At 39.9% G+C, this 143,330-nt stretch overlaps 4 protein-coding genes and 1 long non-coding RNA gene across 8 annotated transcripts; all 5 read left to right on the top strand.

Annotated features, from left to right (window-relative positions):
- The first annotated feature begins 10,316 nt into the window (after positions 1 to 10,316).
- LOC109202543 (uncharacterized) lies at positions 10,317 to 14,343 on the top strand. The gene is made up of 4 exons (XR_002062463.2): positions 10,317 to 10,858; positions 12,586 to 12,634; positions 12,822 to 13,002; positions 13,211 to 14,343. It is a non-coding gene; the product is annotated as an uncharacterized LOC109202543 (long non-coding RNA).
- Positions 14,344 to 31,335: 16,992 nt separating this feature from the next.
- On the top strand, positions 31,336 to 70,967 carry lratb.1 (lecithin retinol acyltransferase b, tandem duplicate 1). Of its 3 annotated transcripts, none has more exons than XM_025905538.1 (20): positions 31,336 to 31,724; positions 32,412 to 32,512; positions 33,089 to 33,158; positions 33,237 to 33,367; positions 33,456 to 33,544; positions 33,620 to 33,719; positions 34,008 to 34,051; positions 34,943 to 35,020; positions 36,978 to 37,174; positions 41,289 to 41,353; positions 41,503 to 41,609; positions 41,698 to 41,800; positions 43,500 to 43,599; positions 46,325 to 46,364; positions 46,520 to 46,571; positions 47,055 to 47,166; positions 52,897 to 52,980; positions 53,515 to 53,632; positions 56,831 to 56,921; positions 70,872 to 70,967. In XM_025905538.1, exons 1-20 carry the CDS (start codon positions 31,472 to 31,474, stop codon positions 70,899 to 70,901), a joined length of 1,965 nt encoding a protein of 654 aa, XP_025761323.1. In that variant the 5' UTR covers positions 31,336 to 31,471; the 3' UTR covers positions 70,902 to 70,967. The 3 variants fall into 3 exon arrangements, with proteins under 3 accessions (XP_025761323.1, XP_025761322.1, XP_025761324.1); XM_025905537.1 differs by lacking the exon at positions 70,872 to 70,967 and adding an exon at positions 59,272 to 63,109 and having other exon boundaries at positions 31,338 to 31,724; XM_025905539.1 differs by lacking the exon at positions 70,872 to 70,967 and adding an exon at positions 59,272 to 63,109 and having other exon boundaries at positions 31,664 to 31,782.
- lratb.2 (lecithin retinol acyltransferase b, tandem duplicate 2) lies at positions 70,884 to 83,974 on the top strand. The gene is made up of 6 exons (XM_003455532.3): positions 70,884 to 70,967; positions 79,374 to 79,642; positions 79,802 to 79,907; positions 80,033 to 80,107; positions 80,791 to 80,943; positions 83,587 to 83,974. Exons 2-6 carry the CDS (start codon positions 79,425 to 79,427, stop codon positions 83,740 to 83,742), a joined length of 708 nt encoding a protein of 235 aa, XP_003455580.1. The 5' UTR covers positions 70,884 to 70,967; positions 79,374 to 79,424; the 3' UTR covers positions 83,743 to 83,974.
- LOC109194412 (lecithin retinol acyltransferase) lies at positions 73,587 to 78,240 on the top strand. Its single transcript, XM_019360253.2, has 2 exons — positions 73,587 to 74,265; positions 77,867 to 78,240. Exons 1-2 carry the CDS (start codon positions 73,690 to 73,692, stop codon positions 78,017 to 78,019), a joined length of 729 nt encoding a protein of 242 aa, XP_019215798.1. The 5' UTR covers positions 73,587 to 73,689; the 3' UTR covers positions 78,020 to 78,240.
- A 480-nt stretch (positions 83,975 to 84,454) lies between the features above and the next one.
- On the top strand, positions 84,455 to 120,889 carry rbm46 (RNA binding motif protein 46). 2 transcript variants are annotated; one of them, XM_003455543.5, is made up of 11 exons: positions 84,455 to 84,590; positions 85,048 to 85,227; positions 86,967 to 87,147; positions 87,386 to 87,542; positions 88,344 to 88,473; positions 90,228 to 90,325; positions 93,269 to 93,662; positions 105,672 to 105,871; positions 108,445 to 108,547; positions 117,321 to 117,585; positions 118,536 to 120,889. In XM_003455543.5, the coding sequence occupies exons 1-10, from the start codon at positions 84,572 to 84,574 to the stop codon at positions 117,581 to 117,583; spliced, it is 1,725 nt and encodes a 574-aa protein (XP_003455591.1). In that variant the 5' UTR covers positions 84,455 to 84,571; the 3' UTR covers positions 117,584 to 117,585; positions 118,536 to 120,889. The 2 variants fall into 2 exon arrangements, with proteins under 2 accessions (XP_003455591.1, XP_019215796.1); XM_019360251.2 differs by having other exon boundaries at positions 84,481 to 84,590; positions 85,030 to 85,227.
- Positions 120,890 to 143,330: the final 22,441 nt, after the last annotated feature.

Genomic DNA, 143,330 nt, shown 5'->3' with positions numbered 1-143,330 from the left:
AAACAAGAAGAATACAAATAAGGTTTGACTCTTTTAAAGCATGTAATATTTCTAATACACTACAATGTAGGAACCCACATATAGCGCCAAACAGGTTTTGTTTCAGGTAAATGCTAAAAGGCAAATTTTTTTTAAAAAAAAAAACTTTATAACTGTTCCAAAAGGGAAACATTTTGAGAAGATAAAAACGTGTTAAGGACACTGTGGACAGTGATGGAATTTTGCTTGGGTAATTACAACATGTTTAAATATTGACCATTCGTGATTTCTTCAAAAAGTTTTTAATCTATTGGAGAGTTCTGGAAATACTCTTACACTTTCAGAAACATTTTATGGTTTGGTAATTTAAAACCAGTCAATCTTGATAGTTATTATGAATTACAATTTTATTTTTATTTTTTTCCATACCATGTTTCAATAAATACAGTGGTCCCTCATTTAACGCGGGAGTTACGTTCTAAAAATAACCCGCAACAGGTGAAACACGTGAAGTAACAAGGTTTATTTTTTACAATTATTATGTTTTAAGGCTGTAAAACCCCTCACTACACACTTTAAACACTTTTCTCAGACAGGCATGAACATTTTCACACTTTTCTCTTTTGTTTAAACACCCTCAAAGTTCAAACCTTCGTAGAAATAAGTCCAGTATTATAGAATGAAACCAAAAGCCAAACCCTGTTTTCAGGTCCAGAACGCAGGAATAGAACAGCTGTGAGAGAATTCAACATTAATGAATCAATGGTACGGAAGTAGAGGAAGCAAGAAGAAGGAGTAAAGTTTGACTTATCTGACTGTTTTGTTTTGCTTAATGCGCCTTATAATCCAAAAAATACGGTAACTTCTACCTTCCTTTAGCATGTCCAGAAGTCCAACTTTTTGGCGATGGTAAGCATCTTCCTCAGAGCCACACTGCTAGCGATCAAAGATTTATATAAATTTGACAAGCAGAATACATTCTGTACTGTACAGGAGACACGGCACAGAGGAAATTGACTGAAATTGGTCTACAGCCAATCAGGACGCAGAACACAATGCGCTGTTAAAAAAAAGCATGCAAAATTGCACCAAAAACAAATCCACAAAACAGCAAGGCCACAAAAGGTGAACCGCGTTATAGCGAGGGACCACTGTATAGACTAATTTTGGCATCCACAACGCTTTTTGTAGAGATCTACTCAGCATATGTTGGAGGCTGAATGACATTCTTCTTCCATGGCCACACAAAAGTGTTTGTTTCAGTTATTGCCAGAACTACACTGTGCTTGGCTTGCCGGTACCTGTCCACTATGTCCAGAGCCCTACAGGCTTACCAAGCACACTGCAGCCCCTGCTTTGTGCAGTCTACAGTATCTTAGTGCCACATGAACACCCCTATGGTGTTTACTATGGACAGGCTGGGATCAGCACAAAACTCCAATAACAGATCAAGTAGGTGATATATATGAAAATCTGAAGTTGTAGGAAATGGCACTAATTAAACGCAGCAATGACAAGAACATATTATTGTTGAGTGTTTCTTGCAGGACAATTAATGATTTTGTAATGATCAGTTACAAACATGAACATCATCAGCATAAGTGATATTGCACTCTGAAACTCCTGAAAAGTATTAAATGATCAAAAATATTTATTCTTCCTGTCTTCAACAGACCATGTTCATCAACTCTTCCTCAGCTCTCAGTGATGTTCTTCCTGTCTCTGACTCCAGCTATTTAAACTCCTCCACTTCATCCGAATGTTCCATAGCAGGCAGGGCCCTTTTCACGATTTTGACCATCACAAACACCTTCTTCCTCTTTCCACTCTACGTCTTCATATTCTACACAGGCTTTCAGCGTTGGAGGCATCGGCACAATGCACCTACAGGGACGACAATGAGCCACTCTGACTTTTTCACATACAACATGATTATTGTGGAGATGTTTGTTGTTTTTGGAACACTTCTCTGTACTGTGGGCACTTTTACCTATAGTACGATAATCAGGTCTACTGGGGAGCGCTTGTTCGACAACAGTTTTCCTGGACAGACTGTGTTTCACATGCTGACCTGTGTGGAGCGATATCTGGCTGTTGTTCACCCCATCACCTACATGGGTCTACGGGAAACACACGGGGTCAAGATTAGAAACATCATCACTGTGTGTGTTTGGGTGCAGAACATTGGATGGTACGGGATAATTCAGTCTGTTAATGAATCAGTCAAACTACAACTAGCATTTTCAGGTGTCTGCTTAGTTGTCGTTATTTTCTGCTGTTTGTCTGTTCTCCATGTTCTGATTGGCCCAGGACCGGGGGAGGTGCGTGGGAAAAAGGAAAGGATTGATCAGGCAAAGCAACGAGCTTTCCACATGATCGTGGTCATAATGGGAGCACTGCTGCTGAAATTTGCTGGCATCCTGGTTTGTTCTGGCATAGAACAATTATCACTGATGGACATGAAAGTTTTATGTGTGATGTGGGAAGTAGCAAACTTGCTATCTGTCCCCAGCAGTCTGGTTCTTCCTCTGCTGTTTCTGCAAAGAGCAAAAAATCCATGTTGTGCGAAGAAAACTGGATCAGGATAGAGTCAGAGGAATCATGAGTTTTATGGATGTTTAATATGGAATGATTCGATTTTAAACTATTAGAACTTATATGATATGAATTACAACAAACCTGAAAGACTTTGTATACTCATTAGGTAAGTAACTAATGGATAAGGTTTCAACTTTCAAAACTGGAGTGAATTTCGTGTCGGTAACATGTCTGCTCGGAGGATGCCGGCTTATGTTAGTAAATGTAATTCTTGCACTGTACAGTGATTTTAACCATTGAAGGGTGGTTTTATTTGTAGATCGGTAAGTGTTTGTAGGATTAGGGTGGTTTGATAAATGAAGAGGTGCTTTATATTGTAACGTAAAGACTCTACAATAAAGTTGAAGTACTTACAACAACTCAACAGTGCTATTACATTTATTGCTTGTACTATTCTTTCCACTAATATGTTTGTTTACTTGGTCAGAGGCCTTTTCTAACTAACTGTTCATAGAGAGATTTATTCCTTCTCAATAATAATTGTGCATTCAAATATAATGTGATTGTTGAACTGTGCATGTTATCATTATTACCTGTAAACAGTGACTGTCTGTGCTGAATTCTGCACATGTTAGCTGTACCCATAAACCAGGGGTGGACAACTCCAGGCCGCAAGGGCCGGTGTCCTGCAGATTTTAGATCTCACCCTGGGTCAACACACCTGAATCAAATGATTAGTTCATTACCAGGCCACTGGAGAAATACAAGACGTGTTGAGGAGGTAATTTAGTAATTTAAATCAGCTGTGTTAGATCAAGGCTACATCTAAAATTTAAATATTGTTAAAAAGCCACCAAATAAACCTTTTCCTCACTGCACAACATGAACTTTTCCTGGCTCTGTACCACACAGTTGGATGTATTATAGCAAGCAATTTAATGTTTGTTTGATTTTTTTCACCAGGCACAAATATGGAAAACACAATCATGAATTCCAGTTTAGTGGCTCTGGTTAGTGGGGTAACTAGCAGATAGTTTTCCTGATATGCAAAACACCAGCAGTGACCTAATCAACAGTTTTGAATATCATGTAGTGGGTGTTAGAAGAGTATGTGTGGATTCTTCTTTCTGGTTCAGCTGTGCTGCTAATTTGAAATTAGTATTAAACAAAGTGCAGTATTGTTCAAAAGTATATATTCTTCATATATGTTGGTTCCAATTTAGCTTCCAAGGAGCCAGACTTTCTTCAAGATTTTTTTAAAGAGGTCTGGTTCTCCAGGCTTTTATATCTTCATTTGAACACTAGCTTCTTTTTTTCTCATCTTTTTTTCTGGTCATTGTACCTGACCATTGACAAAGACATGTTTTATTCATTTGTTAACGCCAATTAATACTCAACTATGAATCATTCAAGCATAAAAAGGCACCTAACTCACAGGATTTATTTGTCTAGACTTAACATAGAACTTACAAAGGAACCAATCTAGGTACTTTGCTACTTTTTTTTTTTTTTTTTTTACCTCTGAAAAACACCAAAGATGACACCATTTAAAATAGTACTGTTACACCAGCGAGGTTATTCCTAAAGGGTCCAAAAAAGTGTTATATTTTAACATATGCGTAGTGTGTTCTTAGAAATTTGAAAACATTCTTGACAAGTGGACAGACAAAAGAGCACGTGGCCGACCTAAAAGGTAACACAACAGTTTCTTAAAGTCAAGTTCTTAAGAAATAGGAAAGCGTCCAGCAACAACTTGACACATATCCTGAAAGATGCATCCGGCCCATCAGTGGATTAATTTATAGCTTGTTAGTAAAATTTATGGTGGAGTTCAGGAGAGAGGTACAACATGTAAAACATGCTGCTGTCATGGTTTGAAGCTGCATGTCAGCCAGTGGTGTTGGGAATCTTGTCAAAGTCAGAATCAGATTTATTGACCAACACATACCTTCTTTTTTTATTTGCAAAGTACTTAAGAGAATACACAAACCTATAATACAGCCACATGAATGGCAACATACTATAATATGCTATAAGAGCAAACTGACACAGACAATAAAAACACATATAGCATATTTATAGTATTTATGTTTACATTTAAATTTACCACCCTCAGTCCACCTATATGAGGCCGTAAAGCGAGGTTATTTTCTAATTTTGTGATTCAGCTGCGATAGACACTGAAAAAATGAAGTAATATTATGTTATAAAATACTAATATAATTTCTTTACTAACTGATTAAATTTGCCGAAACAAAGTTGATTTTTAGCTGACTATGACTCAAATCAATTTTAATTCAATTTATATCACATCAACAGTTTCCTCAAGGAACCTTAAATTGTATGTAGTACAGAGTTTTGTGAGCCGCACAAAACAGATGTACAGCTCAAAAAGTACTCTAACAGAAAATAAAAAAATTCCAGCACTTCTGCAATAATATTATTGAATGTGGAGTATGCATCATTAATGCATTTAGTTTTTTACACAAAACCCTCTACCCCTGGAGGCACTAAAAGCACATTATAGTTTTCTAACATGCAAAGAACCCCCGTTCTTTAAGGGTATTTAAAGCATTTAATATTACGTTTGATATGCTGTTTAACAACTACCACAGCCTTGGTGAACCATCTATAGGGCTACACTGTTAAAAAAAAAAATCCTAAAGAAAACAGTAATATTCCGGCAGCTGGGGCGCCAAAATAATACCAGAAAATAACTTTTTCATAAAAATACGGTTATTTTCAGTAATGACAATACAGTTTGTTGCCCTAATTTTACATGTGATTTTGCCTTTTTCAAGTGCTTTTAAACATTAAATTAGGAACATTTTAACATGATTAAACAATGGAATTACCTATAAACAAGGTCAATGAATGCGGCAATATGAATAATAATACTTAAATGTACAGAAATATACAGTTAACAGTTGGTTTAAATAATAATTGCATTTATATAGCGCTTTTCAATTCCACTACTCATTCATTCTCACACTGGTGGAGGCAAGCTACAATCGTAGCCACAGCTGCCCTGGGGCAGACTGACAGAAGCGAGGCTGCCATATCGCGCCATCGGCCCCTCTGGCCATCACCTACTGGTGAAGTGTCTTGCCCAAGAACACAACGACCGAGACTGTCTGAGCCGGGGCTCGAACCGGTAACCTTCTGATTACGAGATGATCTGCCAACTCTTGAGCCGTGATCACCCTAAATATTTGATGTAAAAAAAGTTTATAAGGACCATTTTATATATTTTTCCATAGTATTACATTTGAATTTAACAGTTCAATTTTTCAAATAACGGACAAATATTTGTGAAATTATGATACATTTGTGAATGTATTTTAACAATCTAAATATGCATATGTACAGACAAATATATTTTTAAAAAAAAGAAAATTATGTTTTATTACATTTACAGTGATTTTATGTTATTATACATTTGCAATGTGAAATCACAGTCTATTTATTCAAATTTAATGATATTCTAGAAAAACAGTACAAAACTGTAAAATACACAGTACAATACTTTAATATTACATTTATTTTTTTTTTACAGTGTAGGAATGGATTTTATTTTAGCCACATGCTAAATTGCATTAAATCTAAAAGACATGACATTTGAAATAAGGTCTTAGACTTTTCGTCCATGCAGTTTCTTTGTTAAGAACTCTTCCAAAAATTAAACATTTCCAAAAAATTCAAACTAGAAAAATATATAACTAGAAAGTATGAATGTTTCAAAAGGGAAACATTTTCAAAAGGTAACATCCACAAAAAAGATGTGGATGTAGCTAAAATCAAACCCGAAGCTTAGTCATACCTTCAGTTGCGAATAACCTGAAGCATCTTAAGTGGTTAATTACAGTGACTTCTTTCTTTGTTATTATTAATATGTTTTAGCATTATTATTCAGCCTCCTCTTTTACCCTCATGAAGACTTTTCCCTCAGATAGCCAATACTGGGCTACTGTCAAAACACGACAGTGTGAAAGACAAATTCCTGAAGATATAAGAAGCTTTTAATGTTACAAATGCAAGCAGCATGCCAGGCTTTCCATTCACCCATCCATCCATTTTCTTAATTAGTTATTCAATTGAGGGTTGTGGTGGTGCTGGCGCCTGTCGAGGTGCATGTGTTGAAAAGCAGGGTATGCCCTGTAGAGGTTGACAGTCTGTCACTGAGCTAAAAAAAGAAGCAGCTGTTACCACTTAGAATCACCAGTTAACCCACATAGCAAGGAGGTCTGTCCCGGATCTGGTATCAAGCCGGCACTGCTGGCTGACATCTGGCATGATAAGACGTATGTCATCCTGATATGGGCCAGGCCTAGCATAGATGGCACTGTCTGTGTGATGGCATGCCATATCTGGCTCGATCATGGTTTGGTTTATGTGGCCCAGGCCCATAGAAAACAGGTCTTCCCTGGATCCGGCATCAAGCTACACGCCCACATACCGCAAAGAACGACGGCCCTTTGGTGGCCTCGATCTGGTTTGTCAGAGGTAGTCCACACATGGGTCAGTACGGGACCCACCAGTGTGTCTGCAACTGGCCTTGTGCTGGCCCTTGCGTGGGCCACATCTGGCAAACCTGATCTGGGCCACCAAAGGGCCGTCATTCTTTGCGGTATGTGGGCCATGTGTAAGAACATTGTGTGGGCCATACCAATTTTGCTATGTGGGTAACTTGCATGTCTTTGGACTGTAGGAGGAAGCAAGACTACATGGCTGACATGACAAAACTTTTTAAGTTTAAGGAAATAGTACAAACTAAAAAATTTTAGAAATTCATTCATATGAATTGTTCCTGCAGGAGCACAAATGCAGGCTTGGTGAAAAAAATGACCATTGTCAGCATATGCAAAACTTTACTGTATTTTCTAAACAACAATAAATTATTTCATATGTTACCATGTTTTTTCCTTTGCTGTCTTCCATAGGTCTCTCATCCTTAAATTCCTCTGTTAACTCATTTGATTCAATATCCCAGGATTCAAAAGCCAGCAAAGTTTTCTACACCATCTACACCTGTATGACCATCCTCCTCTTCCTTCCACTCTACATCTTCATCCTCTACATAGGTTTCCAACAGTGGCGTCAGAAATCTGCACATGCAGGGACAACAATGACCAACTCTAACTTCTTCACCTACAACATGATGTGGGTGGAGAGTTTTGGAGCTTTTGGTTCAGTCTTCTATACCGTGAGTGGTTACACCAATAACATAATAATGATCGCTGTGGGAATTTTTATGTTTACCATCCTTTTTCCTGTAGAGACTTTGTTTCATGTCCTGACCTGCCTGGAGCGCTACCTGGCTATTGTTCACCCCATCACCTATATGCGTCTACGAGAATCACATGGTGTCAGGATTAGAAACATCTGTGCTGTTTGTGCGTGGCTGCAGTGTGTTGCATGGTTGGGGATAAATTTCTTGCTTGGGTCTAAATTTTCAAATAGCCTACTTCTGTCCTACTTGGGTATCTGCATGGTTGTTGTTGTTTTTTGCTGCCTATCTGTTCTTCATGTTCAAGACCAGGGGCTGCAGGCAAACACAAGGAACAGATTGACCAATCAAAGCAGAAGGCTTTCCACATTATCATGGTGATAACAGGAGTGCTCCTGCTGAGATTTGTTGGGTTGATGACTTGTTATGTGATAGAAAATATGTCATTGATTGATCTCAAAGACTCGTGCACTTTGATGGAATCATCAGTTTGGTTGAGTGTACCCAGCCGTCTGGTTCTTCCTCTGCTGTTTCTGCACAAAGCAGGAAAACTGTCATGTTGTAGCAAAAAAACTGATTCAGCACCCTGTGCTGTGGGCAGAGGCAGAGAACTTGTCCTGCTGGTGCTCAGAAAATAGCCTGAAGCTGAACGTCCACCAAACAAAACAACACATAATGGACTTTAGGGCCACTCCTATCTGATTATAAATGAGGAGCGGTTGGAATCTGCCTCCACCTTCAGTTTTCTCGGCAGCCACATCTCCACTGATCTCACCTGGACCCAAAACACAAACACCCTGACAAAGAAGTCCCAGCAGCGGCTGCACTTCCTCCGTGTGCTGAGGAAGAAGCTGCTGCTGGTCTTCTACTTCGTGTTTGGTACACAGGGGCCACCACTGAGAACAGGAAGGCTAAACACAGGGTAATTAACACTGCCCCCAAAATAGTTGGTGTGCATCTTTCCCTGGACCATTCATACTGTCAACAGTATCACCCCACACTCAGGCCACTCACATACAGCCTCTAAACTCAGACCAAGTCCAATGTGTGCCTTTCTATTCTATGCGTTTCTATTGTTTGTTTGTTTTATTCATTCTTCTTGATTGTATAGATTTCTCCTGTTTTTTATTTATTCCTGCTGTCTTACTATTTATATTTTATTCCTGCACACTTGGCCTTGAGCATCCAACATTATGTTGTGTATTTACAGTGACAATAAAGGGCAATTATTATAGATGTTTTAAGGGTGTAAAACCCCTCACTACACACTTTATACACTATTCTCACACAGGCATTAACATTTTGACACTTTTCTCTCTTGTTTAAACATCCTCAAAGTTCAAACCTTCATAGAAAAACAAGTCCAGTATAATAGAATGAAACCAAAGCTCAAACCCTGTTTTCAGGTCCAGAACATGGGAATAGAGCAGCTGCCAGAGAATTCAACATTACTGTATCAATCGTACGGAAGTAGAAGAAGCAAGAAGAATGAGTTGAGTAAAGTTTGACTTATCTGACTGTTTTGTTTCACTTAATGCGCCTTATAATCCGAAAAATTTGGTAACTTCTACCTTCCTTTATCATGTCCAGAAGGCCAACTTTTTGTGCAATAGTTAGCATCTTCTTTTGCCTTCTTGGTGCTACCGCAGGTGCCTTTGATGGTGCAAAACGTTTCGTTGACATTGCTATGTTTGTTGCGGAGAAAACTTACAAACATACAGTACAGCACTTCAGAGTCACACTGCTAGAGATCGAAGATTTATGTAAATTTGACAAGCTGAACACATTTTGTACTGTACAGAAGACACGGCACAGAGGAGATTGATCGACAATGGTCTACAGCTGATCAGGACGCAGAACACAATGCGCTGTAAAAAAAAAAAAAAAAGCATGCAAAATTGCAATGCAAAAAATCCTCGAAACAGCAAAGCTGCAATAGGTGCACCGTGTTATAGCGACGGACCTCTGTAATTTATTGTAACTCAGCATAGTTGGGTAGGTGGTTTTGATGTTTTTACATGATGAATAATAGTTGTGTAATTTATGAAAATTTGACAGTTTAACTGTAGAGACTCTTGTTAATACCTATAAACAGTGCACTGAAGTGTACAGATTTTAGCTCTATCCATACACTACAATAAAGATGGACCATGACACGACTAACTGGTTTCTGGACTCATTATTGAAATCTTGGCTGCTGCCAATGTCACGGGTCTGTCTCGGTGAACCAGTGTTTTGTGTTGTTTATTATCAATAGTCTTTGCATTTGTATTATTTAGAGTTCTTAGTCTTTTGGTTTCTGTCTCTGTGTTCCATGTTTGCGCTGTCTCCCCTGTCAGCCGAGTCTCTGTGTTATGTTTCCTGTTTTACTTTGACAGTCTGTGTCCTATGTTAATGTTTTCGGTTTTGCTTCCCCCTGGTCTCATCATGTTTTTATTACTCCAAGCTGTGCTCTCCTTCAGTGTCTCATTCCCTCATTATCCCTCTGCGTATTTAAGCCCGGTGTCTTCCTCTGTTTGTTGCTGGTTCATCTATATATCATCCATCACTTTTCCCTTGTTCCTGGTCTTCATGTTCCCTGTCTAAGGTTTTTATGTTTTGCGTTCCAGGTTTCTAGTTCCTTTGTATTATTTTTGTATTATTTTAGTTTAAGTTTTGTTTTGTTTAGTTTTTGAAAAATTCTGCTTTTGTTTGTTTTTTGTCCCTGCCAGAAATAAATTTGTTGTCAGTATCTGCACTTGGGTCCCGTTTCCACTCCACATGTCATCCGGGGGGGGAAATGGTTTTTGTTTTCTGGATTTTTGCATGTGTTGTTTTGCATGTTTGCTGTGTTTTCTTTCTTGTTGAGTGTTCTTATTTTTGCAGTGATTGCATGGTTTTTTTAGTATGGATAATTGCTGACATGGGCCGGAAAGGCCCCGCCCCCTTCTGATTACTAATTTGAGACACCGGAGGGGTTGACAAAAGCAGGTTGGAGGACATTCTCGAGGGGAGCTCAGGTGGCGGCAGCAACTGGCTTGGAGGCCCTGGCGACTGGGCTCCAGAGAGGCAACTGGGATTAAGGAATATTCTGCAGCGGTGCGGGAGATTTGCAGCTGGGGGACGGGCTGAGAGGTACGCTGGATGTTGGGCAAGGGGCGAGATACCTGACGCGCGCTTAGGCCTAGGATAGCAGCGGGCAGAGTTCAGAGCTCTAAGTCTCGCCCAACTAATGATTAAAAGGTGTTCCGCTTTTTAAAAGAAGAGTGACTGCCGTTCTCCTGTCCCTCAGCGGCGGCCGGTGAGACCTGGTGGAGATAGGACGCCGCTGTCTTCGCTATTCCAATGGACCATTTATGGGACTTTTAGTTTTTAGGTTTTAGTGGACTTTTTATAGTAATAATTTATTTTGCTCTTTTATTCTATTTTAATAATTGTTGTCCCTGGGCAAGGTATTTTATTGTGTTTTATGTCTGAAATAAATTATATTTTTAAAAATGTAAATTTTAAATTTCCTATTGGTTCTGGCTCCGCTACTGCTCTTCCCGTTTAAGAAGGGTTCCCCTTTTTAAAGTAGAACCTGTACTAAACCCTGCTTTTTTTACACACACATCTGCCAAGGAAGCTGTGACAGCCATGTTGTCTTTTTAAAGCCAAATGTCACCAAATATAAATTAAAAGATGGGGTAAGCTATCTGTTAATTGTATCTCACTTGGTCAAGAAGCTTGATCCAGAAAAATTCATGAGCCACTAAGATGTAGTTTAATTAGTGCCAAAAGCCAACAATTACAACTGTGCCCACCAAAACTGGAGCATGAACTTCCTGGAAGATCTGTGACAGAAAACACGCTAATCCCAGTAAAATGTTCCACAAGGTACCAATATGAAAAACAATTTTTACTCCTGAATAATAATGCTAAAACAAACTCCTTTTTACTGGCTTTTTGCATTGTGGGGACATGTACCTGATGGCACACTCACAGTGTCGGGACCAAAAATTTTGTAAAGCCGAAAAAAAAAATAATTTAAAAAACTTCAGTTTCAATGTGGAAAACGTTCCAAATAATAGCCCGTCAAATTTTCAGGGTTACCTCCACAATCCATGAAAGCCAGCGGTTTGTGGTTAGATGTGATCTTGTGATTTGGACTCATAGAGGATGTTATACACACATCACTTAAGGGCAGAAGTCTTAGAGTAGTTGATTACACTAAGTTCCTTTAAAGGCAGGGTGACAAGTTAATTAGTATGAGCACTGAGTAATGGCTCAACAAATGCATTACTGTTAACAATGAAATAAATAGTTTCCAACACAAACTTCTGCCAGTAACACATTATTAACTAACATTTTCTGTCTTTATGTAATGTTTGGTTTTACCCCATCCTTCATCCTGAATCCATTTTCTTCCTATAACATGATAGTTTTCCTGCTCTGTGCAGAAACAACAGAGGAATAACCAGACTACTGGGGACAGTCAACCAGAATACTAAACTGAGTGGCATGCACAGGCCTTTAGTATCAACTGATGATTTCCTGTCTATGACAAAATAAATCAGGATCCCAACAAATCTTAACAGAAGCACTCCCATTATGGCCATGATCATGTGGGAAGCTTTTTGTTTTGATTGGTCAAGTCGTTCCTTATTCCCACCTACTTCCCCAGGGCCTGGACGAGTTAGACCATGAATAACAGACAAACAGCAGAAAGAAATAACTGATATGCAGATGCCTGAATAGCAGAAAAATGGAACTGCATGAAAATTAGCACAGTACAAGTGTTCTACTGCCACCCATCCAAAGCACAACAGCCAAACAGACACAGTGCTAATGTTTCTAATCTTGATGCCCTGTGATTCCCGCAGATGCCAGTAGGTGATAGGATGAACAACAGCCAGATAGCGCTCCAAACAGGTCAGAACATGAAAAAAACTCTGTCCATGTAACATGACACTGAATAAATACTCAACCAACATCAATATTGTGTCATTAAATGTGTAGCTGTATACAGTCTGGAACAATGATCCTAAAACACCTAAAATCTCCAAAATCATCATGTTGTATGTGAAGAAGTCAGAGTGGGTCATTGTCATCACTGCAGGTGCAGAGTGCTGATGCCTCCAACGCTGGAAACCCATATAGAGGACGAGGATGTAGACCGGAAAGAGGAAGATGATGTTGAAGAAGGAATACATGGCAGTAATGACAGTGGTAGCTACTGAGTCCTGGCATTGTAAGCTAGAAGAGATAGAGCTGTTGGTGTAGTTGGAGAAGAGACTGAGGTAAGAGAAAGGGTTGGTGGACATGTCCTGTGAAGAGGAAAAAAAATAGTGAAATATATAATTATTAATGTAATTTGAAATTTGTAACATATATAGAAGTTTCCACTTATGCAGATAATGGTCTTATTTTTAATAACAGTGTTTTTGACCTCTCATAAAGAGTTTGATTTTAGAGGTGAATACAAGTGGCATCCTATTATTTTCTCAGGTTTTGAAAGAGATGGCATGACATTACACTGTGGGCTTCTGATATGAACAAGAAATTCCAACATCACTTAGAACAAGCATAGGCAAAATATACAAGGGCAGAACCAGTAGTTAGTAGCCCGCAACTGACACTTCTGCTTACCAATATTAAATTTGGCCTCATGGAGCCCTTGAGAGGAGCTCCCGAGGCAAATTTGAGACCATGTGGGACCATCTGAACCATCAAAGTTTACAGAGACCGTTTACAGCTGTACCGTTAAGGCACTTGGTGACTGTTATTGATGGTGTATACCAGAGGTGAATGGGAATTCTGGAGTCAGAATGCAGGCGCCGACAAGCCAACTGGAGTGTGGCTTTGACAGTGAGAGTCTGGCTGAAAATTTTATTCCATGGCCTAAGTAGTTCTGGCAAACTGTCAGCCAAATCAGGAAGAGCAAGAAGTTTTCTGCCCACATTCATGCCAACTATTCAACTGGGGCGCAGTCCAGTGCTGGGAGTAGAGTCTACGATCTCATTACTTGCCTGTCATAGATAAAGAAGAGTGTGGGGACAAGGGGGGCAACAGAACTTGGGGCCCTGAGGTAGTTAAGAAACCTTTTGGTGGCTGGGCACCAGGTGTGGATAAGTTCTTTTATACTAGTGAACTATGTTAATTAGTACTGGTACTGAAGAATTCAACACTAACTGTATGTCAGAATGTATCTGTTTTATGTAAGTGCAATGCCTATTTATTTTGGTTTTAATTTTTTTGCAGTAGTAATTTATTCATGACAACCAAGTTGTTGTCAAGTTTTCATCTTTGATTACCCTTATCCTACGCTCCTGCTATGGGAGCAGACTGCTATGCTATAAAATCTTGTCACATCTCGTTTAGATCACTGTAATTCTCTTCTCTATGGTCTACCTCATAAATCTCTCCATAAATTGAAGTTAGTACAGCTGCTCGTATTATTTCCAGAATTAGATCCACTGAACATATAACACCTGTTCTTAAACAGCTCCATTGGCTTCTAGTTCACCTACGTGTCAATTTCAAGATCCTGCTTCTTACTTTCAAAGTGCATCATAACCTCGCTCCTCCATATTTATCTGATCGTCTCCATACATACTCACCCCCTCGTACACTCCGCTCTTTTTCAGCTTCCCTTCTGTCAGTTCCACCTGCTCGCCTGACTCCCATGGGACTCAGAGCCTTTAGTCGTTCTGCCCTGAGACTTTGGAATTCACTTCCACCAGATCTCCGGGCCACAAACTCTCTCACCACTTTTAAACCACATCTCAAAACCCATCTATTCAGAATTGCATACACCTGATCTGTCTTAGTCCATTTTTACCTTGCTCACCTTTTATACTTTCATGCTTGTTTTTTTCTCTCGTATTTACCTTATGTCTAAATTTTATTTTACAATGTTTTAGTATATTGTATTGTTGCTATTGTTCTTGTGCTATTGTAAGGTGACCTTGAGGGTCTTAAAGCCGCCTATAAATAAAATGTATTACTATTACTATTATGATTATTATTATCATTCGATTTTTCAAAATAACAACACTACTGGGACTTTGGACAGGACATATTTGATTTAATTTATATGTAGTTTTAAAATTTTATTGTTTGCAATATTCTAATTCAGTTTCAGTTGTGAATACTTCTGGAGAGAAGTGAAGTAAGAATAGTGTCATACAAAATGCAATTATCCATTGATGAATGTTGATGTAAGAGGCTGAGTACAACCTACACAAGTTTCCAATCTTTTACAGAGTTCAAAAAAAATATTTATCACCCTGCCTAGGATATGAAGTGATTCTGTCTGAAGAAAAAGAAAAAGAAGTCCCTCAGAGATGATACATATTTTTCTAGCACCTTTAACAATGTGACATAGCCATCAGATGGGATGTCTTCAAAATGACTGTGTGTGTTCTGAAGGGCAAATGAATGCAATCAGTAAGAAATCAAGGCCTCAATTAACCAAAATATTTTATGAGAAGTAACAATTTTGTCTGCACGTTCTATGAAGTCTTTATAAGTTCTATAAATCCCAAACTATTACCAATATATCACATAAAATACCCAAAACATTTTAAAAAAGACTGAACATGTGTTTTAATTTCAACAAAAATTTATGCAATAAAACAATTTAGTGTCTATTTTCAGATTAAAGTCACGCTTCTGAGATTAAACACACAAGTAGTATTTTGAGAAGAAAGTCCAAATGTGAAGATTAGAGTGGTCGTTTTAAGCCAGACGACTGCCATGGCTCCTATATCCTCTACAAAATGTGTAGCTAGTATTGTTTCTTGTGATACAACATTCATTTTTTTTATTGCATGATATTGCAGGATATATAGCCATGGCAGTTTGTCTTGAAACAACAGGAACATCTTGAAATAGAATTTTGACTTCATCCTGAATTTTCAGCTTCTCAAAATGATGAATAATATTTTTTTTTCTTAACGTGGCCCTATAATACTCCTTCGTAAAGGCATCAGTGATTTATTAAGAAAAAATAAAATATTGCCTGGAATTAAACATTTAAAGAATTTCAACTAGTTGTCCAACAGAGAAAACAGAAGTTAAGAGTAATTCTCCAAATACCTCAGCTGAGTATGTTCTTGATCGTCCTTCTCCAGTGTCTTCAGTCCGTCTGACTCCTCTTCTCTGGTATCTAATATTTGTCAGTATTTTAAGGTGTGTATTGTTTGTCATGTTTGCATGTAAAGATGAGTAAATTGATTGGTTTTTTATGGCTTAGATTTTAATAGTCAAATAGTGCCACATGTTTTCTTTCTTTCTTTCTTTTTTGTGTGTCATACTTCAATAGGAAAATTTCAGATCACAGTGCCACACGTAAATCAGATTGCAGGTTTAGAAACATAAAAATTTGAATAAATGAGCAATCATGTAATAAACATAAACAGCTAGTAAATGTATTTGTTTGTTTGTTCTTGTGACAATAATCTTATTTTACAGGATTATAGTGTCACATAAATTATCTTAAAAATATGTACATTAGTATGCATATTGTTATCTTTTGTTCACACTAAATTGAATTTCTCGTATTTGAATAAACCATCAAGTCATAACTAGCCATTAGGAACGGACATTATTACCAAAGCAACAATTGCATGGCTCATTTGTTCAGTCTATTCAAATCAATATTTGGAATAGGATTCAAATGACTCATAAGTAATGAGGCATGTTTAATCCTGCATTCACTGTGACACACCTCTCAGTCTGTGTGCACATAAGAGCTATCAATACTGCTCAAATATCACGTTTGTTGTTTCTTTAAGCGAAATCCCCACTCCGACTGAGGTTTTCAGTCATTAAGATATCTGTATATTACACAACCATGAGGCTGTTGAATTATTGCCAGTTTATTAAAAAAAAGAGTACAAAAATGTGTGTAGGAATCCCAAAACAGAACACAAAACCACAAATCCAATATTTTCTTATTTATTTATTTTTTAATATTAAAAACATTTCCATTTTTTAATTTCCTTTTTTTTTTTCAATGTTTTTGTTTGTTTGTTTTATCCATGGAAATTCAGTTAATCAAGATATAGAGAGCAGATGTTGAGGTTATGTCTTAGAGTGGTACAGTTTTTATGTTTTATTTATTAATGGAGGAGTTACTCATTGTTCAGACTTGTTGTTAATTTGTGACTGTAACCTACATTTTTCCATCACGTTACAGCTTTATATTTGCTGTATACATTTTACAGTACTGTGTATGTAGCACAAATGCCTTTTGGCACCCCTGATTTCTTTTTGTGTGTTCTTTAAAATTTGTGTTTAAGGGGCTAAAGAATCTATTTATTTTTTTTACATGGTGTTAGGAAAAGAGCACTAGGATAATGAAATGTTATTGCCCTGTAACTCTATTTACGATCATTTGTGAGTGTTTTACTGTGGAAAGTGTGAAGAGTGTCTCTTACCATTTGAGAAAATGTCAGAGTAAGGGAATGACCCTGAGAAGTCACGTTTATAAGAATATGGTATGAAGTTGTAGGGGGCAGCAACACGAGACTGTCAGAGTGCAATCAGTGTTTGAACTAATTTTAGAAAAATAACCAAAAATCATTTATTTCTATATATTTTATCAAGCTTTTAGAATTTACATAAAGGACTCACAAATTCACTAAAGCAAATGACTCACAAACTATTACCAACTTAACTGATAAAACCACAAAACATCGAAGAAGGCTGAAAGAGTTTATGTATACATCTCTGATGGTTTGAAACAAACATAATATGCCTTACGAAATTATAGTTTTATAAAACATCAACTATTTTTTTTCAACATAGAAAACACATTAATAAGTCAACAGTAAATCTTTAAATACGTAAGCATGGTGTGTTCTTGATATTCTTTGTGATGCACCTCTAAACAGTCTAATTCTAATTAGATAACTAATCCATTAATTTCTCACTACTCCAAAGTGTATGTGTTGTTTATGATTGTATGTAAAGAAAAGGTGCAAACACTTTGCTTTCTTCATCTTTCTGTTTTGCTGGGAGGTTTTTTTCCCTTTCTTGCAGGGATTTTAATCAGCAAAATTCCAAACATTGTGCTACATGTAAATAAAATTCCAAGGTCAGGAGCACAAAACTTTGAATAAAAGAGCAATCATCTCTGCTAAGAATTTACAAAAACACACACACACACACACACACACACACACACACACACACACACACACACACTAAACATACCCTATCATTAAAATACAGTCTTGTTACCTTGTTATCTTATTTTACAAATTACATTTTCAGCTTACAAATATATCCTTTAGTAAAAATATGTTAAACCTTTCTTCACACTAAGTTCGCTTTCTACCTTTTGAATAAATCAATAATTCATAACTAGCCAGTATTGTAACCAATGCAGCATCTCATAGTTAATTTATCCAATTCATTAAAAAAAAAAAAAAAAATTGAAAGGATTCAAATGCACTCTCAAGTAGATTGCAAATATTTTGTTTGCCAAGTCTGCATGCTGGAATTTCATAAACAGCCTGGAAATTGTGCCATTCACAGCATTCTGTGAGAATATGAGAATCAAACATTAAGCCAAAATTTTGGTAAATTTTCCATATTACCTTTTTGTTTAAATCAAACCTGTTTTTTAATGACTAACCAATGCTAATTTTACCATTAAAAAAGTTAAATTCTGAATAAATTCTAATCAATTTCCAGCAATTTGGTTTTGTTAAAGGTCGAAACACTGTAGATGTTCTTAGAGCAGATCATTTAAAAAAATTGTATTCAAAGTCTGCTTGTGCCAGTAGACTATACCGCCCCTAAGTTACTTTACATAAAGTTTTCTAAGAACATTAATGTTACCAGGACGCAACAAAGTCCTGGTAAAATTGTCCAGCTGTAATGTGATATCATAGTTGATAGGTTTATAGCATAAACCTATTCGCTGGAACGTTCAGGACAATTTACTACACAGCAAAAACAAGACACAAGTAGGCAAAGTTCTTTGTGTTACTCATGCATGAGGGAGGCCTGCCTGGAGCCAAGTGTTGTTCCACCCACATGACCTCCGTCGGACTCTCAGCCAGGTTCCCCATAGCACTCCTTTTAATGTGGTTACATGAATATGCATAGGGTCATTAACATATAACATCTTACATAGGTGTACATGTGAACAAAGAATACCTTGTCTGTGTGTGTGTGTGTGTATCTATGTGTGTGTGGGGTCAAGATGTAACCCCATGAAGACTCCCCAAAGCTGGTGCCAGGAGTCTAGCGGTACATCTGAACAAAAGGCTCTTACACTCAAACAGATATACGTGTGTTTGTTATACCATATATCAGCAAGAGAAGATACGACCTCTCCTAGGAGGTGTGTGATCTATGCCAGAACACTCTGAAGAGGAGTGAACGCACTCCCCTCTTCATGCTACACAGAGTTGTTACAGACCTCCTAGGATGAGACATTCTTCCAATATGCCATCAACTATATACTTCTAAACACAAATAATTACATGTTTCTCAATACAAATGACAATAATAAAATCTAAACCCATCAATAGTGCACAACAAGAAGCAGACTAAAACTTAATAAACCAAACTAATCCATCTGGTATTACTGATAGTTAGTTTCTGTATCTAATTATCATTTCGGTACATGGAACCAACCTAACTCTGAAGAGATACGGTACATTAAAAACACTAAAACATCAATGAGGCATTGAAACTTCGAGAAGTAGAAACCTCAACAGTTAATTCATGAGTGCCTCTTTATAACATGATTTTGTCCACATCTACAAATCTCTCTATTCACTCGACGCTACTATCCTGAATCTTCTTTTTTGTTTTTGTTTTTTTGCTACAACATGACAGTTTTCCTGTTTTGTGCAAAAACAGTAGAGGAAGAACCAGACGGCTGGGTACACTCAACCAAACTGATGATTCCATCAAAGTGCACGAGTCTTTCAATGAAAAATATTGCAATACAAAAGAAATAATCATCCCAGCAAATCTCAGCAGGAGCACTCCTGTTATCACCATGATCATATGGAAAGCCTTCTGCCTTGATTGGTCAATATGCTCCTTGTTGTGGCCCACATCCCCTGGTCTTGGGCGATTCAGAACATGAAGAACAGATAAGCAGCAAAAAACAACAACAACCATGCAGATACCCAAGTAAGACAGAAGTAGGGTATTTGAAAATTTAAACCAGAAAAGTAAATTTATCCCCAACCATGCAAAACACTGCAGCCAAGCACAAACAGCACAGATGTTTCTAATCCTGACCCCATGTGATTCTCGCAGACGCATGTAGGTGATGGGGTGAACAACAGCCAGGTAGCGCTCCAGGCAGGTCAGGACATGAAACAAAGTCTCTACAGGAAAAAGTAAAGTGAAGAAATAAATCCCAACATACACCAGTATTAGGCTGTTGGTATAGCCACCCACTGTATAGAAGACTGGTCCTAAAACTGCGATACTCTCCACCCACATCATGTTGTAGGTGAAGAAGTTAGAGTTGGTCATTGTTGTCCCTACATGTGCAGATTTCTGATGCCAATGTTGGAAACCCATGTAGAGGATGAAGATGTAGAGTGGAAAGAGGAGGAGGATGGTCATGGAGGTGTAGATGGTGTAGAAAACTTTGCTGACTGTTGAGTCCTGGCATAGTGAGTCAAATGAGTTAACAGAGGAATTTAAGGATAAGAAAGGGGAGGAAGTGTTGATGAACATGACCTATGGAAGACAGGGGGAAAAAAGGAAAATAATAAATAATTTCATGTTTTGTGAAAGTACATCACCACCGCAAAAGAGGAAGGGGCTTAGAGCTGATCCCTCATGTAATCACATGCCCAACTTGATCTCATCTATCACTGCTACTGCATACCTCACAACTCTCTTGCTGTCCTTGGACCCTCAGCTACTGTTATACTGAGGTCGGAGACCAGAGACAGAGAGTTCACAGACAGGTGGGAAGTCAGCAGATGTGTGTGCTGAACCAGGAAATCTCTGTATTTTCAAATTCATTACCTTTCCACCTTCCATCCTCCACTCTCTGTCATTTTCTTCATTCACAAGTTCATCATTTAGGTAGTATGCTTATCTATAAGTACTCATGTCTGCTTTCTTCATCTCCTAATTTTACATTGTTAACCTCCTCCTTTAAATACTTTCCTGTACAATCTCATGCCAAGTCTCCATGTTCTGTTTGCTCTATCCAGTGGATAAACCAGACACTTTGGCAGTTTTTACTACTGACAGCTGCACTTTCCCAGTCATCTGGTAACTCTTCCTACCACCCAGACCATGAACTCCTAAAACATTCATCCTACTTCAACTTCCACCATTTATTACTTCCCTCTACCGTCACTCACTTTCTGTTCTTGATTTCAAAGTGAAAAAAGGGATTAGAAGTTAAACATGCTTTAATTAGCCAAGCAACAGTGCCATCTTTGGCACAACTTAAAAGATCCTTTTTCAGTTCTAATCATCACCTAATAATCATATAATAACACTATGATACTATAACACTATTATTATGCTAGTGAATAAAGTTGTCTCTGTAATTAATTTTAGGTAATTAGCAATGCTGGCAAAGCTTAGGGTTTGGTTTTAGCTAATGTCCACATTTTGGTTAGAAGAAATATTTCCTTTTAGGAATTACTTTTTGTAAAAGCTCTTAACAAAAAAACTATAAGGCCAAAATTTCTAATACTTTATATCAAAGGTAACATCTTTTACTTTTTGAAAATTGCCTATTAATTGACTAATTGTGGCTGAAACAAAACCCATCCCTAGTTCTACACAAGTCACCAGGAATGTGGTAACTGTTTTCAAAAGGATAAATAGAATATTAGAATTAATATTAGATGCTCTGAATAGCTTAAAACAGTCAAACCTTATCTGTAGTCTACTTATTTCTTCTTAAGAAATGAAGATGTGTCAGTTTCCTGTTTCTTCAAACTGTCATATACCGGTGTCCTGTCAGAATATATGTTGAAAAATGGGTGTATGTTAAATAAAGCAGGAGGTTCTTTGCATGTTAAAAAACCATGAATGACCCCTGATTCAAATGTTGTACGTGCCATATTATCATTTAGTGGTTCCAGGTGCATCCAAGATTACATCATCAAGAGCAATGCAAACTTTTGGATCAAGTGGTGTCAATTACATGGCCAGAGGTGTGTTCTCTGGAGTGACAAATCATGCTTTTCTGTCTGGCAATCCAATCGACAAGTCTGGGGTTTTTCAGGAGTTGGGCTCAGCCCATACATGCCAACCCTCCCGATTTTCCAGGAGAACCTTTATCACATCCTGGACAGGGAGGAACGCTGGTTTGAGCGCAGAGTCAAGGAGGCCATTTACGTGAAAAGGGAAAGACCATCTCTGAATCGAGGAGGGGGCCTAAGGGTACATCTTTCGCCATCTTACAATGCTGTGATTGCAGCCATTCCCCAACTCTCTGTGAATGGTACTCATGGCCATTGATCAGTGTTCTTTGATCAGTGGGTTTTGGTCAGTGGTTGTTGATCAATGGTCATGAGAATTTGCATAATTAAGATTAAGGAACTGACCTCACAGCCCATTGTTCCTTCAGTGGGCTGGTTTCAGTCATTATGCAAATGTGCTGTTTATAAGGTTTGGGGAAACCTGCAGTCAGCTGAGACTGAAGAAGTCACTTGGATGAGTGACGAAACGTTTCTCCCACAAAACGCTACGTCCAGATGAACAGAATCAACTTTTGGAGATTTACTTACTGGATGATTGAGAATGCATCAAGATGTGTTTTTGCAAAGTGTAGGATTTGCAGTGACATAATTATGAGCATCAATTAGTCAGTCAATAAAATGCACTGATATTCTTTGCATTAGCCAGTACACCAGGGACTTTGGACTGAGTTATGGACAACTCATCCCTTTTGTCCCCAGACTCTGATTCCTCTACAGAATGCACCAAAATAATTGTGGAAACTCTTATTCCACCACCAGACTGTGTCCCAGTTCAGCAGCATTCCATCCCACACTGCGTACGGTGTGGGAAGTGCTTCCTCTTCCCGAATTGCCTGACACTTTACCATAACTCTTTTGAGACTGAGAGAAACGTTGTTTCATACCCGCACCCAAGTTTTTGCTTCAGCTAATGTCCTGTTTTATTTTGACGGTACCTCATCTCATGTCTGTTATGTTCAGTTTACTTCCCCTGTTCCGTTAGTCTGATTTGTTTCACCTGTGTTTCCACCCGTTGCCCATCCTCTCATTATCCTGCGTATTTATGTCCTCAGTCTTCCTCTGTCCCTTGTCACGTCACGTTGTTGTTGTGTCCCTGGTTGTGTGTGTGCTTCTCGTATCTTAGTATTAAGATTTCCAGTTACCATGTTTCTTAATTCCTGTTCATGCCAAGGTTTTTGTTTTCTCCGGGTTCAGGAGTCTTAGCAATAAAGCTGCCTTGGTTCAAACTATAAATGGTCATGACTGGTTGCAGAATGGTTCCTTAATTTAAGCCTTTCACCTCTTATTGATATTTTAATATTTAAAAGAACTAAAAATGACAAAAAATTGAGATATTTTTGGTCTTACATTACTTCATTGGAAACATATCTGCAAAATGGGATATTCACTTTATTCTAAATACAGTGAATATGTGATGTGCACTTCTCTTATTACTTTTTTTGTTTCAGTCAATCCTAAAAGATACAAAGCTACTCTTTGCATACTTGGATTAAAATAAATTGAAACCAGTATGACTTTTTGAGTCAACTTTTACTGTGCAAACTGCAACTATACAGAGAAAGTGCATTGTTACATATATTACATGTTCTGTACAAAGTCTTTAGCCTTTTGCTTGGTATAGTGCATTACAGTGAGTGGCCTGGCCTGTTTCAAACTTCAAACAACAAATACTTCTTATAGCAGAATAAATCAAATCAAAATAACAATATAATACTCTATAATGTTACAGCTAAAGTGGGGAAATAAATATTTCATCTCCTCATGTATGAATTCTGGTTGTGCTTACTGACCTCAAACCGATTTTATGTGGTACACGGCGCTCAAAAATCTGTCAAAAAATGTTTTAGTACGACTTTGGTAAGCTACGAAGCCGCACCGCTTGATGGATTGTCGGAGCGTAACGGCTGCCGTAGTCAGGAGCCTCGCTGAGTAATCTGGGTCCAAAACTTTGTCCGCTTCAGGTCCCAAAGTCAAATGAACACTGCAGCATCACTGAGAGTTAAAAACTGTCTACATTCTTTCATCTATAATAAAATATTCAGCGTTGCTGCTTTACCAGGTGTAACAATTAAGTTTAACATCCAGGCATCCATGAAAACAGAATTTATTAAATTTAACAGAGTTAGAAGTTACCAGGAAGTTAGCTCGCTAGTTTCCACCTAAACATGATATAGCATGTTCTGACCTGACAGAGAGATTTCTGAAAAAATTCAAACGTACAGCTCTGCTATCACTTCAGACATAAATGAAGACAGAAAACTAAACAGCAGTGACGTTTGTAGGGTTACTGAAGTTGGGCTAGCTGGTATATAATGATGTGCTACGTGATCGCTAGCGACACAGCTACGTTAGCGTAACATAAAGAGTGAAGCTGGAGAATGAACGCTAACTTTTTTCCACTCGATAAAAGTTAACGTGAGGGTTCCCGAAGGCTAGGGACAAAATGCAATCGCATGGCAGGATGCTGTAAACAGACCAAACTTCAATCAGGAGAACAACTGAGATAATCCATCCACAATACGAGGTTAGTCATTCATATACTACAACAACATCGGAAGCTGCAAGAGAATTCAACATTAATGAATCAATGGTACAGAAGTGGAAGAAGCAAGAAGAATGAGTTGATTAAAGTTTGACTTATCTCACTGTTTTGTTTTGCTTAATGTGCCTTATGGTCCGAAAGATACGGTACATAAAAGTTGTGAATTCTTGGCCAAAAGAAATCAGATGATTATCTCCTCCACCTTAGGTACACATCACTACAGCGCCCCGAGGTCTCTATATGGACTGGCTAATTAGTTTTAGTTGCTGATAATTTGCACCATGTTTAATCTACACAGATACCGGTAAAAATACACCAAAAACATACATTATGAGGGAATAACGGCCAACTTTCCACACGAGACCTCAAAGGTTTAAAACAATGATACTGATCCTAATACATCAGGGATGTTAAAGGAAACTATAAAATTCTGCTCTGAACTTTAATGGGTGTTGTGGTTGTTTGCGTGCTGAATTTAAATACACACATTCCAGGAAAACAAAGTATGTGCACTATGTGTACTGGAATTACAGTGCAAACTTGCTGTGTATAAAAATAACGAATCTGCAACCCTGTAGTGCTTCAATAAATCAGTGTTGTGATGATATGATGTTGCATTGTTTGTGTGTGTGTGTGTGTGTGTGTGTGTGTGTGTGTGTGTGTTAAAAAGTAGTCAAACATGACCTTTGTCCAGCTGTTCTGACAGCTGTCATGTGCCCACAGGCTGACGTGCGTGCTGTGATGAATGCAGGATTAAATTTGAATACTCGGCTCTTTACCTACTGGTCATGTGAATGTTTGAGTGAATGACTGAATAAATGAGCCATATCGTCGCACTGGTTACGACTTCATGATTTATTCAATCAGTAGAAATTCAATTTATTGTGAGGAACGTTTAAGATGTGTGTACTAATGTGTGTATTGATGTGTGTGTATGTATTTGTGACAATATGTATTATATGACACTATACTGTAATCTAGTAAAATAAGATTATTGTAATCCTCTTTTAACAAGGGGGGTAAAAACCGATTTCCTTGTAAACTGTCAGCTGCAATGATTGTTCTTTTATTCAAATAATCGTGCTACTGACCCTGCAACCAGATCTCTGTGTGACAGAATAATTTGAAATTTGCAAAAACAAAAACGTCAGTTCACAGCTGTCCCTTTACATTCAAGCATTTTAAGCAGCATACAGACTCTAAAGTGAAGAAGTCAGACGTTTTGGAGACGCTGGAGAAGGACAGTCAGGAACACTGTGTTCAGGTAAAGATTTGCTCTTACTTATTAATGTGTTTCTCTGTTGAAATTGTAGATACTTTGTAAATTCTTAAGTGTAGGATTTTTTAATTGAATCATCAACACAAGACAACCGTCTCCGATTTGCATAAAAATGTAAGGGACCAAATGGCATATATAAGGACTGCTGTGAAATTTTAGTCTGATATATGAACTACTTTTCAAGATATATTTTTTGGTGGTTGGTCTACCCACTTTACAGATCTTTTATTCATCTTTGCACATTGAAATTAGTGCAGCCAGTGTTTGAACGTAGACTCAAAATACATTAAGGATAACAGTCTGAAATATTCACTGCCCTTTCTCACCATCTAAATGAATCAGGATCTGTAATGAAAAAAAAATTGAATGCTACTCACAAAAGTCCTGTAGAGTCCCATATTTGTGCACATAGTGATAAAAGCTTCACAGTCCAAAAGGTAATTAGTGACAATTTCTGAATGATATGCAATAGTAAAGAAAAGTAAAACATGTAGAAAGGTTTCTAACATAAAATCCTTTGTCACGAAACTGAGAAAGCTTTTTTTTATTCCACTTTCATGTTGTATTGTACAAATATAACAAGTTGTAGCACAAAAACAAAAATATCAGCCAATTTTCTAATCAGAATAGAATAAAATTCTGAAATTTCCAAATAGCACTTTCATAATAACTGAAAAAATATTTTGTTAAATATGTGCAATTTGTTTTTCATTTTTGATACCTTCTCTATTTGCTGTTTCAAGAACTACCCTGGAGGAGTCTGGTAATTTAGGTTAAGGACATCATTGTGATACCTAATGGCAGTCTGAGTACTGTTCCCTAGCCTGTAGAGGTTTGTGCATACCACCATAGTTATGCTAGACCATCATGACCCACCTTCAAACTAGTCATGTTGCATTAGGCTACTTTCAAGTGTACTGAGAGGCATTAAAAAATTAAGTACCAACGTACCAATTCCATACATAAAAACAAATAGAGTAAAACAGTAAAGAGTTAAGAAGAAAGGCTCATTTCATTTGATTAGTCTTCTTGCTAGTCCAAGCTGCTGTGTACACATGGTGCAATCCGGTTGTTCAGTGATGACGTGACGAATCCTATTTCCGGGCCTAAAGTAGTCTGCGTTTAATATGGCTTTTGTGTTGTTAACATGTTTAATGTTTTGTATTTTCTTCTATTTAATCTCAAAAAGCTCTTAAAAACAGTCAGTGATCACTGTTGACCTCCCTCGGCTTTTATTACTGCTAATCATTTATTTAAGCTCAGTTTTTAAAACCTTACGATGTAACTACAGCACAGCCCATGCAGCAGTATATGAATGACTAACCTCGTATTGTGGATGGATTATCTCAGTTGTTCTCCTGGCTGAAGTTTGGTCCTTTTACAGCATCCTGCCATGCGATTACATTTGTTCCTGACCACTGAGAACACTCACGTTAACTTTTATCGAGTGGAAAAAAAGTTAGCTTGTTTATATTATGCTAACATAGCTGTGTCGCTAGCGGTCACGTAGCACATCATTATATACCAGCTAGCCAAACTTCAGTAACCCTACAAATGTCACTGCTGTTTAGTTTTCTGTCTTCATTTATGTTGGAAGTTATAGCAGAGCTGTACGTTTGAATTTTTTTCCAAAACCCCGCAGCCAGGACATGCTATATTGTATTTAGATAGAAGCTAGCGAGCTAACTTCCTGCTAACTTCTAACACCGTTAAATGTCATAAATTCCATTTTCATGGATGCCTGGATGTTAAACTCAATTGTTACACCTGGTAGAGCAGAACGCTGATCATTTTATTAAAGATGAAAGACTTTAGACAGTTTTTCAACTCTCAGTAATGCCACAGTGATCGTTTGATATGGACCTGCAGCAGAGTTTAGGCCCAGACACGGCCAGTGACGTCAGACTGAACAACCGGATTGGAAGTCTGACACAACATGCTTACCCTAAACCCCTAACCCATAAAGTAATTACCTATTGCTGCAAATAGAGGAGGCAATCAGGGATCAGGCAATCAGTATGCTGACTGTCTGAATGAATGCTGCAAGTAAAACTTTAAAAATTATAAGTCTGCTCCAGGGCAGTAGGTATGAAAACAATAGGTAGAGAAGTCAAAGGAACTTGGAAAGAAAAGCGTGTGGACTTCTTTAAGTTGCTTGAAGACGTTTCACCTCTCATCCGAGAAGCTTCTTCAGTTCTAAGGTCAAATGGCCGAGAGTCCCAGATTTAAACCCAGTGGGAGTGTCCCCCCAAAGAGGGACAAAAGGACCCCCTGATGATCCTCTAATCACCTGAGCCAAGGTGTGAAAATGGGTGTGGGTCCCAATTAACCAGGGTTTCGGGTGAGCTCATTGTGAAACCTGGCCCCACCTTATCATATGATTTCCTGAGGTCAGATGGCCCAGGATGTGAGTGGGCGTTAAGGCGTCTGGGGAGGGATCTCAAAACTGGATTATAGATGGCAGACAGTTGGTGTCGTAAACCACCGCCTCTGTTCAAAGATGGTCGCTCACAGTGGACATAGATGGCTTCTTTCACTCCTCTTTCAAACTATCTGTCCTCTCTGTCCAAAATGTGAACATTGGCATCCTCGAAAGAGTGACCTTTGTCCTTTAGATGCAGATGGACTGCTGAGTCTTGTCCTGTGGAGGTGGCTCTTCTATGTTGTGCATGAATGCCCAGACCTCTACATTGGAGAGACCAAACAGCCACTTCACAAGCGTATGACAGTCATGACAGTGTAGGTGTCTAAAGTTCTACCTCATTTTAGAAGTAGAACAAATTACACTCAAACAAATAAAAGGAACACTTTGAAAACACATGAAATCTCAATGGGGGGAAAGCACAAGCAGAAAATACAACCCCAGACCATCACTGACCCACCACCAAATGAAACATGCTGAATGATGTTACAGCAGCAACGATCTCTGCAGTTTCTCCAGACCCTTTCTCATCTGTCACATGTGGTCAGGGTGAACCTGCCCTCATCTCTGACGGGCACAAGGCACCAGTGGTGGACCTGCAAATTCTAATATTCTATGGTAAATACCAATCTGGTTCCACAATGCTGGGCAGTGAGTACAGGGCCCACTTAAGGATGTCAGGCTCTCAGGCAACACTCATGAAGTCTTTTTCTGAATGTTTGGTCAGAGAGATTCACACCAGAGGCCTACTGGAGGTTATTTTGTAGCTCTGGAAGTGCTTGTCCTGTTCTTGCTTGCATAAAGGAGCAAATACCAGTCCTGTTGTTGGGTTAAGGGCCTTCTAAGGCCGTGTTAAGCTCGCTTAGAGTAACTGTCCAACTCCTGGAATCTGTTCTTTTGGAAAAAAGACCATAATGGATACAAGTGATAAACTGTATGCTGCACCAAATTACATTAAATCATTCCATATTTTACTCTTATTTTTCTTCTTCCTGTCTTCTATAGGTCATGTCCATCAATTCCATATCCTCCCTCAGTTTTACTCCACCTCTGTTTTCCTCCAACTCCATCAACACCTCCATCTCTTCTGACTTAGCATGCCAACACTCAACATCAAGCATAGTAATGCATACAATTTACACCGTCAGCAGCGTCCTCCTCCTCTTACCGCTCTACATCGTCATCCTCTACATGGGTTTCCAGCGTTGGTGGCATCAGCGCTCTACACCTGCAGGGATGACAATGAGCCACTCTGACTTCTTCACCTACAATATGATGATTGTAGAGATTTTTGGAGTTTTTGATAGAGTCCTCAATAATGTGTACAAGTATAATGGTAGTAACACACTGTTTGTGTTAGGGCAGTATTTCTCCAGCATTACATTACCTGTACAGGTTATGTTTCATCTCCTAACCTGCGTGGAGCGTTATCTGGCTGTTGTTCACCCCATCACCTACAGGCATCTGCGAGAATCTCATGGGATCAAGATTAGAAACATCAGCACTGTGTGTGTTTGGGTAGTGGGCTTTGGGTGGATAGGGGTAGAACACTTGTACTGGCCAAATTTTCCCACAATCCCATTTTTCTCCAACATGGGCACCTGCATACTACTTATTTCTTTTTGCTGCCTGTCCACTCTTCACACTCTGATTCGTCCGGGGCCAGGGGAGGTGGGCGGAAACAAATCAAAGCAAAGAGCTTTCCACATGATTGTGGCCATAACAGGAGTGCTGGTGTTGAGATTTGCTGGAATCCTGATTCTTTTTCTGATACAAAATGTCTTTCCGGTTGATACTAAAGAGCTCTGTGTGTTGGTGGAATCAGCCGTTTGGCTGAGTGTACCCTGCCGTCTGGTTCTTCCTCTCCTGTTTCTGCACAGAGCAGGAAAACTGTCATGCTGTAGGAAGAAAACTGAATTGCAAAAGACATTAGGGGAATAAAGAGTTTTATGAATGTGGACAAGATCAGGTTACTACAAATGAAGGTCACGAACTAGCTGCAATTTAACTTTGTTAAAAGTTTGCATTTGCAGTGGTCTGTTGTGGTAAAAAGTGTTGCAGTAAAAATGAAGCTGTAGACTTTCTGTTACGTTCCCACCCTCACCTATGACCGACAAAATAAGATCAGATAGCAGAAATGAGCTTTGTCTGAATGGTGTCTGGGGTCTTTCTGTGTGGATTTTGCATTTTTCTCCCCATGTTTGTGTGGGTTCTCTGTCGGTACTCCGGCTTCCTCCCACAGTCCAAAGACATGCATTGAGTCGGGTTAGGTTAACTGGAAACTCTAAATTGCCCGTGAGTGTGAATGTGAATATAAATAAAATTGAATTGAATTGAATTGTCTATGTGTTAGCCCTGTGACAGACTGGTGACCTGTCCAGGGTGTACCCTGCCTCTCGCCCTAAAACAGCTGGAATAGGCTCCAGACCCTAATAAGGATAAGTGGAAGAGGATGGATGGAGAACAGGGAGGACACCTGCTGGGCAGATTCATTATGTATCTCTGTTGGCTTGGGAATCCCAGAAGGGCTGAGTTTTTAAAAGCTTAAATGAGGTTCAAAATCTCCAACTTAGACCGATGTTACATGACACCTTCTCTAAACTCTGTTGCATCAAATGTCAAAGTCACACCACCCTGAGAAATATTTAACAAAGGGCAGATGCTGCTATAGAAACCTAAATAAAACTTTTATTTCTTATTTGACTGAAATGTACTCAAATTGCATCTCATTAAATATCAAGCATTGCTACATAACATTTTTTTAAACTTGACTTTGATTGAGTTAGCATAAACATATACTACCGAAATTTAATAAATAATAATAAAAAAATGGTCTATCATATAATGTTTCATTAATGACACTTGCATGTATCAAGTGATATTAATTGAAATGTATAAGTTATGAAACATTTTGTAATACATTCAAAATTTAAAATATAATATATTGACACTGTTTCACAGTTTATATATTTTCAGTCATTTTTTGTGTATTTAAATAAAAATACTGCTAGAGCTGAAATTTCTGTTTTTTAAATTATATTTTTATATATATTATATTCTCTTTCATAGAGGTTCGTTATTGTCTATTATTGTAAATTTAAGTTGTGTTTTTTTCCTGCCCGAGTTGCAGTAAAGCTGTTCCTTTTCTTGTATCCGAAATAAACAGGAAATCATCCGGAGTGAGCGGAACAACTGTGTTGCGTTTCCCGTCGGACTGTTTTCATAGTCGTACCGGTGCACCTTGAAGTTGTCGGAGTGGATTTCTCTCAGTTTTCTCGCACTTTAGCTCCATAAATTATTTTTTTTTACGATGTCCAACTTTCCGCAGTTACTCCGAGCCGCGCCTACACCCTTCAGGCGGCTCTCTTGCGGCAGAGGCGCAAAAGGGAGCTCCGGTTTGACTGTTAGTGGAAACTTTTTGCGCCTGCGCTCCTCAGCAGCGCTGTCATCCAGCCCGGACCACCGAAACAGATCGGGAACCCGGGGATACGCGAGTTCCAGCCACAGGGAGCCGGTACGGATCGGCTGTGCCTCCGGGTTCTGGGGGGACACGGCCACCGCAGGTAGGCCGTCACGTGACCAACCGTCACGATAACGGCGTGTAGATGTAGCTAAAGAAGGGTAAAACGTTATTATCGTTATTATTATTATTATTATTGTTACTGCTGTTGTTGTTTTTACGTAGATGGTGGATGCCTTTATTTGGCTTTTTTTTTTGTCATGTAAGTAAAATGTAATAATTAAGCACATTTAAAATCTTTCCCTGACCATTGTATGTACAGAGTATGTACGTTTATACTACACTTTATACTATAGTTTTACACTTTTAATTACCCCTCAGTCATAAAAGACTGATGGGGTATTGTTGTCACCCTGCTTGGCTTCCCAACTTTATAATTTTATACATTTATTTTCTGATTTTGGGTAGTTTCTTATTTATATCGCCTCTTTATTGTTGTTTTAAATCTTTACTGAATGTAGGGGCAGCAGAGGTGCAGGTTTAAGGAACAGGAAGATGATTTGGGAGGTTTTGTTTTATCTAAATTAAGACATTCCTACCGTAAACTGTTGTGCATATAAAAAAATCACCACAGCAGGAAATTGAATATGTAATGTTTACATTAAAAAACAGAAACATCAGCTGGTTTCGGAGGGTTTACGAGGAGCCGCAGAGTGAGCTGTTTCAGTCGATGTAGCTGTCACCGAAGTGTCCGTGCTTTGCTGCTGAGCCTCTTCTCCTGTGCTTTCAGTCCCTCAGCTGATCTACAGTGGGAAGCTGGACTTCCTGGTGTTTGACTACCTCAGTGAGATCACCATGTCTCTGCTCACCGCTGCCAAAACCAAGATGCCTGTGAGTTCCTGCGTTTCCATAACCATAGACTGTTTTTACCACCTGCAGAGATGCAGAGAAATTGAAAGAAAAGACAGAAGAACTTAAATGAACATCTTTACAAATATATACACACAATACTAAAATATATTAAAATATTTAGGCAGCTGCTTGCGTTAAAAACTTCAAGGTTGATGTTTTTGTAATTCTTTTTTTTAAATTTAGGGTTTTTTTGTATCTTAAATTTCACACTTAATTTTTGTGAATCTTTTGTGAAATTTTTGTGAAAACAGCCACTGACACACAGTCGGTAAGTTATCTATGGAGTCCAAACAAAACGTGTGTGGTTTACCGATTTATTGTAAAATGATGAACTTAGTTTTTAAATGCTAATTAGGGTGAACTCTTTATCAAACAGAGACAACCCTCATTAATGTCACTCTGTGTTACACTGATAAGATGAAGTGACTCTAAGAGGAGAAACAATGTTTGTAGGAGGGTTTTCTGGCTGCAGTTGGAGCTCTCTGCCTGCAGGGGGCAGCGCTGCAGCACCTCTCTCTCCTCTGCATTAACAGCTGACTCTTGCTTCCTCTGCAGAACCTGGGTTACACTCCAGACTTCGTCCAGGTTGCTCTGGCTCCCTTCATCAACGACATCCACAGGAAAGGTGAGTAAACAGCGCAGCGGGAAGTGTGTTTCCATAGCAGCAGTTGATCTCGTGATGAACAGCCTCTCCTCCTGTCAGGTATCCGCGTGGTCAGTAATGCGGGCGGCGTGAACCCTCTGGCCTGCGCAGAAGCCATACAGGAAGTAACCAAGAAGGCCGGTCTCGAACTCAAGGTCGCCGTGGTGACCGGTGATGACCTCATGCCTCACGTAAGGCGCTGCCTCTGACATCAACGCTCCCTATTTAGTGTGATTGATTAGACATTTAATCCTGTCCTTTCTTCTTCTCTTCTCTCAGAGGAGCAGCCTGTCTGACGTAAAGATGGCGGATGGCAGTGGCAGACAGCAGCTGCCTAAAATGCTGCACAGCATGAACGCCTACCTTGGGTACGGATGCGCTGCTTCGTGTTACAGATTTCAGCTACAGCCAAAACAAAACCTCTGCCGTGTCTCCGTTTACAGGGCTGTCCCTATCCGCCGCTGCCTGGACCTTGGAGCGGACATCGTGGTGACGGGACGCTGCGTGGACAGCGCCGTGGCCCTGGGGCCGCTCATGCACGCCGTAAGCTTTCCGTTTTTAACGTTTATCAGCATTTTTCCAGCATTTTTGCAAAGGGGATGACATTTTGTCATCCTGCTGCAGTTGGGTTTTTTCTCTGGGACATCCTGAGAGCCACGGCGAGGGTCACGAACATGCAGACTTGCAAACAGCTGCTGTTTCTTTAGTGGCCACTTGAGGCAGACTCGATTCAAACACATTTATTTATCATCTTCCAACAATCTGTCCGTGTGTTTGCTTTGAGTCGACGTCAGAGACGTGATGTCTGTCTGTGTTTCTTATCTGCTGCAGTTTGGATGGGAGAGAAACGACTACGACCTGCTGGCAGCCGGAAGGTACACACACACACACACGCACACACACAGACAGACACGTGCACACATAGACACACACAGACAAGCACAGGCACAAAGAAACACATGTGCACCCACATCGGTACGTGTGACAGTGTGACTGTCACACAGACAGACACACATACACAGAAATTCAGACACACACACGCAGTTAGACACGCACAGACAGACACACACCACTACTTGTGACATTATGTTAGATGTGGGTCAAAAACTGTAGTTAAAACTTTGAATTAAATTAATAGTTAACAAATAAAATACAAAAAAGTTGCAATAAAACAAAAATTTAATTAAGACCACAAACTGTTAAAAGCCTCTAACAGTGAAGCTGAATGAATTACATTTAAACTTTTGCAAATAAATAAAATTAAAATAATGTCATTTTTTTTATATAATGCAGTTAATACAGTTATATTTTATTATTATCAACTAATATTAAAATATAATAATATTAATTAAGGAAGTCCGAACAATATTTTTTAAAAAGTGAAAATCAAATTTAAAAAAAATTGAAAAAGATAAATGATATTTTAAAAGGCCGTAAAATATTTTTAAAAGTAAAAAGAAAGTTACACTTGTTACAAAATACTAAAAAAAAATACAAAAATGTAAAATAATGTTTCAAAACCTATAAATAAATTCAATTTAAATGCAAAGCTTTAAAACAAAAATAACTTTAAAAAATAATGTGAATATTTAAATATAAAGAAGTAAATTTGTAGATTAAATGTTCTATTTCGAGCAAACATTAGAACACAATTAGAAGATGGAGAAATTATAATTTTTTTTATTATATTTGCTTCAGATGAAAATACTGTTTAAACCATCTCTGAAGATCATTTTGATATATAATCGCTGTTTTCTGTGTTTCAGTCTTGCAGGTCACCTGATCGAGTGCGGTGCTCAGAGCACAGGAGGCATCTTCACAGACTGGCATAAAGTCCCTGATTGGTAAGAATTTGATGGTTTTTAATACACTTCTCAAACCAGATCTGTGAATACAGGTCACAGGGTCAGCGGGTCAATATTTGAATTATTTCCTTAACTTTAAAAGGTTTAAATAAATAAATTGTAACTTTTTACACTTCAGACGGAGCCAAAAGAGACTGAGGACAAACTGTGAATGAAAGCTTTGAGAACGGTTTCAGAATAGATCCACTTTCAGTCGTAGATTCCAATAAAGTTTTGTCCTGGTTTGACTTTAAAAATACAAGTTTTTGATATCTTTCAGCATTACATTACCCAACAAGCTCGATTTATTTCTGCTGTGAACTTTGGACCTGATGAAATCTGTAATGGTGGTTATTTATTTAGGCTAGAGATGTATAGATACACACATATACAGCCCACTTTGATCTTTAGTGGGCCAGTTGAGTGAAACTGCACTCTGTGTCAGAATAAAGATGTTTAACTGCACATTTAATCCCTGAGATATGTTAATGTGAAACAAAGAGGTGCATGAAAAATAAAATTCTGGTAGTTCACTGCTCACACGGACCTGCAGTTATAAAACATACATTGTTTGTTGATTCATGGGCTTCTATAGTAGACGGTGAAAAGAAGGAACTTTTCTTCTCTTTATCCACTGCACTGGTGTAGTATGATCAGCAGAAAAACCTGTGAAACATTTAAGATACGGTTGAAAGTCCAAACAGTTATGTCCTCTTTCTTATATGGCAGACCGGATTGGAGTCTTTGTGGGAGCGATTCTGGCCCCCAGGCCTTATATTTGACACCCCTGATTTAGGCCTTCCTGCTTTTCAGTTTGTAAATAGTCAAACCAAGTGTTACACAACCTCAATAACAAACCAGTTTCAGTGGTCACTGGTTCACTTTTCCGCTTAATCACAGACTAAATTTGTGCAATGTCAGTGGCAGAGGTTAAGGGGTAAAAAAGACTCTTAACTGTTCTATCAGTTTAAATGATTAGAGTCAAATCATCCTCACAGTGGAAAACAGACAGAGGTTTCTTCCTGTTAAAAGGGAGTTTTTCCTTCCTGCTGTTGCCAAGTGCTTGCTCATAGAGGGTCATTTGATTGTTGGGTTTTTCTCTGCATGATTGTGGGGTCTTTACCTTAACATATAAAGCTCCTGCAGGAACTGTTGTTCTATATAAATGAAACTAAACTGATTGAAGGTAAAACAGAACTTTTAAGCCTCAGTGTTGTGTGCATAGTTTCATGAAGAGAAGACCTCTCCAACTGTTTAAACCCATGATGCTTTGGGCTTGTGTAGCAGCCAGCGGCAAAAGAAATATTCCACCATTAGAGGCAAGAATGCATTAAATTAAAGGCCAGCAGATCCTTGAAGTAGACATCAGTGTGTCATAAATCAGAGGCTGAAAAATGGATAATGATCCTGGAAAAACCTCCAAATCCACAGCGGACTACCTCAGGAGGTTTTTCCATGGTGTTTTTTCCATGGTTGCTAATGTTCAAGGACACAGAAATCAGATCTCTCAAATAAGCACAGTGAAGTAGACCCTAAAAATCTCAAGAAAGTAGGAACATACTGGATGAAAAACACATGAAAATTTAAGACATTAAGGCTGTGATACCTGCCAAAGAGGCTGTTAGTAAGTACTGACAATGCAGGCTGCCCAAAACTTTGCCTTAACAATTTAAGTTTTTGTTGTTTAGAAACTGTAAAGTATGAAAACTTTTTTTTAAAAGTTGTTTTATGCTATTAAACAAATGTGTTGTCTTTAAAGTTCTTCCAGACTTATGGACTATAAATGCTTAAAAACCTTCACATCAAGACGAGTTGTGAAACGTTAAAGAGTTCTTAAAATGTCTTTTCTACACTGAAGACTTTCCATAATGTTGTCATTCAGAGCAACCACAAAGTAAATATCTGAAAACTGAAGTTCAGTAGAAAGTCAAAGCCTGACCTCTGTTTTGGGTCTCAGGGACAACATGGGTTTCCCGGTGGTCGAATGTTCCAGCGACGGCTCCTTCGTTCTCTCCAAACCGCCCAAAACTGGCGGCCTCGTTTCATTTGGTACTGTCGCCGAGCAACTGGTGTATGAGATCGGAGACCCACGGCGATACCTGCTGCCTGACATCATCTGCGACTTCAGCCAGGTGGTGATCCAGGAGGTACCAGGTACTGCACACAAACACAACCACACACATACTGTTGAGGACATGACCGGCAGCTGAACTTTTGACTGTTTTCATAACCCTCAAGAACTCCTCAAACAAACCCATCTGGAGCTTTGACTCGACCCTTGATTGAACCCAACACCCTCTGCTGAACCTCCAATAAACTGTTCGTCAGCTCATCATTAGCGAATTATTCTCCTTTAAAAAAAAAAAAACTAATATCAATCAACCCAGAGTGAACCCATCCCGAGCTGTGCTACAGTGTCTAACCTTCGGGTGAACTCCAGAACCAGCTCCTGAACTCCCACTGAACTCTGCTTCTCTGATAAAAACCTCCGCTTTGCCCGATTTGCGTAATTAATTCAGTATTTTGTGGGGGGGGGGGTTTCATTTTGATTTTATTTGAGAGAAACTACTGGTGTGCCCAAAGTTTGGGGATTTCTTTTACACTCCTACTCCTCTGCTTGAATAATTAGCCACAGGAATCACGTTGTGTACGTGTGCAGAAAATGTTGAATATTTCACACAAGTTCAAAACCGTAACTCAACTTGACTCGGTTGTAGGATGTAGGAGACAGTGAAAGTTTAGTTTTGAACAAATAACTCATATTTTTATTGTTTTTATGCATAAAAACACCCAAACATGGACTGTTTGACATACTTTTTTTTCTCCTAGTCATAACTGATCTCACAGACACAGTCTGTGGATAGCAGCATGGATAAACATCCAGAAATCCAACTAAAATGAAGGGAAAAAAATACATTTCAAACTTGCCCGGAAATTTTCATGTTTTTAAATCTTCTTCAGTATTAAAGCAATTCAGCGAGAGTTTTCTTTCCATGTGTGCTTTCACTTCAGTGTTCGTGAGCAGTAGTTCTCCATCCAACCTTCTGAGACTGAACCTTGTCCTCATAGATGTGGTTATATGAAGAAAAAGAGAAACTTAACGAGGACACTGGCTGATTTTTCACTCATTTTCTTTCTTTAGGTTAAAAAATAAAACAAAAACAAAAATAAACTAATCTTGGCACATCTCAGCTTGGTGTGCAGTTTGTCCTTAAACACAAACGAAGCTGGAGAAGTGGAGAACTAAACAGATGAACAGTATCTAAAAGTAATGACTAAAAAAAAAAATCCAGAAAAGACCTGAGAGCTGGATCTGGCCCTTTAGTATCTTAAGTTTCCCATTTTAGATCACTATCAGTCATGGGTAGGCCTCCAGAGAGCCCAGACATCACTTAATGAAGTAGTGTGGGATCTTGACTGGGAAGAGAACAAAAGGCAGCCAACATCCAAAGAAGAGCTCTGAATGGCCTTCAAGAAGCCTGGAAACTATTCCTATCTTATAATTAAAGAAATTACAAGAAAGCTCATCTAAGAGATTTCAGGTTGTGCTGAAAAATAAATGAAAACATTCTAAACATTGACTTTCAAGTTTGTTAGAATTGTGCATATATTCCACATGTATTAGCACATCTTGTGATAAATTAGTGCAACTTTTCCCCATTTCCCTAGCAAAATATAAAAAGTGAGGGATGTTATTTGAAAAAATATTTGCCTATCAGCAGCAAAAAACTGTTGCGTGCAGTCATCTTGTTTCCCCATTTCTTCAGTATCTGAGGCTTTAATGTGACTACATAGAAAACTGTAGGCGCTTCACAGCTAAGATGGAGACCATAGTTAATGAGAGGCGTATAACATTTTGACCATGAGTAACAAACGCCCACTTTTTCTGCTTTTAAATGAATGAACAAAGAGAGCTTGAGCTGAGGTTGTGAGTACTCCATCTGGTCACTCTGGTTGTAGTTTTCGGTGTGAATGCACATTTCACTAAAAGTGAACTTTCAGTACAGAAGAACTATTGTTGTCTATTTTCTTGTTTTTCTATTTTTTCACTGGGAGAAAGTGGTTACATGCCAAACAGGACATGGGAATTTCAGAGGGGGGGGTGTCAGATGAGGTCCGTGAGGTAAAATGCAATATTGTGCTTACTGTTTGCATCATGGAAACTTCATTTACAATAGAGTAAACACTAAAATCAATAAATATGAACTTATTCAGTATTTTTTTTTCTTAATTTTTTGAATATCAAATTTATAGTTTCCAGTTTTATCAAACTGCTTTCTGTTTCCCTGTAATTCTTCTGTATATGTCTGTAAAATCTCAATGAATGGCATTCCTGAAGTGAGAGGAAAGTCTGCTGTAGTGCATACTTGGTTATGATGTGTGGTAGCAGTAAGTCGATCAGCTCTTTTACAGATTGTCCCACTTCAGAGGGGGAAATGAACTTTTGGCTCTTACTGTTGCTAAAAATGTAAATATTTCAGTCTAATTGAGCTCCGGCTGAACTCCCGAGAGCCGTTTGACCACTCGAAGACCTGCTGCTCTCATCAGCTGTTTGTTTTCTAACATGAAGGAGCCAGGAGAGTGGACCGGTGGTGAGTCTGCAGAACGGTTCAAATAGGGGTGAACAAAGTGCTGCGTGATGTTTTCAGTGTACAGAGAGAGATAGGAGGTGAAAGACGGCGTTGAAAGATGGGGGAGGGATGAGAGGCAGAAGCATCTCCCTCCTGTCTGTATATTTAAGTTCAGCGAGGTCAATGAACTTTTACATAAAACACAAACCAGCTTAAAGGTCAAACATGCGAAACTATGAAGTAATTAGAAAACATTAAAGGAAACCTTTTGAAAACACATCAACTCACTGGGATAAACAACATCTATACTGGGAAATTTGTTGGAAAAGAAAGGACGCCACAGCATTTGATGAAAATGATCATACTACAGGACTGAATTTAATGGCCCCCATGTGCCATCAATTCCTTCATCCTTCAGGAACTGCCTTAACTCGCCACATGAGACCAGGCATTGTCATACACCTGGAGGAACTCACTGCACCAGTGTACCAGTGTAGGGTCTGTCAGTGGGTCCAAGGATTTCATCCTGATAACTAATGGCACTCAGGGTGCCGTGGCCTTGCCTGTAGAGATCTGTGCATCCCTCCATGGAGGCCATCGATGATCCACCACCAAACCTGTCATCCTGAATGATGTTACAGGCAGCATAACAGTCTCCATGAATCTCCAGAACCTTCCATGTCTGTCACATGTGCTCCGGGTGAACCTGCACTCATCTGTGGAAAGCACAGGAGGTTGTTGGTGGACCTGCCAATAATATTCTATGGCAAATGCCAACCTTGATCCACAAAGCCGGGCACTGAGCACATGACCCACAAGAGTATGTTGTGCTTTCAGGCAGCGCTCATGAAGTTTGTCTCTGATTGTTTGGTCAGAGACATTGACACCAGTGTCCTGCTGGAGCTCTGTTCCTCAAAGCAGAAAGCAGCAGATACCGGTCCTGTAGATGGGTTAAGGGCCTTCTATGGCACTCTCCAGCTCTCCTAGAGTAACTACTTTTCTCCTGAATTCTCCTCTGTGATCTTAAGACTGTGCTGGGAGAAATTTTAAAATGTTTGTAATACATGTCATTTTTAAAAAAAAAATCATGTAAAACACAGTTGTGAAAATGTGGGAAATAATACTAAGAAGCTAGACTAGAAAGAATGTAATTTAATTTAATATTTTACAAAGTTTTAAATAAAATCTAAACCAGCATAGATTTTTAAATGAGATGAATAAAAAAATATATATATACAAATTCAACTAATTACAATTAAATTACATTAAATTAAAAGATTGATAAAATTGTAATAAATACAGTGGTCCCACGTTCTAAAAATAACCCGCGATAGGTGAAAAAGCATGCAAAATTGCACACACAAAAAAACAGCAAGTCCGCAAAAGGTGAACCGCGTTATAGTGAGGGACCACTGTAATGCAGTAAAACTGTTTAAAATATTTATTTAATTTTTTAACTATCTGATAACTTAAAATGATAAAACCTGGAGCAAACTCATTAAAAAATGTTAGTAAATGTATGTTTTTTTTATTATTACATTTTTATGTATGTAATTTCTTCAACCACATTTTTTTCAAATTCTACAATCAGCTTTAAAAACAATTAAAAATAAATAAATAAATTAAAATTAAAAAATTATATTTTTTTAGATGATTTGTTAAATACCATGACATTTTGTGTTTGTGTGTGTTTTCAGGTGATGAGGGGGGAGCTGTCAGAGTAACTGGGGCAAAGGGCTTTGCCCCGTCACATGACTACAAGGTTAAAAAAAACCCTGTATTTGCTCCTTATTTTAATATCTCAATAATGCAGATTATCGAATCCCACACAGGTCAATATTTTAAATAATATTTTACTGTTATTTAAAGTTTGTGTCCTGTCACATTCCGCCTTCACCATCTTCCTTGCAGGTTTGTGCAACTTACATGGACGGCTTCAGGGCGACCGCCGTGTGTCCGGTCACCGGGCCGAGAGCAGCGAAGAAGGCCAGAAGAACGGCAGAGAGCATCATCAAACGGTGGGAGCAAGAATCACAGCTCCGTGTTCTCTGAACTATGTGGATTTAAACAATAACTGCTGTGTTTGTGTGTTGTGTGTGTGTTTAGGACAAAGAGAATGTTTAAACAGTTGGGACTGGAAGATTTCAGCTCCGTTAACATCCAGGTTCTTGGAGCTGAAGACACGTATGGTGCCAACGCTCGTTATAAGGTAACGGTCTGAAAAAGTAAAGTGCCAAAAAGCTGCACTTCCTCTAATGTCCACTCGAGGCTCCAGCAGTGCGTCAGTCTCAATCACTCCCATGTTAAAATGTCCAATTTTTACATCAGCAATAAACATGTTCACATCCTGATACAAAGATCAGTTTTGGTCTCTATACCTAATGTCCTCCTTCATAACAACTGCACTGGAGTCAAGTTATTATACCTGTCACCTCATTGTATTCGTATTTTATCAAATTCAAATTTTATTAGTCACATACACAATCATCCACAGTGGGACATGCAGTGAAATGCTTATGCTTTGCAATTCCCGACCAGATACAAGAATAAAACTGAAGAATTAATAATTTGAATTAAAAAAAATAAATAAATAAAAATTAAAGTGTGCAAATTCAGCAGCTTCCCTGACCTCAACAGTGAGAAGAGTCCGTTGTCAGGGTGGGAGAGGTCTTTCATAATTTTCCTGGCTTTGGTGCTGCACCACTTGATGTAAATAGACTGCAGGTCAGGAAGCTCTGAGCGAATAATGCATTCGGCAGAGTGCACCAATCTCTGTCCTGTTTGATGCTGTTCCATTACTATATTAAATTGTATTAAAATTGAAGTTTTGCTTTACTAGGGGCGTGGCCTCTTTGACTGCGAGGCAGCTGTAGCCGCTAGCTGTTAGCTAGGCTTCACCTCAGCTGTTGGAGCGCTTTCAATGCTATTATTTGATAAACATTATGACGGCTGTGCAGTTAATCGTCCTAGCCCACCGTCCAAGAGGTCAGTGCTGCAGCTTTGATGAGTGAAATTCTAGGATTTTACTTAGATGTCGTGTAAAATGAAAAAGAAATAATATTAAATAGTTACCTGAAATAACACCTTTTTTAGAATGAAAAAAACATTAATAACAAAAATAATCAAAACTAATAATGGCATTCTCTTTTTAATAATTAAAGAAATTATTTTAAAAATGAAATAATAATATCTTAGATAAATAACAAATAGAATTATGAAAACATAACAGAAGGAAATTACATAGAATATAAAAACACTTAGTTTGGCTTTGTCCTTGTTTTATATTCAAAGTCATCTGACTTTTATTCAGTTCTTGGTTAAATAAGATGAAGATTCTCTGCAGGAAACAGAAACCTTGTATTTTATACAAAGCAGTAGAAACTGGAGTTCCTGGAGGGTAGAAAAAAAGGGAAAAAAACATGGCAGACATGAGAGAAGCATACAAACTCCTCACAGTTGTAGCGTACATAAAGAGCTCAGAGTTGACTCAGATCCAGGAGCCTCGGCAGTCCTGCGTGCCTCCGTTAAGATCTCACATAAGGACAGAAGCCGAACGAGCTGCTGGACGGCTTCTCTGTTTTTTTTGGTACAAAGCCCCCCTTTACTGATCAATGTATTTACTTCATCTTAGTTTTCCTTCTTTTGTTTCTCTGCATCCTTTCCCTTCCTAAGGGTTAAGGGTCACAGTTAAGCTTGTTTCAAGTCTCTAAATGCCCCCTTCTATCACCCGCTTCATCTTGACACAAACCCGCTGTTCTACATCCAACCTTCACATCTCCTTTACCACAAGTAGGTTAAGGGTCGCAGTAAAGCCTGTTTCATGCCTCTTATTTTGACTCCTTTCACCACTTTCACCTCTCAGACTACTTCCATTGATCATTAAATTTACATTTCTTGTCTGTTTTCAGGACTCCCGGGAGGCTGTGATCTGGTTGGCCGTCCACCACAAACAGAAAAAAGCTCTGGAGCTTTTCTCCAGAGAAGTGGCCCCTGCGGGGACGGGCATGGGTACGACTAACCCCATTATCTCCTCTTTAAACTCTCTAAACTTGTTCGCAGTACATAAGGACCTTTACGATGAGATCTGAGGACATCTGGATGTGGTAACAGCTGCTTATATAAGTGTCTTTTCATGGTTATTAGAAAGAGAACAGAGTTGTCTATACAGTAGTGAATAATGCATCCACACTGGAGGCTTGTTTAATGGATAAGATTACCACTGTGAGTAAATTCGATTGATATTTAATCACAAATTCAAACACAGTCCGTATTCTTTCTCGCTGCTAGTGCGGCCTCAGAAAAATGGGATAAATTTCCTCGCTTGTCTTACTGACCTTATTACCCCTTACTGTGAAAAATATAGGGCTCACATCCTTAGAAACTTTATGTAATTGATCTGAGCATGTAGCAGTAGCTGCTTACATAAGCACAACATGATTAGCTTTTTTCAAAATTCTCCCACATGCTTCTTACCCCTCAGTGGTAAAAGACTGATGGAGTATTGTTATCGCCCTGCTGGGCTGGCAGCGGTTTGGACATCCCAGTTTGTGAATGCGATAACTCGAGAACCATGTGATGTAGGAGCTTTAAATTGATGCTACTGGTGCAGCTACTGAAAATCTCAGGAAGTTTTCAGTATAACATTTGTAAACATGTTGTCTTTCTTTAGAAAGCATAAACTGTTTCTATTTGCACAAATTAACAGTATTTTTTGACAAAAAAAACACTCCCCAAAATGACCAGGGTCAGTATTATTAGGGCTCTGAAAAAACAATCTTTTTATTGCCACTGCTGTGCAATCACTTTGCTTTAACTTTCTCAAAGCTCATTAAATAAAGTTAAGACTGAGGTTATCTTTCAATATGTACATAATATAAGAGCTTCAGCAGCAGTGTAAGCAGTCACTTTTGAGAAAAAGAATAGTTGATGCTCACAAAGCAGGAGATGGATATAGAAAGTGTTTAAGAACTGGCGCGAGATCCACACAGCTCATAACAAACGAAAAGATTTTGAAGACTCTGGAAAGAAAACTGAAAACTAGCGAAAGATGTGTCTAAAGACCCCAGAACACAGAACCAAGTCTCTAACTGTAGTTTCAAAGATGACAGTCAATAGAACTCAATAGAACAGGAATGGACAGTGAGGTTAAAGACCAAGAAAAGGACAACCTGGAGAAAGATTAGGCTTGCTGGAAGAGACTAAACTGGTGCTGCTTGTGTTTTGAAAAAGACAGAAGAGGCATACAACCCAAAGAACATCGTCCTTACAGTGAAGCACAGTGACGGGAGTATTATGTTGTGAGGATACTTCAGTGTGTCACTGTGGAAGGACCCATGAAGAAAGAAGGTTATATGAAGATTTTGAAAGTCTGAGTTGTTGATCTGTCTTCTAACACGACAATGACCCAAAACATATGTTACTCCTGGTATATTAACTAGCTCCAGAAGACCAAGTTGAACCTTATTGACTGACCTACACAAAGCCTTGCCTTCAGTCTCACTGAAAATCTGTGGGGTGAACTGAAGACCACAGATTTTCAATGCGCCCATCATCTGGAGAAGCAGAGAAGAATAGTGGACTGGGATCACTCATGAGCGGTGTGTGTGTGGGAGATTTGTTGAAAACTACAACAACCAACAGGCTGTTATCCAGCAAAACTGATACAAAGACCAGTTGGTTAATGGAGTTCACTGGGAGGTGCAAAGATGGTGCTTCACCAGAAACTTCCTTGTGCAAGGAAATAGCTGCGGTTGATCATATTTGCATGAAAGACGGCGGCTTGTCTACAAACACTTACCAACTACTCGCTAAGCCGTAGCAGAACTTGGGAAAGTATGATGCAAACTGAAGTGAAACTATGCACCTTTGAACTAAACTGTGTACCTTTTAAATATTGTTGGTTACTTTATTTTTGAAGGCGAGTGTTCATAGGACATTATAAAATAGTCACAATGAATAGGAAATACACCAGGTCGAAAAAACCCTGAATTCCAATTTTAAGACAAAAAAAGTTTTTTAAAAAAACAGTCCAAAACTGAGTCAAAGAGAAGCATAAATCCATCCATAAATCAGGGGAAAGCCCAGGATTTCACGTTGGCACAGTCAGAAGGGTTTATCTGAAAAATTCCTGAAATGATAAACGATCCTAACAGAACACATGGACCAAAAACTTGAGGTGAGAAAACTGGCTGTTAAACTGAAAGACAATGGAAAAATGAATGATGCAGGTATGTTAATGTGCATCCAGTTATCAGTAATAACAACCAAGATCACTGAACAGCAGTCTCAGCACAGTTGTCAACTTTCAGGGAGAATTATGTAAGTGTGCTGAAGCTGAATCATTAATATTCTGTGCATGTAAACCACTTTCCCTTAAACTGTCATGCTTCGTATTCGTGTTTAACATTGTAATGAGTGTGTTATTACATTAGCTGGACTGCACCGCTGAGCTCTGTGCTGTGAGTGGTCCACGGATGGGCCTTCCTCCATGAAGGGGGAGTCTGCCGCCTGCAGATAAGGAGGGTCGTGACCTCGAGGAGCAGAAGATGTTTTTGTTTATGGTGGCAGGTTCAGTTCAGCATGAACTTTGTGTGACTCCAAGGAGGCTGCTGAGTCACACTGTCAGTGTTGCTGAACTCGAATTAGGACAGGAAGGAGCCGCTGCACCTGCTACAACTGTCTCTAAAACTGCCAGCTCTACATTTCTTTTTCTCTTGTTTTTTCACGTTCACAGCTCCTGGACTCACTGGCATCGTGGGTGGACGACCCAGAGTGTGAGTTTAAAAAAAAATGCTTTCCCAATTTCTGCTTTTTTTTTTACCCACATGTGGAGAAAAGGAGCCAAAAAATCCCCCCATACAGCACGATGTAAGATATCTGTCTCTTACAAGAAGTTTCATGTTGTGTTTTTCATTTTTGTGGCTTCCAGGTCTCCTGTCCTAAAGCCATTTTTCTTCTTGCATCCCAAATCTCAGCTGAAGGTGAGTATGAATAAAAGAATAAAAGGAAGGTTTATTAAGAAGTTATTTTAAGAAATAACTTGATGACTTGAAGCTAAAAGAGAAGCCTCGTTATCTGGAAATAATGTTGAGCCTGAGTCTGTCGAATATAAACAATGGAGAATGTAAAGACTATATATAAAAGATAAACATATTAAAGTGAATGTATATAAAGCTGTTTCACAAAAGAGTATATTGACTGTGTGCATGTGTTATGAAGCTTTAATATTACAAAACCTTTATATAAAGTAACTATACAGATAAATGCCTTTAAAAATGTATATATTGATATTATACAAGTTGTACAGTTATATAGAGATAAAAGATAATACTGTAACCGGTTTTCCTAATATTTAAAATACATAATATAATTTTTGTTAATAAAGTGACTGTATATTAATAAATTGGGTCTATACAGTCAGTATTTCTATCCACGCTTACATCTGTAAGTTTTTGTTGTGGTAGGTGGAGATTCACATCGGTGGAGAGCTGGTGGAGTCTCTGTCAGAGGAGGAACCAGACACACCTGTGCAGGATGAAGCCCCTCCCACCTCAGTAGAAGATGTACCTGATGCAGGTAAATGAACATGCAGGACTTTAATTACAGCACCAGAGATCAATACCAGTTTTGGTTAGTCATACCGGTTAACTAAAGCAGTATTTGTTATAATTACCTGATAACCACACGTTATGATCACACATTGTGAGCTCTGGTGTTGCCAGCCAATCAGAGACCAGGCTTCCCTGTTGGTTTTAGTGGTTCATTTACTTTATTATTAAAATATGCTTGAATGTTTAGAGTTCTTGGTTATCTTTAAGAGGTTGTTGTGAGAGTTTGAGTCCTTGAAGAGGTTCCAGTAGTCCGTCTAGAAGTTCAAGGAGAAGGACCTTAAAGGGGCTTAGAGGTCCTTCAGGGTACTTTTTGAGGTCATCTTCTGTCGAATTTGAGTAAGATTGTTACTGTCAGGGCCGGCCATTTTAACAGTGAGCGCGTTTAGACTTTTTCCACTGTTTTTTTTTTTTTCCTGAAAAAATTCAGGGCAAGGCTTTTAAGGCTCATTTATACTCAACATTCTCACCCTCACGAACGGTTTCCAATATGGCATGATGCCACCTTCGCCACAGCTTTTTCAAAATGGGCCAGCTTGAGGGAAGACCATAGTTGTGTCCAAATTCATGGGCTGCATCCTCCTGAGGACCCGGCCTTCGCGGTCTACGTGGGCCGGGTCCTCAGAAGGTCGGGTAGGCCGGAAGTAAACGGCTGTGAAATTGGACGGTCTAGCCTTCTGATTTGCGTCACCGCTGTCTCGGTGGAGTTTAATAAATTCGGCCGTCTGCTCCTTGCTATTTAAAATCTAACAAGACACTGGCGTAAATTCTCGACCATCTCACACTTCTGTTTAATCAGTTTTCTGTCTGACGTTTATTCAGCTGTGTGAAAACCAAGGAGGAACCCACCCGGGGGATTAATAAAGTTTTATTTTATCTAATCTAATCTAATAACTTTAATCTCAGCCAAACCGATTTACTCACGAACAAATAAAACCAAAAAAAACCAAAGCCAAACAATAACATTTTTGGTTGTCTAAGTGACTTATATATTACGTTTAACTTGAGTAGCAAAAGTCCGCGTTAAACTGAAAATGATGTGCCGGGAGTTGTGCCGTTCTTGGCGGCTCTAGTGACCCTCGAGCTCCCTGCTAGCTATCCAGCTGGTGGGTAACAGACTTCTCCGAAAACATCGAAGCACTTTTGCAAATATGCGATATCTTGATAAACCGAGCAGATATTTGAAGTTTACACAGCTACATTCTCGCCTGAAAATATGTTAAAAGTTTATTTTGTGACCCAGAAAGATTAATAAGAGTAATTTTAAAACTTAGTAGCGGCCGCCGTTGCCAGAAACTGGAGTTTGGCTGGGCCATGCTATGAATTCTGGGATATGGTGGGCCACGAAGGACACACCCGACCCATCCTTCAAATTCGGGGAAAAGGAGGACGCATTTGTCAGCTGCATTCGGAGGAGTCTACGAATTTAGACAGCCTTTGGCGCGTCGCTGTGATGTAATCGGTCTACAAATGCGTCCTCAGGAGGATGCAGCCCATGAATTTGGACACCCCCTATGTGAACAAGTCCACCTGTACAGGCATTCTCAGATGACTCAAAACTCACGGAGAGAGATTTCCACAAAAGTTCTGGAAAAGATTACAAATGGACAAAAGAAAGTGGCTGTGTGATGCTGTCATGTTGACGCATGAAGCAACCAATGTGGCGAATATGAATGGGCTATTGAGGTTAGTACGATCCTTCAGGGGCTCAACCAGTCCTTGAGGAGGGTCCTTAAAAAGTCTAACTCCAAGGCATCATGACTAGAATCATCTGGGCTTCTGAAGAGTACAGATGACTTCCAAATGTTTTTATGCTAATCACCAAGTTAGGATCACCCTTATTTTTGACTCTAATAGAATTATAACAACACCCTGCATTATATTTTCTCTATAAAATCTTGTTCTTTACTAAGTTTGGGTTGCTAATTGGGTTGCTCCATCCATCACATTACATATTTTTCACCAGTGGCAATTGTGAAGGTAATGGATAATGGGTGTTTTTTTTTTGGGGGGGGGGGGGGTTGCCATCCAAATAGCAACAAAACATAGCAGATCTTTTGAAAAAGAAATATTTTGGTATGAAATTGGACAGCCAGGTGAGCCACTTGGTTGTCCAAGCCACAGCTTCTGTTTAGTCAATATTTCAGAATTCAGTTCCAAATTAAATCATGTATGAGTTACCCCAACCTAACCTGCCATCAGCAATGGGATCTGTACCACTGAAACACCACCTCCCCATTTTACTGGCTTGGTTAATGGGAGCCTGATAATGTTTTGTCTCCAGATGCACACCATTCTAGTGATGAGGACTTTGAAGATCCATCTTCTTTGTTATTCATTTAACCAGACTTAAATAATGAGGTCTGGACCTGCCAAAGGAAGCGCTGAGTTGCTCGGGTCGCCTGGCTCCAGGAACCAAATTTTCTTTTTAAAAGCATCAGTTGATGGATCTTTGACAGGGATGATGAATTTGTCTATTGTGATGATGTTGAAGGTCTTTGTGAAGCAGTGGGTTGTGGGTATGATTCAGATGAGTGGAGGCTGCTATTGCCCGCTCAAAAGCCAGCCTGAAGTGTGTCCAACTGCATAATGGCAATTTCTTTGCATCCCTGCAACTTTATTCGTTCTGTCCACTTAAAAGAAACCTATGAAAGTTTGTAAATTTTGTTGGAAAAACAAGAACAACGAGCACAAATGGACCACATATGGAAAATAATAGATGTACATTTTGGGACAAAACTGTACGTGAGTGAATATTTAGATTGATATTTTTTAAGCTTGGTGTCTTTGAATTAAGTAATATCAACTGTTTTTGATGTAGGGCATAATAATCTACAAAATAAAGCTCAGGTTGTATCAGATAATTATTGACCCTAAAGTCAATAATTATCTTTAATGCCTTAAAGTCATCAGGAGCTCACTGAGGTCATAGATCAGGTGAGCAGTATGAGATTTCCCTCATAGACTTCTGTACCATTGGACTTCTGTTTGCAACCAGAGGAGTCATCCTGTGTTGGCCATAAAAGAATAAACGTTCAAAATGCTTCAACGTTGGATTCACAAACCAGTCCAGTCCACACCAACAAACCAAATCCCACTTAACACAATCAAGTTTAAGTATTTTTTAAAAATTCTCATAAAAAAACCTCAACAAACTGCGAAAGTTAATAGACTTTCAGATCAGTCACGAGGTTGTGAGAAACACTTCAGCTATGCAGGATTGCTGCTCTGTGTTTGTGAGTCTGTCTGAATCTGGGATTCCTAAGAAGTACAAGCTGTGCCACTTTTTATCCTTTCACCCTTTCAACCAGAGCTTCCCCTACATGGCCCTGGACAACAATCACAGCAGAATTTAGGACACTCGTGCGAAGATGTGACGAGATGCAAACCCAGGCAGAGGAACTTTATTTACAAAAACACACTCTTACACATTCCTGACTGAAAAGAGGAAGGCCTCTCCAATTACAAAGACCAAAACAAGCGAAGAGCCAGAAGACAGTTTCTGGATTTAATATTTATTCATATGGTTCCATTTAGAAATCAGTCACTGACTGAGTTTAGCTGCAATTTATCTGCCTATTATTAATTACTGATTAGAACATATGTGCAGAAAAAATACTTCAAAGTCACATTAGCAAACACAAATTAAAGATTGGACGAAATTATATTTCATTGGTTTAAAGTGATCTCAAGTACATGGTCATTATTAACAGAGAGTGCCTGGATAGTGTTTTGAGTGTTCCAGGTACAGTTTGCCTGGTTGAACAGCACATCTCCAAAACTGCAGACACAAACCTTTCCAGTGTCCTGCAGCTCATCTTTGAGAGTCTCTTTTTTATCATTGATGGCAACATGGACAGCTAAAGCAGAGTCAAAGTTGTTGGTTTCTGTCAGCTGCAGAGTGGTTGTAGTAATATTGTAGATGTAGGCACTAGAGTGATTCTTAATTAACGATAGTTTAGAGGTTTAAAGCTAGCTGTCCTTGAGACGGCCTTGAAAGTTCTTTAAGAGTGTTGGAGATGTTTGTAGCTTTTAGGCAAGGTTCAAGATTCAAACACACATGCAAATACAGTAAAGCAAAAACTAAGTTTGTACAACTTTATTGAGCTTGTGTCAATATTTGGTATGACCAACTTTATTCTTCAACATAGCCTGAGCGCTCTTAGCCAAGCTTTCTTGTCATTTCTTTAAGTTGTCTTCAGGAATAGTCCTCCAGCCTTCCAAACTCTTGGATGTTGGCCACCTTTCGTTTTGTTCTCTGTCACACTGCTTCAATAATGTTGAGGTCTTGCCAATCCATGACTGATTATGGTTAACTGTGTGTTTTTCTATCCAGGTGTGCTTTTACTCCAGTAAAAGCACACCTGACAGTGTGTTTGGGATCATTGTTACGCTGAAAAATGCAGCTGTAACCAATTAGACGCTCTCCAGCTAGTATTGCATGGTGAATCAGAATCTGAGGGTACATTTCTGCGTTCATAATTCCATCAGTTTTAACAAGCTCTCCAACATCTGGCTGAACTGCAGCCCCAAACCATTCCAAACCCTCCACAGTGTTTTACAGGTTTACAAAGATACAACAGACTGTTGTACCTCTCTCTTGACCTTATCTATACATACTGACAACGATTTGAACTAAAAATTTCAAATTTGGAATCATGACTTCATAGGACCTATGGCCACTGATTTTCAGTCCAGTTCTTGTGTAATCTGGCATACCTCAGTCTTTTCTCCCTGTTTTCCTTCCTTAAAAATGGCAGCCACATTTCCACTGAGACCATTTCTGATGAGGCTTCAGTTAACAGTAGATTGATCAACTGAAGGTCCAGATGACTCTCAGGTCCTGTGTCAGATCTTTCATGGACTGTTTTCTAAGGATATGGCTATCTGATGCTGTTTATCTGCAGTATATAGTTTTTAGGCCTGTCACTACTTCTTTTTCCAGACTGGACAAGTTTAACTTCTTTTACGAATGCAAAGCAAACTATGGCAAGAAATGCTACGTTTTCAGTAAACAGCACTTGGAAGTCACTTTATTGGTGCAAGAATACTACTTTATGTCTATAAATTGTTGGCATTGTTGTTATTGTTGGCATTTTTCATAGATTCAACTAAATAAACAAATTAGGTTTGTTTTGTTTTTTGCAACAAGCTAATACACTTAGAAGGACTGTACTGGAAATGAATGAAATAGCAGCCAGAGCAAACCAAAGTCTAAAGCAAAACTTTGAAAAAACCCCAGAAAGCCTGCAGAACTGCTGTTCAAGACCATTAAAAAAAAAAGACAATTACAAGAACATTTGGCTCCTTGGAACCAAAAACCCCCCACCAATGTTGGTGGTTACATATATTGTCCTTGAGAAGGTTCCAATCATGTTTAACTACATATAACAATACCATTCAGTATACATATAAGCAGTAATCGATTTAAAGTATCAAAGGTCTTTGAAAGGTCAGGTATTTGAAGGCATTTGAAAGGTCCATGAAAAGATTCATTCTTTAGGAGGTCCAAGGGTTTGGCGAGGGCTATCCTTGAGGCTCTTTAATTGTCACTGAAGATTTAGTCCTCAGTTGAAAGGACTGCATAAGGACAAATGAGTGCTTGCTGAAAGTGCTGACTGTGAGTTTGTTTCTGTGTTTTATCACAAGGCAAGAAAAGAAATTTGAAGGCATTTTTGATTTTTTGTTCTTTGCCCAGACCTGCCCAGTGGACCACACAGCTACAGACTGGAGGAGCTGGCGTACACGAGGAGCGGCGACAAAGGAGACTCTGCTAACATTGGTGAGAACAAATAAACCTCAGGAATGATATTCAGAAATATACAACACTGATTCAAACTAAATTAAATCCTGTTTAACCTCGAGTTCACCAGAGAAATCTGACTGTCTCAAAATTAGGCCAGGAATCTCTGTGCGTGTGGTTAGTTTGGAGTCTCTTTGAGAAGTCCTTGAAGGTTCAGCAGGTTATTGGTGGAGATGTTATTCGTGCTCTATTAAAATCTTCCAAGTGAGCCCTTGAGGAAATACCATTTGTTGTTTAGAGAGTTTTTTAGAAAGTACTTAACAAGACTCAAATGGTCTTCAAAGGGTCACTGACGTCGTTCAGTGTTCAAAGCAAAGACGAAAAGGAGGCCAATTATAAAGACGAAGGTTTACAGTAACTGTTTAAAGTTTACTGCTCTAAGCACTCTTTGTTTGGAAAAATGTTCAGGCATAGTATAATAAAGCTCTGTTTTTTGTTTTTTTATTTTAACGAGCAAAACACTGGTTTTAATTCCTGAGAAATGAAAATCATCACATCTGTGCATCTCTGTAGGAGTCGTAGCTCGCCATCCGCTCTACTTCCCCTATCTGAAGAAACACCTGACTTCTTCTGTGGTGGAGGAATACTTCTCCCACCTCATCAAGCCAGGAGTGAAGAATGCCGTCACACGGTGAGCAGGAGGAGGAAAAGGGTGTTTGTTGTGAGAGTCACTCAGGTCCTTATACATTTTTGTTTCACTTCCGCCTCTGTGCACCACCATTTTAATCAGTCAGTAGGATATAATACAGTTTTATTTCCAGCATGTAAATATAACTAAAATAAATATCAAGATGTGATTAAAGTGCAGATGTTCAGCTTTAATTCAAGAGGTAATAATGATAAAATATATATCATAATATATCATCTACATTTAATTCCATTTATATTTGGACACTGACACGAGTTTTGTGTTTTTTGGGGTTTTTTTTTTACCTGTTTACTGAAACATTATAGATATGGACATTATGTGTAGACTCTCAGCTTTCATTTGAGGGTGTCCACATTTAAAGATGCTGAGGGGTTCAGAAGTTTCAGGTCCTTAACATGTGCCACCCTCTTTTTAAAGGGATCAAAAGTAATTGGACAATTGACTCGAAGGCTATTTCATGGGTAATACCTTTGTTAAGATAAAAGGCCTGGAGTTGATTTGAGGTGTGGTGCTTGCATTTGGAAGATTTTGCTGTGAACAGACAACAAAGGGTCAAAGGAGCTCCCCATGCAGGTGGAACAAGTCATCATTAATTTGAGAACACAGGAAAAAAAACATCAGAGAAGTTGCTGCAATATTAGGAGTGGCAAAATCTACAGTTTGGTACATCCTGAGAAAGAAAGAAAGCACCGGTGAACTCAGCAATGCAAAAAGACCTGGAGGTCCATGAAAGACAACAGTGGTGGATGATCGCTTGAATAACCAGGCTCCGTTTTATCTTAATTACCTTATAGTACCATATCACCCCATTAGAGCACTTCACTCTCACACTGCAGGATTTAAAATAACAAAACAAGGGGAGATTTAAAAATGTACTGATTTGATGAAAATGAAGACAGTTGCTAGGTAAATGAGCTAAAGGGCTGTGTGCCTTTCAGATCAGTTGCTTTTTGATTCGGTAATGCTCCACAGCTGTCTGTTGTGTTGTGTCTGCCTGGATAACAAGAGGAAATCTAAGATCCTACTTAAAACATCATCACCAGGCCTTCGGCTCCATTTTCAAACCCCACAAATACCACACTGACAAAGATTTAACAGAGTGCTGAAGACACTGAAGGATGGCTGTGGCTGAAACCCTCATGCTGTAGTCATGAAAAAAATCCCACAACAGGCTGATGGAAACCAGGAGCACAACTTCCACTAAAACTGAGATATAACACCATGAACACAGCTCACTGTCAGAGGCCTCCTCCTCGAGGTAATCACCCTGTAATGACACAGCAGAGGAGACGTAATAGGAACCAGGGCTGTGGTGTTTGATAGCCGGAGTCGGTGGATGACCAGGTTGTCTCTAAACAGAAGAATCTCAGGGTTCAGTGTTTTTATTTACTCCTCACAAAGAGACGAGTTTTCTGCAAGATTATAAACAGTTTATCTGCTGCCCGTTAGATTAGTAGCAGACACAATTTGTGTAAGTTAAGATACACTCTGTTTACCCCAAAGCTGAGAAATTCCTTTGTTAAAGCAGATAAAAATCAAAATAAACACAACCATATAACAAGCAGGAAGACGTGTATCTCGGTGAAATACAGAGTGAAAAGGGTAAAAACTCATCTGAAATCATGAAATCAAGTATAGATTAAAAAAAAAGAAAGAACTGTATCCAGGCAGCTCACTCTCCAGGTAGTATTTATTTTTCAGGGAATAGCATTTTACATATTGTATTTAAACATTATAAACAGTAGGTAATGAATGACAGCTGTTTTTGGGGTCAACTTGAAAGAAAGGCAGATGTGAAATGTAAAAATGAGGTCAGAGGTCAAGTGTGACGTCATATTTGGATGCAAACTATGATGTGAAATTTACAATCCCCATAATACCAGCATCATTACCTAAATGCTGTCAATATTTAAAAAAACAAAGTAGATTTTTAGCAGTTTTAAAGATAGACAAAAATTTTGAACTTATTTGACCTTGAAAAAGAGGTCAGAGGTCAAAAGTGACATGATATTTATCATATCGTTCTCTATATGCCTACAATGACAGTAAGGAACATAGATTTAAATAGCTCTATATAACATTAGTATCACTCTAACCTTCAGATCAACCTATTGACCTTTGAAGAGAGGTTAGAGGTCAAATGTGACGTGATTTAGAAAATCTTTTTTGTCAGTTTTCCAACAATAAATCATGAAGTCGACCTTGAAGACCTTGGAGGAAAATCTCTGTACAGTAGTTTTCAAATAAAACAAAATCCTGCCTCAACATAAACATCTACCAGCTCAAACATGTGGATACGCCTGCTGTGGATCTTCTTTAAGTCGTTGATGAAGGAGCAGCTGAAAGTAGCTATTCTGATCTACTGTTGTTAGCACTTGTGGCCGGAGAGGGCGCTATTCACCAGGAGTTAAACTAAGAGGTATCAAGCTAACGTTGCGGTCGCCACCATTTGACCTCTGATGTTATGAAGAAGATTCACTACTCCCGTGTTAAAATCTGGACATTTTTAACATGGCTCTATGGATTGACTCAATTTAGGAGCGAGCCCCAAGTGGCTGTTAGCGGAACTGCAGGTTTTTAGTATCTAATTACTTATTATTATATTTATTGGTATATTTAGTAATATGATAATTGGATTGGTTGGAGCGTGTTGAATTTCCTTGATGAGACGAGCAGCACTAGCTTAGCGGGCATGGCTGTACCTGACGCTGAGCATGTATATGGCCACGGCGGACATGTTTCAGCGGTGACTCAGCGCGCGGCGTGTTAGCGATTAGCGTAATGAAGAGATGGAGGCCATAAAGCTCGCTGACCTGCGTCTCCTCTCGCACCCTGAAACGCCTCCCTGCTGCCACAGACGCTTCATTAGTGCACCTCCGGCACTCGTCAACCCAGCGGGAGGCCACTGGTCAGAGCATGTGTGTGTAAGCATGCTCACACACATGCTTACAGACAGAGGCATGCACACACACTTTACTAGTAAACCACACATTTAACTGCACACACATCAAAAGCCCGCGTGGTACATTTACGTGTGCAATAAACTGCCAAACCAGCACATGGTGCCAGTGTGTGTGTGTGTGTGTTTAACACATATGGTTGACCGTGTGTGGTTTTAAAGTGATGGTTACCATGGTTATGAGTGTGGTTTTTTAGTTTTTTCTTCCTTGTCATTCACAGATACACTCTGCCAGGAATCCACGGCCTTAACTTTGTCCTGCAGAGCTCGCTGGGAGGTGGAGGAGTGGCCTCTCTGCGCAGTGACCCCCAGGTAACACATGGCCACACACACACACACACATCTATACATACAGATCCTTCCTGGATCTGTGAGGGCACTTAATGACATTAAACCTTCTAGTTTAACCTGAACCAGATCCTCAGCTGAACCCCTGAAGCAGTCAATTTAAAGAAAGAAATGTCTCCGCCTTCCACCACCTCTCCTCTCCCTCTTCAGCCACTCGCTGTCTGTAAAAGTTTAACGAGAAAGTTCAGCCTCTGCAGATCTCGTGTAATAGGCGAGAAAGGGGGTAGCTGGTTCAAAGTGGGTCTACAGCTTAATTTCAGTCTGTATGCACCTGAAAACCATCGCGGTTCTCACGTTTCTTCACCCAAACAACATGAAATTTCGTTTCTTCCGCATCATCTTTCAGTTGGCTGTGAAGAAACCTGCTTTATTTTTAAATTACTGACAAAATAAAAATAAAAAAAACACTCATGAGATTTACACTAATTATTAAAAGCTCAATCTCAGAGTAGTTTTGTATGACTCACATGTCCAGCGTGACACACAAGGATTATTTTGCGATTATTCAGTTCATCCTCTGTCTGAATCCATTTTATGCTCCTCCCTCTTTAGGCCAACTCAGTTTTGATTGGCTGCCCCTCATCCATGGTGTAATGTAAATATACAAGAGCAAATCCATACCCTGAGGTGTTCCTTTAGTCTGCTGTTTGTGTTTCAACTGCAATGTCAAACTTTAAAAACAAATGCTTTCCTTCTTCATCCCGCTTTAGCTCTCTCTTTCTCTCTGGACTTCATCAGAGATGTAATAGTCCCCCCAAAATATCTGCACCACCTCACTGATCCATTTCTAGCTCCTATTTTTGATCCACTATATTAAATATCATTTATATCCTATCGATTTGCAGCAGCAGTCCACAAGATTAATTGATTAGAGAGAACCTCGTCAATCAGGACATCCTCTATGAGGAACACTTGGTGGCAGTGGGGAGAAGGAACCCACTTTTAAAAGGAAATGACTACCATCAGAACTAAGCTCAGGGAAGGGTAGCCCCCTCTGAATTTAACCAATCAGCACCCAGAGGTTTTTAGGGCCGATCAGGCGTACATATCCCCGAGTTCTCATGGTGGGGACATGAAATTGTGGTCAAAAACCAATATTTAAGTTCCTGCAGCATCCTCCCCTCTGCCCCTTAATGCTCTCTGGTCGCTATGGTAACGCATAAATATTTCTTTAAAAATAAAACACACAACTACAACCCAGGGAAGACTCAGGGAAACCGAGTTAACGATAAAAACCCTGAAAACCATACATTTCAGCCCAAGCTTCAACTCTCACGGCCCGGTACCAAACGACTCGTGGACCACTACCAGTCCGTGGCCCGGAGGTTGGGGACCGCTGATTTTTATTATTTGTGCGTATATAATATGAGCATTTACTATTATAAGATCATGTCTATGGCAAAAGAGGAGAAGTTTGACTCTGTCTAAAATGTAAATTAAAAACAGAATGCAATGATTTACTAATGTCATAAACTCGTGTTTATTCAGAATAGAAGATAGAAAACAGATCCAGTGTTTGAAATGACTGTGTATGGCAACATATTTCTGCTGCTATCATGACGCAGACCCAGTAAATTTACAGCAATATGTTATTATTTTATATGAAATTAACAACAACATTCTGTGTGACTTAGTGTCTCCACCAAGCTTTGATCGCTGTGTTCAAACATCTCCATCGCCCACTGATGTAAACCCAGTCAATGGAAAACCAAACATTGCACTTTTAACACTTTTAATGCATTATCTTCTAGAACACCCCCCCCCCCACACACACACACACACACACACATTTATTTCTCACTGTTTAAGCCCAAGGACTTGTGCTGACAAATTTCTTTCATTTACTACAACAGTGTTTCTTTATCATTTAGAAAAACTGATGCATGTGGTTGAAATTACGCTCTTTTTAAATATTGGGATATCTCAGGGATTAAATATGCAGTTATGACAGAAAGGGTATTTTCACTGGTCCGGCTCACTTAACATCAAACTGGGTTGTACGTGTAAACGATGGGTTAAAATGAGTCTGACAACCCTGGTGTAAGGTAAAGAGACAGCAGAGCAGCTCCAGGCCCTCTAAAAGGTGGGAAAACCTCTAGTCATAATTAAGGTCGTGTCCTTTGTCATCAAAGCTTTTCTCCTCCCTCGTTTCTGCTTTTTCTTTTCTCCTCATTGTTTATCAGAGGCATTGGTAAAGTTTCTTTTTCTCTCTGCTGCACATCAAAGAAACTCTTTTAACACCTCGCACAGCCGTAAAGCTCAACGACTCCAAGGTGGAAGCACGCACACGTTCACATTTCCTGTCTTTCCTCAGGGCAAAGCCTACGGTCAGATGCTGCTGGACTTGAAGCTGAGAGGACTGCCTGACCTCAAGTCTCTGGTGGACTGAGAGTCAAACAGAGGGAGAGAGAAAGAGCTGGAGGCAAACCGAGATGTAAAAGAGAGTTCACGAGGAACGTGAGACTTTTTACCTGAAGAGAAACGCAAAGGGAGCATTTATAGATCCAGATCACGTCCACATCTGAAACCTGAAGAGCATAAGATCATTTTATACATAAATTAGATTTAGGGCTTCACAATGTTTACAACATGTGGGTCACCACAACTCAAATCATCATGGGCCTTCTGCTCAGCCATCTGTAATTGGCCTAAAAATTTTACAGTTCCAAGTTTGGGGATATAAAATGATTGCTGTGACAGTTGTAGTTTCATATACCAAGTACTCTTCAAGACCTTTATATTTTTTTTAAATACTCCACTGATCATCTTCCAGCATTTTTTCTCACACTTTGAAATCTGAGGCAATGTGTGAATGTGAATGACTCAAAAACCATGAAATGTAAAAGCCTTTCTTACCATAAAAAGAATCAGGATCTGTAATTTATATACATGCTATATACATGCATTTGATGATTTGAGATTCGACAACCCGCATGAGATCTGGCACAGATTTAGATCGTCTAAAGGAAACATCCAGAGCACCCCGTAAAAACAGATGGACACATGTCCATAAAATTTAAGCCAAACAAGTTTACACGGGGCCTTAATCCTCTGAAGTCCAAGTTATCATTGGTGATGATTGTAACCCTGTGCAGTCAGAATGAATAATGTTGAAATTCAAATAGAACATTGACATTTTTCCCTTGTGTCTTGAAAAAGTGTTTCCTTTTTCCAAATACAATCTCATGGTTGGGATCATCACCAGTGATGGCTTACGCCTCACGCAGATTAACTGGTAGCTAACGGTTACTAAATGCTAACATTTAAAGACTGCCATGTTGTTGTTTTTGGTTTTTGGGTTTGGGTGAAGTTTTTGGTTTTGGTTTTTGGGTCAATATTGGTAGTGAAGTGTTACCGCAAGCAAGTTTACCGAGCATTCTTCATCCATAGGCTGTACAGAGAACACATAATCTGTTAATTAATGCTAAAATGCTAAATTTCATTCACCACAACTAAACAACAGACTTGCTAGCCAATATGGACAATTAACTGCACAGCAGCCATATACAGTCAACACAGTCCTGAGTCAACACAGTTCATTTAAATATTTATTTATTTTATTAAAAAAAAAGTCACCCCTGCTCAGTTGCTATGAACTAAACTGGGGTTTCAGTTAGAGGAATTACATTTTTGAGTCATAACGACTGATAATACTGACCTGTTAAATTGAGGCCCACTTGTATGTCAGTTCTTAGAGCATTAGATTTGCAATTTGCGAACGCGTTAATGAGCTAACCACACTAATCTGTTGACGCCGTGCAGCCCCACGCACGGGGCAATCCGTGCTAGTTCGCTAACGGAGATTTGCCGCATTAATGCAGTTATGGCGTTAACGTCATTTTAACGAGAATAACGCTGACAGCACTAATTTTGAATCTCAAGTTCAAAGAGGAAAACCCAACAAAACAGAGTGGAATCACCTGGAAGGCAGCTAAACTGCCAACAATTCTTTTTTTTCTTGCGTTTTACTTTGATGCAAATGTGTGGGTCAAACGTTGTGAAAGCGTCATCACGCTGTATTGGACTTGATTTGAACTCAGTGACTGATATAGTGAAACAGTAGAGGTTTCTCACCCCAGACCCACAGATGTTGGCAATACAGGAAAATGTTTGGAGGCCGATTGTTCGCATCAGCCTCATAATCTTGACTTGCCTTGACCTCTGACCTCCCAGGGAACAAGGAGAGCTGGTTTGGGTTTCCCTCGCAGGGTAAACAAAGTCTTTTCTGTGAGCTATCAGAGGAGACACTCGACGGGCACGACGCCTGGTTCTCCCCGTCTCGTTCACCTTGGCGTGACCCGGCTCCTCCGATGTTCGCCGCCCCGCAGGAATGCACGTCTCCTTCCACCAAACTGACTCTCTGCCTTCCAGCCGGTTTAGTCATAATTGCAAACAGACTGAATTTGGAGTCGGAGTCACTCAGCAGCTTCCGTCGGGGCTCGAATCTCATAAAATCCTCCACCTCTGAATCATATCCCCCTTTCCACAAAATCTTCATACTCACATTTCTTTGTCAAGTGACTTCTTTTTTTTTTTTTTTTTTGGTTTTCCAGGGAAATTCTGCAGCCCCTGTTCCCTGAACTTTGACCTCTTTTTTGTAGAGAGCTTGAGTTTACAGTCAGAAATGTAAAACAAATCAAAGTATTTTCATGACTGAATGATCGCAAACACAGAGAAGGAGCCACATTAGAGAGCCTGCCTAAAACAATAAATAAACAGTTGTCCTGTAAACGGGCATTCAAAGGGTTTGGGGCACAATAAAACCATAAAAAATGACAGCAAGACAAATCCTTCCAGACATGAATTGAAAGCAGAGCAGCACGAGTTTAAATTGTGCCAAAGTCACACGGGAAAAGTTCAAATCAATCGGCCGTTCTTCAGGATTTAAGGGACGACTGAGCGTCGTGTCAAAGTCAGAGCTTGAAATGGCGCTTCCCATAAAACCCCCAAACCGAAAGAAGTTACAAGCCGCAAGTGTCGCCACTTTGCATGTAAATCTGGAAATGTGCTTACATCTCAATGATGAAGGGAGCAAGACTCTGGATTCACATCTGCCCTCCACATTGCTTCCCATGAAACATTTGTCGTAACCGTGTGGAGAAACCCTTCATCATTGTAGAACAACACCACCTCCCCAAAACACATGGACTCTAAGATTTATGAGCGTGTACAGAAAAGATTTCCAAACAATCGATGCTCATTTTCTGGCATGTTTACTCAATTTGCACGCTTTTATGTCAATATAGACTTCCTCAGCTAGTTTTTGGTTCAAACCTGGAGCGACTGATGGAAAGCCTCTTCAACCTCCTGACTTCACCTGGTCGTTTTCAGTAGTGGTATGTGTCACCCTAACCAACTCGGATAGATTGACAGTAAGACTGTTTTGAGTCCAGATTATTTTAATAATTTAACTATATCACTGCTTGTTCATTTATCAAAAATGAAGGTTCTGTGATAGTGTCCTTTAAAATAAGGGCTACATTTTTGCTTCAAGGTTTAATTTGGGCATCTATAGAAACATCTTGAAGTTTAACTATGAAGACTTTTTCCCCAACATATTTGATATTTCTTTGCTAATCAAGGGATTGTAGCATAACTTAAGAGAACCAAAAATGTAATAAATAACAATAATAAATAACAATGGTCTCTGGAGAGTAAAGGCCCCTGTTCATTTAGACAGCTGTTGTTATCTGTGCCATATTTCATATTTAGCTATCCAGTCGTTTTAGAGTGCCAGTCGAAACACATACGTCCAATAATTGAGCCTTGTGGAACACCAGAGGCCTTTTTTCTTTATTTCAGCAGGTTTACATCAACTTAAAGAAACAGAAGCAGCCTCCAACTTTTTAAAGTCTGAAAAAAATCCCCAGTTCAAATTGGTGGGTGATCTTTGTGATTTGATGTTTGTCTATGAATTAGCTTTAAAACATAAACTCCGATGGTAGCTTTTTTCTTATTAACAGCTTTTCTCTGTATTATTATATTTGAACCACTGCCTCTCACCACTGATTTTTTTCTTACTTTCTCTCTTTCTGGTACAAATTACCAGCATTGCCTTATTCGTAATGGATGCACTTTAGTCAAACTGATATCATAAAGCCTTACTGAGGAACCATGTGTGCTGTTATACAACTACATAGATTTCATCAAAATCACATAACTTTTTCATTAAATATCCAATTTATAGGGCACACTGTTGCTTTTTGTCCATTTTAGAAACATTTCTTTAAACTTGAAACTTACCAATACTTTGAAATGATGAAACTCTTGTAATTAAAGATCTGAAATAGGCTGAAGATTATAAGCAGTATGTTAAGACTTATTTACATTTTTTGATGAAGACGTTTAACTCTTTGGCTTTCTGCTTTCTATTTAAAATATTCTGTATAGAAGTGATTTTTGTAGATACTAAAGAGATTAAAGATATTTTTATTATCAAACCTTCTGCTTACAGCTTGCGCCGTTTGTGTGTGTGCCTGTTTTGTTAACAAGGTTGTCTTTGTGACAGGAAGCCGAGCAGCGAAAGGTGTCGACAGCAACAAGACAGAAATCTCAAACATGTCTTTCTTTGTTCCTAAAAGCAGCCGTTTGTTTTAAAAGCACGTTCTAGGACTCCAGAGGGGATTCCAGTCATTTTGCATATCGAGTATATTATGCATATATCATAGAATTCAAGATGCAGGAAAATAGAGCTGCACAAAAAAAAAACAAACCCAAATTTGGTTTAAGCTGTTGGGTATGTTTCTGAGACTCCACTGTTCTGCTGTGGGGATGAATGAAAATAAAACCAAACCAGCAGGGAGTGAACCCGCCAAGGAACGTGTGCAAGGAAAGTAGCAGCACAATAACAACAGAATAGTTTACCACACTATAAAAGAGAGCACAGTAAAAATGCAATTAAATGCTCCAAAGAAATACCAAATTAAAGTTTTTCAGCCTCAGATAGTTTAACAAAACATATTTATTTTGAAAGTGACAAAAGATTATAAGCAAATAAACATGTTTCAGTAAAAGTGGATAAGATTATAAGAATTTATATGAAAGCTATGTTAGCTGTTCCCTTCATATATACTCAGAGTTACATATAAAAGTTAAAAATACCTTTTTTTTTAAAGTTAATTTTACTTAATTTTTCTATTTTGCTGTTTATATTTCCTATAATATGAGTTTTACATTTTGTTAAAGAACAGCAGATTTCTTCTCTACAATTAAAGAACACACATACATACATATATGCACATATGTATGTATGTATATAAACATACATAGGTGTAATAATAAGTAAAGACAATAAGTAAAGACTTGCAATCAAAAATAAACATTAAAATTTTAATGATAAACAAGCAGGGGACTACATATGTAAGTAAACATTAAGAGAAGACTAGTAAATAGTTTTTAATAAATACAATTTATATTTGCTGATATATACCCATATAGTGCATAACTACTTCAATCTAGAAAAAAATACTTGTACTCCTTTAAAAGAAAAAGCAGAGGTCCAGAAATGGAGCCTTGTGGAACATCAGAGAACAATTTTCTTGGATTTTGGAAGGCTTTTAAATTCCTGTTCTACAGTGTACACTGAACATCAGACTGACAAAAGGAGGATGAAGGATGGTGATTAACATTCAGAACATGCAGACAGCATGGGAACAAGTGTGTGTGTGCATTAATCAATGTGAAAGCAGCAGGTCACCAGTTTGTTGAATCGTTTGTCATGGCGCCATCGCTTTTGTCCTGCTCAGACTGATGCACAGCGAGGTATAGCAACACATTGAGTGCCTCCAACTCTGCCTGGGAGGATGGGAGATGTTTCTCTGACACAATGAAGCCCACAAACAAGTTCTTGGTGAAATCTGCTCACCAGACCACCAGGTAGCTACTGGAGCATAAAAGTTTGGTGCTGCTGGAAAAACTATGTGTGGTTATCCCAATGTGTTTTATAATGCAGCTTTATCAAATTTCTCCTGTGTCTCCCAGTTATGTGCACGGTGTCCTTTAGCATCATGCTCTGACATGCTAGCTGGGACTGGTGGCTAGTAAGAACGGGGAGATGAAGAAATGCATGTTGAGACCTTTGTGTTTTCAAGTTTGTTAATTTCCCCCCTCGCTTTTACTCTCATTTCAGTCTGTGGTTATGTTAGCATAAACAGAGGTCCTAGTTATGGTCACTAATGTTATTAGTGTTTTTATTAAGAAAAAAAACTTGGTTAAGCCTTGATTATACTTTGAATCCACTTGTGTCTGCTTGGGCCCAAGAAGGACACAAGCAGGGCTGCCAAGTTTCTGTGACCATGCAGACTTCAGATTACAATGTGCCAGCTGCCCATCCGCCCCAAGAGGCATACTTGAGGCAAACTTGCCCTATATTTAGGGTTTACTATAAACCCTATATTTGTGTGATACTCTAAGCACAGCTCAAGCTTTTTATTTTGCTTATACTCTTTAAATATGAAATTAAATAAACTCTGTTCATGATACAGATCCTATTTGGTTATTACTGGCTTTGAGGCTTGATTATTTTTCATAGTTATCCGAGTTTTAGCTTAGCTTTAGTTTTTAAGCTAACACTACAAAGGTACTAAACTAAACTGTCATTTTTTGATGTTTTATATCACAAGGCTTCTCACGTACGAATGCTAATAATACTTTGCCTCCACAATTTCTTAATGTATCACTTCTGAGCTAGTCTAAAAATCAAACAAGCTATTCAAAGATGGATAACCTTTCATTTATAAAGCGTACTGACATTATAGTTGGATAGCTTTCTCTCCTTTTAATTAATGGCATGTCCTGCAGTGCTCTAACTAGTGGGATTGTTTCAGTGGGGTAAAAGTCGCTCTGTTGTGCTGTCAAGATTGATAAAAGGAGATGAATTGCTCCCCATCGGTCATTTTTCTTCCCTCTTTGTGTCTGTTGGGCTTTTCTCACTTTGCTTTCCCATTTTTCTCACGTCTTATTTTGGAGCTGTGACTCCACAAAAGGATTGCCCCAAAATTAGGTTAGTATGCAAAAATTTGGGCCATCCCTACAGACACATTAAATTACATTCAAATTAGCCTCAAAAAACAGCTTTCTTCAAAAACATTGGACGTTGGGTCCAGATTTGATGTTAACCGAGTTTTTCAAGAACCAGTTCTTCCTTTGGTCTTTGTCAGTGGTTTCTATTGGTGCACTGGGTATATAATAACCTAAATACTTGTAGCCTATTTTTATAGTTTTCCCTGAAATACTTGACAGTGTTTTGGGTCGTTAATGATAAAATAATAATAGCTAAAATAAAATGGTTATTTTACTACTTGTAAGGACTCATTCAATATCCGTTGACTTAATAGGACTCACTGTGGTTCTGAAAAGTCAAGGTATGTTTCCTGTGTTTAAAATGTCTTTTTTATGAAATCCAATATTTATAAAGTATGATTTGTTTTCACACACATGGAGGAGGCTGTAAAAGTTCTGGTGCTGTTTCTGATTGTGTTTTTAGGATCTCCGCCCAGTGTGAGTACTTTCACCTGTAATAAGATGCTAATGTAGGTTTTGTTTGACATGAGCTGCTGTGTTTATCCCATATCTCCTCCTAAAAGCAGCTGGAGAGCATTAACACCATGCTGAGGGACACACACAAATGCATGTGTATGTGTGCATGTATTTGTTTGTGGTAAGAATCTTTTTTGACAGAGAGGTTTGGATTTATAGCTGGGGACCAGATTTTGATTTATAGTTCTACCGTCCTTCATATTTGAATTTATTTTACAGTATCTCATTATTTATTCATATCACTGTCGCCTATTTCATAGGCCTATTGTTAGGTGGTGGAAGTAACAAAAAGGTCACTGGGTTGGAAAAAAAAGGGACAAATATATCAAAATATCAAGCTTTTATTATCACTTCTTCTCCACAAAGCAAGAGTCAAAATGCACAGCTCACAAGCTACAAAGAAAAGGCTTTCTGATACTGGAGCTCTCCTGTATCTGGCCTCCAAAATGTTCAGAGTGGCAGCTAGGAGGGCTAAAGAGCGGCCAGGACACATCCAGACAGGCGAATTCACAGCAGGAACTGCTCTGGCTGTAACACTATCAGGCAATAATGGATAAATGCACTCCAACAGACTGCTTCAAAGTAACACAGAATGCTGCGGAAAAACAACAAATATAAAGAAAATGACCCAGAACTACTCGTGCTGACAGAAACAGGAAGATGCACGCAACTGCAGAAACAATAAAAGGACTGAAAACAAAATAATGAACCACAAACAGACGAAAACTGACTTCACAGAAAACAGACATACAACAAATGCAAACTGATGTAAACTGATGTAAACTGATGCCTTACTTCAAAATGAGACAAAATCAAAACACTCACAAAAGATGAAAGCAACAAAGAAGACACACAAAACATAATTAGCTAAATGAATTAAATAAAACATAAGTAGACACAGAAACACTTATGCAACTTTTTTCATGTATTAAAATCTCTTTTTTTTACTGTGAAGGGCTTGCAATGCAGTTTTCAGTGAAAATCCAAACAATGTGATATTCATCGCACACTATCACAGGTCCTTCATCCTGACAGCAGTCGGACTAGACTGTACTGTACACACATGCAAACACAAAGGACTATATATTGCCACTCCCAATGCACTTTATGTACATACGAAGATGTTTCTATTTGTGTATTTACTCTATATAGCAACCATTCGTAAATAGTAAGAATTACATGTATAATTGTTTTGGCTTCTATTTGACTTTTTCTTGCTAACCCTTGTGCTGTCATAATATGTAAATTTGTCTAGTGTAGGATTAACACAGTCTATGACAGTCGACAGTTAGCAACACTAGCTAATGCTAGCTTAGAAATTTAGTCCACTAACATTACCAAACAACTAGCTTCCAGCACAATACAGACTTTAACTTATAAGGCCTGATTTAGACTTCTGCTGAGAAGCCTTGTAGAGCTTGAGGGGTAATTTAGGTAAGCTACATAAGTTAGAGATGGGATTTTTTCCTCTTCTGAGTTCCGGTCTTTGTTGTGGTCAGTTTTCTTTGGGGATAAACACATTCTCTCAAGTTTTTCACTTCTTTGTACATCCTCTTACATCCATAGTTTCATCAATCTGCCTCCAGGAATTTGCTGACTTTTCTGAGTCCTTTTAGTGATGTTCTGATTTTTATTTTAAAATTCAACTGCAGGGACAAAGTAATGATAAATGCACATGAGGAGTACTGAACAATCACAGTAGTTGCAGGCTGCGTAGACCTGACGTGAAGTTATACTTCTAGGGAGGTACACTGTAGGTTATAGCACAGCTTTAACCTACATAGGTTTCAGAGGGGTTTGCGGTTATGACATAGCTTCAGATTTGCCGCTGAAGCATAAATCCCCAGTAGGCTGTGTTTCTTTTGGCTAAGGTTACCTAACACTAGTGTACCTGCTAACACAAAAAAAGCTATTTTCCAGAGCCTGTACAAATGTTATTACTGACACAATCAGGTCTGATTAGAAATGCTAGCTTAGCCTGTCAAATCACTTCTGCAGCTAACCCATGTACAGTGATAATATCATGTTCAACACGTGATTTATTGATTTCATGGAATTGCATAAATTAATAATGTATAGCTAACATGTGCAGTTAGCTAGCATGTATCTGACATTGGCAACTTCATCACAGTTAATCCTTTTTCCAATATTCAGTACACATGCTAGTCTCTGATGTGTTGTACAGCATATATGTCATCACTAGAGGGAGTGCAGAATTATTAGGCAAATGAGTATTTTGTCCACATCATCCTCTTCATGCATGTTGTCTTACTCCAAGCTGTATAGGCTCGAAAGCCTACTACCAATTAAGCATATTAGGGTGATGTGCATCTCTGTAATGAGAAGGGGTGTGGTCTAATGACATCAACACCCTATATCAGGTGTGCATAATTATTAGGCAACTTCCTTTCCTTTGGCAAAATGGGTCAAAAGAAGGACTTGACAGGCTCAGAAAAGTCAAAAATAGTGAGATATCTTGCAGAGGGATGCAGCAGTCTTAAAATTGCAAAGCTTCTGAAGCGTGATCATCGAACAATCAAGTGTTTCATTCAAAATAGTCAACAGGGTGGCAAGAAGCGTGTGGAAAAACCAAGGCGCAAAATAACTGCCCATGAACTGAGAAAAGTCAAGCGTGCAGCTGCCAAGATGCCACTTGCCACCAGTTTGGCCATATTTCAGAGCTGCAACATCACTGGAGTGCCCAAAAGCACAAGGTGTGCAATACTCAGAGACATGGCCAAGGTAAGAAAGGCTGAAAGACGACCACCACTGAACAAGACACACAAGCTGAAACGTCAAGACTGGGCCAAGAAATATCTCAAGACTGATTTTTCTAAGGTTTTATGGACTGATGAAATGAGAGTGAGTCTTGATGGGCCAGATGGATGGGCCCGTGGCTGGATTGGTAAAGGGCAGAGAGCTCCAGTCCGACTCAGACGCCAGCAAGGTGGAGGTGGAGTACTGGTTTGGGCTGGTATCATCAAAGATGAGCTTGTGGGGCCTTTTCGGGTTGAGGATGGAGTCAAGCTCAACTCCCAGTCCTACTGCCAGTTTCTGGAAGACACCTTCTTCAAGCAGTGGTACAGGAAGAAGTCTGCATCCTTTAAGAAAAACATGATTTCCATGCAGGACAATGCTCCATCACACGCGTCCAAGTACTCCACAGCGTGGCTGGCAAGAAAGGGTATAAAAGAAGAAAAACTAATGACATGGCCTCCTTGTTCACCTGATCTGAACCCCATTGAGAACCTGTGGTCCATCATCAAATGTGAGATTTACAAGGAGGGGAAAACAGTACACCTCTCTGAACAGTGTCTGGGAGGCTGTGGTTGCTGCTGCACGCAATGTTGATGGTGAACAGATCAAAACACTGACAGAATCCATGGATGGCAGGCTTTTGAGTGTCCTTGCAAAGAAAGGTGGCTATATTGGTCGCTGATTTGTTTTTGTTTTGTTTTTGAATGTCAGAAATGTATATTTGTGAATGTGGAGATGTTATATTGGTTTCACTGGTAAAAATAAATAATTGAAATGGGTATATATTTGTTTTTTGTTAAGTTGCCTAATAATTATGCACAGTAATAGTCACCTGCACAGACAGATATCCCCCTAAAATAGCTAAAACTAAAAACAAACTAAAAACTACTTCCAAAAACATTCAGCTTTGATATTAATGAGTTTTTTGGGTTCATTGAGAACATGGTTGTTGTTCAATAATAAAATTATTCCTCAAAAATACAACTTGCCTAATAATTCTGCACTCCCTGTATTTAGTTCATCTTCACTGTCATGGCTGAGGGCATCGTTAATAACAATGGTTTGGAAAGGTCACATAGAGTTCTCTGAAAGAGAGAAAAAGATGCAAATGTTTACAAAGAAGTGCTAAACAACTATCACACTCACAACGACCAAAAGGAGGCGGGGACAATGACCAGTATCAGAGATGCAAACCAACTCTTAACGACCACAAACAGACACAAAATAACTACAGAAAGAAGATAATCAAAGTGAAACTAAAGACTAAAAAATCCATCGAGTTAACAAATGAGAATAAAATAACAACTTAACACAGAAAATGCCTTCATGCACAAATGTCCTCACAAGGTCTGAAATAGTTCCTGGTCCCCGTGTGAACAGATTTACAGGTACACCCACACACCCGCCGAGCAGCCTGTCACTCATCTCCATTCACCTTTTAGCAGCGTCTCAGCAGGGATCACATCAACACTCATTCAGCAGGCAAATCTCATCCCTCCACAATCTTTCAGCACCAGTTAGGCTGTCTCAGCAGGGGGGATGGAGGCTCAGTGTGTCCGTGTGTGTGTGTTTCTATAATCTACCCTTAATCCCCTCACAATCCTCTTCTTCTCTTTACAGAAGGAAGAAAGGCAGGAGAAGAATGAATAACAGAAATGAGAGGTGGATGAAAAACAGCTTCTGTCCTCCTGACTACAACTGCTGCTCTCAGCATTGGTAATTAAATCTGTTTTCACACATGCAAAGCAGCCACAGTGTCCGATTCAGTGACATCGGACATGGCGTAGACTTTAACCTTAAACTCGTGTGAGGACAGTGCAGGTAAAACAGCTTCTGTCAGACACTTTTTAGGGAATCGTTCTGCAATTTTAACAGGCAGATCTGCAGTGTTGTGAAGGGCGTCACCAAGTTAAAGCCATTGTTATCTCTTAGAAACATTTATTCATGCGTTTATCACATCTTTATGAGTTGGACAAATTCCTCCTCGATTGTAAACGCTTTAAAAACCTCAGCTGCTAGAGAAAAGATGATTTTATCAACCGTGAAATGCAAAGCTCATTTGATTTTGAAGCCATTCATGGATCAGTGCCACAAAATGAACTCCATAGTTTGACTCACTGAGGTCCTTTCCTCTAATAACCAAAGGTGACCCAGCTTTAAAGGCTGCTGCTCTGGAGCACCATGTAACTAATTCTTTTTCTCAAATGACTTCCTGTGGCTGTGAGCAAAAACAAAACGAAAATATATGACTCTGCCTGAACTATATGGAGACTAATCATGCTTAGGTGCGTAATCACTCCCTGAAAATCTACATGGATTTAATATAGTGTGTTGAGTACACCGTCATTGTTTCCTCTATTTTAATAATGTTTCTGTTTGCAGACATTTATACTAATTGGTTGTATTTTTATTATATTTTATCTTTTCTTTGCAGCAATTAGAAATCTGGCAGCCATCTCCAAATATACAGGAAGTTAGCGTAATCCAGCTGAGGGGTGATAACTTTTACGATGCCTTTTAGCAAGTTTAACTGGTGTAGGTGTCCACGGTTGTAGCTGTATGGCCATGCAAAGAGTGGGGGATTGTAGGAATTCAACTCATGCCAAGTCTTTTTTGTTTGTTTGTTTGTTTGTTTTTTGCCAAAAATATTTTCCAGTATCTCACAGGAGGAAATTTTAAAGTATGATGAATTTTGGGTCATAATTAGGTATTTTAAAAATGCTAAATGTGTCAGTTATAGCTCAAAATATATTAGCAAGATAAGCTAATATATGGATGCATCTGAGCTGAAACTCCAAATCTGTTACCAGGCAGAAGAACAGCTTAAATATCAGCAGGGGGAAAGAGAAGAGAATAATATCTAGAAATAAAAAGGAGAACGTAAGAACAAACTTGAGCTTCCTTTTATCCTTATTCTATTTACTTTGCAAGCGATTTGGAAACAACAGATTTAGCCTGTACATGCTAAATGACCGTCTGGTCACGTTCACAGTTATTGTGTCTTTATTTGTAAGTTAGTAATAATGGTTTCTGGGCACCTGTCTTCATGTGTTCCACTTTGTCCCATACAAACACATTTAGTTTGTTGGGTTCTGGTCACGTCAGTCACTCAGGCTGTGTGTAGGCAGAGTACTGACTGGTTGTAAATTTAGCTCGAGTTCACAGAGAAGAGAAATGAGCAGGGAAAAAATGTAAAAGTTTTTTTTTTTTTAAACTACATTAAAAGTAAAAATAATGTAAGACTCAACATTTCGGTTCCTTAGTACGTACACGTCACAACTCGGCTAATGGTTTTCATTAGGTGGTAGTACCTGGTACCAGGCTACAGTAAATGCCTGTAAAAACAATGCCATGGTCCCCAAGTCTGATGAAAAGCCACAGCGGGTATAAATGACGTCACAGGACTATTGGCTGTGATGCTATAATGATGCACGCACATTAGGTGGTCCTCAATTGTTATGGAAAATGACTAAAACCGAGTTAAGCTGAATTACCACTTCAGCTAGTGGTAAAGAGCTGGTCCACAGGTCTATTTCAGTGAGTCCAATTAGCTGAGTTGAACCAGCAGCTACAACCACCCGTGTCACCATTCACCTGTCAGTCAAACAAAAGGCCACACCCCTAACAGTTGTTATGATGGGTTAAGTTAGTAACAGAGATCAAAACTGTTTCTGCAGGAGGCTGTAAACACTTTCATTTAAAGTTGAACACTTTAACACTGGAGTCTGTGGGAGTCCCAGCCTCCAGTGGTCGTTAGAGGAACTGCAGTTTATGTCCGTGTTTTGGCATTTCAGCTCCAGAGGTGATGCTGTGTTTAAAGCCCCCGCAGGGATTTTTGGTGGAAGCTCGGAAGTAAACAAGGAGTTTAATGTGATACCAAGAATAATGACTTTATTTACTAATCAGTTTCCTGAGTTTAAAAAACAGGAGCTGAGCCTGCAGCTCACACACACACACACACACACACAAGCACAGCTCTGCAGACACACACACTGCCAGTTCACTCTGCCTCCCTGTGAATGTGTGTGTGTGAGGCCATTTGGTGGCTTTGGGAAAGCTGCGACCTCAGCACAGTTCCCAGGAAGGTGGTGGTGATGAATGTATGAGAGCCACATTTTGCTGTGCTAGAAAGTTGTGAACTCTGCATTTGGTTGGTGTGGAGGTGGACGCTCTGCGGTTTGAGCAGAGTTCTGTTTTTCTGCCATAGCCTCATACCTGACTCACAAACCTATTCCAGCCGCTCTGCAGATCCCTGAGAGCCCCCCTCTCTCCCCCCCTCTCCCTGTCCCACACCCGCGTTTCACTTGCAGCCTCTCTTTGCGGTCATGACGTCACGACCCCTCCCCTCCAGAGTGAGGAGGAAAACTCGTGGCTGTGCCCAGAGGAGGCCACAGAGAAGCAGATCAGTGATCACAGACAGGTTTACTGCAGCCTCACCATGCTGGACACGCTCACCTTCCTCCTGGAGAAGCTCTTCCTCCTCGCGCACATCAAGCTCTCCAGCCTGCTGCCTCCTCTGGGCGTAGAGTGCGCAGAGCCGCCGCCCACCACCAAGCGCTGTGACCGGGAGGACTCACCGCCGCAGCCGGACTCAGCCTCTCACCGGTTCCAGCGGGGAGACCTGCTGGAGGTTCCCCGGACTCTCTTCACCCACTTTGGCATCTACCTGGGCGACGACCGGGTGGCGCACCTCATCCCGGACATCCTCCCGGCGCTGACCGCCGACAGCCGCCAGATCCAGGAGATGGTGACCAACACGCGGCTGCTGCTCGGGGTCATCGCGAAGCGCGCCAGCGTGCGCGTGGACTCCGTGGAGGACTTCGCGTACGGCGCCGGGATCCTGCTGAACGCCATGGACCGCTCGGTGCGCAAGAGCCCGCTGGCCGGGGAAGAGGTGGCGCTGCGGGCGGAGCGGCTGGTGGGCACCGTCACCTACAGCCTGCTATGGAACAACTGCGAGCACTTCGTCACCTACTGCCGCTACGGCACCGCGCAGAGCCTGCAGACCGACAAGGTGAGCCCGAGCATAAGACCGACCCGGCGTGGGTGCGGGGTGTGTTATGTCTAATATCTCTCCTTCTGATGGTAAACCCACCGCAGTGAACAGGATCTATGAAGGAGAACCTGCTCTGTTTATGTGTCGTTGTATTTCCATTATAAAAAACTGGCCTTTTTGACACTGAAAGTTTGTTTACAGAACTTTAAAGTTATATTTGCCATAAGTTCTGCTTCCCTCTTTGCCAGATCGCTCTTGAAAAACATTTTTGGTGTCACTGACACTCAGAGTGACTCCGTATCATTCAAATCATTAAATGATTTGATAAATCATTAAAATGTGTCTGACACATTTTAACAGATTATAGGCCAACAAGTCATTTATGACAGTTTAAGTTTAATTTTTGGCACAACATCAGAGCGTTTACTTTGACAGCGCTGCACTGATGCTTCACAGTGATTTCTTTTTTCTTTTTTCACGGTAAGCAGGAACAGTTTGTTCTGCTGCAAATCTTTATTTCTTCTTAACGTTTTATTTGAATGTGAAGTTGAGGTGCATCCAAGCGTGTTTAAAAGCCTGTAAACAAAGCCCCGTTTTCCTTTCCTTTTACAGCAGTCATTAGATTTTGAATGTGTAGATGGTTTGTGAACTTGAGGCTGGATTTTTAAATGTGGCGGCACAAAAAATCTGAATATTAAGTCTTTATCTGTTACCTGGTTTGGTGCAGATGGTCATGGGTGCTGGCAGTAAACGTGACACTGACTCAGACCTCGGGCTCAGGTGACATTCACAGCCAAACTCTGGTGTCATTAAACATTTTTAACGAGGAAATAGAACAAGATTTATGCCCTCATCCTTTTCAGTTTTTACATCTTTTCAAAGCCATTCACTGGGCCACATTGGACCCTGTGCCAGGCTGGTTCTAGACCACGAACCGCATGTTTGACATCTGTTTAGAGTGATTGAGAAGTAATATTACAACAGTTTTCACAGTGAAACACATTGAAAGTAAATAGTCACCTGCATGACATTATTATTATTGATTAAATGCAATCACATTACTTTAATATAGCAGCTTTAATCACTTAAGTGGCATAAAAATAAAAAGAAGCACAGCAAACAGGATCACAGCATCGTTTGCAGCTTAGGTTCACAAACACAGTCAGTGGTTAGTTATTATTATTGCTATAGAACCAGCTCGCTGTGTTCTGCCATGCTCTAGTCTGGCTGCATCTGTTTACCGGCTGCTCTGCAGGTCTTCTCTTTTTATTTTCCATCCACAGAACTTTAAAAGTTCCACAGAGGTAGGATAGAGGAGTGGAAAGAAGCCATAATAGCAATAATCACGGATAAAGACACATCCAAAGTGGGGGGGAGCTAAGAAAGGAAACACACCGTAAAAACCAGAAAGTCGCTGTTCTCTTTGTACAGCTAACTCTGTTCACCGCACTGATTTATTCATGAGCTTTAAGTCTTCATTTTCAGACATTAAAAACAACATTTAGAGCCCTCGGCCTCTGTTTCCAAGTGAATGTGAAGCTGCTTCTGAGCAGAAAAGGAAAATCTGGGTCACTTCTTGGAAAAGTCCTGAGAACAAGAGCTGCATTCAGACCAGAGTCGCCTGCCAGAAACCAAAAGGCAGCAGCAGAGTCTGGGCTGGTACGCTCTGATGATGATGATGATGATGATGATGCAGCAGAGGCTCCTGCACATCAGAAAGCTAACCTCTCTGTGGTTAATTCAGATTGTGGTTAGGCATCACAGAAGCAACTCTGTTTGAGGCTTTTTGGGTTCAGTTTGGCGCCGTCCTTTCGGATTTTGTCCAAATATCTGAAAAACTAGAGACACTCCCATCAGCTTCAGCTTTACTTTATGCTCCGTGCTAATAAGAAATGCTAATGAGAAAACAGATTAATAGCATGTTACACCATTTTCACCAGTTCCTCTGAACATCTGAAGTTCAAAGTAAAAAGTTCTAAGTGAAATGTTTATTTGACATAAAAGCACAAAAAAAGTTTAAAAAAAACCTGACAGATAATTAATATATTGAGTATTTAACACTCAGCAAAATCATTTATTATTATTTGAGCACCAAAGCTATTTTTAGCTAACAGTTTACTCAAGGTGCTTTATATTCTAAGGTAAAGACCCCACAGTGAAACAGTCCCTAGGTTGCTGAAGGGCGCGGCACCAACAACTCCCTTGTGATTGCATTGGTCATTAGAGGAAGGTTGCCATGGTTACCAATAGTTAACGTTAAATACAGCGACCTGTCTACAAACATTCAGATTTTACACTTTGAGCTTTAGTGAATCTTTAAAAAAGTGTGACTCAAAAAACAGAACATTCGCCGTCACAGTAAAAGTTGTGGCTTACTGCTAAAATCCACACACATTTAAAAAAAGGCAGCTCTTACTTTGAAGGTCAATGATTCCTGATTTACAGTTTGCGTTATCACAGCGTCACTACTGCTTGGCGAGTCATAGCAACTCGACATCTTTCACACAAACTACAGGCGACCGCAGCTATCAGTTAGCGACCAAATCAATTGCGAGGATGTTTTTAGTGCACCATCAAATACATCTTTATGACCACTTTCACTCCACCAACCCGTTAAAGTATATACACAATTTCCCTAGCAACCAGTGGTTGGCATGCAGTCTGTAGGCCTGTGGAACAGGGGCCTAATACACTTGACCTACATGTAAAACAAATGCCAAACCAGTTAACATCACAGGGGGCGCTGTCTTGCACAGATTTGCAGAAGGGAGACCTCTAGTGGTAGGAAGCTCTGCCTCAGCTAAAAGAAACAAAGGAAAAAATACATTTGAAAGTTTATTTTCTTTTACATTAAAAAAATATATGTATATATCAATTACTGCACACACATACAAAATGAAAATTCTTGCTGTATATGCAATATTATCCTATCTTATAATGAAACTGAAGCTAAACGCAGCAGGAATGAAGAACAGGCTGTGGCTTCTCTCTTGCAGCAGAGAAACTTTCCCCTGATCGAGTTTCACTTCCTGTAATCTCTAACCTAAACATCAGACCTGTCTGCAGCCTCAGAGTCTGCCTCTACAGGTTCATTACAGGGGGGGCTAGGGGCCAACAGAAGCTCTTAAAAGGACCTCTTAGGGCCCCTCACTAAAATAAACATCAGGTCAATTATGGCCGTTATTCTGCTACAAGAGGTCGGCTTAGAGAAAGTCTTAAGACTGGGGCTTTGCTTCATTTGTATCCACCATAAAAAACTCTTTGATTTGAGCTTTTTGGTTAGTCTTTGGGGAAGAGAATAGAGTGAATTTATTCTGTGTCTAATAGTTTTATCTGTGTATTAAGCGACTCATTGGGTGTAAATTAAAAAAAAAAAAGGCCTAAAGACTAACCAACCTACATGCTTTACACCTTGGAAAACTGCTGAGTGTTTTGGGGAGTTGCCCTGGTTTTAAAAACTGTGTCACATTGATTTAATTTGGGTTTTTTCCTCTTTGTTCACTGAGAAATAAAATTAATCCTGAGTTTATATTTTCTCATCACATTTAAAGCTCTTCAGCTGCTCTATTCATATGATCATAATTAATTTTGTGCCCGTTTTCCTCCTCTCTCTCTCCAGTTTTGCGAGTGGCTGAAGTTGCTGATCCGGGACCAGCGAAACGCCATGCTGACGGCACTGCTAGGGCTCCTTTCCATGGCTTATATGGGAATATCCGTCAGCACCGCCCTGCCAGCCTTCCTCATCCCCTTCACCCTGTGGATGGCGAGCTAGGAGCCGCCTGGAGCTGCACTTACTGTCAGCGTTCAAGCCTTACCGCTGGTTCAGAGCTCACTGAGCCGCCATATTGGAAGACCAACACTGTGGACGTAGTCTTCTGCAAACATTTTAACTTTTCAAAAAACTTTTTAAAATTGTACTTCACCATCTGGTAGCTTTTTTCTGCTGCACAGAAAGTGATTTGCTTGTTATTTTTTCAGTTCATTCCTTTTTTTTTTTTAAACAAAAAAAAAAAACAAAAAAGGAAAAAAATGGAGATGGGAGGTTAACAGAGTTAGCAACAGGCTCAAAATTCACCAAAACTCAAAAATGTTGTGCCTCCAACAAGATTTGGTTGACTAATGATGTCTCAAGGTGAAAGGTTGTGCTGGTAAAGGAACCAAAGATGACTTATTTATTTTTCTATTGAGGCCATACATACGGTTCTGAAGGGTTTATTGACTTGAAAAAAAATTAACTCTGCTTTCTATCTTGACCGTCTTAAAAGACATGAAACACTAAAGTCAGTTGTTTAATTTCCCTTTGTTTGAATGTTCCTTTTAGTACTGTAACCAGGTGAAGCTCATGTGTAAATGTCTGTAGATAGTCTACATGACCTGATTGTTTCCTAACAGTCACAAGCTTTTGTACAGAATTATTTTTTACCTCTTTGTAACAATGTGCTGTGTTTTATATGTAAATAAAGGAAATGGAAGCAAACAGATATCTTGTATTCCTTATCAACCAGATAACCACGTCATCAATTCCACCCTTGTTGGAGTCTCCGAGTTTCTTCTGTCAGTCAAGATGTGAAAATTTGAAAAACTACTTTCCTTTTGTTAGAATTTTAAAGTCTTGTAAACGATTTTTACCAATCAAATGTGAAAACCTGACAAAGTGAAGAGATTTAACATTGACACGTTTGGGGCTGCATTTCAGTGCCGTTGGAGATCTTGATGAAATGATGAATGCAGAAAAGTAACGTCCAACATAAAAATGTGTGAACAATGTAAAATGTGATTGTAGTATAAAAACCAAGCTAATGTTAGTTACAGGTGATGCGTTGCACCCTATTCAGGTAAATATATCAGATTTCTTGAATGCCTTGCAGGCATTTCCTCAAATTTGGCACAAATTTTCATGTCCATGCATGACTGAAATAGAAAGCCTGTGTTTTAGCTCATTTTCATACATTATGAACCTTTTCACCAGAAACGATAAGAGCCAGAAGATCATATCAGGCAGACAAACATGGATCTAACCATGGAAACTATGGAGCTTTCACTCAGTTTTAGAGTGTCCTGCTCAAAAAAAGCTCTTAAAGGTTCCCAGCAGTTTCTAATCCCCTTTCTGCCCCACCCACCAGCAGAACAAAACCACACCGCAGACAGCTCCACTTTCCCCTTCGTCTCCTCTCGACATGTTTCCCCTGCCGCTTCTCGGTCTGCTTTTCATCTCAGCCTCGGGACTCGAGCCATCGGCGGAGAAGAAGAAAGAGAAGGAGAATGAAGAGGAACTGGAGTGTCATGGAGGGGAGAGGAGGAAGAGTAAATATGACATGATATTCACCAGAGGAGACCTGCTGGAGGTTCCCAGGACTCTGTTCATACACTTTGGGATTTACCTGGGCGGAGGCAGGTAAGGGTGACACACAGCTAGAATATCAGTGAAACAGTTCAAAGGTATCAAAAGGTTTCAAAAAAGTGAAAATGTTGCTGATTCCAGCGTTTTTCCTTCGTTTCTCACCGATGTCTCACACTTTCCATTTATTTGTCCTGACTCCTTTCCTTTCCACAGAGTAGCTCATTTCATCCCAGACATCATGCCCGTCATCTCCAGTGACCAGTATCGGATCAGGCAGATGGTCTCCAATACTAGACTCCTACTGGGAGTACTGGCTAAGGTACACCAAGTGCTGCAGCAGCTGAGCATCTGGTTTAATGTGCAACAGCGTTTTCTCTCATATCAAATGACAGCAGGTAAAGAATCGGTTGTAAATGAGATCTAACTGGTGTCTTGTGTCTTCAGTGTGGCAGTGTGAGGGTGGACTCAGTAGAGGACTTTGCCTATGGAGCAGACATACGGGTCAACCCCATGGACAAGGTGAAATCAGGACAAAACAAACCTAACACTTTAATTATAAGATGTTAAAGAAGTTAAAGTAATTAACACATGATTCTATTATTGATAAGTCCTTCGTCTAAATAGTAATACACCCAAAGACACTTTATTGGTTTGAGATGCCATAAAGTTACATTTAAGGACTTTTTATACTATTTTTATGCTAGACTGTGGGCTTAATATACATGAATCCACTCCTGGGTTAAGCCTAATTATTGAGTAAAAAGAGAAACACTTGCCTGTGAAGCAACACCTCTTATAGCTTTAAACTGAGAAAAAGAGAGAAAACGGTGTTTCCTTTCAAATGTTTCTGGCCACCAAACTGGGAATTAACCTTCTAAATAAATGTTAATCTGAAGGGATTATAGATGTGGCAACAGCTGCAGGCAACGTGGGGTTATGGTAAATACTCTTGTATTTATGTAGCACTTTTCTACCAATATAAAGTGCCTTTTTACTACAATTGTGAATAGAAAGCACTTTTCCTACTACAATCAAGGACTTAAATCACTGTTAAATACAAGTCCTATTCACCCAGTCATACAAACACTTCTTCCTGTGCTTGAGCATTTTATCAAACATTCAAACACACACCCACAAACCCTGGGGTTTGGGATCCTGCCCACACATACTTCAACACGCAGGCTGCTCTCTTCTGTGTGCAGGTATTAAGCCATGCAGTGCTGAAAGGGGAGGAGGTGGCCAGAAGGGCAGAGAAGCTGCAGGGAGAAGTGCCCTACAGCCTGCTGTGGTACAACTGTGAACACTTTGTCATGTCCTGCCGATACGGCACTGTCATGAGCTTCCAGACATTTCAGGTGATCTTAGAGATGATAATGTTTTTTTCTTATTAATAGATCATTGCATTTTAAAATCACGTTGTTTTTTTTTTTAAATCAATTACACAGCTACACGACTGTCGTCAGTTTGTCTTTCATAGCTGATAGAAAGCTCAACTTTCTGTCGTAGTTCTCCTCAGTTTATGTGGAGGCAATGAAAGCAGCTGTAATGGCACCACTTGTTCTTCTCTGGATGGGTAAATGCCACAAAATTCAACATTCAAGGTCCAACTCATCAGTGGGTGGCATGGGTTCAAATCTTGCTCCTGACTTGGGAAATGAAAAATGGAATTAAGAAATGAAGCTGCTGAAATAGCAGTTGAAGCGCTCATGATGTTTAAACTGTGAAAGTAACTGACTGTCATTAACAGCTCAGTCACAGTAAAGCAAGAACAGGACAGGAACCTCCTTTGATCAGGGGAAATTAGCGATTTCATTGACTTTCTTCATATTTAGCAACCATCTAGTCACCCAGATGTTCAGCAACATCTTTAATGTCTTGGGGATCTTTTCTAATGGCAATGGAATTGCACAGATGCCCTGTAGGGGGAAACCCGTCTCCCCCCACAATTTGGATTACCTGCATCATCCTGGTCAGCAAATAATTGCACTTTATAAAAGCAGACAGATCCCTAACCCACTGCTTTCAATCAGTTTCAGTCTGTAATACCAGTGAGTGACATTCCTCACTAGGGGGCGCCACTCGACAGCATATCAGTGAATGCATTTAAAACTTGTCGGTTTTAAATGCATTCACAATCTATCCTCATGTAAAAACTTGTCACCCAAACTTTGACCTGAAGGCTCAGAATCTCTGAAAGAACAGCAAACAGCTCCTCCAACACTGAACACACATCAGATCACGCTTCTTTCCTACACTTCAGCTGCAAAGCAGTTGTTTCCTGCTGCAGATTAACACTGACCACAGATCAGACCAGCCTGCCTCTTTAATAGGGTTAAGCCTCCCTGTTGCAGCAACAGGCCCTGAGTGAAAGCTCTTTTGTTGTTGCAGCATTGTTCCGAGGCCGTCTGATTGCAGCGTGCGATTAAAAGCATGTACCCTAATCATGAAAGAAGGCAGTAAACAAAGATGCTTGTGCTGCAGTGCATGGACCGGAGGAAGACGAGTGTGGCAATTAGAGTGAAATTTAAAAAGACCAAAGCGGCTTAAAGGACGTCATTTGTATAAAAGAAATGTAAAAAAAGTGAAAGTCGTCATTAAAGACAGTTGCGTGGTAGCATGTCAGTACCTTTAAGATTAGACAATTTATCAGTCAGCTGATAAACAAGCACAGAAGCATGTGTTGTGGACGGTTTTCACTTGTTTCAGAAGTGATTGTCTAGTAAAGCCATGAAAACCAGATTACTGTGCAACTACTCCATCTAGTGGAAACACAGTGCTGATTTTAAACTCTGCACTGCAGTCCAACAGAACGCACACACACTCACTGGCCAATTTATTAGGTATACCTTGCTAGTACTGGGTTGGGCCTCCTTTTTGCCTTCAGAGCCATCTTAATTCTTAGTGGTCCAGATTAAATAAGGTGCTGGAAATATTCCTCTGAGGTTCGGGTCCATATTGACATGATGTCATCACACAGTTGCTGCACATTTGTCAGCTGGGTATCCATGATGAGCAGTTCTACTACTTCCCACAGGTCCCAAATAGATCCGGTCACTGTTGAGGCTATTTCATTTCAGCGAACTCATCATCATGTTCAAGAAACCAGTTTGAGATGATTTGAGCTTTGTGGCATGTTAGGGGCAACTATTCATCAGAAAGATGGGATGGACATGGTCGGAAGCAATACTCAGGTGGGCTGTGGGTTTAAAAAATCCTCAGTTGGTACTAAAGTATACCAAGAAAATATTTTCTTCATCATTACACCACCGGCAGCAGCCTGAACTGTTGTTACAAGGCAGGATGGATTCATGCTGTTTACAGCAAATTCTGACTCTACTATCTGAATGCTGCAGCAAAAATGGAGATTCATCAGACCAGGAAGCATTTTTCCAATCTTCTATTGTCCAATGTTGGAGATCCTGTGCAAACTGTAGGTTTATTTTTCTGTTCTTAGCTGACAGGAGTGATACCCCTGGTGCAGTTATCTGCTGCTGTTGGTCTTCTGCATACCTTGGTTGCATCGAGTGGTTATTTGAGTTACTGTTGCTTTGCTATTAGTCAAACCAGACATTCTCTGACCTCTGACATCAACCAGGCATTTTCCCCCCGGAGTGAAAAAAAAAATATCACTGGATATTTTCTCTTTTTCAGTCTATTCTCTGCAAACCTTAGAAATGGTTGTGTGAGAAAATCCCAGCAGATCACCAGTTTCTGAAACACTCAACAACAACATTCAAAGTCACTTAAATCATCTTTCTTCCCCATTTGGATGCTCAGCAGGTCGATCATGACCATAAATGCACTCAGCTGCTGCCATGTGATTGGCTGATTAGATATTTTTGTGAAAGTGCAGTTAAACAGGTGTGTCTAAAGTTAGGCTTGTGACTGTATAACACTGGCAAAATGCCAGGTAGCACTTTAATAAAATAAAGGGTTTTAATTTAACATCACTATCATAGATGGTTTTACATTATTGCCTTTCTTCTTCTCCTTATCAGTTCTGTAAGACGATGAGGAAGCTGCTACTGAGTCGGCGTGTTGCCAAGGCAGCAGCAGTCTTGGCAGTGTCTTTGGTGCTTTACCTGCAGGCTGTGAGTCTGTGCTCTGCCCTACTGGCTGTTATACTGCCCTTCCTCATCTGGATGGCCTCATGAAGAAAAACTGGCCTTCGAACTTGAAGAAATTTGCCCCCTGAACAACAAAACATTTAAAAAGGAAAATTCAATAAAATATTTAAAGTTCAATAAAGGTTAAGTCCTGCGTTTTTACCGACTTTTAATCTGTGTCATCAACAAGAGAAAAACATGTTTGGAGTCGAGGAGAACAAGAAAAAAAGGTTTGCCTTATTTCTTGTATGTTAACATCTTATATTAAATAAACTTTTAATTTTAATTCAGTGGACTTGAGTCCCTTTGTCTCTTTCAGGTTACTTCAAGTCTAATCTAAGCTTTAATCACAATTTTAGTTGATCCATTAAAAAGCAACATTTTTTAACATAACATGATTACTATATGGTTTTGTGTCATTTTATTATTATTTTTTTTATTAAACTTTATTCCAAAATTATTTTACACATGCTTCATTTACATTTTATTATGTATTTTGTTATTTTTTTTATTGCTCCTATTTCGTTTCATTGGTGTTATGGTTTATTTGTTTAGTATGTTTTTTTAATCGAGTTAAAAACACATTTAGATTTTTTGGAGGGGTATATTAATTACTAGTATTATTATTATTGTTGTTTATTTGTTTATTTATTTATTTTTTTACAATTTTCAAAGTTCAGGGTCATGCTTTAATATTTTATTTATTTAGTTAGTTAGTTAGTTACCTTAGTTGTGATTGGCTGACGGGAGGCCAGCTTTATGTCACTCACAGGAGTTAGGTTGGCCCGGCGGCCCCGCCCTCTTTTCTCGGTGAATCGTTGATGAAGAGCGCAGCATCGTCCGGGAACGGCAGGGTTTTATTTCACTCTGACAGGAAATGGCGCTGGAAAGAAGCGGTAGGATTTTATCCGGCCCTAAAATAAAGTTTCATTATCATGGTTTCATGCTTTGAGAAACGGTCGGAAGACAAGAAAGTTTAAGTTATATAACGGAGCTGCTAGCATGACGGCTAGCTGAGTTAGCAGCGGAACTTTGGCTTTTAAGCTTTAAACGAATAAAGTTAGCTACACACGAGCAGGTTAGAAACACAATATTAGTGTTAAATGTTGCTGTTTGGCGTTAAGATGTGAAGTGAACTCTTGAAAGTGTGAAAAATAAACTACAAAAGAAAATGAAAGCTAATTTAGCTTTTATAGCGGCTTTAGGTTATATACAAAAGACGGTGACTTACAAAACAGCCAAAAAGCACAGATATAATATTTTCAACAGAGTAAAGTAAATTATAAGACACTAAAAGTTCACATCATCCTCGGGTTCTATTTATGAGTGTTGCAGTCTCTGTTTGTTGGACAGAGGATCTCAGGGAGGAAGACGTGAACACGGACTCGGGTGAGGAGGCGAGGCCGCTGGTAATGGAGGAGGACCTAAAGGTGATCTGTGCTAAAGAGATGGCTCTGCTGTCCCTGATCGACAAGACGGGCTACAACATGGTGCAAGAGAACGGGCAGAGGAAGTACGGAGGTCCACCGCCAGGTATGTCAACCTGGGACTCAAGTAAAACAAACAAACAACAGCCCCAGGGTAGCTGTGGAGTCCTAGTTGTGTCAAAAACGGATGTATATGAGCTGTCTACGAGAGAGGTAGGTAACAAGGTGGCTCCCTGTTTACCTGGTTAGATCACGTGGTAGCCACGCCCTGTGGCCAGCAGGCAGCAGAATGAGAGAAAACTCCCTCTCTGGTCCAAACTGTGGGCTTTAATTGTTTTCATTTAGACTATTTTATTTTTATTAATGCATAAGGTTTATTTTAATTCACTAATTTTAATTATTTGCTCTTGTTTTATAACTTATGATATTCTTCTTTATTGCATTTCATTCAAACTTACAGATAAATAAGTCTTTCATACATTCATTTTCCTTTAATTAGTTTTAAATAATGTATTTTTGAACATTTCATTTTCTTTAGTTTTATTATAGATGAATTAAATTAAAATTTATTAAAAAATCAATTCAATGATAAATTATTGTTTATATGTTCTAACTTTTATTTTGACACTTTTTTTTTTTATTGATTTTAATATACCCTATTTAACTTTTAACTTTAGTATATTTATTTTTGCTAATTAAATTTGTATTCCTTTTCAATGTATGTTTGGTAAAATTATTTTTTTAAATATTTTTTTTTATATATTTCTTACTAGGGGTGGACGGTATAAACGGTATACGGTAGAAATGATATAAATTTGGCCAACGGTAGGGATTTTGACTATACCGCTGTACCGCGATAGTGCCTGTTGATGGCGTCATCAAGCTGCGCCTGTTTTGGTCGAAAGCATTGCAGCAGCTGCAAACAACATCATCTGCAAATTATGCCGGGCGACAGTAATAGCAAATGGCATTGATTCATTAATGCTGAATTCTCTCGCAGCTGCTCTATTCCCATGTTGTTGCACTATATTAATGTTCGCAGTGTTTATTTGACTTTGGGACCTGAAGTGGACGGAGTTTTGGACCCAGATTACTCCGCAAGGCTCCTGACTACGGCAGCCGTAATGCTCCGGCAATCCATCAAGCTGGTGGGGCTTAAGAGCTTACCAAAGTTGTACAAAGTCAAACATTTTTTGACAGATTTTTTAGCGCCGTGTACCACATAAAATCGGTTCGAGGTCAGTAAGCACAACCAGAATTCATACATGAGGCACCCTGTCGATTTTTGAGAAAATTAAAGGATTTTAAGTGTGCCTTATAGTGTGTAAAATACGTTACACAGAAGAAAAGAATATATCGCGATACATATCGTTACGGCACATGCTTCAAATTATACCGCGATATGGATTTTAGGCCATATCGCCCAGCTCTATTTCTTACATTGTTCTAGTTTTACCACCTTTTATTGCATTTCATTTAAATGTTTCAAATTATTTCAATTGTTAAATTAAAAAATACTTGATATGATTTTGTTACATAAACTTTTTTATTTGTAAGTCATGCATTTATTTTTTAAATTTATGCTGCTTTCAGTTTATCAGATTTGCTGTAATCTGCACAGCTTTCAAAAATACCTGCAGCAGCATCTGCTCCAATCCACATATTTTAATAATAATAATTTATTTTAATTAAGTTCCTAATTAAAAAGTTGTCAACCAAAAATGAAGAAAAAATGAAGAATAGGTCGGTAGAAATCCCAGAAATACCTCCTAATCTGATCAAAAAAGTCACAGAAATGTTTATGAATATGAAGGCTTTGATCAGCTGACTGTGTCTGTGGTGCAGGCTGGGAGGGTCCCGCCCCCCCGCGGGGTTGCGAGGTGTTCGTGGGGAAGATTCCCAGAGACATGTACGAGGACGACCTGGTGCCGCTGTTCGAGAAAGTCGGGAGGATCTACGAGTTCAGATTGATGATGGAGTTCAGCGGGGAGAACCGTGGCTATGCCTTCGTCATGTACACCGACAGGTCGCTCATCTTCCTCAGTTTTCTTTGACTCTTGCGTTTGTTTTTCAGGTGGACGCAGATAACGTTACTGTATGGGGCCCAACCATGTTTATATGTGTAGTACACAGGCATTTTGAGTCACGTCACGCTGAGAAATATGGTCTTTTTTTTTTTTTTTTTAATTGGTAAAAGTAGTTAAGCAGTCCAGTGAAGTGAAATCTGTGCAAGGAGCTTAAAAAAGAGTGTTTCTGTGCTCCAGAGAAGCAGCTCAGAGAGCCATCCAGATGCTGGACAACTACGAGGTGCGCCCGGGGAAGTTCATCGGCGTGTGTGTGAGTCTGGACAACTGCCGCCTCTTCATCGGCTCCATCCCCAAAGACAAGAGGAAGGACGAGGTCATCGAGGAGATGAAGAAGGTAAAACGGACTCACTCACTGACCTACAGTGCCTGGTTTCCATATGTGAGACCGGCATCTTTTAACTGTTTGGGTCCAAACCTTTCCCTCATTACTGCTAATGGAAATGGAGGAGAAGCGAGAGGATCAGACCGCTGTAAGAGGAAGAAGACGATCTAAGTTAAAGTCTTGCAGGCAGCAGATGGATCATTTCAGATTTAGTCCGGCCTGCTCTGCAGCTTTAATGTGTCCTCACTGTGGAGGCTTCACTTCTCTGCAGAGTTTCGCTGTCATCTCTCAGTTCGAGCCTCAGCCGTCCGCGCCCTGCACAGCTGCTGTTTAATTCAGTAATGATTGATCTGCAGCTCGGCAGCTTTCTCCTTCTCCTCCTCCTCCTCTCCATCTTTGATGAAAAACCTGAAAAAATAGCTGAAAAGATTGAGTAAAAAGTTGGGTCTTTTATAGATATTTGTTTGTAAATTTCATGGTAAAGATTGTAAAAATGGCCTCAGCGGGAAAGAGAGCAGAGCAGCCCACTGGCCGTCTGTCAGTTTGACACTGTTGGTTTTTGATGGGAGTCACGTCTGTGCAGGATGCCTCCTGTTCTACATTTATGGAGCTGGTTTGTGAATTTTATGATGATAAAACATAAAATAATAATTATTTTTTTTTAAAGGCTTTCTAACAGGATGAGTTAAGGCACTTTGAAATCAGATGATTCTTTTCACTCTCCCTGTATTACTGTTTGCTCTTTTCTCTGAAGCAGTGTGTGTCTCTCAGTTGTCAGTTTCTGCTCCTCCCCCTCTGCGTCTGTGTGTCCAGGTGACGGACGGCGTCGTGGATGCGATCGTGTACCCGAGCACCACAGACAAGAACAAAAATCGAGGTTTTGCCTTTGTGGAGTACGAGTCCCATAAAGCTGCAGCGATGGCTCGCAGGAAGCTCATTCCAGGTAGCCGTCCTCCTCCTCCTCCTCCACATGTGTCCTTCCTAACCTTTGAAGAGATCTGTGTCTCTAATGTTTGTTTTCACTGTGCTGAGTCACACGTGTGCACCTACAGCCTTTGAGCTGACTCAGTTCCTCTCAGCATCCAGCAGAGGGCAGCACAGACTGACTCCAGGGTCTAAGAGCAGGGTATAGAGCAAAGACAGCAGCTTCCAAAGCTCTGATCGTTTAACCAGCAGAAGATGAGTTCACTGATGTTGAACCCACAGGAGTGCTCGAGTCCTTTAAGCACCAAAATCACAAAAACAGAGCGATGAAGGAAACTGGAGCTCCAGCCGCTCTGAGTGATGCGATGATGTTAGAGAGAAACAACACAAACCCGGCATGTTTGCTTTTTGTAATGGCAGAAGAAACATTAAAAACTCTACATGGGTTTGAACCCACAACCTTTTTGCTGTGACACAGGAGTACTGAAGAAACAAACTGCTGTTATGAATCTGAAGCAGGACAGAGTTCGGTCTGCAAAGACAGGGGGAGTGACTGGTAATAGAGGTCAAGATCAAGATTCTTTATTTATTTGTCACATGCATAGTTACACAAGTACAACACTCAGTGAAATGAATCCTGTGCAAAAAGAAAGAACATTATATACCCATACATTAAGTGGATATATACAGGAGGACATTATGTGCAGTGAGTAGCATTATATGCAGAAAGTACGTGAATTATGTTCATTAAGTGAATTAAATAAATAAGACAGTCTGGAAATTTTAAACTGAAAATCTGAAAAAATACACATTGTGCGGATAATAGCACGCGAGCAGCATAGGTGCCCAGAGGTGTAACCCAGCTGTGTGCAGAGGGGATGAGGTGTTATTGAAGGCTGCATTGTCTCATGCTTTCTACAGCAGTTGGCTGTAGCTCACCACGTGGCTGCTTTGAGGCACTGTGTTCACCTCCTGTATTTTTTTGTCTTTATTTTTTCAGTTTTACTCATATTTAAAGATCAAACGCTGGAAAACATCACGTTCAGTGGCTCTAACGTGCAAATCGTATTGGATAACTGAGTCGTGATTATGAGAAGGCCCCTGCAGTGTCCCCCCCTTTGCCTCCTTTTCCCCTCCTGATGAGTTTGCGCTGCTGTCCGGAGGTTCAGCTAACTGTTTCCATTAAGCTATCGGTTCCCTCCTGTCTCAGTCTGCTGGGGGCTCTGCTGCGAGTCGATGAGCAGAGCGGCCACAGGGCTGCATCGGACATTGATCCTTCAGTCGATCAATTCACCGGATTAACCACAAACATGTTTCCCAGCTGCTTATTTTATCTTCAAACCGCTGCTCCTGCAGATTTCCTGCACGGTGGAGTCGGACACCTGTGAAGCAGGTGTTGATTCAGGGTAGCTACAGGAAACTGAAGGTACAGAGCAGAGGTTATTACTGTAACCGCCAGCGGCAACTTTAGAGGGGAAAAAAACAAAGATGAAAAGGCTATTGTTTCTTTTAAAAAAAAATTTTCATGAAAGTGAGATTTGATATGAGAATCATGATGGTGTGAAACAGGAAGTTTAATCAGGAGGAAGAGGCACTTCACCCGCTGGAAGCCGATGAGAGCGACGTGAAAACTTCCTGTTTTTAACAGCCACTCTTATTATGTGTGTGTCCTGCCAGTAGAGAGCCAGCGGTGTGCGTGTTCTTCATTCACTGACGGATTTAAACCGTCAGCAGCCTTGTGTTACAGTCACATGATGCTGCTGTGTCCCGCAGGAACGTTCCAGCTGTGGGGTCACTCCATCCAGGTAGACTGGGCGGAGCCTGAGAAAGATGTGGATGAGGAGGTCATGCAGCGAGTTAGGGTCCTTTATGTACGTACGCACACAAACACACACTCGTATATATTTATAACTTTTTTGTATAGTTTGTTTGTTTGTTAGCATGATTAGATATATAATCATGTGAGATGCTTGGCTATCTTTTTGCCGGTACAAAATCACCTCGCTGGTTTGTTGGTTGCTACATTAGTTAATGTTAGCTAGCAACAGAACCAGTAACTGATTGGAAAACAAACTGAACTAATGTTTGTCACTGTAGATTTAATGTAGGGTGATAAAGGTGGTTGGTGCAAGCTGAACTCTGGTGGAAACAGGCCTGCAGCTGGCGGCGTCATTTATGAAAAGCCTTCCTTTCCTAAACTAGACTTCATCCTCGGTGTAGCGAGTCGGGCCTCAGCGGGTGTAACGAAAGTTGCGCTGTGCAGCAGACGTTGGCGTGTGTTCAGGCAGAAACCCGTGAAACACTCAGCTGCCTCGCCCAGATCAAAGGTGAGCAGCAGCAGGAGCTGTTCACCCTCCAGGGGATCAATTACTGAGGAGGCTGAAACACTGAGGTGTGATCCTAGGCCAGCATGTACAGTGCGAGGGGTATTTTTAGCAAACCAAGCCCTCGACTCAGCACAGAAAACCTGCTGGCAGCTGCTCCGTTCACTCGGCCTCTCATCAGCCACAGCGACGAAGTTTAGAGAGAAGAAGTCAAGCAGATCTGTTCGTCTTCACAGAAATTATGCAGTGCACAAAATGTGACTGCTTGAGTTCGTTAAGACTTTCACTAACATTAATGCTAGATGGAGTTTCAAAGAAACTATTCAGGATGCTTTTTAATGTGCTCGAGTGGCTCTTTTTATACCTCTTCAGTCACCAGCTCCACTGTCAACAAAAAGAGTAAATCTTTAAAACTTTAAAGGTGTTTGTGAGGATTTTGATGAAGCTCACCTTTCCAAAACAGAAAGCTTGTTTATGGCTTTGTTTATGGTCAGAAGTTGTTTTTGGTCTTAACAGGCAGGGTGTGTCTGCCTGTGCAGTCGTCTGACAACAAAAACAGGGAACAACTTTATTCTGAATTCAGCTGCTATAAAACACCATCAAGGTGCTAGAAAAAACAGAAGCCACAAAAGGTGCTGACACGAAACATACAGGAGCCTTTGTCTGTAATATTGTGGGGTCCCTACCTTACAAGATACAGCACCTTGAGGCGACTGCTGTTTTGATTTGTTTGAATTGAATAGAAAAATGCACAAAAATAAAACATTTGAATTCATCTGTACTCAACACACGAGCCCAAAAGGAAGCAAACATAAGCAACATGGCGAGCAGAGACGATGGGAAATCAATCAAATGATTTCTCAACTTCAAGGCAAGCAATTGTGTACCGCTGATTGACAAGGTAATAAATACATCAGAGGGTTACCTAGGCAACCTAGTGTCCTCTATTGATAAGATGTTAGCGACAGAGCAAATCAACTTCCTGTCTGGCCCTTCACTTAAACTCCAACCCCCTACTCACTTTCTGCCCATCATGGATTTATTTTGCTATTCTGGTGATTGAATTTACACTAGGGCTGCACGATTTTGCATAAAATGAGAATCACGATTTTTTTGCTTAGAATTGAGATCACGATTCTCTCACAATTTTCTTTTCCAATATAAATATTTATTGCACTTATTAACTGCACATCAACTTCGTAACAGTTGAGACTGAACATAAAAACAATAAATAAACATAAAAACAACAAATGTCTCACATTTTGTCGTTGCCGCAAAATGTTGTACTGCTTGAAATTCTGTCTCCACCGTTGCTCGACACTGCGTGTATAGAGCAGGTAGTGCAACAATAGAAAAATAGTTGCGGGACGGCACTGTGTAGCGTTTGTCTAGGGTGTTGATCATTTTCCTAAATCCCTCGTTTTGCACAGTGTTGATGGGAGCCATATCTTTGGTCAGGTGATAAGTGATAGCCTCCGTAATTTCTTTGTGCCTGCGGGAGTTCGACGTGTATAGGGGAACGCTGTATAAAGTTCCCGTTATTGATGTTTGGGTGGTTGATCAGGACGGATTTTCTCCTGTCACTTTCTCGTCATCCCTGATGTGTTCTCCGTTGTTTTTTCCCTCCCAATTTTAGCATCACACGGCACAGCTTCTGTATCACGTGGTATAAGGCTCCGCCCTTGTCATTTGTTGAGCAGGAAGAGTGAGCGCTTGTTTTCATGCAGATTACGTCCCGGATCAAAATGCAGTACAATCGTCGTCGTCTTATTTTTAAAAATTATTTTTTTTTTTTGTAAATCGTTGTCATTTGGAAATGAGATCGCACATAAGTATGAATTGAAATCGCGATTTTCTAACGATTAATCGTGCAGCCCTACTTTACATCATTTCCATCCAGAGTTGGGCTTTAAGTTCCTCCTTGGAGTTTCCGAGGAATTCCCAGACCAGACGAGAGAAATTATCTTTTTAGCGAATTCTGGGTCTAAACCCAGAATTAACTGGGTCTGGTCACAGTTAGGGTTGCCTGAAAAAATGAGGTGCATATCTCAGCCAGCTTCTCCCATCACTGCTCAACACTGGCTGCTCAAGAGCTTGAAAAAATAAAAGAAGGCAGTTGGACTTGTTTAAGTTGGTAAAGATGTTTCTGCTCCCATTTAAGAGGCACTTTCAGTTCTGAAACCAAATCATGGAGAGACCCAGGAGTTACATTATAAGCACCGGGGGTTGAGACCACACTGTCATGTGACCTTTTGAGGTAGGGTGTGAGTGGGGAAGCCTATTTTCACTTCATCCAGTGAAATCAAATCAGTGAAAAGGTTTGACTAAAATGTGAAATCACAACATTTTTATGGGATGTTCCTGCTGCTGTTGGGACATGATTACTAGAACTAAAAGTGATCTGTATTGTCTGTCTATTGTGTGTTTTATTTCGTGTTCTGCTTTCAAAGCCTGAGCGACCACATAAACTAACTCTTGTTTGTACTTCAGGTGCGAAACCTCATGCTGGAGACGTCGGAGGAAACTCTTCGTCAGGAGTTCTCTCGCTTCAAGCCGGGCTGCGTGGAGAGAGTCAAGAAGCTCTCCGACTACGCCTTTATCCACTACCGCTCTCGCAGCGACGCCCTCACCGCGCTCAGCCTCATGAACGGAGCCCACATCGATGGAGCCGCCGTGGAGGTGACGCTGGCCAAACCAGCGGGCGTGAAAGACGGAGGTGCAGCTGGCCGGAAGTGCGGCACCAGAGGCGGTCAGGGAGGAGGAGGAGGGAATGGAGGAAACGGGACATTTGGGCTGCACAGGAATGATGGAGGGATGATAGGAGGAGACACAATGAGACAGGTGTCCCTGCCGCTGACAAACCCCTTCTACACAGGGAGTCAAGGTAAGTGGGGAAAAAACAGAAATTTCTTTTTATTTGTCTTTTTGCCTGTGATGGAGAAGTGAAAGGTTGCTGGTAGGATTCCATCCAGAGGCACAAATCCCCTTTGGGGTTGGGTCACATGTCATCTTCACAAGGAGAGTGAAAAATAAGAAAATAATATTTAGTTTGATAGGCTATTTGATAGTTGAAGAGTTAGGAGACAGAGGCAGGAGGCCAGGAGTTTTGAAATGCCCAGGGAAGATGAAGATGGGGCTGTCAAGGCTTAGGCTAACTGAGCTGAAGTGAACATGGAGGGTGACTGCTCATTTATTTATTTACTTTTTCCACCATTGAGTGATAGATTTTGAACTTCTTCAGGTTTTTAAGTCCCATCAGTCCCAAATTAACACAGTGAAAAATCTACAGAAAGCTCTGCTTCAAAGAAAACAACAGATATGAACTTTGGTAAATGGACTGGTTTTAATAGAGCACTTTTCTACTGTATACAATATGCCTCATTCACACCAGCTCTCTGTCTAACATTCTGTGAAATGACAGGACCCACACAGTGTACAGTTGTTGTGGTTTCAGGTTAATTTTTAACCACAAGCATCTTTTTATGTTTGGCACTGTCTTGTAGCCTGGAGCCAGCTCTCTCTGTGGCTTCCTCCACTACACACACGTCTCCCGCCAGTCTCCTCTATCACTATAAAAGTGCAGAGAGTCATCAGTCCCATCATAATCACCTGTCCCCTCTGACATCCCAGCACCACCCCATGACCTCACTGCACCACCCCTCCACTGCAGCAGGCCAGAGACCACATCCCTGCTACACACTCACATTATTATCAACAGACCAGAGAGTAACTCGGGGTTCAGTTACTTTGGCATGCAGGCTGGATTAGTCTATGACCTGCTGTACCTCAACAGCCACTTTACCTTAAACGTCTGTAACATTATGCAGAAAATAGCAGATTTCACTGGTAGAAATATGAAGTAATTGAAGGGAGAAGATTCAGGCGGCACATCTAAAATTGAACTTTGGATCCACATACAAATGACAGCTTTTCATTCAGGTCACAGTTTTCTTCTCCTTTCTTTTAACTGCTCCCTTTATTGGTTAAAACAGCGAACCATCTAACTCCATCTCACCCTGCCTCTGTGGTCTTCCTCTTTTCCTCCTGCCTGGCAGCTCCAAAGTCAACATCCTTTGTCCAATATCTCCACTATCTTTCCTCTTCACGTGTCCAAACCATCTCAGCTTTGCCTTTTTAACTTTGTCTTCAAACTGCTGCCCTGTCCCTCTGATGTACTCGTTTATAATCTTGGCCATGTTGGACACTCCACTGTCTTTTTGTCAGTGCTACATTCTCCAAACGACACATCACAGCAGCTCTCTGTACCATCTTGTAAACCATTCGTGACTGCGGTCTCTACTTCACCTCTCCTTCTTTGGATGGTTGTCTCCGGGTATTTAAACTAGTCCACCTTCACTTTCTCTGCTCTTTGCAGTTTCACTGTTACGCCCTCTCATTCACAACACACACTGTATTGTGACTTGGCTTCAGCACTCACTGGAAAACCAGTAAGGTTTCTCTAAAGTCAAAATAACATTGAACTAAAAGTGTGTTCTGTATATTTTTATTTTGTTTTAGTTTAAAGAGTACATAATGATTTTTTTTCTTTTTTCTTTTTTTTTTTCATTAGCTGCAGCAGTTGAAAACAATCAAATATTTGTTAAAACTTGATATATTTTTATAATTTAGTTCATTAAAAAGTCATCAGTTTAATGCATAATGGATGTTTTTTCCTCTGTGAGGAGTCAAATCAATTCCCCCTTTTTAAATTTTAACCAACTGCATGAAACTTTTTTGTTTCATAAACATAAAGGGAAGATGGCTATCAGACAGTTTTAAATGTTCATGTTTGCTGTGAAACATTATTCAATGTGAATGAATTTTTCTATCATTCTCAGTTCAATTTTAGATAGAACTGTGCAGCATAGATCTTCTACTCATCTTTAGTTGATGTTTTATTTGTAAAATTGCTCATTTTCTGCATGATAACCACATCTCTCACTAGTTCTGACTAAATATTTTTAATAATAATCCAGCTGTAGATTAAATGGAGCGTGACTGGCTGAGTTTGTCAGCAGTTTTAAATAGGAAGTCTGAAGTGGGAAAGGAGACTCCCAACATAAACGTCCTGGCTGTGAAACAGTTATCAAACTACTGTGGCCATTGATATGAGCCATCAGTCTGTATATAACCAAAGGGAGATTTAGAATCAAATCAAATACAGTTTCAGTTTGTGTTTGACTTCACCAGTATTTCTACTTGTCTACAGTCCTGTTTGTGATATTCATGGATAGGATTTCAATGTCTATTTGGGAAAGTTACATTTCTGCTGCTGTAGGTGAGGTATCAGCAGCAGCAGAGCTCAAGGTCACATTTTTATATGACCCTGAACTCTTGAGCTCACACTGGGGTGGTGTGCAGGAGAAAAGTCAGCACCTGCAAGCCTAAGGCCATTGTTCTCTTATGGAAAACAGCAGATTGCCCCCTCTGGATGGTCAAACAGTACAAGCAAAGAAATTCGGACTGAGGCTGCGTATGCAGTAATGCAAGCATCACAGTGATCAGTTAAGTTAAAGACTGCACCGAGCAGGAAGATGAAACCTTCACTTAATGGGTCGTCTATGTTCCAGCCATCATCTATTCACATGAGATCATCATGGTAATGACCAAAACAATAACATTGCAGATACAAGCATCCTGCACAGTGCCTGGGCTCAGCCTTAGAGTGAGGGTCAGGAGCTGGAGTTCCAGGTGAGGTGGGGAAGGAATCTGCTCAGGATGCCTTCAGGAGGTTGTATCACAACTGAGAGGAAACCCTGGATTAGACCCCTTAGTGTCTCACCTGACCTGGGAGCACCTCAGGATCTTCCAGGATGAACTGGGAGTGCTGGTGTGAAAAGAGGTCTAAAATGGTCCGGTGACCCTCTTGTAAGTGCGACCTGTCTTCAGATAAGCAGAAGGAAATGGATGGATGTCCAGGTCTACTTGTTCATACACAGCATGTGTTTTGGCTTGCAAATAAATTTTCCCAATATGGCATTAACTATTTATTTCTAAAATAATTCCCATCTCTAACAGGAAATCATCTGTAGTGCCAAACAATCAATATTCCCTCCCCAGGAGAGTAGAAAGTGCTTTCTGCTGTCAGAATAACCTCTTCTGGACCACTTGCGGCTTTCTAATGAGCTGCACTTTGTTTTTATTTTTCCCTTTTTTGTAACACAGGCCCATTCTCCGTTTCTTCACTGTGCCAGGAAAATTCGTCTAGATTGTTCTTCCTGTACATATGAACAGGTTTCGACTTTCTCTCGTCCATTACAAACCACATTCATCAAGCCTCTCACATATATTGAGAAAGCCGCAATAATAATCTGGTGTCGAAGTACGAGCTCGTGTTCCCTCATGCTCGTGGCGATTTTCTGAAAATGAGAAAAGTTTGTGAGTTAACTCTGCTATAAATGGGCCGTGAAATATTCATGAAGGGAAGATGTCAGAGAGAGACGAGGATATGTAGAGATGAACTGATTCTGAGAGAGAAAGAGAGATTTCATTTGGGGGGATTCAGATCTTGTCCACTGTCCACATTCGGCCACATGCGCAGCCTTTTCTCTCCATTTCAGGCTGTCGTCAAGTTGGTTTATTTCTGTAGAAGATTTAGATCAGAGGAAGGCTCTAGATCAGGCAAAAATAAAAATCTCCATCCTGTTATTGTGAAAACGGCAAAATGGTAGCTGTAGAGTGATTCAGATCCATTGAGAGCGAAGTGAAGGCCACGGGAATGACGTGGACCCAGCTGAAGAGAACGGCCCAGAACAGAGTCCGTTGGCGTGGTGTAGTTGCTCCACCAGGAGTAGGGATTTCACGATTCCGATTCCATTTTCGATTCTGTTTAACAATTCGATTCTTTATCGATTCTCTTATCGATTCTTATTTTTTAAAAAGGAGAACACTAAGGTTGATTAACTTAGAACTTTGTTTTATATCTTCTCTTTGAACAAGATAGAAATTTAGGAGTAACATGGCCTTACAAACCCAACAGTGAGATCTTAAGAGATCCAGCCTATGGCTCTTCAATGGGGTGTCACAGGGTCCCCAGGAAAAAAAATTGTAAATGTAAAATAAATATTCTTCTGTAGCAATAACAAAGTATAACACAAATTATTCTGTAGCAATTACACAAGAATATCCAGTAATGTCCCTGCCTACAATTAAACACATTCACTTACCGAAAATCCGGGGCATCTGCTGTGGCAAATGGGTGCAAGCCTTTGACCACAAACTTAGTCACTGCTCGGTGACATTCGTCTATCCTGGTCTGAAAGGAGATGCTACCGGTAGACTGCAGCAGGAATTGCCAGCATCTGAGCCAGCCAGACTCTGTCTGTCTCTCTCATCATGGTCACCTAAATGCACAGTAATGGCAGGTTTTGTAATAAGGCAGATCGCGCTAACATAATATGCACTGTTAGTTGATTATTTACCTGCCGTATTAACAGGAGAGGACGTGCAAATGTTACCGCTGCTGCTGGGTTGACATTCACGAGTCTGGAGCGGAATTAAAAACACAACATTCATTTAAGGTTATCGCGTGTTTTGTGGGCAAATGCTTTTGCATATTCGTAGTGTTTCCTCCCTTAAATGAAATATCTACTTTGCAAGTATTGCAAGTTGCCCTGTTGTCATCCGTTCTCGTAAAGTATAACCAAACTTTTGAGCGTTTGAGCCGCTTAGGCGCCATGTTTCCTGCCAGGTAAATGACGCTCCGCAACATGGTGATGTCATTCAGGGTGACTGGAATCGATAAGGGAATCGTTTGCAAAAATGGCAAACAATTCCAAGGAATTGAAACGGTGGGAACCGGTTCTCAACAAGAACCGGGTTTCGATACCCATCCCTAACCAGGAGTCTAAAGGAAAATTGATTGAGACTGAATCAAGTATGAACGAAGAAGAAACGCAACATCTACAGTGCTTTGCTGACTTTAAGGCAATTGGAAGACTCGATAATGTCATCAAGTGAACTCATCGTTCAACCCAGCAGGAAGATGCTGCTGAAAAGGATATGATACCTTCATATTACTAGAATGATATAAGGGGTGTCCATATTTATAGGCTGCATCCTCCTGAGGACCTGGCCTTCACGGCCTACGTGAGCTGGGTCCTGCGAAGGCCGGGTAGGCCGGAAGCGAGCGGCTGTGAAATTGGACAGTCTAGCCTTCAGTTTTGGGTCACCAGCTGTCTCAGTGGAGTATAATGAACTCAGCCGTCTGCTCCTTTCTATCTAAAATATAACAGGACACTGGAGTAAATTCTCGACCATCTCACACTTCTGTTTAATCAGTTTTCCGTTTGACGTTTATTCAGCTGTGTGAAAACTATAACTTTAATGTCAGCCAAACCGATTTACTCAAGAACAAATAAAACACTAAAAAAAGCCAAACAATATCATTTTTAAGTTATCTAAGTGACTTATATTTCATGTTTAACCTGAGTTTCAAAAGACCACGGTGGGTTTGAAAATGATTTGCAGGGAGTTCGCTGTTATCGCCCTGGCTAGCTTTCGAGCTGGTGGGTAACAGACATCTCTGACAACCTCGGAGCACTTTTGCAAATATGTCATATCTTGATAAACCGAGCAGATATTTGAAGTTTACACAGCTACATTCTCGTCTGAAAATATCTTAAAAGTTTATTTTGTGACTGTGGTGGGGTGTGGTCTGTGGTGCCGCGCGGACGCACCTGCACCGCATCTGCAGATCACACCCGTGGTGTTAAATCATGGGGAAGCAGGGTTGAGTGTGTTGTGGTGGTGTGACAAAGTTGAATAAGGATGGCTAAAAACGCAGATCTGTGGTCCAGTCGTGCCTTATTCACGCCACAGCGACCCAGAAAGAGTAATAAGAGTATTAAAACTTAGTAGCGGCCGCCATTGTTGGAAACTGGAATTGGCTGGGCCGCACTAAAAATTCTGGGATATGGTGGGCCACGAAGGATACACCCAACCCATCCTTCAAATTCGGGGAAAAGGAGGACGCGTTTGTCGGCTGTATTCGGAGGAGTCTTCGTCGCGTCGCTGGGACGTAATCGGCCTACAAATGCGGCCTCAGGAGGATGCAGCCTATGAATTTGGACACCCCCATAGAATGGGTCTAAACTTGCTGTCCCTCAGAGCGACCTTCCCTCATGAGCCTTCATTGTGGCAGCCCCAACATTCTTGTGCTCTCTCTCCCACCTGAGCACCACAGTGCCCCATCACTGCTCACTCCTTTAACTCTTTACCGAAGTCAACTAGAAGTAAACCTCGGAACTCTCTTTTTGAACTGAGTGGTTTCTGTTATATTTCAGGCTTCTTAAAGACCAAAATGACCGAGTGTCTTTACAAAAACCCTTCTAATGGTGTTTAAGCCACATCTTTATTGATACTGAGGACTCTAGCTTGTTAAGGGTACAGGGGAGGTTGTCACATGTCCTCTTAGAGTCGAAATAGAGTCAAAACTCCTCCGAACTCACCTCTTCAACAAAGCCTTCAACCTTTTAGGTTTCTTTATTTTTTATTTTCCATAAAGGGTCCTTATGCATATTTAACATTCTGTCTGTTAGAGCTCGGAGCCACTGACTTTGATCAAGGTTTTTGGACTATGACTGGTTTCTGGATGTTTCCAGGCCTCAACTAAAGCATTTTGGCCATGGAAACACCAGCTTCACTTGACACAGACACCGATATCTGAACCACTGACTTACTGGGCAGTCTGTTAGTGCAATTAACTGCACTACCCATATTGTTTGTCAGATAGTTGCTTTAAAGTGGTCCAGAAGGCACAAACACTGTCTAGTGTTCCAGTTCGGGCACCTTATTTAGCTGAAGAACTCTGCTTTTGATATTTCTGAAGTCTATTACATTCACCACCTCAGCACTGAAAAAGCTCACACTCTAACTCATCTTTGTGTCGGATAAAAATGGTGTATTCTGTACCTCTAAGATGTCAGCCTGGCCTCTTCAGTTTTTTCTTTTTTTTCTTCTTTAAGATGGAAAAGAAGCAATAAAAATGGAAATATGGCTGTTTTTAGATTCCAGTATCCAAGAAAATCACCATCCTCAGTTTCCGTCAGTCTGACAGACAATAAAAAAACAGCTGCCACATTAAAAAAGAGCGATATGACCACCACAGCTACAAACATTATCACCGCGGACAGTGTCCTGCATTAGTGACCGTGACGGTGTCTGTAAGTCGGGCTGACCTGTGTCACCCAGACTGTAGATAATGATGGATGCTGTGGCAGGTACGATACTGTTTAATTCACATTAATAACAGCGCCCCGCTTCAGTTTCATTCAGATAATGATCCAAACGAGCTTCTCTTAAATCTGTCTTACCACATATCCCCATCCATCATTTTCTCCACTCGGCCTCCGGCTCGCAATGAAATCTGCCGTCTCTCTGTACATTCTCAATTTTACACCCTCAGCCATCAAAGAGACATCTGAAATGTAACTATAACTTCTGCCATCACGACCCCCCATCATCGCTTGGATTGATTCGCCTGAGGAGACAAGTCTCACAGAATTCCTTCACATTGCTTCTAAAAAAAAAAAAAAGTGTTTTTATTGACCTACATGATTCTTTTAACATTCTTTTTATTGTCCTCAGCCTTTGTTATCATTGTCTGTGATCATTTACGCATCATTTACCTTCTACTTTTTAAATTGCTTTATTTTTTCTTCTTCTTGTTTTTAATTTTAACATTTTATGTTTTCTTTTTACTCCTCAGCCTTTCTAAGGCAAACGTTAAGTGCTGAAAGTGCCACAATATAGTGACTCTCACCATTTGTTGTGTTGAGATGGAGTGAAGAGTTGTAAACATGTATGAGTGTCCGGTGTCATGGAGACCTGGCATTGTATGGTTCATTAAGAGGCTGCACAATGACCCTCATCTGATTGCTTCTGCTAGCCCATTCTGTCTGGCTTCAAACAGGTGATTTTTGCATAAAGTAGGTGTGCAGGGAACAAGGTGCTTAATAAATCTGAATGAATAAAACTCCATGACTCATGACAGCTGGTAAATTTAGAAATGTCTGTGTTATCCACTTAACAAGTCATCTACTATTTCAGGGTCCAAATGCTCCTTAAATTGCCTAAAACAAATGCTGAGGCACTGCTAAGAGTTAAAAATAGTCCAAATTCTGTTAGCGCCAATGAAACGGGCAATTTGGTTCTCCCAGGGTTTACAGGAAAGATTAGCATCCAGACATTTATGAAAGTAAGTCAGCTAGCTAGTTTCCATCTAAAGATAATATACCATGTTAGGACTGAAGGATTTCTATTTAAAAAAACTGGCAAGCAAAACTAAAATGTAGAGCACTTCTACAACTTCCTATCAGTTTGGTTAGTTAACATATAATGAAGTGCTGCTAGGTGGCTAGCTACAGAGCTATGATTAGGTTAATATAGAAACGCTGTCGCAGGGCAGATGTAGAGTGAGGGTTAAACTGTTCTCGCTCGTTCATGCTGAGGGGAACACGGCAGAAAGAAAACTCTGAAAATTGACCAAACTTCAACCAAGAGAACATCCAAGACGATCGATCCACAACATGAGGTTGATCGTGAATATGTTGCTGCGTGGTTCGGATTACTCGCTATGGAAAAGTCCTGATCGAAGCTTAATGCTCACACTCAAATCTGAGCAGGCCCGACAGTGATTCTTTTCTGAAATGCTAAAATATTCACTGTGTTCGGTGTTTTTAAACCCTTAAAGATGCGCTACACACAAACGGTGCTAATGGAAAACTTCAGAGGGCGAGAATGATGGCCGAATGATTTCTGGGGACTCATCAAAGTGCTGCTGCACATTAAAAAGACAAGAGCCTTGGCACTTAACAGGCGGATTACGCAACAACTTGAAAATAATTAGTTCCATAAATTAAACTAAGACAATAAGATGAACATGAGATCAGTTTGTCGGAGCGGCTTTAAGTGAGGCAGCAAGATGAGGTGCACTGACACAGATGTGCTGATGAAAACCCGACGGACTGCTGAGCAACCTCTTTTCATTTATTGCCACATTTCCTTCTTAGTCCAGCTTCAAACTGTTGCATAATTGAAAAAAAAGCCTGTCGATAGAAAGCAATTAAAGTTTTTTTTCTGGGTTTTGATTTGTCGCCCGATAAACTGAGAGTCAGTGAGGGAGTAGTTGAGTGAAAAGTTGGGGAAGATGGAGCAGAGCTGAGTCAGTCACACTTTATGATCGCTGCTTTAGTGATGAGATGAGCCCGGTTGTTACTGTGCTGAAGTCAAAAGTATTAAACTCAGTGAACCGTGAGAAGAGCTTGGCCTCTGGTAAATGTAGCCCAGGCTGCCATCACCAGGGGGCAGAAATGATGCCCGTTCAGCATCATCACTCCACCCTTTATTCTCCAAGAGTGGTCTCCAGTGGAGACTCCTAACTAAAAACAGGCTTTTTCTGATGGTGCTCATGGGTTCCCAACTCTAGTCTATATAACAGTGAATGAGGCCTAAACAAAGAAGAAATTCACCATAAGTACTTTTTAAAGTGTTTCCTCAGTTGACCTCTGTGCCAGAGGTTCAGAGTTGACTGGCCCACCCACAACAAACACTTTGTGGTAAATATATAAGTAATAAATGTTACACATTAAAAATAAACCATTAAACAATAAATGTAAGAAATCCATTTTATTCACATTCACAAAAATAATTCCTGCTCAAAAATGGGTTGGAGGAAGCAAACGTTTTTTAAATTCCTACCCCTATTTTACTCATCAAATCTATCTGTTGTGGTTATAGACTATATATAAATATGCATATCTAATACACGTTCCTTAGTTATGTTAATGTATACATCTTTTTATATATGTCCATAATTATTGAACTCCACCTGTTCAAAGCTTTTGCTTTTTAACCTTCAGCCTTTTAGAGCTGATGAGATATTGCTGTCCCCCTGCCAGGAGGGGGAGTGAACACCTGAATTTGTGAACACAATATAACAATAACTTGAGAATAAGTGATGCAGGATTCTGAAAATCACAGACAAGTTCAAATCTCAATGACCTTGACTTTGAGTTCAAGGTCTTTTTGGAAATCTACTAGAATTTACAAATTCATGTCACAGGTGCATCTACCAGGAGGCTGAGGGGCAGCACTGGCTGCTCCAGTATTTTAAAATGTCTTCATATTGAGTTATCCATATTTAATGTACAGTACAACCATTGTCTCCCCTATGGTTTTGATATATGGATGAGACAGGGTATTAAATATTTAAACTAAATTTTGACACTCAGAAGCTGAATTGGATAAGTGGAAGAGGATAAATGGATTGATTTAACCCCGTTTCATTCATTTGGTGCTTTATAAACTTAGTTTTGAAAATTTAATTAGAAAAACTTGATGTATATTTGGGAATCTTTTCAAATTCTCCTCTAGACTATTCCACAAATAAATTTGTTGAGTACACCCATGTCCCCCTTTAGACACATCCCTGTATGTCGGTATCACTGTGATAAAGTAGAAATTTAAATACTTTAGCAAACTAAGGAGTGTGTTTCCACAGAGCCTTTTTATTAGTGCAAGATAAATGATGGGTGGGAGGGGAGTCGGTTAAAAAACAAAACAAAAGCTTTTTTTCACCTAAAGCTAGTTTACAAAGGTCATCTTATTAGGGGCACTTATTGTCTTTTCAGCACTAGGGATGGGTACCGGTATCGGTTCTGACATAAACGGTAGTAACCAGACCGAAAAGCAGCGCACATTTCGGTGCTTTATTTCGGTGCTTTTTTTTAGCCAATCATTTTACGTTTCTGAGGATAGTAGGCGGGGCCAGGTACGTATGTTCTTTTAGAGCTGAGCTACAGATTAAAAATGCCCAAGGCGAAGCGGTCAAAAGTCTGGCTGTACTTCACAGCAAAAGGTGCAAACTCAGCAGCCTGCAACAAGTGCTTTAAGCTGATACTGTGATACTGTCAAAGGAGGTAACACCTCAAATCTGATGAAACACCTGGCGACGCATAGCGTTTTTTTTAAAAGCCGAGAAATGCGCCATATTTGATAGCTTGCTGCCAGACCAAAAGTGGAAAACAGTTAAACATGAGAGGTTTTTGGACCAAGTTTGTGTTTTTTCCATTGTTTAAGCACTGCTTCCAGCCAAGAATGATACCATATATGCCCCATAGCTGCAGAAAAGGCTAACATTGTTATCTTTTTACAAAAAAAACAGCTGAACATGAGAGGTTTTTGGACCAATTTTGTGTTCTCCATTCTTTAAGCACCGGTTTGAGCACCGTTTAAGCACCGGCACCGTTTCAAAAGTACCGGTTTGGCACCGGTATCGGATAAAACCTAAACGATACCCATCCCTATTCAGCACTAAAAGGTACACAGGGCTGCTGCTGTGAAGACTTGAGAGACATTTTCTTTGGCTCTACCTGAGTTCACCACCTTTTTGCGAGGCTGTGAAATCAGCAGCAGCATCGACTACAACAGCATCATCTTTTCTGCTGTGGTGTTTTCAGTGTTTTTGTTGAGAAAAGTAGGATCCACTTAAGCTGAATCTTTTAAGACCTTTTTATTCACACATGCTCCTACATGGGTTATACTGCGTTCAGTCGAATTTCACAACAAATGTTGTGAAACGCTTACACTGTCCAACATAAACAGCGCCATTTTCCCGCTGTTTTCCACTCCACAAGAGTGTTTATTAACATAAAAATAGTAGCAGAAAGAAAAAGTTTCACTTAGAAAGGTCAATGTAGTGTTTTGGGTTCACAGGGTAAGTGAGTTTACTGGTGTACATAAATTAATAAGACAAATTGCAAGTTAAAGCTTACTCATTGTGATGTTGTTCTTATACTCTGTGAGGTCTTAAAGAAGTCTTATGTACCTTGAGCTGAAGGAAGCACCCGTCTAACTTAATGCTGCTCCCCTGTATGTGTGTTTGTACCATCAGACGACCTGGAGCGCTGCATGTACCCCCTGCTGCCCGGCACCCCCCTCACCGCCACCAGCCTGCTGTCGCTCAAGCAGAGTCAGATCAGCTCGGCCGCCAGCCTGCTCGACTTTTACTGCCGCAAAAACTGCTGGTTGCCCCCGGAGTACTACCTGTACTCCACACCAGGGCAGGACGGAAAGCTGCTGTTACTGTACAAGGTTTCAGACTGACTAAATGTTAACACACAAACATAACACTTACATATATATGTTCATGTTAGTCTAGTTTCTCTTGCAGATCCAGTTAATGACATTCAGAGCTGCTGCACTGACATTTTTTACAGTGAATTGGATCATGTAGCACCTCTTCATGTACTGTGTAGATAAGTGTTAGCTAGCTCTCTATAAAAATTAAATGTTAGTCATACTTCTTCACTTTGTGTGATTACACGATTGACTTATGGCTAAAATCGATATTGTTTGATATTATCTACAAAAAAATTGTTGTGGCTCATGTTAACCAACTAGCATTTCCATTTGGATGTCATTTTGCTAGGTTAGGAAGCTAACTCCTTAGTCGCCTAGCTGTAACTTGGCTATGCTGCATGAATCTAGTTACAGCTGATTTGCGAGTTTATCTGTAAATACTGCTGAATTTCCTTCTTCACTGGTATTAGTTTAAGTCTGTTGAGCATATCTGTAAAAAGTCAGCTAAAGTACGAGATCAATCCTGGGAGTTTGGAGGAAATGGCAAATCACAGGCTAGATTTTTGATAAATGAATCATATTAGCAAGCATTAGCCAGAACAAAGCTAGCTTAGGGTTAGCTCGGGATTGACCCTAAAAGGTAAACACTTCGCTTCATAAGTCAGTTTTCCTGCTGATGTTTACACTAGTTTTCCCTCATAGCTCAGATGGGCTTCATTAAATAAGTTAATGACTTTTTTCTGGCTAATATTAGTTAACTTTAACATATCTGCTAACATGAACAAAATACCAATGTAGCACCTAGTAGGCTAAGCTTGTGGACTGGGTGGAGACGAGTGTCAGGGTTGATTTGTGGCAAGAGTGGAAGGAAAGGTTTACAGGATGGCAGTGAGAGCTGCTGTGATGGAGGGTGTGGAGATGTCAGCCCAGACAAAAAGACAGGAAGCCGAGCTGAAGATGCTAAGGACAGGATGAAAAGATGACAAGAGGAACATCAGAGGAACAGCTCATGCTGAGTGGTTTGGAGGCATAGTTAGAGAGGCAAAGCTGAGATTTTTGGAGATGTGCAGAGGAGTATTCTAGCGATAGGGTGAGATGGAGGCAGATGATTGGCTATGGGTGTCCCCTAAAGGCTGAAAGAAGAATCAGGCATTTCGTTTGTGCTGTGTTTGGGATCTTGGGAGGTCTCTGCTCAATACTGTCTAACAGCTGCTCACCTCACTGAAAGGAGCTCCTGGTTAACTTGTTAACATTCAGCAGAAACAGATGTGAGTCAGCCTCAGTCAAATGGCAAGTGGATCAAGTGGATTTACCTGCGTAACACTATTTATTATATCATTTTATGAGTTGGCGATATGAAGTTGGTCTTAGCGATGAAGACAAATTTTGGCTCCAGTATTAAATATAAATTCTTACCCTCCAAATTATGATGTAACACATTTGACCAACATCTTTAAATTCAACATGCTGAAGTCAAAGTCAAAGGGAATTATACGTCTTATAAGGCTTATAAGAGATATATTTTTATTATAGGAATATATTGTTTGTATGAAGATCACTTGATTGTGTTAACTGTTCTTCGTGTTATTATGTCATGTGTGTAGTTGTCGACTTTTCTGGAAAATAGGTCGATATTTTATTTAATTCAACAGGGGAAATTATGGTGTTGCAGCAGCAGGATAATGAATAAAAATGGTAGAGTCTACAATAAATAAAGTAAAAAATTAAAGTGCTAAATTTTTATATACAACAGTGATAAAAATAAAGGGAGATTGTGCGCACGAGCACTGCAGACTGCATTAATGCATAAACATGTACTCCATAAATCTCCATAAACTGGTGTGAGAAGGTGTAATAGAGAAATATATGTTTGTCTGTAACCGTGCATAACGTTAATGACGCAGTATATACATAACTTGACCATACTGAATTATTTATAGCTTCTATATATCTCATACATATGATTCTGCTGCAGGCACAAGGATGGATTATTTTACAGGCTGGTGGGAAAGGTTTGGTGCTGCGGGCTGTAAAGTCCACAGCAGTAAATTATGTACATCACAGGGCTGATTTGCAACACAATTATGTACATAGATGAGAAATATTTCTATGTCACTCAGTTTGAAGATTTAAAAACATGAATAAATTGGTATTCAGTGATTTTTTTTACTTATTACGCATTCTTGTTTCAGTGAAGTCTTACATATCATGGCCATCTGTAACATTATCCCAGTATAACATCCAAATTCTTCCTGCGTTAAGTTATCAGCATATTCTGTAGTGTGTGTAAGAGGAAAAAATTCAGCAGTTCCATTTAAAGCTGACTTTAAAAAACAAAAAAAAACAACATTTTTTACACCCTTTCACAAGATGACAAGTTACAGGAACAATCATAAAACCAGCCTGTTTTTCTTCTTTGTTTTCCAACGGTGCAGTTTTGACTGTGGCTGACCCCATTAATTACCTCACCGCTCTTTGTATGTCATTTTTTTCAGTGAAACGATTAAGTGTTTGTTTCTACATAAATCAAACTCTGTGTGTGTGTGTGTGTGTGTGTGTGTGTGTGTGTATACGTGTACATGTAGGTGGTGATACAATCCACACGAAGGACGTTCATCCCTGACAAGCTGTGTGTGCTGCTAGATGATGCCAAGGAGCTTGCTGCTCAGACCACCCTGTGGAACCTTGGTACTCCTCAACACACACACACACACACACACACACACACACTGTAAACAGTTTTCATGTGAATAAATGAGCAGCTTGTGCCAGACCCAAACACTGCCCAGCCTCCCTGGGAAGGTATATGCCAGGGTGCTGGAGAGGAGAGTGTGTTGAGTCGAACCTCAGACTTGGGAGAAGGGTGAGGACCGCTCAGCCCCACTCCTGGTTTGCGTTTCTTCCAGTCAGTCAGACTCATTTGGAGCGTGCGTTGGACGTCACCAGGGCTCGTCTTTGGTAACAGTTCACAACTTTAATTGGACAGTAACAAATAATATTTCAAAGAAATTTGTAATAGCAATGTTTCTGACGATATAGAAAAAAAGTACTGAACAGTGTTTTAATCGATGCTTGCAGCTTAACAGGCAGCGAATGTAAGTTAAGAAATATCGTAGGTAGTGTTTTCTCTGGAAATTTTAAATAAAAGTGTAAAAGAAATTGCGAGCTAGTATGAAGTTAGATCGACCTTTTCAACCAGCTGCTTAAAGTCCCACCATGTAAACACATCAGTGATTTCCATCCACTCTTTGCTCTTCCTGTCACGTGGAGCGCAGTTAGCCAGTCGTTTGTTTACATTTAGGTCGCACATGACCAGCTGCTAGCATCTTCTCCTTTGTAGCCTGGATGTAGTCGACAGTGAAACATGCTTGTTGCTTCCACTTTTATCAGCAACACCTTTCTTGTATAATTTGGAAAGTATGTTCTTTGTTGGAAGTTGCTGAAGTAATGATATAACACGGCCCTAATGGTACAGTCAAACAAGCAGACGGTCTGCTTTGGTTTTGTCAGGGTCACATCTCCTGCTGGTCGTCAACGACCTCTAGCATTAAAGCAGCGTGTAAACGAGAGAAAATACGGAAAGAAAGTCGAGGTTTCTGGTAAAACTTTGCTGCTTTCCAAGGTCCACACACAGGAGGATCAGCAACACTTTATAACAGTGACTAACTTTAACCCTCCAAAGCTGAAGGACATGCCAGTGAGCCCTAATTACATGACTGATTTAAGATGATGTAGCAGTGAGATGAATCCCCGCTAAGTCTCCGTTTCAACTGTTGCTGAAAGTGCAAACTTAAAATTACATACTAGTTTTCAAATTTTGTCAATGGGCCAAGTAAAACTAGAGTTGTGATAATAGCTTGCAACATGCTTTCTGACCCTGCGGCACAGACACCCACGTTTTTGAATGTGATAACCTGAGAATGAGGCGACTTATGACTTTTTTGATACCATTGGTGCACCTTCTGAAAATTAGAGACAAGTTATAAACCTCTTTGTGATCTTGACTTTGAGTTCATGGTCAAGGAGATTTTCTGGAAATTTTCAAATTGACACCATAGGAGCAGCTGCAAGGAGGCTGAGGGGAAGCTCAGAGAGAATGGTAAAATCAAAAGTAGTTAAAAACAGACAGTTATACTTTTGACCCCCAGAGCGTTGAACCACTTGATCACATTCCCAGCCCCATGTTGTTGGTGGATGTGTGTGATTGGTTGGTCTCTATGTTGGATTATTATCGGCCAGTCACGCCTCACAGCAGCAGTGCTAAACTGCTATGATTGTCTGGCCGACGCCTTTCTGTGTGGAGTTTGGATCTGTGTGGGTTTTCTCCGGGTACACCGGCTTTCTCCCACATGGCTTCAACCAAAGACATGTAGTTAGTGGGGTTAAGTTGACTGGTGATTAACTTAAGTGGAAGCTGGGATAGACTCCAGCCCCCCTGCCAACTTCCTCTAACCTCTTTAGAAAAGAACAAAAGTAAAGACAAAACGGGTGTAAAAGGCTGAATTACTTAGCCTGGGTCAGTGGACGGGCTTGTTGTACAGTCCGAGCACAAACGTGTAGTTTGAAAAAATGACCAGCAGTCTCAGTTTTTGCCCTTTTGTCCTTAAAAAGCAAACAACGTCTTCGCTTGAGCAGGCGAGTCACCAACTATCAAATTAAAGGCAGATCGTGTTTAATCTCCCAACAGCATCACAGACGGGAGGATTCATGAGTCACGCTGATGCAGAGGATCTCAAAAGGAGGCTCTCTCACTTTAATGGCTGTTTTAATGAGGTTATAATAATAAGAGTACTCTCCATCATCAGTATTCATACAGCAGGACTCCTTTCAGCAGCAGAGCAGTGTGCTTTTTGCAGTCTCACCATCATCATTTGTTTCCATTCACGTTGTTGTCCGGGTTCCTGCAGGGAATTAAACTGTGACATTAAAATAAAGGAAAACACATTTCCTGTAATTGTGCTTTAGGAAAATGCATTTGAAGATGGAGTGTTTTAAAAATGATGCTTCATAGTTGTCGCCTTTTTCATCCTGCGCCCTTCATTTTAGAGCATAGTAACATGGATCAACACAGCAGGGGTGGTAACACTCACACTGTGAGCATAAAGAGAAGCCAAGTGTGCTCCAACCTTTTTAGCTTACAACAATAATTGATGTGGACTTTATTAATTAATAAACATTATTACAGAACATGTGCAGTGAAATATTACATCTGCCTGGATCAGGACGCTAGAATCCATTTTGGTGTTTAATTTGTATTTTACATGTTAGAAAAGCCTTAAAGTGACTGAGATTTTTTTAAACAGTGCAGGAACAATGTCTTAATTTTTCATTAATTTAATATTTATTTAAAAACAAGTCCTTAGAGATTTAATTGTCTTTATCTAAGTGGAATCCAACAAATAAAACCACACCATTAAAACCATTAAAAATGAAAAACAGACATGGGCCAAAATAAAAAAAGACAAAACAAAAAACACCAAATTCAGCTTTTAAAATAAAAAGTAATAAAGAAAAAGTGTAAAACTAAACAGAATATATTTTTATTATACAGTTGTAGTATATTAGTATTATTTTAGTTTAATAAAACTATTTAATTATAATGTCATCAGTAAAATGAGCCATGTTGTTATTTGATTGATGTTTTTTCAGTTGTGTTTATATCCAGAGTATTTAAACTGGCAGTACTAGTGTACCTTACAGTGAGACGAGTATTTTGAGCGTAGCCACTGATTGGCTCATGGTTCAGGACCCTGCAGGGGCCATTTGGGCGGGGTTCTGATGCCCGGTCAGCTAAAAGCTGAAGGAAGGCAAGAAGAAACGTGGTTGTTTCCCCTGAGGGGAAAAAGCTGCTTGGCAGTCATGCTGTGTCGCTCCAGCTGTCGGAGGCTGAACTCTTTCCACCTGCAGCTCCCTGCGAGCCAATCGCAGCACTGCCTGTCTGAGCCAGCGTCTCCTGAACCCTGAGCGCAGCAGCCACACGCTGCAGCTTTGAGAGGATCTGTTCAAAGTGAGATATTTAAAATCAACACCACCTGCAGACTGCGGGGAATAAAACTTATCAGCTCTGTTAGTGAAAATGTTTTTCCAGGTGTTTTTAACAGCTAAAAAAAACAAAGTCTGCAAGTATTTTATATACATATATATTTGAGCAAAAATCAGACAAAGTTAGGAAAAACCATTTAATGGTGAAACTTGAAGGGTCAGTGAAAACGGTTGTAGATTTGCATGATTTACAGTTCAGAATAAGCCTTCTTTAAGCAATACTGGGCCTCTTCTCACTTTAATGCCACCTTGATTGGCATTAAACCTGTAAACCTGCTGGTGGGCATCACCCCTCTGAATTTTTTTTTCACTCAGAGGCACCCATCCATCCATGGTGATTAGCTGGATAACAGAAGCAGTGGTCTAAGCAGATACACCCAGACCTCCCTGTCTCTAGCTAGCTTGTCGTCAGCGGCTGACACGGCAACCTGAAGCGTTCTTAAGCCAGCTGAGGGCCATGCTTCCTTTCAGAGTGTCTTGGGTCTGCCTCGGGGGTCTCCTCCTGGGAGGACATGGCTAGAACATCTCATTAGATGCCCGAACCCACCCCAGCTGGCTCATTTTTATAAGTGAAAGAGTAGCAGGTCTACTCTGAGCTCGAACCTGTCTCAAAGGCTGAGCCCTGCCACCTGTTAATGGAAGCTTGTTTCTGCTGCTTTCACCTACCTTCCCATTTTTTTCTTTAGTCTTCACCAGAGCTCCTCGTTACTCCTCGGCTTGGGGCAGTAAGTCAACCCTGAGCCACAGTGGGTACTTCACCCGTTCTGTCCATAAAGTTATGAACAGAAAAATGTGTGAGTTAGTGTGTGTGAAGCAAGCTCTCGCTGCGGTTTTACAAGGACTGAAGGTAGGTACAGACCAGATACCTCATTCTCCTGAGGCACCACAGGACATCCTGAGGAACACAGTCTTCTCCAAGTCCACTAAACACATGTCGACTGGTTGGCCAAAGAAACCACGGACCCTGAAGTACCTTTGAGAGGATAAGGAGCTAATACGATGTCCACGAATAGGACAAAAACCACAGTTTTCCTCCTATATTCAAGGCTGGAAATACCCATGACCTCAATTTTTTTTTTCGTACTGCTGCTCTCAGGTGAAGTGATTACTAGTTGACGATAGTGTGAAAATATAATAGAGCTCGAGTTTCTCACTAAATGTGTCTCTTGTGGTTGGAGCTTAAAATCAGATTTAACTCGAAGAAGTCTGGACATGAGTGTGAGGATGAGGAGGAGAAGGAGAAGAAGAGGCGATTTTTAAAGCACCGAGAGGCTGAAATACAATTCGGATGTTTTTCTTAATTGACTTCAGGAAGCAGGTTTGCGTCCCTGCGGTTTGACATTCGGACCAGCACAGAACCCAGACACAATTAAAAATGTTTTCTTTTTGCCTTTTGAAAACAAGATGTTGTTTTTAAAGAGCGCAGAGCAAAGCTGGGAGCGCCCCGGCGACTGGACGCTTTTAATCAGCCTTACTTGCACTGAATCCATTTTTTTTAACAGTCTCACTGCTCCACGGGGAGCCTGAGATCTCTGCCCATACTGCATCTCCTCCCCTTTCTCTGTAGCTTCCTTCATCTCTTTTCAGGCACTTCAGGTCACACACAGTATATAAATATATACACTACTTAGAACATTAAGGGAACGCTTAAATCTTGCATACATTGTGCAACTTTAAAATTAAAAGAAAAACCAAAGTCAGACCATTACTGACTCACTGCTAAACTGGTGGTGCGGGATGATGGCTGGAAGAGGCAAGGCGCCATGGCGTCTCCAGACTCGTCACATCTGCCACATGTGCTCAGTGGGAACCTGCTCTCCCCTGTGAAGATAATGGGGCACCACTAGTCCTGGTGATCTCTGGGGAGAGACAGTCAAACAGTGAGGTCCCACTAGAACAGGGGTGTTGGACGAAGGAGAATTTCACTGATCCGGTCCATCTTAGATCGAAGTGGGCTGGATGTGGCTCATGATGTTTAAATGAGGATATCGGGGCCTCACTAGAGACGGGTCAGAGACGTGCGCGAGTAGCCCAATGGTGTAGAGCTCTGGGACTGTTCCCTCCTGCTGTTGCGCTGAAGCACCGTGATGGCTCCATCCAGCTCTCCTCTGGTAACGGCTCATCTCCAGATATCACCTCCTCACTCTTGACCCAGAGTGAGGAGGAGACACAGCACACCTTCTTGCCTTGTTGCACTGATGCATATTATTGTGGCATCATGGAAGAGTTGAAGTACTTGTTTAGCCTGAATGGGCGTCAGGTACCGTCTTATGCCACCAGCAGTAACAGAGACACTAACACAAAGTAAAGAGAAATCAGTCAGGAGGGATAAAGAGAGAGCAGTTATCTGTGGCCACCACCTCCTAAACCAGTTGTCCCCAACCACAGACCACGGGCCACGGACTGGTCTGTGAGTCGTTTGGTATCGAGCCGCGAGAGTTGAGGCTCGGGTGTAAACTTTATGGTTTTCAGGGTTTTTAGTGGTTTTTTTTTTTTTTTTTGTCGTTTTTATCTTTAACTCGGTTTCCCTGAGTCTTCTTCCGTGTGTTAGGAATAAATCTTTTTTTTTTTGGTACCGGTACTGGTTTTATTTTGTTGTATTTATCCGCGACACCTTAAAGGCCAATTCGTCAAAATATTGTCAGACATAAACCGGTCCGTGGCTCAAAAAAAGGTTGGGGACCGCTGTCCTAAACCATTCCCTTTTTTGGAAGCAGCCTCTCCAGTGCATTCTTACTTTTATTTACACCAAAGCAGGTGAAATATTCATTTACAATAGTGTCTGCTTCCTGACTGAACAAACTGAAGTTTAACTGGCTTTGTGCTGATGACAAATTCTTTCTGTTTTATATTCTTTCAGTGCTCGTGTTTTTCTGTTTGTCTTATTATTATATAAAATGAAAAAGTTCAAAATGGATACAGCAATAAAAACACAACTATCCGTGTTATGTAGACATCTCAAAGTCTCAATATGTACACAAAAAATGCAGTTTAATTTCATTGTAATAACTTTGCCTTGCCTTCATTATGTGTAACAAGGTAAAAAAAAACTGCTACTGTAATATTCATTGGCTGTGTGTACTACGTGGGTTAGACCAAACTACACTCCCTAATACTGATGAATACGGGTGACTATCCTTAAACACCATAAAGCAGCATAAAATTAAAGTTAGTAATGTAAAAAAAAAAAAAAATCAGTGGTTTTCAAACTTTTTCTGCCCTAAGCCTGTCTGTCTTCATATCTGAAGAAAATAGCATCTCTTTGTTGGGGCTCTAAAGTTCATTTAAAATCCTTTTTTTCCCCCTGCCAACAATTATTAAAACAAGATATTGAGAAAAAAATAATATTCTGTTTTTGCCTTTCAGCACATACCTTTTCTTTACCTTTGCCCCTTCATAAAAGCCCACATTGATTCCTCTCTGGGCTGCGGCGTTTAATTCAGTTCACTTTCATTTACTTCTGCAGTTAAAATAATACTGAAGTTCAAAAAAATCGACTTAATTGAAAAAAGATTTTTTCTTCTTCCTGTTATTTTTTAAAGTTTAAACAAACAGTGTATTTATTAAACTGTCATGACTCACGTCACATATTTGTGATCTCACTGTTAGCCAAAATAATTCAGACTATCATTCGTACCAGACTCGAGCAGCAGATGGAGACACTCTTGCACATCACACCTACAATTCTCTTGCTTTGCAATGAACCCAACTGGCATGCGACCCTCTTCCATTGTATGACACTTTCTCACAGTTAACGGTCTCTGCATTACATGCTGCATCTTCTACAGTTCAGTTCAGTTTTATTTATGTAGCGCCAAATCTCAGCAACAGTTGCCTCAATGCGCTAATATGTAATCATCATTAAGTAAGACAAAGAAAATGGAGAAAAACCCAACAATCATATGACCCCCTATGAGCAAGCACTTTGGCGACAGTGGGAAGGAAAAACTCCCTTTTAACAGGAAGAAACCTCCGGCAGAACCAGGCTCAGGGAGGGGCGGGGCCATCTGCTGCGACCGGTTGGGGTGAGAGAAGGAAGACAGGATAAAGACATGCTGTGGAAGAGAGAGAGATTAATAACAGATATGATTCAATGCAGAGAGGTCTATTAACACATAGTGAGTGAGAAAGGTGACTGGAAAGGAAAACTCAATGCATCATGGGAATCCCCGGCAGCCTACGTCTATTGCAGCATAACTAAGGGAGGATTCAGGGTCACCTGGTCCAGCCCTAACTATATGCTTTAGCAAAAAGGAAAGTTTTAAGCCTAATCTTGAAAGTAGAGATAGTGTCTGTCTCCCGAATCCAAACTGGAAGCTGGTTCCACAGAAGAGGGGCCTGAAAACTGAAGGCTCTCCCTCCCATTCTACTTTTAAATACTCTAGGAACAACAAGTAGGCCTGCAGTGTGAGAGCGCAGTGCTCTAATAGGGTGATATGGTACTACAAGGTCATTAAGATAAGATTATTTAAGACCTTGTATGTGAGGAGCAGGATTTTGAATTCTGGATTTAACAGGGAGCCAATGAAGAAACGCCAGTATAGGAGAAATCTGCTCTCGTCCCTGTCAGTACTCTTGCTGCAGCATTTTGGATCAGCTGAAGGCTCTACAGGGAGTTTTTGGGAGGACTTCCCTGTCGCCAGCTGCCAGTGCTTAACTAACCTTAATTGATTGTGTAATGTGATCTCAGTGTTTCCTGTCTGCCTATGATTATGTGCTGGCTTCAGACTGGAAATGGCTCAGCTCATAACCTTTAATGACAGCTAATCATTTGATGAGAGCGGGTGAGGGGAGCAGATAATCTCTGTGCACTGCTTTCAGTTCACTCAGTTAAAACGAGACTACAGTGCATGAAGGCCTGCAACAGGTGGGATGGTCTTCAAACCCACCCCACCCCTCTACAACCCTGACTCTAACAAGAAGGCTGTATGGAAGGACCAAATAACAGTAGTATATAAGATGCACATAGATACATCTTTGCACCTTTCACTTTTTTATCTTTTTGGCTCACTGGGTGCAAATGCAGTAATCGACCTTTGAGAACTACAGATACAGTAAATAAAAACTAGAGTGAAACAATAAACAAATAATAAGATCTTAACTGAAAGAAGGCAACCAGCACAAACTGATTTCCCCTCTTTCCTTATCTCCCTCTGTCAGTCCTCAGTCTGTTCCAAATGAATCCTAAAATTCTTTTTTACAATTTATCTTTTCCTTAATCTTTTTCTCTCTTTTTTGGCCAACGTTTACATCTAAATCCATGTATGGAAGTGTGCATCTTGTGATGAATGTAAGACCATTATGGTTGATTGCTGGAACATATATAATTATCTTCAGTGGGTGGCTTTTATTCAAACTGTGTGTTTTGAGAAGTGCTTTACAAATAATATTTTTCCCCGTCTCCTCTTTTCTCCTCCAGACTTTTCTTTTCTGACCGGAGCATCCTGTGACTCTCCCAGCAGCAACTCTCCTCCTCTCGCCATGTCCCCGCCTGCTGCCACTATCACCACTCCAGGGGTCCTGACCTGCACCAGCCGGGCCTTCGCCTCCTGCCTCCCTCCTCTTCCTCCTCCTCCTCAGTCCCCATACCCCCTCTCCACCCTGTCTTCTCTCTCCTCGCTCACCCCTGCCGCCTCTCCGACTCAGAGACTCTACATCAGCCCGCAGTCGCCATTCTACTGATGGTGAGACTCACTGCTGCACTGAGTCTCATCGAGGAGATACATACTGTCTCTGAAGACTTTTTGTGTCCTACTAATATAAGAAAGGTTTCCAAGGAGACCGAGTAAAGGCGGTTTGATTTTATGCCCTAATTCAGTATAACTAATTTTATTTGACATTTTTTGTGGTTTATTTAGTTTTGCACTTCAGAGCATGTCTTCTTCAAAACATCTGCTTTTGATATGGCATATAGATACACTATATGGATAAAAGTATTCATTCATCAAGCTTCACATTCATATGAACTGAGTGACTGATGTTGGATGAGAAGGCCGAGCTCTCGGTCTCCTCTCTAATTCCTTCCAAAGGTGTTGTATTGGGATGAGGACTCTGTGCAGACCAGTCAAGTTCATCCACACCAAACTTGCTCGTCAATGACTGTATTGAGCTTTCTATGTACAGTGGTGTGCAGTCATGTTGGAGCAGGAAGGGAACATCCCTAAACTGTTCCCAAAAAGTTGGGAACATGAAACTGTCTGAAATATCTTGCTGAAGCATTAAGAGGCTTGGGTGCAGCTAGGCTATGGAAACCTCTTCTAGCAGAAGCAGTCTGCATGCGTAGGTGCTTGATTTATACATCTGTGGCGATGGAAATAATTGGAACGCCTGAATTAAATGATGTGGATGAGTAAGTAAATACTTTAGGCCATGTATTGTATAATGAAAGGGTTTAGTTCTTTTGGCAGATGTTGTATGTAGGTAATGTTTTCATCTGTGCTACAGATGAACCAAAGGTCACTGCATTTCATCATATATCACTTTAACAATGCTTGCCAATAACAGGTTAACGCAGATGTTTCTATGAAGTAACACTGTGAGCCGACTCCAAATAGCCCATTAGGAGCCAGGAGAAAAGTTGTATACATATATTTTTGACGTCTTGTGTTTACTGTTTTGTCTTTATGCCCTCCAGTCATTTTCTGCCGGAGGTGTTTCCTCACCTGAGGGTCAGAAGTTAGAGGAAGATCCACAGGAGGAAAAGTGCGAGGAAGAAAAGGCAGGACTGTGTTTCTTACAATTACACTCCACACGGTGTAATTGTACATTGCTAATGGGCCTTTTTACATTAGAGCCTCTGTTATGTTAACTTTCGTCGTCCTGTTATGTTGTGAGGGAAGGGGCGTAGTCACTGTTCTGTCATCCTCTTCTTATTCTAGAGGAATTTTTGTAGCTGCCGACTTCCTTCACAATCCAACTTTAAATATGGAGCTCCAAAACAAAAGACCAGTTTCTTCTTTTCTGTTTTTGTGTGAGCTGTTTTGCACCCAGGCTGGTTTTAAGAGTTTAAAAAAAAGAAGAAAAGCACGAGGAAGAAGGAGCCTCTGCAACAACTTTTGTTGTTTATTCTCATTTAAACTGCATTTAGCACAAACAGAGGCACAGTTAGTTTTTCATGGTTTAGTTTCACATTTGTGCTTCTGTAGTTGTTTAGTGTTCATAAAGAAAAGTTCATTTTACAGTAATGAAAAAAGCAACGGGGGGGGGGGGGGGGGGGCGTCCTTTTAAAGGGTTGATCTATTCAAAAGCAGGCACCTGAGTAAATATCTCTGAAAAAATTTTTTTTCCCAAATTTACAACTATAAAGCAGACAAAAATGATAAAATCAGCATTTTTATTTACATTTACAAAATAATTAGTTGTTGCATGCCTTAGAGATAATATTGATGGTATTTCGTTATTTTCGAAGACTTTCATTGTCATTATGGGAACAGTTTTGACCTTTAATTTATGGGGGTCCTTAATTAATGGGGAAAAGGTAGAATAATCAATAAAAATCCATAACATAGTATTTTATGTTTTAGAATTTGTCTTTATGGGACCTGAAATTCACTTGTTATTGGTAATTACGTCATAGTTTAGGCCATTTTTCCATTACAGGTAGTATAAAAAAGTTAATTAACTGCCAACATAATCAGCAGATTGATCAGTATAAAAGTACGATTATTAATGGTAGACCTACAGATAAATATTCTTCCATTTGTTTTGTTCTTTTTTTGTAGACACTTTGGAATTCAAAAGGATTTTCTAGAAATTTTATAATTGTTTAAAGATGATAGATTTTACAGGAAATTGTTACAAAATTACAGATTTTGTATAAATATTTTGGAGATGAGGACATGCTGTATATTTTTTCTTCTTACAGTTTTACATTTTTAAAGCAAGCAGAATTTATAAATACTTTTTTGCTGTGCCCTGGGGGAGTTTGAAGTCTAGAGGAGAGGGTTGTTCCTTAAAAAATGAATTCAAAAGCACTGAAAGGTGAGTTTGACAGTTTGAAATTCATCGTTTTTAAGATCAAAGTAACAGCGGAGTGTTTTTATGTTCATGTTTTTTTTTTCTCGACTAGTTTGACTGATGCATGTTGTTTGGACTTTAAATGTTTTACGTATTTACAGTGACTGTGTTTGCGTAGTTTTACTTCACGTTCATTTTACTCTGTCCCTTGTTTCATACAAAGCTCCTGACACATGTTGCTCTGCTCGACTGATTTTTAGGAGAATTTGTGTTTAAAAACAGAGTGAAGATCCTGTTTGTGACAGAGAATCTGAATATTTTTAATGCATGTCAGAATATTCGTCCCAGTTGTCATTTTAGTGAGATCCAAACCAGACTGAAATCTTTTCAGTCGTGAATAGGAAAAGCAGAAACAGTAGTGATAGTAAGGCCAATTAGAAATCACGATAGTGTGTAAAAGAACAAATCTTAGTTGCTCCGAATGTTACCCTATTTATTAAAAACAGATATGAAGTATTTCACAACGCTCAAAAAGTAATGAAGGGTTTGCTTATAAGCTTCCCACACGGTTAAATTTCAAGCACATGAAGTCAAAGAGTTTTGTGTATTCATGTGAATCTCTGTGTTGTAGTTCAATCTCAGGAAACTTGTTTCCAAAAATTAAACACTGGGAGTGTGGGAATTAAACTCTGCCACCGTTGATTCATTTACACCTGTACCGTTTTTGGTCTACGAAATGGTTGAATAGTATTAAGTACAATACTATGCAAAAGTCTCGAGTCACCATTCATTTCTTTATGTTTTGATCCAAAGAAGCCAGGCTTTCTTGAATTTGAAAGTGGGTTTGAGCACTGGTTCTTTGGGTTTTGTAGGACTTTCTGTAGGCTGCTTTTTCACTCATTCAGTCCAGTCCAGTCTTTGTACCTGACTGTTTACAGAGAATGTTTCTTGTCTGTTTGCTTGGCCACTTAACACTGATCTGTGTCATTCAAACATTAAAAACCACACCAAACTCAAGGGATTACCCAGTGTTGTGTCCACACATGACAGAAAGCTAATTCACACAACTAAATCAAAGAACTAATTTTAAATTATACACATTTTCTACTAGCACCTTGTCACAAAAACACATTGTTTGTTCCCATTTCTGTAGTTGAATCTTGAGAAATTCCAAAGATAACACAGTTTGACAGACATAAAATTGAATTTTTGCACCAACAAGGTGATTCCGAAAGAGCTATTAGCAAAAACCTGGCATATGTCAGCATGATGTGCAGTGTATCCTTAAAGAAACTGTGGAAACTCGAGAAGTGGAGGACAAAAGAAGTGTGAGGCCTAAAAAAAGGATCTACAGCAGATGAACAGGAAGTCATGTCCTTAAGGAAATGGTCTCGGTGGAAGAGTGGCAGTAAGGCCATTCTTTAATCAAGGGAAACGGAGAAAAGGTTGAGGTGTACCAAAATTAACAAGAACTGGACTGAAAAATCAGCAGCAAGAGGTCTGATGGAGTGAAGAGTCCATATTTGACATTTTTGGTTTAAAAAATCGTTAGGTTGTATGGAGGTGGTCAACAGTGAGTGTCTGCAGCCATCGGTAAAGCACATTGGAGGTAGATGGAATTATGAACACAGAAAAGTACTATCACATTATAATCCACCATGTAATAACATCTGGAAAACATCTGATAAATACACAGTGGAACACTATCAGTCATGGATCGGCCTCCCCAGAACCTGGACCTAAACGTTATTGAAGCACTGTGGGATCATCTCAACAGAGAATAGAAGAAAAGGCAGCCAACATCTAAAAAGAGCTTTGAATTTCCTTCAAGAAGCTGGAGCACTATTCCTGAAGGTATTACAAAGATCACTTGCATGTGTTCATGTTTCAAATTTGCACTGACATCAATCATAAACTTCAGTCAAAGTGGCTTACTTTCAAGTTGGAGATAATCAGAGGTGATGGAAGAATGGAGTCTACTACACCGCAAACCCAGTATGTCCAAGCTGGAAGCCAGTACAGCTGGTCAGGAACACGCATGTGTGTGTTGTTGGGGGGGGAGGGCGGATTCAATCCACTAATGTTTTTTGAAACAAGAAGAAGACTCTAGAAGAATATCATGGCTTCTCCTTCGATCACTGTTCTCAGTGGAAAATATAACGCTGGTGTTTTATAGAGAGCTGATGTTCTTGAAGATGGTTGTTTTCATTCAATTTCAAGTCCAAAGCTCTAATATCTTGGCTAGGAGTTCCTGTTCAGTGTGTTGTTGTCATTTAATGTAATCCCTTTTGAGCTCTCCACATGGAGTTTGATATAAATCAGTTTTTTGGAACACACCAATTCAGTCTTCCATTAGCACTTGTCTTATGCACCAGGTTTGGCTCACTGCAATTTGGCCTCTTAAACACAATAAATTTCATGCTGAAGGGGCAACATTTTTGACCCTTCAGCATTAGATGGCAAGGCATCCAGGTGATTACCTTCAAAGGGGAGATTTAATTTAAGACTTCAGATTTTGGTTCGCTGAGCTATAGATGTTTTACAACACACCTCATATTTGGCACCCTGAAGCTTAAACGGATATAAAAGATCTTTGCTGAGCTGGGATGACTCAGCATCACACAAAGTGTTCTGTATATTTTGTAGGAAAAGTAGCACTAGCCTTTCGTGTCAAACTAATGTATACAGATCTCCAAAAGTTGAATCTGTTCATCTGGACGTAGCGTTTTGTGGGAGAAACGTTTCGTCACTCATCCAAGTGACTTCTTCAGTCTCAGCTGACTGCAGGTTTCCCCAAACCTTATAAACAGTACATTTGCATAATGACTGAAACCAGCCCACTGAAGGAACAATGGGCTGGGAGGTCAGTTCCTTAATCATAATTATGCACATTCTCATGACCATTGATCAACAACCACTGACCAATAACCATGAGTACCATTCACAGAGAGTTGGGGAATGGCTGTAATCACAGCATTGTAAGATGGCGAAAGATGTACCCTTAGGCCCCCTCCTCGATTCAGAGATGGTCTTTCCCTTTTCACGTAAATGGCCTCCTTGACTCCGCGCTCAAACCAGCGTTCCTCCCTGTCCAGGATGTGTACATCCTCATCGTTGAAAGAGTGTCCACTGGCCTGTAGGTGTAAATAAACTGCAGAGTCCTGGCCTGACAAGGCAGCTCTTCTGTGTTGTGCCATCCGCTTCGTTAGAGGTTGTTTGGTTTTCCCGATGTATAAATCCTCGCAATCCTGCTGGCACTTAACAGCGTACACTATGTTACTCTGTTTGTGTCGGGGGACCCAATCCTTGGGGTGGACCAGTTTTTGGCGCAGCGTATTTTGGGGTTTAAAAGCCACAGAGACCCGGTGTTTAGAAAAAATGCGTCTCAACTGTTCCGATACTCCTGACACATATGGGATCACTACAGGTTTTCGCCTGGGCAGCGGTTGTCCTTCTCTCCTGGATCGGCTGGAGCTTTCTTTAGGTGCCTTCCCAGCTTTGACAAAAGTCCAGCTGGGATAACCACATTTACTCAGGGCCTTCTTGATGTGCTGTTCTTCTGCCTCCCTGGCCGCTGTGTCAGTGGGGATGGTGTTCGCTCTGTGTTGTAGTGTCCTGATGACACCCAGTTTGTGCTCCAGTGGATGATGAGAGTCAAACCTTAGATACTGATCCGTATGCGTAGGTTTACGGTACACGTCAGCTTTTAGATGTCCCCCATTACTGATGGAAATCTCACAGTCTAAGAAGGCTAACCTGCCACTTTTCATATCCTCCCTGGTGAATTTGATGTGTCGGTCCACCGAGTTAATGTGATCCGTGGGCTGGTTTCAGTCATTATGCAAATGTACTGGTTATAATGTTTGGGGAAACCTGCAGTCAGCTGAGACTGAAGAAGTCACTTGGATGAGTGACGAAACGTTTCTCCCACAAAACGCTACGTCCAGATGAACAGATTCAACTTTTGGAGATTTACTTTCCTGGATGATTGAGAATGCATCATAATGTATACAGACTTCCATCAAGATGGTTGTTTTGACCCCTTGAAAGCCTGCGATAGGTAACTAATGAAGCTCCTTTTCTGTTTTCTGTTCTCCTTTTCTGTGGTTTCTGTTGTATTTCTGGTGTCTTATACAAGAAAATTACTGAGTTTGCATCAGACGTTAGTGACGGTGGTCTGACCGTGTAGCTAAATCCTCCTGTTCTGCCTGCTAGCCATTGCCTGAGCTGTAAACTAAATCGTCAGCGGACCACAGCAGATAGTTTTGAAATTGGAATTTGGCAAATCCCACACATCTTTGGCTCCCTGAAAGGCATGTTTACCTGCATATTGATGGTATTGAACGAAATCTGAAGCACAAATGTCAGAAACAAAAGCCAAATTCTTGTTTCTGTCTTTAGATATCTATAGACTACTTACTTGATGACTTCTTACGCATGTTTTTCTTTTTTTGGCATGTCTACTTGGTTTTAGATCATGCAGAAGAAATGCCAGTACTGCTTGAACCAAAGCAAAAAACAGGTGAACAGTAGTTCCTGTCTTTTCAGTTTCACTGCCTTTGGATTCTTGTTTTCCTCTAAAGGCTTGCTGCTCTGCTGCTCTGCAGCTCCTATTTCTCTTCAGCACTTTTCTGAACTCTCAACCTTCCACACTCGAGGAACTTAATACTTGATTCAGTCTTTGTAGCATGAAAACTACCAAAAAGGAAAAAAAAAATCAAAGCACAGAGCACACGTCTGCCAGACCTTGAAGTTTTCTTAGGATTTCCAGAAGGGAACCCATTAAAAGGACTATTCTTTCCCCCTTTTCACTTATGTGAAAGGTTTTTATTTCCGATTCAGTATTGATTCTCACCAATAATCAAGCCTTATGGTCGATTTAGTAGTTGCGTTTGAGCTTTCAGATTTCTCAGAGCATGTATACAATGTCAGAACTTTAACTTTTTAGGAAATGGGGACCAAAGGTCATAGAAATGCTTAAAGAAGCAGGCTGTTTGGAGGACTCTGTATTGAAATGTTGTTCTTTTTTACCGTATTTGAATGGTTTTGCTGTTAAAAATGCTCCTTCATTGTTGTTTTTAGTGCTAAAGGGTCACAGTGTTCTCAGTGAGTTTGTGTGTTGGCAGTCAGATACATCCATCACGAGATTACATCCAGAGCTGCTGCTCTGATGCAGCGGTGTGCTGGTATGTGTGCTTGGAGATGTAGAGCACGAGTAATTGAGTGTGTGATTCTGAGTAGAGATGTGTGTTTGCAGTTACTCTGTGTAGCAAACGTATCTCTTCCACTGATAGACAGGTCTAAGAAGCTGCTCAATCGTTCTTTATGAGGGAAAGAAGACACCTTAACTGAAGTGTGTAATGGCTAATCATTACACCCTTAAGTAACTGTGGACAGAACGAACAGCATCCAGTCTTTTGGTTTAAGCAGCACCGATGATGTTGATAAGCTCGGTGCTGTAGTTCAACCCAAACCTTCCTTTATTATGAAATTCTCTCCTACTCTTCTTACAGGTTAGTTTTTGAGACTAACCTGTAATTGTTCATCATTGACAAAGGTCAGGTTCCTAATGATTTGTTTACACAAATCCCTTAAAAGAGATCCGTGAAAGAGGTAGGAGTTGTACAAATATATATATATATATATATATATTTTTGTTGCATCTCAATCATGTTGTAATAACGCTCACAAATTTGAAGGAATCTTTGAAAAACTACCAAAAATAACTTAGATGTGTCAGTGTACTTCGATATCTACTAGTTGTGTAACAATATATCTATGAAAAGTCACAATCCCGGGATGTTACTCAGCATCATCAAGTACACTGTCAATGGTCCTGTATTAAAAATACCAAACAGGTATAATTCTTCCCTTCATGAGATCTTTCTGCAAAGATCTCATGAAGGGAAAAATCATGAGACGCTCAGCGCAGATATATTTACAGCCATATATGAACCGAAGTTGAGGTTTTGAAGTGGACTACAACATGTTTGCAAACAGTCTGTGTTTATGAATTTGATGGCGGTTGTTTGCCAGTCTGTTCAAAAGTGATTGCAGGCAGTCCAAGTCAGCTCAAACAATCATTTCATGACTAAAATTGGTCGCCCAGAGGTTAAGGGTACCACAGGCTCTACCTTTTGGTGAACAGTTGGTTGCTGCAATTTGCAAACAGTCCCAGGCAGCAAAAAATTTCAGTGCAGTCACTTTTCAACCACCTGTTTTGCCTGGTTGCACCACCCTATTTCTGCTCTATTGTGACAGAAGACTTAAGTCTCTGCACTCTGGAGGTTTTCTTTAACGACCAATATGTAGTTGTCTCTGTTTGTCCTTCACTCACTTCTGTCTATACAACAAAAGCAACCAAAAGCAGGATTCTGTTTTCACCATGTTTCACTGTATTTAACACTATTTAAAGCCTGTAGATCAGTTTTTCCTCATCAGACCAGAGAATCTTTTTCTTTCTTGCACAGTCAGAAACCGGCCAAATCTGAAATAAGTTCCATGGCACTCCCTCGTGGAGGCCGGCAGTGACAAGCTGGTCAGAAACATGCACATGAGTAGCTTTGGCTGTGATCTTCCTGTTCCTCCTTACAAAGAGGAGCAGATTCTGGCCCAACTGCTGGGTTGATGCCCTTTTAGGGCTCTATTGACCCTGTCTCCTGATACAGCAAACGTTGCAACAGCAGGTATAGTTAGACCCCTCTACCTGTGCATAGGCTGCACGTACTGTCTCATGTTACCAGGACACTGAGAAAAATGAGTCAGGAGGGATTTAAAGAAAAAAGGAGCAACAGTCTGTGGCCACCACCTGTGAAAGCGTTCCCTCCTTCTTGTGTCCCCAGTGCACTTCTTGTTGCCTTCATTTGAAATAGGTTCACAATAGTTTATGCTTCCTGTGTGTATAGACCACTATCCCTGAATTTTAACTGGCTTTATGTATTTGAGCTTCACCTGCTAATTTCTACGGTGGACTGGATGACTTTTTTGTTAAGAAACGTCAGTGGATAATCATGCATGCCAGCCTTATTTATGTACCCACCTATTTTAACCATCAGTTTGCTCGGATCACACAAAGGCAAATGTGTCCAACAGTCATAGGCATAAGAATGTGGAATTCCCTCCATGATCATCTTGCACAAATGTTTTTCCAATTTAAAATGTGCTATGAGAATAAAATGATAAACCAATATGAAGTGACTGCAGAAAGAATTGTCCTTTTTAATTTGCTATTTAGTGGCATTGCTCATTGTTGATTATATTATTTTGTTTTGCTGTGTATAGAATAGTGCTAGATAGGGGGGAGGTGATAATAAGAATTTATTCTTCCTGCACATTTTCATGCATAGATACAATGTTATTTTAATTGAAAGGAAAGTTTGTGTATAGTAAATGAATTACTGCTGTACCATGTGTGAAAGAAAAATAAAATAAAATGAACTGAAATAAAGTAAGCGTTAGTAGTACTAACACAAGAAAAGTCCAAACTGCTGTACGTGATGAACAGGATGATGATGATGATGTTTTGGTGTTTAACTCTTTGAGATTTGTCTCACATCATGAAGCAGCAGTTTTTGACTTCACTTGGGCGCCTCCTCTCTCTTCCTGTTGTTTATTCATTCAACCTGGCAGAGTTTCATTAAGAAAACCTGCTGATTCAGGTGTCTTTGTGTTTGTTTCACGTCTTCAGAATATTTCTGTCCTTTTCCTTCAGTTTCTCCTCTTGTATTCTTTGTGCATCACAAGTTAAACAAAGGGGATTATGAAGGCAGAGAGCGGAAGGGAAAAAGAGGAGGAGGAAGGAAAGTGTAATTTGTGTCTGGCTGTAGTGAGTAAGGAAGAAATTCATCAGTTAATGTTTAATGAAGCAACACTGCACACTCCTCTTCTACTCTTTATTGTTGCCACTCTTTGTTGCTCAATCAGCACAAAAACAATCCTCCCAAGTCTGGGCTTCATCTTCACTTTTCACCCGTCTTCTCCCTCTCAGCCTTCGGCAGCACTGGGAGTTCATTTTTCAGTCAGGCTCGTCTGCTTTATAGTTAGCAGGCAGAATCAAAGACGGGGTCTCAGGAGGGTCTCGTCTAAGTACTCCAATCACAAACAACAGATTATTAACCGCAAATGGAATTTGGAGCTACTTTTAGCTGCTCCCTTGTCACAAGGGGTCACCACAGACAGCGGAGAAGCAGAAGAATTGAGTTTTAGGATGGAAAAAAACTCAGCTAATAAGGAAATAATATTCTTGTCCCCCTCAATGACTCAACTCAGTGTGTAAGATCACTGCTTCTGTGGGTCATCTAACTCGTCCTCTAAGGACACACAAAACAGCTCACAAATGGCCTCTTCTTTATTAAGCAAATGCATTTGCATAACATGAGCTCCAGACTCTTGAAACATGTCACAACCACATGTTAAATTCATGGCGTGCCATCTTGAGTCAGAGAGGCTGCTGTGGTTAATTTAATTGCTGTGAGTTCTGCAGCCACTGATAACTGTGAAGCTCGACCTGTTTACCTGGATAGTCACCTTCATAGTGTTCTTAACACCATCCCTCCAGTTGTGATGAAGCACAACCCCACTATTCCCCACATAGACTGCCACAAGATATTCCGGCAGTCTATGCTTTCCTGATTTTATGACGGGGTGCTGTAATACATCTAATTGCTGGATTAGATTTGTGCAGTGAATCCTGGCTGCTCATCTGTTTGTTACCTGCTGAAGTTCAGAACTCTGGGTTCTTGGCTAGCTTAGCATTAGCTTCGTGTCTGTGGAGCTGTGTTAGCAGCATAATGCTGTTGGTTTCTTTCCTGGATGGAGTTTCCACTTTAGCATCGCGCTCTCGCTAACCTATGTAAACGGCTGACGCCATTGTCGATGCTGGGGCGTCACCCTCAAGTTTTTCCAATTTGTACATCCCCTTAAGTTCACTCTGAGTCCTTATATTTATGTTATGATTATTCATCCTCGTGCTGAGATGATGATTGTTCTTTCCGAAATAGGTTAAAAAAAAGTAGCCGGAAATGCAAAGAAATACACTTCTAAAATGGAAAACGAGTGCAGACAAAGGTGTGAGCTGAGAGTGCTTTATTACGTACACCAGAGCTAATTAAGAAGAATTATACAAAGAAGAAAAAGGCAAGAGACGGGGTGAAGGTCCAGCTTTCTCCCACAGTCCAAAGCGCTAAACCGATTGTGGGCAAAAGAAGATCTGTGCAAAGACGAAGGACACCCAGTCGACAGCCTGTGGATGACGCTGAAGTTTCACAAACAGGATCTGAGATTCAGGTCTCTCATTCAGATAGGACACAAGCATTTCCATGTTTGTTTTACTTTAAGATCATTTTAGATTGCTCACTAAATTATGAGTGAGGGTAAAAAAGAAAAAATTTGTTAAACAGCTAACCGCGTCAACGCTTTGACACCATGCAGCCCCACGCACAAGGCAAGCCACGCTAACGTTAACGTCATTTTAACAAGATTAATGCTGACAGCACTAGAAAAAATGTTATTTTGCTTATATAACATATTTTTTTTATGATATTTCACTGTAATATTTTAAAAAATGGGCTGAAGGATTTAAGCGACAGGTTTCGTTCCATTCTTGCAGCAGCGAATCCTGTGACATGTGAAGACGAAGGTCATGTCAGTGCTATCCTCAGTAACTTCTCTCTGATTTAGCCCAGATTATTTCGTCTGAATCGATCCTCTGTAATACGACTTGGCCGGTAACCTAAAAACAACCCGGTTCTCATTTTTAAGTTACGTTACAAACTGTTCACACATGGGCGATGAAAAGCATTTAATATGACAAAACTGCATAAAATGCATTCAATGTTATTTTTTAAAAAGGCATATTAATGTGTCATTATCCTTTATAAACGTATATCTGACATAACTGTACACCTCAAGTATTTATGATACAGAGAAAATCACTTTGTGCTCTATTATAACAAAAATGTTGAAATAGTTCTTTACTTCTGGATTCATTAAACAGTTAATTAACAAGATAAATAAATTAATGTGACCAAGTTGTAAATGAAAATGGAAAGTTTTAAACCCTGTATCTTGCAGAGTGCACACTCACACAGGAGATTTAATGAGCCCCACTGGCACACTGGTCCAATTTTATGTTTCTTGTTTCTAATTTCTAGTTTTTGCCCCTGGAAAAGAAAAAGAAATCTTCCTAAACAACCCTCTGTAGACTCCAGCTTACTCGAAAGTATATGTAATAGAAGGAGAAATGGGCATTATGTCACATGGGACAAGTTGGCACTGTGCAAATTAGATGTGGCAGATTTACATGGGATTAAAGTCCTTCAGTTATTCCAAAACCCGAGACGTCCTCGTGAGAGGTAAGTCTTGAGGGAGAGACTCTGGTGTTCTGACAAATATGAACTGAATTGGAGGCTTTGAAGTAGAGCCCTGCAGGCCTCATTTACTACTGACTGGGCATTTCCAGAAACAGAAAAGTGAGCTTGAAGACTGCCAGGCTGTCCTCCAAGACTTAAAGATGGACACATGTCTTCTTGTGTTTGAAGTATACCTCCTGCGAGCCCCGGGGACGGCTTCCTCTGCCTCGTGTAAGTGTACAGAGAATATTTCTACTCCACTCCTCTCCAGTGTGGGGCTATTATTAGCATTTTGAAATGAAAGAAATTAATTTTTGTCTTTGTTGTAGTTCAAGAAATAAATGTGGCCATTAAAAGATCCTTTTCCATTTCACAGTTTCGATTAGATTGCCTGCTGAGGAAAACACAGGGTAATGTGCCCCCAATGTTTCTGCTCATACATCTAAGGGAAAAAGGTTGGAGTTTGAAAAACAAACCTGGTGGCAAAACGTAATGGTGAAACTTCAGTGACCTCATTCCTGCCCCTTGTCCTTGAAGACAAACTGTTGTAATTTTTTGTCTTGGAGCAGCAGGTCAACTTAACCCCCTCCCCTCTAATTTCATGGCAGATTGCCTCTAAAATGAATAACTTGGGCTCGACTGTAGCGCGTTTACAAGGTGTGACTGAAGAGTTAAGAGGATACAACATATCTGATTTCACTGGCCATTAGATAGCGTTTCAACACACTTAGGCATTGGCCTTGTCTTTGCTTCAAAGATAGTTCAGGTTGTGTTGAAGAATAAAGGTGGTTATACTAAATATTCACTTCCAAGCCATATTTGCTGTATGTACTGTACACAAGACAGTCCAGAACCTAACTTTGTGTTCTCAACCTTATCTTTGGAAATTTTTCAATAGAAGGGATGGCACAAAATGAAGTATGTTAGGGCAGGAAGACTAAACCAAAGCCTTCACTTTCTGAAAAATCAGATTTTTACAGATCAGTTTGATGTGCAGTCCGTCATGTGGTTATGTGGTTTGGCTGCTTGTGGACCCATTTGGATGTGGGCTTGTTCTGACTTGGTAACTAACTTTTGGACTAAGTCTGGAACTGGAGTCAGGGTATTTTGGAAGGACTCTTTTGTGCTCTGAAATATGACACGTTTGAAGTTATCTGACCCACAGTCCAAGTCTACTTTTGTTGACCTAGCTTCAGATGTCTGGATCCAGGGAATTGGGTTATGCACAGCGTGTTTGTAAATTTCTATTTGTGGTGGTAATGTGCAGTCTGCGACTGTTGGAAAGTTGACTTCAGGGTATTTTCAGCTCATAGTTCTTCCTGTGGCAGGTCTGGAACATTTCTGTGTGGAAAAATACGTTTAAAAATACAAATGTCTCCACAGGCAAACACACAGTAGAGCATTATTTCATGTTTTGGAGGCAGATTGTTCAGGCAGATCGAAGAGAGCAGTGTGACCTCAGCTGGGATGAATGGAGGTTGACCGAAACCTTCTATCTTTGTTGCTGATGCTTATCGGTGTGTGCAAGAAACAATTTATAATAACAAAATAGACCTGATTGTTTCCTGTTCTTGTTCAGAAAGTAAGAGGACTTCCCAAATTTAAAGGAGCAATGTGAGGCAGAAGGTGAAAGGTGGAGGCTAGAGGACAGAGGAAATGAAAGGACTCTAACAAGAGATAACCATCATAATGAGCTTTGAGACTTTTGTGAGAAAGATAAAGACATGGTCTAACTATTACAAACCAGGATAATGTGATGCACTGCTCTGTACGGATGGAAGAAAACAGATGTCAGGAAAGAAGATGACATTATTTGCTGGATTGAAGAGATGCCTCTATAATGACAAGTTCAGATTTGATTAAACTGACAGGCAGCTGGTATTATTGTCCTTTTATTAAAACTCATTCATCAGCCTATGGTGTCACTGAACTGAGACCACACCATAGAATGTGTACAGTGGTGGAAATAATTATTTGTCAGTTTGCTCACTTAGAAAGAAATGAACTGTCTCTATTTTTTTTACTTTAGTTTCATGTTGAGAAATAGGATATAAACAAAAAAATACATTAGAAATCATTATATATCACTTATAAGTTGATTTACATGTTATTGAGTGAAATAAGTATTTGATCCCCTCCTATTCAGCCATAATTCTGTCTACCACAGATTGGGCCATCAGCAAGAAGCTTGGTGAGAAGGTAACAACTGGGATTATTTGTAAATGAAAGAAATAGGGCGATTGATGGTCACTTTCTATGTCTGGAACTCCATGCAAGGTTATGCCTCATGAGGTTAGCATGATCATGAGAAAGTCCCAAACTACAACACAGGAGAAGCTTGTTAATGATCTGAAGGCTGACCACAGTCACAAAGAACACTTGGTAACAAATTACACAAAAATTGATTGAAATCTCGGAGCGCCTGCAAAGTCTCCCTGTGCAAGAAGACACATGTACAGGCCTGTCTTATGTTTGCCAGTGAACATGGTTAAGAGAAGGCTTGGGAGAAAGTGCTGTGGTCAGACGAGACCAAAATCAAGTTCCTTGACATCAACTCGATCCATCATGTTTGGAAGAAATCCATTTCTGAGTGTGACCCAAAGAATACCATCAGTCAAGCACAAAGGTGAGTAAAGGATGCCTTGATTCATGGGCCAATGGACAAGGTCATGTACCATTTAAGCTCTTGGACTAGAACCTACTTCCCTCAGCCACAACACTGAAGATGGTTTGTGGATGAACGCTCCAGCACGACAGTGACTCAAAACATAAAACCAAGGCAACAAAGGAGTGATTAAAGCAGAACCAACTATAAACCTTACTGCCAGCAAGGGTTTCTCCCAGTACTACGTCATGTAAACCTAAGGCATCTAATTCTTATTTTACTCAGTGACATTATGAATCAACAACAATATATTAATAACTAATGTGATTTTTAAAAAAATCATATTTTGGTTAATATTTTCTCTCCATTAAAATAAAACTACCATAAAAATTACAGATGGTTCTATTTTTTTATGTAAACATTTCTGTAACATTTTATTTCTATAACACCTTTCAAGATAAACATTGCAAAGTACTTTACAACAGAGTCCCGTGAGAGTTGTAGTTGAAGGTGGAGGAAGTCATTGATTGGAGAGACTGAGAGCATTGAGTGCCACAGTTTTAATGGTCTTTAGCAGCTTTTATAATTAATTAGAAGAGTTAATGAGGTGAGTTCAGGGTAGCTAAAGCCACAAATGAAAGAGGGTGGGATCAAAAGAGAAAATTCCACTTTGAGCTTTTGTTAGAACTGATTGTCTATACTCAGAGTTCAAGTTTTAACTGAAGTTTAATGTGAATTGAACCAATCAGTTTGAAAAATCAGAGAAAAAAAGCAAATGAATGCGTTTCCGTGCAGCATCGTTGATCACGTTAATATCAGTCCACGTTAATGGTGGTAAGCCGTTGGTACAACCAACGGGACGGGGTTATTTTAACAAACTAAGGACATTTTGTCTGATAATTATTTTTATCCTCCTGTAACTTTACTGTATAAAAAGCTAAAATCTCCAAAATTTCAGGAGTAGTTGGTCGATATAAGAAGTGATTGTGAACTAAAAATCAAGAATGTGGGATACTGTTTGTCCATGATTTGGAGAGCTCAGCGTGTGCTCCCGACGCAGGGGAAACAAATTCTGTCGGGGACACCTACCTTGCCACGACAGCTGCTGTGCAGGTAAAGCCAAAGGCAAGATATGCTTCATCATATGTTCATATGTCTTTGGCTTAGAAGGAATTGGTTTGGAAGCATATTTGGTGATGCTTCATCTTCTGCTCAGCGTTTGTGTGGGAGCCCTGTCAAAAACCTGTCCATTATGCTAGCAGTGTCCAAGTATTCTTTTTTTCTTTTTTTTTAAATTCATACCGTGCCCCCCCAAAATTCCCACTTTGGGAACTGCTGCTTTAGTGAATAGACAGTTTAGAGCAGGGGTGGGCAACTCCAGGCTTCGAGGGCCGGTGTCCTGTAGGTTTTAGATCTCACCCTGACTCAACACAGCTGAATCAAGTGATTAGTTCATTACCAGGCCTCTGGAGAACTGCAAGACATGTTGAGGAGGTAATTTAGCCATTTAAGTTGGATCAAGAATTCGTCTAAACCCTGCAGGACACCGGCCTTTGAAGCCTGGAGTTGCATACACTTGGTTTAGACAGAAAAGAAAAATGTGGGACAAAATGTGAGTTTGTCTTTTTGTTTGTTTTATATATTTTTCGCTATTTTTAATCTCATAATCTTGGTGGGACTCAAACAGGGGAGCTCTTAAATCAAGTGTGCCAATGTGACTTGGCTGGGTCACCCTCAAAAATAAAGAATGTGTACAAAAAACTAGATTTTTAGATTAGTCGGATTCTGGGAAAATCACACTTGGATATAAAAACACAGGGGAATCTCTTGTTTAACTAAGCAAGCTCATAACCAGCTTTGTGTGACTGCTTATCCTGATCACCAGTGTTAGGATAAGATAATGAAGACAAGAGAAAGATACACTGGGAATGTCGAACTTGCTTTGTAGTATAAGGCCCAGCTGCTCTCACCATCACCATCTCGGGATGTGGTAGATCTCAGCATGAAAGTGTCTTTAATTAATCAGGAATATCCTCTTTCCTCCTTAATGCCCTAAATTACTGAGAATATTTTAACAGAACTGAATAGTGAAGTTTTTAAAGTCCTTTGCTACACAGGTACTTTGAAGCAGCAGGTACCCTTTAAAAGTGCTCTGTCTCTATGAAACTCAGTAAAACTCAACAAAAAACTCCCAACTTTTGTAGTCCCAAGATATTTCATGTTCACATTGTTAGCCAGTGCGCTAGAGGCATGATTGCCCTTGTGGGGGTGCTGGGTGAAAAGTCAGTTATTACAATTTATCTTTAAGGGTGCCATAAACATCTGACCCTTGTTTTATGCACCTGGAGAAAAGTGGTAGATGGATGGCCAGAACTCCATCCCTGTAAATAAAGAAAATGTCAGCGCTACCTCATCCTCTCTACCAATCAGCAGCCAGTTCATGCTCTGGCAGGCTGAGAGCCGCTGCTGAAGCTTTTTATTTGACAGCAATCATCACCAGAACAGGGGCCCCTCAGCAGTTGGGGGCAGTTTGGAGGTCTGACAGTTATCTCCATCAAAATGAGACCCTCGGGCGAGTTACTGCAGAAACTTGAAGCTGCTGTGCCGTCCCACCATGCTGCAGTGAGGCCATTATCTGCTGCTGAGGTGGACTCTGCAGATGGCAGGCAGATGCTCACAGGCGATTCTGTTTATTTCTGTTTCTCACTCTGTGCCAGTTCATCTCCTAAAGCTCAGTTTTTATTTTTTCTCCTTCAAAACACTTTTTAGGCATCCTGAAGCTCTGTTTCTTATTTCAGAAGCTGACTAAACATCACAGCTCTGACCTCTTTCCTTCTTCATACCCTTCTTTTGTTAATCACCACATTCATTTTGACTTTCAAAATCACTGACTGAACTTCTTAAACAAAACAGATAGATCCTTTACTTTCACAGTCATTGATTGTTTAGCACTGATTCTTGCAATTTGTGCCCATAATTGAGGGAAACAAATCTCCTAAATATACCAACATGATGGCTATATTTTGAAATTCCTTTGGGTCTTCAGTTCTTAAAGGCATCATGTAACATGATTATGTTGGTTAAAATCCCATCTTTATAATTCAAATTTCCTTTAAAACAGACTGTAGAAAAGTTGGATGTACTTTATGAAGCAGAAAAATGAAGTAAACTTTAAAGTACCCAAAGCTGTAGTATTTGCCACTTGAGGTTCTAAAGTCAGTCAGTCCTCATACACTTCAATGTTAGTGTTCAACTTTATGGCAGAAGTAAACCTTTTTTATAGACTGCTACAAAAACTATTTTAGTCTAATTTCCCCCTTCATAACAAGCACATAAGGGGCGATCGTGGCTCAAGAGTTGGGAGTTCGCCTTGTAATCGGAAGGTTGCCGGTTCGAGCCCCGGCTCGGACAGTCTCGGTCGTTGTGTCCTTGGGCAAGACACTTTACCCGTTGCCTACTGGTGGTGGTCAGAGGGCCCGGTGGCGCCAGTGTCCGGCAGCCTCCCCTCTGTCAGTGCGCCCCAGGGTGGCTGTGGCTACAATGTAGCTTGCCGTCACCAGTGTGTGAATGGGTGGATGACTGGATATGTAAAGCGCTTTGGGGTCCTCAGGGACTAGTAAAAGCGCTATATAAATACAGACCATTTAATTGTTTTAATGCAATTATATCAAGTAATATAAAGTCTTAATTAGTGTCATGGCCTCTTTGATTGACAGGTGGATGGTCATACAGGTGGTTGTAGCCACTAGCTGTAGCTGCTAGGCTTCACCTCAGCTAATTTGAGTCACTGAAGTGGACTGTTGGTTTTCTTGGGAGCAAATTTTAATGCAGTTATCTGTCAAATAAAATGGCTTGCTGTACAGTATGAATGGTTTAAGATTCAGTGTAACAATCTAATTAAATATAAATTGCTGTCTGCCTTGACATTAACCTAATATGAACACTACAGCCATCTCTATACCAGTGTAGTTTTGAGACTTACTGTATACTGTATCGAAATATTGTAAATTAACCAGTGTAGCCTGCACTGAACTGCACTAAACTGCCTAGTATTGCAGTGTAACACAAAATTAACATACTTCAATTAGTTTTGCGGGATGTTTCACAGAACATCGTGTAACAAATATCTGATTTAGAAACTATAAATGAATTAGGACAACACGTATTTTAATTTCCAGTTTTTAAATATCACGTGCTGTGCAGCTTACTTTTTAAATTAATCTCTCATCTTCATCTCTGATACGTACCACATTATGGCTTTTTTCTTTCCCTGAGAAATGAAGCAAGTTGCTCCATCTATGCTCGCTCATCTTCTGTAGCACTAACTAGACGCAAAAGTACAATCACAAACACATCACAGTGATGAGCAGGAAAAAGGAATGCAGTGAATGTGTAAGCAATCTGTGGGATGTTCTGAAAACAGTAGCTAAGTTTATTTCTTTCTGTCTGACTTCCCCCCCCAGTGTGGGCGTATTCCAGTTAAGCTGTTAGTTCATCCATATGCTACAAACATTTGACCTTATATAAACTAGCAATACATAAACAAAATCTTTTTAATATGTATTTTACTTTTCATACTCATAGAGATCCAGAAGGATGTTTTGTTTTTGTTTTTTTTCTTTTTAACTAAAACCTCTAAAAGCGCTATTTGGGTCTCTGGTTATCTGGAAGATATATAATCAGACCTTTTGAAAATGTATGTTAGCAGTCAAGACTACACTAAGTTAATTTAGTGTTTTTAAACCTTAAAACACTTAAAATAAGATCACCGAAGCTCAGATTTAACCTTAATTTGCCATTTTTTCCATACACAAAAAAATTCAATCATATTCTCCATTTTGTGTTCTGTCCTCAAAAGCAAACAGCACAATAAGTATTTAATCCAGTAGATTAGTGGATATTTATTAAATTTATTCCACTGAGTGACCCTCCAAGATTTATCTTAAGCTTTGTTTAATCTTTATTTAATCAGGCTGTCTCATTGATGTGAAAGGATGCAGAAATTAGGAGGCTCATCCAGTCAACAGTAATAAAAGCACATAGATGTTAAACCACACTGTCAGTTCAGAGTATGTTACCACTAAAACTCTCTCTCTCTCTTTTGTACAAAGTTGGACATAATTAAACTGCACAAGGACACACAAAGCTAAGCCTTTTACAATAATTGTGTGTCACTCAACACAAAGCTCCCAAAGTCAAGTTTTCAGGACATACTGTAGAGGAGAAAAAGTCTGTCAGATTGAAACTGACTCTGTTGTTACATCCACAAAACGGGTTGTGTTAGAATTTTCTCGATGGGAACACAGGAAGTAAAAGGAAATCATCAAGCTCAGGCAAATCTAGGGCATGCCTTAGAGAAAACGATAAACAAATCAAGAAAACATCTTTTTCAATGTGACAACAAAGGAGAAACTGCAGAAACACAAAGAAATCCAGATAAACTGTGAAGAACAGACTCCGGGGAGTAGGAAGAAACAGATGCTTGTTGTAGTGATAGTTTGTGACTCATGATGTAAATTGATAAAAAAAAAGAGCTCATTTTCTAACACAGCTAATGGATAGTCCACTTCAAACTGCATGAGTCACACACTATTGTTTCCACTCATTGTTTTTTGTGCTCCCAGAAAACAGTTGTTCTGTACCAAATATGTAATGGCTATGTTGGCTTACAAAACTTGCATTGTTTGTTGTTGTCTCTCTGTTACCTTTATTGAAGTCATGTCGGTTTTATTTTAACAGGCTGTAGGAAAAAGTCCACCTTCAGAGTTAAAACAGGATTTGGGTTCAAGTTCTTTTATTTCTTTGTATTAATTTTATACGTTTTGTGTTGGTTTGCACACCAAAACTTCTCAACTACATTTAGAAAAATCTTCTGCTTTTCATTATATCCTGTCACATATATCCTTGGTTCCAATGGTTGGTGTTCATATTAATCAGGGCAAAAGTATCTCATTATATGAACTAATAAATAATCAAATCAAGTAATACCTGTGAGCCAAAAGCTCAGCCTTTACCGTTGCTCAGTTTTAAGGCCCAGTAATGAGACAAAGGAGGATTCCTTTGACCTGAGTCATGCAAACCTACTGTAGTATAAAATTCTGGAGCTTAAAATGAGCAAAATAGTTTCATTTTAATGGTATGTTAGAAAACTCCCCTTTTCAATTTATCAAAGTATTTCAATGACTCATGAATGACTCCAAAGAAAAGACCCCACAAAAACATCTAAAGAACTGCATCCCTTCTTTGCCTCAGTTAGCGTCAAAGTTCATTATTCAGCAATAAGAAAGAATGGACAAAAATGGCATCCATGGGAGAGCTCCAAGGAGGAAATCATTGCTGACCAAAAAGAACAGGATCTGCATGACTTGCAGTATTTGTTGGAACCACAAACTGCTCTCTATTAATGGCTCAAAAAAAGAAGAAGAAGGTTTTTGGAGTGGTGAAAGACTTATTGTCTTTTTTTTTTTTGTACAAATGATTGATTGTAATTGATCGATTCTATGGGTGAAAACACTAGTTATTAGGTTTAGGTTTACTTTATCCAGTAGGCCCTAGAGCAGGAGTGGGCAACTCCAGGCCTCGAGGGCCGGTGTCCTGCAGGTTTTAGATCTGGGTCATCACACCTGAATCACATGATTAGTTCATTACCAGGCCTCTGGAGAACTTCAGGACATGTTGAGGAGGTCATTTAGCCATTTAAATCAGCTGTGTTGGATCAAGGACACATCTAAAACCTGCAGGACACCGGCCCTCGAGGCCTGGAGTTGCCCACTCCTGCCCTGGTAGGTTTGGATAGCTTTTTTCCTTTGACATACAGTGCCTTGAAAGTCTTTGCTCCCTTTCTGTTTTGTTTATCAATGAGAAAATTACCTTATTGCTCACTTGATTTATTTCTTAAGTAAACAGTTTCCTGATGAGTCTGTGGCCTCAAACACAGCTCAAGTCTTGTGGAATACAACATCCTTATTTTGCAAACTATGGTCCCAGTTGGCGTCCACAATGCTGATAGAGCAGGGTATGCTTTTGAAGAGGTGTAACTTCTGATTGATAATCATACAAGTGGCAGTTCTGGATCACCACAGCTGCCTTTATAAACTTTCTGAAGTGTCCATTTTTTTAGTTTGTTGTCCAAAAGCAAACGTTTGCCACCTAGTGAACGTTAATCCAAATACATAGAAGGTTTAGATTCAGGTTTTGTCTGCACGTCTATATATAAGAAGCACAGAAACAATGTATCACGGGCTTAAAAATAATTTAATATAACAGACATTTCCTCAGATAAACCTGCTGAAATGTTATATTTCCAACATGGTAGCAGCCCTGATATTGTTCAGTTGAAGCAGTGTCATTTCCTCTGTGGGTTAATGCAGCAGTCCTCAGGCTGAGGAGCCATTTCACAAATCTATTTATCATACGCCACTCGGCACCGCCCGTTCTTTAGCACACAATTCTCCCTGACAGCAGCAGGAAGCAGTGACCACGCTGCATACCAACATTTCATAAAAAATTCCCCCATTGGAGGTTCAACAATTTGACATCATGGGATCAATTCTGCTGAGACCTGACCTCAAAACTCTCCGTCTTTTCTCCAAGCAGCGGCTCTATGAAATTAATCTTTGAGAAGGCGTTGGCCCTCCTGATAGCACGACTAATCAAGTGAACTGACCCGTGCCTCCCTCTGCTCTGTGTCGCCTGTTTATTGCCTTGCTCCGCTCTGCTCCTGTGTGGCTGTTTATCATCGAGCGTGAAGTGTGGACTGTAGGGCATGAGGATGACTCACGGTACTCCTCATCTTAAAGGAACCTTTCACAGATATTCACTGGATGAGTGGAGCTGTCAGGATAGGCCAATAACTACATTAAATTATTCAGTTAACAAAATATTCTCCTATCCAAGAGACATTACTACCTTCATATGTACCATATCTTTTAAAACAGCTATATGATGGGGATCCATTAAAAAAAAATATTGAAAGATTAGCATATAGGTGAAGTTATATAAAAAGGTTAAAAGATAAATGCTGACCAAAAATGTACTTCCAAATAGTATTCAGAGTGTAGATCACTATCTTTGTAGCCAGTTTGGTTATCAGGTTGTTGCTGAATTATTCCAGGCTTAAACTATTAGCCCTGCCCAGGCACAGCCATTGTCATCTTCATGGGGACTTCAAGATGTTAAATGGCACTAAAACATGTCAGTATGCTGTGGAGTGATGTTGGCAATTACATGCAATCGTACAATTAGTCATGATGTCGCTGCAGGATGTAACACCAGAATTATATCTCTGCAGTCTCACTTCATATCGGAATAAAGTGCTTTTTACTCTGACTCTCTGATAAACAACAGAGGTCATAGTTGTTTATCATAGTCACAAACCGTTCAAACTACTTTCGTTAGGCAGGAGGCACTGCAGTATCCGGTCCTGAGCCAACAGACTGAGGGACAGCTTTTTCCATCGGGCCATCAGACTGCTGAACACTGACCGCTAACACTTCATAGACACTTCATTGTCACTTATCGAAACTTCGACACTAATCCACTCCATAACAGACAGCTTTTATAACCTCAGCTTTTATAGAGGTGATCACAGTTGCTGAGAATCTTTGTAATGACTTTTTTTAAAAAGAAAATTCACGAATTTAGAAAATCTGTAAACATCCTGAGATATTTGGTAATATTGTTTGGTATTTTTTTTTGTTTTTACCTCGAAACAACACCTTCACATTCACATAAAAAGCAGTGAGACTGCAGATAAACTGGAATCAATCCATAACTGTTTGTACACAGATGGAAAATAAAGTGAAAGCAGCAGGGAGCATCTGGTAAATACAATGTCTTTGTGTTGTTTGGCTGTCATTCTCACTTTACCAATCAAATCCACAGCAACCTGAGAGAAAACTCACAGCACAAATACATTTGGAACAGAAGACAGTTTTCTTTCATTTCTACTTCTATATTGATTTTCTTTTTCAGTACAGCAAACTGATGTCTTTTCACAAGCCCTGAAATGATGACATTTCACAGAATGATTCAAAATGAAACCTCTGCAAATTTCTCGCTTTGAGTTTATTTTTGAAAACTTTGTGTGTCCGATCTGAAACTCAAATCCAAGATCAAAACAAAAAAGTTGCCGCTAGCTGTGTCTAACCGTGCAGTTTTAATAATAACAGAATTTGAATAGTTCTCCTTTCTGTCTTAAAAAAAGTCAGTTAATGAAAAATATTTAATTGCTAAGACACACAAACCAAATCACATTTCTGGTCATAAACTATTGATTAAAATATTTTAATGAATATTAAATGAATATGCACATATAGCCCCCCCAATAAAGCACTCACTGGGTGCTTTATTGAGTATGTCCATTCCACTGCTCATTCACATAAAGAAATAATTGGCAGCAACTCAATGGATTCAGGCAGGTAGACATGATCAAGACTATCAGAATGTGGAAGAAACGTGACTTATGTGTCCTTGAACGCTGCATGGTTGTGGGAGTGAGACCGGCTGCTCTGAGTATCTCGGAAGCTGTTGATCTACTGGGATTTCCAACACAACCATCTCTAGGGTTTACAGTGCATTGTCCAATAAAGAAAAATCCAGTTGCCAGTTTTGTGGTGGGTGAAAACGCCTTGTTTGTGGCAAAGGAGAATGGCCAGACTGCTTTACGATGACAGGACAGCAGCAGTAACTTCAAAGGCCACAAATAATAACCAAGGTATGCAGAAGAGCTTCTCAACAGCAGCAGAAGACCACACCAGTCACCATTTCAGTTAGCTTAGAACAGGAAACGGTGGCTTCATACAATTCATACAGGCTCACCAAAATTGGACAATAGAAGACTGGAAAAACATTTCCTGGTATGATGAGTTTTGATTTTTGACATTCAGATGATAATGTCAGAAATTGGTGTAAAAAAACAAAAAAACCCCATAAAAAACATTGGATCCATCCTAATTTGTATCAGCACTTCAGGATGGCATTGGTTGTGCAGTCAGCAAATCTACAGCAAATGTGCGATGTTGTGTTAATTTGGAATAAATCTATTCCCCAAAGAATGAACACACTTCCAAAGGCCAGTAGCCGGTGAATGTAGATTACAATGAGAAATAAGGAAAGTAACCGGACAAATGGTTCGTGGCATTATATAAACAATAATTTAATTGAATTCAATGTACCAGTTAGAGCAACGTAAAAGATAAAAAAAATTATATATCTACATGATGTAAAACTGTCATAGCAGAAACGGTAAGGGAAATTAGAATATTGGGATAGAGAGAGCATCAGATAATTATTTGTGTTGACTGGTCTCACAACTTATTTAAATTCCTAATATGATGATGTAAAATCATCACCCGGATGCTTAAAATGATGCTAAGCTGAGGGGTCAAACTGATTCTTTGACTAAAACAAAACCTAATAAAAAAACTGTCAGTGTGACATTACAATTACATTAACTGCCGGCTGTAATCGGTGACTCATTTTAATTAAAGATGAAACAGCAGCCAACGGCAGGACACAC

This window comes from Oreochromis niloticus, linkage group LG3 (assembly GCF_001858045.2).
Source record: "Oreochromis niloticus isolate F11D_XX linkage group LG3, O_niloticus_UMD_NMBU, whole genome shotgun sequence".
Taxonomy (NCBI): Eukaryota; Metazoa; Chordata; class Actinopteri; order Cichliformes; family Cichlidae; genus Oreochromis; species Oreochromis niloticus.
Note: the sequence above shows the minus strand (reverse complement) of the source record. Positions and strands in the feature narration are given on the sequence as shown.

What these genes read in the sequence shown, in the direction of transcription:
- lratb.1 (XM_025905537.1), top strand. Translation starts at nt 31,472, where the DNA reads ATGTCCAACTTTCCGCAGTTACTCCGAGCCGCGCCTACACCCTTCAGG. An exon ending in GTGATGACCTCATGCCTCAC is followed by an intron (nt 33,368 to 33,455) that starts GTAAGGCGCTGC and finishes CTCTTCTCTCAG; the next exon opens with AGGAGCAGCCTGTCTGACGT. An exon ending in CTCTGCGCAGTGACCCCCAG is followed by an intron (nt 56,922 to 59,271) that starts GTAACACATGGC and finishes GTCTTTCCTCAG; the next exon opens with GGCAAAGCCTACGGTCAGAT.
- LOC109194412 (XM_019360253.2), top strand. Translation starts at nt 73,690, where the DNA reads ATGCTGGACACGCTCACCTTCCTCCTGGAGAAGCTCTTCCTCCTCGCG. An exon ending in AGAGCCTGCAGACCGACAAG is followed by an intron (nt 74,266 to 77,866) that starts GTGAGCCCGAGC and finishes CTCTCTCTCCAG; the next exon opens with TTTTGCGAGTGGCTGAAGTT.
- lratb.2 (XM_003455532.3), top strand. Translation starts at nt 79,425, where the DNA reads ATGTTTCCCCTGCCGCTTCTCGGTCTGCTTTTCATCTCAGCCTCGGGA. An exon ending in ATTTACCTGGGCGGAGGCAG is followed by an intron (nt 79,643 to 79,801) that starts GTAAGGGTGACA and finishes TCCTTTCCACAG; the next exon opens with AGTAGCTCATTTCATCCCAG. An exon ending in TGAGCTTCCAGACATTTCAG is followed by an intron (nt 80,944 to 83,586) that starts GTGATCTTAGAG and finishes TCTCCTTATCAG; the next exon opens with TTCTGTAAGACGATGAGGAA.
- rbm46 (XM_019360251.2), top strand. An exon ending in TCGCAGGAAGCTCATTCCAG is followed by an intron (nt 88,474 to 90,227) that starts GTAGCCGTCCTC and finishes TGTGTCCCGCAG; the next exon opens with GAACGTTCCAGCTGTGGGGT. An exon ending in GACCACCCTGTGGAACCTTG is followed by an intron (nt 108,548 to 117,320) that starts GTACTCCTCAAC and finishes TTTCTCCTCCAG; the next exon opens with ACTTTTCTTTTCTGACCGGA.